Genomic DNA, 111568 nt, shown 5'->3' on the forward strand with positions numbered 1-111568 from the left:
GGATGTCACTGGATGTGTGCTCTGGATTTTGTTTGCTTGCTGTGGCTCTCACCCAGTCCCATAGGGACCCGCTGTCCCACCCCCAGCCTGACTTTACCCCGCAGATTTTAGGGCACGGAGGGGCACTTATAAATAACCTCCTAACGATGCTGAGCTGTTAATCCTGCCGTGGCACCGGGTGAGATGCACGCATGTGTGCGGGGCGTGCGCCAAAGCCCCAGGATTAGGGGCCATGGCCCCACGTGCACTGGGGCAGCGCTGAGCCCAGTGGTGTCCCCACTCGATGCCATCAGCTGTGTGGCACTGGTGGCACTGCTCCCCACCTGTATGAAGCTATTTGCCCCATAAAGTTGGCAGCTTCCCCCCCTGAGTGACAGGCAGGTTGCATATTAGGGTATGGGTACAAATGTTCTTCCCAAACCTACCAGAATGGGGATGGGGACAGGGATGGGCCACCGCTGCACCAGGCAGCTCCATCCAATTTGGTCGCGCTCTGCCATATGTATTTGTGGGGACAGCAAGCAGGCATAACAGCCAGTCAAGGCAACAAAGAGGAATTGGGACAAAAGGACAACCAAAGGGACAGCAGTGTCCCATGGGGACACCCAGCAGTGCCACAGCCTGGCCGTGTGCCGGATGGAGATGAGAGGGAGCGCTCTGAGCTGTGCCCCAGCACGTGGGGCAGTGCCACCTCCATGGCAGCACCGTCCCTGCCTGTGGAAGGGCAGCTTTTCTGCTCTGCAAATATCTTCCTATTAAAATAATCATCATAATTTTTGAGGCAGGCGCACGCCAGGCTGATATTAAACTTCGCAGCCGCCTTTGCTGGCTGAGAGCGAGGAGGAGAGACAGGCAATATAAATGGCACGGCTGCGAAAGGACTTAAAAAAACCCATCTCTCATTTTGATTGATATTAGCTTCACAAATTAAGCTTTAGATTTATCTAAAAATAAATTTGCTTCCTCGCTCCGCGTGCTGGATGACAAGTGCTTTTCTCTTCCCTTTGTTGGGTTTGTCATCGCCGGCACGGCAGCGTGGGAGGCGGGGGCTGCGCCCAGGGGGCTGCGGGGCACAGGGGGGTGGGCATGAGGCAAACACAACTGTATGGGAACTGCTGAGTCCTGGCCTGAAACGCTGATTGAGCAGCTGGGGAAAGGACCAGGTCAGCCCTGGGAGCGCAGGTGGAGGCAATTCATGTGTGTGACCAGAAGGGGTGGAGGCTGGCTGCACCTCTCAGACCTCATTTAAGGCCGACTGCCACTGGGGAAGGATCTCTTTCTGGAGATTCCCTTTTGGTGAAGCTTTTGTCTGTGAACCTGGAATCTTCTGATACAGGTGAGCAATCTTCTCTTCCTTTATGGTACCTTCCTATGGTGCTTCTGTCATCACACCTTCGTTGTAGCTCCTTTCCCATTGCATTGGTCTGTCCAATTGCTACTCAAGCCCTGAGTCACCATCCATGGAAGGAGCACAGGGATGATCCTATGATGCCACCATCATGGTCACAGTGTCCCTGTCACCAGCAGTATGGCTGTGGTGCCCACACTGACAGCACTGTAGCCACGGTGTCCCCATCACCATCATGGCCACGGTGTCCTGATTGCTACCAAGCCATCATGGAGTGCATCTCATAGGAGCCTAGGCCTGTTCCTCACACAGCCCCTAAAATCACACAGCCCTTATGTGCACATCTCTGCACCTATAGGACTTGAGAATTTGCACGGGGAGAGGGAAATTGGTTTAATTCCCATTGCACTGGGAAATCCCAGCCTTGCAGCCAGGACGGTGGTGAAGCTGGGGTTGTGCTGGGCAGCGTGCCTGCACGGCTGTGGGGATAGCAAAGTGCATCGTTCCCAAATACTGCCTGGCACGAAGGATGGAGCCTGCCTGCAGCTGCATCATCCCTGCAGCTCATCTTGTGATGCAGCCTGAGCCGAGAGCAGAACGCTCAGATCTTCCTAAGTAGTGATAATGAAACTTATTCATTCCCTCACCCTGGGGAAATACTTAAAGCGCGGTACGAGAGATATATGTAAATCACATTTAAGCGGAGGCGGCACGGTTAGAGCTGACGGCGAGCCATCGGGTTCGAAGATGGAGCGTCCCCTTTTCTGCTCCATCATCTGCTCAGCGAGCTGCGCTGCTGTGCCACCGTGTCATCAACCATCAGCGGCCGCCAAATCGGTGCTCCTGAGCCGTGCGCTCCTCCAACGCCGGCAGCGGCATTGCGCGGAGTGTGCTGCCCTCCGGTGGGAGCGGGGAGCTCTGCGAGAGGGGCTGCGCACTGCGGAGCGGCACGGCAGGCACTGCGCAGCTCCCCCGTCCCTCCCGCAGCGACATTCTCCCTGCTGAGCCCGCTCGACGACACGAGGCCGTGGTGGCTGCTCTTTATTACGAAATAAATAGTCGTATAAATCTTGTGCAAAACAAACAAAACGAAACAACCCAAAACCTTGAGGCAAAAGCCATTCGCCATGGTGGTTGGTGGCAGGGGAGCTCCCAGCACCCAGCTGCTGGCGCAATGGAGCCAATGGTGCAGGAAAGCAAAGCAGTGGCACCGGAGACGCCAGAATTGCCAGGACTGGGAGCCCAATGGGCTGGGCACTGCAGGGATATTGGCTGCACAAATCCCTGAGGAAGAGACACACGCTGGTGCTGTGGGGCCAGGCAGAGTCCATGCTAGAGCAGGGAGCTGGGGTTCTGCCCGTGCCGTCGCTCCCGTGCCTCTGCTGTGCCCATGGTCCCCAATGGCACAACCACATCCTCCACTGGGCAGCTCTTGTTGAGCTCCACCACACGTGGCACCACCGTTGACCATCGATCTGCGGAAATGGAACACTCAGAGCCCTCAGCTCCATACTCACCTGTGGGCCTGGGGCTGCCCCCACCCCGCTCACCTCTCCGCAGCCGCCCCACGGTGTGGGAGAAGCCGTAGTACTGGTATGTATCGCTCTTGCCCGGGTCCTCACTGATGATGCCCAGGTTCTGGTTCCAGTGGGACCAGTTCACCTCATCCACCCTGCGGAGAGGACAGAGCTCCATAACCTCTTGTCCTTGGGCCATCCCGATACTTGTGATGCGAACCATTTCACTCTAATTAGGCTTAGTAAGATCCCAACCTCACCACACCGTTCGGATCATGATACTGCAGATTCTACTGCAGATTCAGTACTGCAGATACTGCTCTTACCTGAAGCACCAGCGGCGGTCGGGGGTCCCATCAGTGCCCTTCCCCACGGTCACCATCTCCCCAGAGCGAAATGCTCTCCGCAGGAAGAGAGGGAAGGAGCGCTCGATGTCCAGGATGGTGGTGGCCCACTGCCAGGGACACCAGGGACCCTTCAGCCCCCTGGGGATGGAGGCATCAGGGTCCCTCGCCAAGGTGGTCATGCTCAGATGGAGGTTGGCATGGTGACCCCATGGCGTGGTGACTCTATGGCATGGTGACCCCATGGAGCTTGGCACTCCCAATGCCGTACCTGCAACTTCCAGATGTGTTTGCTCTCCTTGGACACCTGGCCCACAGTCTCACCCATGAGGGCGATAAGCATGTTGAGGAGCAGCACGAAGGTGAGGATGATGTAGGTGACAAGCAGGATGATGAAGACGCCTGGGTACTTGGCGCTCTCCAGCATCTCCAGATCACCCATGCCAATGGTGAGCTTGAAGAGGTCAAGCAGGAAGGTGCTGAAGGTCTGACTGTCCCGGCACGAGGGGTAGGTGGGCAGCGTGCAGTTAGAGTGCTCCTCACTGCAGGACTCGCTGCTGGGACACGGGTTCAGGAGGGAGACCAGTGCTGGGGAGGAGGGACAGAGACAGAGTCTGCAGGGGCAGCACGAGGATAGAACACCATGCTGCCAGGCCTTCTCCTTCTCCATTGCAGGAGGAGAGCCTCAGGAGCCCTACCTGAGGCATAGCCAATCATGAAGAGCAGATAGACGAGGAGGAAGCGGAACAGGTCTTTGAAGAGGATCTGCAAGTGACAGAGATGATGGCTTCGAGCCCCACGCTGAGGGCTGCAGCGGTCCCACAGGGAAAAGACCACTTGGGTAACCCAACCACCTTGGGGAAGACCAGAAGATCCCAACACTACTGCACCTTCTGGATCATGATGCTGTAGGTCCCCGTCAGCTTGAGCCCTCGCGTGAAGTAGAGTGCGTTCATCCAGCCCAGGACCAAAGCAAAGACCATGACAGCCAGGTAAGCTTCAACGCCGCCCAAGTACAGCCCTGCCGTGATGATCACCAGCACCGAGTAGATGAAGCTGCAGAAGGGCATAACTGCTGCCAATAACTGTCCCTTCAAGTGGAGGGTTGCTCCAACCCCAAGAGATTCCCCTGGACATCCCTGCTTACTAGAGCAGCTGGAATGAGCCATCGATGAAGAATGAGTTCACACCTGGGCACTTCTTCATGAAGAGATCTTTGATCTGGAGAGAGAGGAGAGGTTGAAGAGGGGCTGGGTTCCAGTGTCTGGAGGGCACTGCAGTGGGACCGGTGCCTGGGGACATGGGGATATCACCACCCGCTCCTCACGGCACTGACATTGGAGAAGAAGAAGAGGATGCCGGTGAGGAGGGTGATGATCTCCCCGGCCAGCCGCAGGTAGTCGATGGTCGTAGTGTAAGGGTATGGCGGCTGTGGGGAGAGCACACATCATCAGCACAACCCCAAGCCCACGCTCTGCCCTGTGTTCCCTGGCACTCACAGGGCCTTCCATGGGGCGGTAGTAGGCGATGAGAGTGAAGATGATCATGGCACAGAGGTAGGAGACCACGCTGATGTAGAAGGAGACGGCGCCGAACTTGCGCCACTTGTCGCGCAGCAGTTCGTTGATGGGCTCCACGGCCAACATCTCATGGCGGTTCTGTCGGGACGGGGGCAGCTCAGCGGGGAACCCAGCCCTGCGTCCCCATTCCCCGTTCCCCGCGCACCTCAATCTTGCTGTTGTAAACGAGGATCTCCAACACGGACACCTCCTCCCCACAGGTATCCAGTGAGGAGAGATCATAGAGTGAGGAGTAGACGGGGCCGTATGCCCAATCCTTGAACTTGCGTGAGAGGTGCCGGACGTCCTCATCTGCAATCTCCCGGCGGATGATGTGCTGGAAGATCTGATGGGGGGTCAGGGGGATGGATGGCCATGGGTTGTACCCATTTGTACCCGTGGCCACCCATCCTCGGGTGCTGGGATGCTGCAGCGATCCCCACATTGGTGTAGTTTGTGCATTTTTAACCAGCCCACATCGTGATGGCGAGCAATGGAAAAGGACAGGAGGTAGAGCCACCGTCCCTGGAGGTGTTCAAGAAAAAGTTAGATAGATGTGGCACTGAGTGACGTGATCTCAGTCACAGGCATGGCTTAATGGTTGGACTCAACGATCTTAGTGGTCTTTCCAACCTTAATGATTCTATGACAAGATGTGCCGAGGCCAGGGGTTAATTAGGGAAAGGATGGGATGCAGAGAGGGTTTAATTAGCCACGTTTCCCAGAATGCATCCACCAGCCCCGCCATTGCCATACCCCGATCTTGCCGGTCTTGGCAGCCATCATGAGTGGAGAGAGGCCATCGTTGTTGAGCAGGGCCTCAAGGTTGGTGTCGGGGAACAGTTTGGCGCACTTGATGAGGAGCAGGTCGTACATCTTGGTGACAAACTTGGTGTTCTCGCGGGTGTTGTCAGCGATGGCAACCAGAGCATGCAGCACGGTGTTGCCACGCGAGTCCTGGCGCCGCAGGTCTGCCTGCTTGTGCCCGTTCTCCGTCAGGTAGTGCACGATGTGGGGCTGGTTGGTGCAGGCAGCCAGTGAGAGGGGCAGCTCTCCTGCAGGGACAGCATACGATTGGGGACAGCCCTGGCGATGCGGCTGTGGGGCTGCCAGTCACCTCTGCTCACCAAAATAGAAGTAGCCGCCCTCATCCTTGGGCTGGAAGAAGCGACCACGGGCCTGGGCGTGCACATCAGCACCCTTCTCCACCAGCAGCTCCACGTAGTGCTTGCAGCGGCGCTCAATGGCGATGTGCAGCGCTGTCTGACCTGCATTGCATCCCTGTCACCGTGCTCCCCATCACACCCCAAGATGAAGACCCCTAGATTCCATGCTGCCCCCCGCTTTGGTTCCTGAGACTCTCAAAAGTTCTCCATCCCCGCACATTCCTAAGCTTTGCTGGGGTCCTCCATCTTCCCCAGATCCCTACTGCTTTGGTCCTTAAACCTCTCCATGATCCCCCCCATGGTCCCCACACATCCCCTACCTCGGTAGTAGACATCACGGAAGGGTGAGTTGATGAACTCCCGCATGTTTCCCGTCTTCTCGGCGATGTCCAGGAGGACGGGGATGGTGTCATTTTGGCCTGCACTCAGGTTGAGCAGCGCCTTGGGCAGGCACGTCTTCCCTGTTGAGGGCTCTGGGAATGGAAGGCGTTGAGACCCTAACCCACCAAACACCCAGTGCCTCCTAGGTGCTGCCACTGGAGCTGTACATCTCTGTCCCTATGGGGACATGGGGATTGCTGGTGGCTCTCCGTGGCCGTGGTACAGCAGGGTCATGGGGCAGCCCACCACAGGTGCTCACCTCGGAACTCCTCATCCGTCAGACGCTTCTTGTGGGTGAGCAGGAAGGAAAGGAGACCCTCCAGGCCATCTGGGGACCCCCGGGAGACAATGTCAAAGAGGATGGGTCTGTTGAACACCTTGAGGACAGGTGGTGGGTTGGGAGCCGGCCCCTTGGTGCCAGCCACCGGCTTCCTGCAACAGAACAGCACAGCTGCACGCTGGAGTCGATTCCTTCATCTGTGCCTTCGTTTCCCCTGCTGCACCCATCTAGGGTGCTCCTAGGGTCACCGCACAAAGCAGTCATGCAGCGATGATCCCAGCGGCACCCACGGGGCCAGGTGCTGCTGCGTTTTGCGGAGCACCAGGGATGGGATGCAGCCCACAGGCACGCAGTGCCAACGGGTCCCCCCCAGGTGTCGGGCACAGACCGGCATTGTGCGCCCGGCTGCGGGCGGCCGCCCCCCCCCCCCCGGCTCCGGTTTCCTGACGCAGCCCCAGGGCGGAGGCTCTCCTGAAAAGCCCTTTCATGCCAGGGCAGCCAGACGCCCGCACCGGAGGGAGCGGCCGCGGCACAGAGCCCTCTTTCACAGCATAGGGAAGGGAGGAGGCGGGGGGGGGACACACACACACAACCCAGCCCCGTGGCACCGAGGGGCCGCAGCCCCGCAGCATCGCAGCGTGTGTGTGGCACCCCGATTTCCATACCAACAGCACTGCTGAAACCACTCACAGAGCCCTGGGGGGCTGTCTCCATCCCACCCCTTACCCAAAGCACTGCACCCCATGGGCACCGGCGTCCCCACGTGCCCCCATACTCACTCCACAACTCTCCTGCGCCAGCGTTTGTTCTCGCTGGGGTGCTGCCTGTAGGTGCCGTAGTCGAAGAGGGAATCCATGGGGGCCTTCTTGGGTGCTGGGACCACCGACGACTCGTAGATGGTGGATTCCAGCAGCTCCATGGGTTTTGAGGGGCCTTTCCGGAATGCCCCGTGGAATTTCATCCGGAGGTTTTGCTTTCCATCCCCAGCACCGGGGGGCCCCCGGGATGGCTCAGCAGGGGATGGGGTGTCCTCCACCTCAAACAGGTTGGCCAGTGAGGAGAGCGGGAAGGAGTCATCCCCCAGCGCATCCCCGGCATCACGGGGGTCTTCGGGGTCCGCCATGCTCCCCTTTGAGAGCAGAGGGAATCTGGAGTCACTCCCCAACACCCTTCCCATCCTCCTCTATGAGCACCCTATGGCCATCCCCCACGGTGGGAGAAGGGTTACACCCTGACCCTGGCATCATTTGGTTTCCCCCAGCCCACTGACCCGGCACAGCACGAGGACACAGCCTGGCCAAGAGGCAAGTGGCACATGTAGTGCATTTCAACAAGGAATGATGAATTTCAATATGAAACCACGGAGGTTTTTGGTTTTTTTTTTTATAAGAAATGGATTTTGATAAGGAATTACGAATTTCGGTAGGAAATGATGGATTTTAATGAACACCCCTGGGCTCCCCCCAGCCCCACTCCCCACCAAAACGCACCGTGAGGTCCCAAAATGCTCAGCCCCAGCACTGCCTCTGCCTCCCAGCAGCACGCTCAGCCCTCGCCCTCAGCCCTATGGGGTTCAGAGACAGAAAAAGCACACGGGGAAACATATCATTTTCTGCAGTTCTGTATGACAAGCCACAACGGACCAGGGGCAATGGGGGTTTTGCAGCCCAAGGAGGTGCAGCATTTCCTTCTAGCTGCCTTTCCCGCACGAAATTCCACGAGCACCTGCCAAAAGTGACCCCCATATCTCACCCACCCGACCCCGGGCAAACACAGGCTCTCTGCATGTTCCCGGCAGCAGACAGGGAACGCACAGATCAGGGAGCACCCAGCGTCTCTCTGCTGTGCTGCAAATCCCAGCCCAAACCACAGCAAAGCACGGCTTTGGAGAACAGCATAGAGGGCACAGCCCAAATATAGCCCCGGCTGCCAAACCCAGGGGCCGCCAGCACTGCAGGGAGGGGAATGAACTCCAGTGTGGGTCTGCCTCCAGCGCCTTGCAATTTTGCAGCGGGTGGGTCTGGGCAGAGCAATGCATTGCAGCCCTACATCCTGCAGCCCCACATCCTGCAGCCTTCAGGTGGGGGATTCCCCGTTGGCAGCACCCATGGGGACATGGGAGCAGAGTCTGGTGTGTGTGACCCCAGCAGAGGGGACGTCACGCTGGGGGAACCACCTGGGCAGCACGCAAATGGAAATCAGGTTCCTGCCTCTTCCTGGAGGTCTGAACCGGTTTTTCATTGGACTTAACCCATAGCGGCACAAAGAGAGGTCATGCATCAATCCTGCGGCCATCAGCTGCAGCCCCACGCAGGAATGTGCCCATGGGGTCACCGGCAATGGGGCAGAGCAGGTGGGGGAGGAAGCGTTGGGAAATGTCGGGCTCTGAACGGGGGCACTCCCACAGCACGGCCGCTGCCAGGAAAGGTGTTGTCAATTGGGTTGACTTTGGCTCTTTCAGTTATTTGGGTTTTGTTGGTTTTCAGACTTCCTCACCCCACGGAGGGAATGAGTCAATGCCTGGCTCAGCACGGCACGGCCCCGCTGCGGCCCCACAGCCCTCCTGAGCCCAACGCAGCCCCGCGCCCACCCCGGGGCGATGGCAGTGGTGGCACTGGGACCTGCGGGTCACAGCGGGGCGGGAGGTGGCTTGCTGCCCCATTACCCGGCTGTGAAATCCGGCAGGAGGGAAGAGGGGAACACAGCGCCCACCCCAAGAGCGCGAGCGCCTTCCCAAAGCCAACAGCCCCCGTTAGGTCCACGCTCACCCTGGGGCCGGGGATACCATTTTCCGGCTGCCCTCTGCCTCCGGAACCCCCGCAGCTCACATCCCTGCCCGCTGCCCCCTCCCCACCCACCCTCATCCCCATCCCGGCCCCCTCCCGCCGCCCCCGGCCCCGTACCCGTCCCGCCGCCCGTCCCGCGCAGCTCCCGCCGCTCCGCCGCCGCCGCGGGGCCCATCCCTGTGCCCGTCCCGCCCCGCTCCCCGCCCCAGGGCGGCCCCCCGGCGCAGCCCCCGCCCCGGTCCCGCATTACGCTTCAGGTTAAGGTGAGATTTATTGAGTTCTGCTTCCCGCTGGTGAAAGGTCCTTAAGGCATCCGGCAAACAGCGCTCGGAACATCCCGGCACCGCTTCCATCCGAGGCGCTGAAAAAGGTTGGGGGCACCGGGAAGGTCATCGCTTGGGTTCCTCCGTTCCTCCGCTGCGGGGTCAGAGCGGCGCTGGGTGCCCAGAGCTGCACGGCCCAGCCAGGACTGGGGCAGCCCCAGAGCCCAGCAGCACCATCAGCCGCCCACCAAACGTCATTCCCTGCAACAGGTTCCCAGGAACAGCGGATTTTTTCCTCTGTGGTACAAAAGCTTGGGAAATCCCGAGGTGCCCCCGGGGTACAATTGGTTTATTGCTATATTCTCGATAGAAAATTAATGATTCTTTTTAGAAAACGGGCTATCGGCTGCAGATCCAGAGCAGAATGGGATTTGCGGAGCGGTGCGGCGCCGCTGCTGTGCTGACCCCATCAGGCTTTGTAGCTCAGCTCGGCGTTCATCCGGGTGTACATCTCATAGATGGCATCCAGGATGGGCGTCACTCTCGTGAGGAATTGGTGGATCTTCTCAATGCTCTCCTCCTCCTTCACCTCCTTGCCTTTCTCCAAAGCTTTGAGCAGGTCTGACTTGTAGGGCAGCGCGTAGACTGAGCCCTGTGGGATGAGGTGAGAGCAAAGCTGAGCCCTGGCTGCGGGGGGATGCCCAAAACCCAATGAGATCCCCAGGCCCACCCCACACCAGGATGACCCCATCAGCAGCAGTGTCCCCTGCAAATATCTCCTTAGAGACACAGGCAGGGTGGGGATGGGTCGGTGGTCCGACTTGGTGATCTTGGAGGTACTTCCCAACTTTAATGATTTCATGACCCCGTGAAAAACTCCACAAAACAAGTCACCCCCCGCTCTCACCATGAAAAGCTTCTGCAGCATCCAGCCGTGGTACTTCTTGAGGGCAATCTCATAGGCTTTCATGGCATTGACACGGATGAGGTTGGGGTGCTCATCATCCCGCTCGCCATCGGAGATGCTCTGCAGCAGCACCAGCATGAACTTCAGGCCCCTGTCAGGAGAGGGGGGCTGGTAGTGTGACCCTGAGCCCTGGAACCCCAAACCCCATGTGGGATGGCACTCTGAACCCAAGCCATACAAGACCCCCGACCCCACATCCCAGGCTGAACCCAGGGGTGATGCACAAACGTGTCACCTCTTCAGCCACATCAGCGCCAGCGTCGCGCCCGTCTTGGGCCAGGCAGCACCGTGCATCTCCTTCTCCACCTCCAGGATGTTCTGCAGCGTTTTGAACTTGGTGGGGTTGGAGTCGTAAACAGCCCGGATTTTCTGCAAGGGTGCAGAGGTGCGGGGTCAGGGTGGGCACCCACGGCCAAACCCCGGTCCCACAACAGCGTGCGTGGGGTGGTGACCCCCTCGTACCTTGATGTTCCCGGCCAGGTCGGCTTTGACGGGTGAGTACACGATGGGCGTCCCCAGGCAGTCTGCAGGGACACGGGGTTAGCGTGGGACCGCGCGGGGTTCGCCCCGTGCCCGGCTGTCCCCGTGCGGCGTACAATGCCGCATTGTGCAGCGCGGCGGCTCAGCCCCGTTCTGTCCCGTTCCATTCCGGGACACCGCCGGGGGGGGTCGGGCCGTTTCCCAACGCTGCTGCTCGGCGGGTCGGACGGGATGGGGCGCCACGCCCGGCCCTGACGCAACTCCGGTGCCGCCGGGCAGCGTCCCTCGGTGGGGCGGGGGAGTGGGGCGGGACCGGGGGCGGGATCGAGGGGTGCGGACCGGGACCGGGGGGATGGAACCCGGGGGGTGTGGGACCCAGGATGGGGTCCCGGCACCGGACAGGGCGGCCCGGTCCATGCGGGGGTTGGTAAGCGCTCCGTGGCAACATCCCGGTGCGGTCCGGTATCGGCTCCAGCAGGTGTCGCAGCCCCCTCGTCCCGCTCTTACCGAAAAAGGGCGGCAGGTGCGCCACGGCCTCCAGGAAAGGCAGCGTCTCGATCTGCTTGTCTGCCGGCAGCGGCCGGAACTCGTGCTCCAGCAGCAACGCCATGCCCGGCCCGGCCCGGCCCGCACCGACCCGGCACCGACCCGGCAGCGCGGCGCGCCGCGCCACGCCCCTCCTCGCGGCCGGCCAATGGCTGCGAACGACCCACCGACCTGGCCGCCAATCGGAACGAGAGGGCGGGACTTGTAGCAGTAAGTGGGCGGTGCTTAGCGGTGCAGTGGGCGTGGCTTATCGAGGTGAAGGGGCGGGGCTTGCAGTGCGCCGAGCCCCGGGAGCACGCGGTCCGCACCGGGACCCTCCGGGACCCCCGGGCCTCGCAGCTCGGGCCGAGGGAGCGGGCAGCTGGGCAGCCCTGTGCCCCTTGTGCACCCACTGTCCTGTACGCCCACACCCGTACAGCCGGGCCCCAAGCCAGGTGCTGTGATCGGGTGGCTCTGAATTATTTAGCAGAGGTGAAGGTTTCACGGTGGGCAGATGGCACGGAGCTCGGTGACCCGGGCAGCAGCCAGGACTGAGCCCAGTTTAACAGCTCAGGCTGCCCAAGACCCATCCATGGCCTCTGGCACTTCCAGGATGGGGCACCCACAGCTCTGAGCAGGGCCTCAGTGCCCTCTGAGCGAATAATTTCTTCCTGACATCCAACCTGTTTCTTTTCTTGTCGTTTAAAGCCGTTCTGCCCTGTCCTACCGTGATTAGGCTGCGTACAAAACCGCTCTCCTGTTTACAGCCACGGAGCTGCAGCCGGGACACGCCTGCCTCCAGCAGAGCCTCCAGCAGGGCAGTTCCCAAAACCCAGACACGTACTGGGCGCTCCGGATGCACCGTGCACAAGGAGGCACGGGGCAGCACCAGACCTCGTCCCCTCATAGTCAGCACCCAGAGGCCGTGCCCAGGGCGAGGCCGAGGAAACCCAAACCTTTCACCCGCCTGAAATATTCACAGTGCCATGAATACTTAAAGCCCGGGCTGTGCGACACGACGCGCGCTGACAGCATCTCGGGTGTTGCGGCCCTTCCCGTGCGGCCTCTCCGTTCCGCGAAGCGCCGCCCCGACGCTTTTTGTCCCTCGGCGGCTCCCGTACCCGTTGCCACGGGGACGCGCGGCGGCCGTCGCGGTCTATAAGGGCGGGCCATGGCGCTGTGGCGGGCGACGCGGGGCCGGGCTCTGGAGCGGCGGCGGGAGCAGGAGGCGCAGAGCCGGCTGTGCTGGGAGAGCTACAGCCGCTCGCTCGCCCGCGCCGCGATCTGCTGCTCCGCTCAGGCACGGTGGAGCGCGCCGCGGGGTGCGAGCGGCCCGAGCCCGGGGCGGCGGCAGGCGGCGGAGCGGCTGGAGCAGCGCAGGGAGCGGCTGCGGGAGCTGCTGAGCGACGAGCGGGACGCGCTGGAGGCGGAGCTGCGGGCGGGCGGCGGGACGGAGCCGGAAGGGGAACGGGAGCGCTGCGCGGAGCTGAGGGCCGCCCGCGAGGAGCGCAGGAGGCGGGTGAGCGCCGCGGGGGGCGGTGCCGAGCCGGGCGGTGCGCGGTCGGTGTCGGTCATCCGCCGACATCGCTGTCTGCGTTCAGGTCGCCGAGCGATTGCTGCACCAGCACTGGAAGCAGAACTGCGCTGAGCTCCGGGAGGTGCGCGTTCGGAGTGAGCGAGTCACAGAACTGAGTGGGAAGAGACCCGAACGGCATCGCGACCGCAGGGACACCCACGGCTCCATCAGCGCTCACAGCCCCGTCCCCTGAGCGTGGCTGTCTGCGGGGATGGGGCACCACCACCTCTCTGGGCACCCTGTGCAGTGCCTCACTGCCCCGGTGTAAACAACTTCCTTATGTCCAGTCTAAAACTCCTCGCTTTCAGTTTGAAACCATTTTTCTTCCAGCCCCTTGAGATGTTGAAGGGCCGCTCTCAGCTCTCTCCACAGCCCGTTCCTCTCCAGGCTGCACAGTCCCAGCTCTCCCTCCCTCCTCATAGGGAGCTGTTCTGTCTGTCATTGTCTTAGCCCTCCTCTGGACGTGCTCCAGCAGATCCGTATCTCTGCTGTACTGAGGACTCCACAGCAGTACTCCAAATTTAACTTGAGTGTCATCATATATCTGCTGTTGTAATTCACCCTGAGTCGCAGCAGTCGCTACACCAAGATCTGACAAGCAGAGGGCGAAGAAGTAAAAAGGCCCAACTGTAAGGGATCACCCCAAAGCAGATATTTCTCAGAGACTCAGAAATCTGATAGTGAAAGTAGATCTTCAGTGCCTGTGATGTAAAGATCGTTGGTATTAAACTGTTTCCCACTCTGCTGACATGCTGCTCCAGCAGCTGGTTTCAGTATCACCACAGTGTCCCTGAACTGGTGCGTGACATCAGCCTGAGCTTGTGACTTCTGGGCGTTGGGGACAGTGCAGAGAACAGGCTGTGGGGTTCCAGGCAGTCCTGGGTTCTGCTGGTGATAAGAAAGCCTCTGACAGCAGTGCTGCCTCTCTTTGCAGGTAGAGTCAGAGCTGCACAAGAAAAGCGTGGTGGAGTCCTGGGGTGAGCAGCTGAAGCAAAAGCAGCAGGTATGCTGGAGCTGCCTGAAACACGGGCTGCAAGAGGCTGGCCTTCCTGTGCTACCAGGGCTGGGGTGTGAGAGGAATGAGAGCTGGCTGTTTGTCATTCTCTTGTACCAAATAATGACTGAGTTTGCCTTGCTTGTTCTCACAGTGGTGGGAGGTTCTGGTGTCTGCAGAATAGCAGGGGTTGTTGATGGGAAGGATGTTTTCAGTTAAGAGTTATTGTTCATATCCAGCAAGTATCTTGTCTCTGTAGTTTTGTTTAGTGCTTGTTTTCTTCCCTAGAATATCTTATTCTGTATGCTATATGTGTCAGCTTCCAGGAATCCGATTTGAGCATTTACTGAACCGAACCACAGGCTGTTTCTTTGAGTTTAGCCTAACCTTAAATGCAATGCTTTGTTTTGGCTCTATAAGCAAGGAGCAACAGAACGAGAAGAGAGAAAACTTTGTGAAAATGAGTATGAAATTGCACGAAGGGAGGCTCTGGAAAGAATAAGACAAGAGGAAGAGAAACGTCGGCTGGAAAACAAGAAACAAGCAGAGATGTTGCTTCAACAGATAGAAGAACTGAAGTTACGGGAGGCAGAGGTAATTTTCAGCTTCTCCTCATGTAGGAAGGAAGTTCATTGCTTCACTTGGAAATGCAGCAACGTTGACCTGACCTCTTCCCTCCGGATTTCCCCTAGATTAAATTTGAAACACAGTCAGCTGTGACTTGCATTCTGTCAGTAATGTGGACCTCTCCATGAACGCAGGTGTGTGAGAGGTTCAGATGGAAGGCTTTTTCAGCTGAAGCTCCTCACCTTATCTCTTATGCTGTAAGCAAGAGATACACAAATGGTGTGGAGTATTTACCATAATTGTGAGTTTGACTGCTTGCACAGGAACAGTGTGGTACAAACTCTGGTACGAAGGCTCTCAGGGATGTCCTAGCTCCTTGAACTTTCTTGGTTATTGATTTTTCCCTTTTCAAAAACATTAGGCAACAAAGCTGAAGAAAGAACAAGAAAATTTATTAAAGCAGCAGTGGGAGCTGGAAAGCTTAGAAGAAGAGAGAAAACAAATGGAAGAGCACCGGAAGAAGACTGAGCTTGGGTATGGGATCAATGTGACTAAGCAGTGATGGATAGAATCTCTGCCTATGACCATGATAGTACCTGCAGCAGGAGGAGATGTTTTAGATAGCAGGGGTGGGCAGTAAATACTTGTTTTTTTGTTGGAAGTGCCCAGAACAGCTAATAAGCATGAATGCATTGGTGTCAATGGTGCTTTTTGTTCGTGTTCAAGGTAGCAGGTATTTCTGTTGCCTCTCTATATTTTATTGTCATAAATCTACTTTCTTGAATGCTGGTATATTATAAAACAGGGCTTTACAGAGAGTCTGAATTTGTTTTGCTTTTCTCCTTCAGTCGCTTTTTGAGGCATCAGTGTGATGCCCAGTTGAAGAGACGAGCCCAGCAGATACAGGAGGAGCTGGTAAGAGGAAAACATCTTATGATTTATACACCATAGATACTGCATGCTGAAGGAACTTGTTCTGTGTATGTGTGTGTGTGTGTCTGCCTCCAGTGCCTACAGGTAAGCAGTTAGGAAGCCTCTTCTGGCTTATGAACAGGGCTGGAGTGAAAAGATCACAGTGAAGCTGGCAGTCAGCGTCTTTCTGAGTACACACCCTACGTCACCAATGATTTGTACAGAGCACAGAAATATGTAGGCTGGAAGCCCCCTGGATGGTTGTTAATCTTCGGGTTTTTTTTCCCTCAAGGAAACAGACAGACAAATCTTATTAGCCCTCCTCGAGAAAGAAGAAGAGGATCAGCGCCGCCAGTCTGAAAGACGAGAGCGAGCTGTTGCAGATGCTGCCTGGATGAGACGTGTCATTGAGGAGCAGCTCCAGTTGGAAAAAGAGAGGGAGGCAGAGCTACAGATCATTTTTAGGTGTGTGTGCACCTCTGCTGTACATTGCCTAAAGAGAATGTGTGTGCTGAATATTCTTGCCTGTTTGGCAGAGCTCGTTGCTGTTTGTTAAATAGGTGGACGTTTAGAAGTGGACTTCAGAAAAAGGTGCCTGGTTGGCCTTGCTGTTGTAGAAATGTGCCTGTAGGTAAGGAGTAACATTAGAAAGGAACCTTTCTTTCACTTTTAGAGAAGAAGCTAGAAAAGTGTGGGAGAAGAGGGAAGAACAATGGGAAAGAGAGAAGATGGCCAGAGATCGCCTGATGAATGAGGTGATGACTCTTTCTAATGAGGTGTCTCCTGGTTTGACAGAGCTGTTGTTCCAGCTGTGACCTTCCGACCTGCAGAGGGTCACAGCCTTCTGTGCTCGAGTCTTTCTGTTGGTCTGATAAACTTTTCTGAGAACTGTTTCCAGGCTTGCTTCTAAATCTGGCCTCTTCCTTATCTACTGTCTTAATCCTCTCATTTCATACAGGTCCTTGCAGGCAGGCAGCGCCAGATCCAGGAGAAGATGGAGTTAAACAGACAGGCCCAAGAAGAGTCTATAAGGCACCGAGAGCAACTGATTAAAGAGCTTGAGGAGGCAAAAGAACTGACAAGGCGAGAGAAAGAGCAAGAGAAGGAACTGAAAACAGCTCGTAGACAGGAATTGGAAGCTCAGGTATAGCATGCTTTTCAGAGAGAAAGCAAAGTGTTGAAGATGCTGTTCAGAACACTGACACAGCTGTTCCTTCTGCAAAGTGCATGGCAACGTGCCGTTGCAGAGACTTACTTGGCTTCTGAGCCATCAGTCGGGGACATTCCTGGTCCCAAGTGCACCATCAGCCTTTCTGGCTGTTTCTGTTCAAGTGTCTGCACAGCCACTGGCTTTGTTGTGTCATCTGTTGGCTGAGCCAGCGCGCCTGTTCAGGCTGGTTGTGCTGGAAACCTTGCTGTGCTACTGCCTCCAACCACGTGTTTGTGTTCTGGCCTGCATCTCTGTGACCTGGCTGTAACAGCCCTCATCTTGTCTCTGCTCAGCTGACAGAACGGCGCTTACAAGAGCAAGAGGAGCAGGAACGCCAGAGGGAGGAGGAGGAGCAGGAGAGATCAAACAAGCAGCGCTGTGCGGAACTGGTGCAGCAGGAGGCCAGGAGCATGGCTGAGCAGGGCTACTGCAGCAGGTAGCAGTGCAGCAAGGAAGTCATCCTAAGGCTCAGGGGCATCAGGAAGGATGACAGCCTCAAATGTGAAACTAAACGTTAGCAGTTGTTAAAAGTTCTTGCAGCAGTGCGTCTGTGCTGTTCAATCTTTTCCTCTTCTGTTGTGCTAAAAATGAATCTGAGTTTGTGTTACTCTGCTTAACCACATACCCAGAAGACCATGTTTCTCATGCTAAACTAGGAACAGGCAACTTGCCTCTCTGTCATTTAATAGATAGTAGCTAGAAGAGCCAGAGAAAGGTGGAAGGGGGATGTTACTGCACCACAGCATCCACTGAAAGTGACTTATTTTTCATGATAATGGTCTGTATTTGCTACTGTGTGTTCTTTGCCTGCTGGGCAGCGTGTGTGCAAAATTAATGATAAAGCCCATAAAGTTGCCATTATGTTTTGTTTCACTGTTAGCTCTGTGGTCACCCAAAAGCAGCGTGCACCTGAATGTTATCGTGCTTTCTAACTGAGGAGAGAGCACAAAATGAAGCTGTGGGTGATGAGAACACTTTAAAGAATTGAGGAGCTCCTGAAATAATTATGGCTGTGGGTTGGCCTGCAGTGATGCCAGGACTCAACTCAGAAGTTGTGCTTCTGAAAATACCTGGTTGTGACACAACTGAACACCAGATCAATTTTCTACTGACGTTAATAGAGCTGGAGGTTTGAGCATGCTTGGAGGGCTGCACCCTGAACTGCTCTGCTTACTCCATGTTCAGGAGACACGATGCATTCTAGTAAGTGCTACACTGGGTTAAAACAGCAAAGAAGTCAAACTTCTGCTGTGGACCTGAAACGTGGAAGAACCTGTGCCTCCTGTGGAACAGGAACTGTGAGCCTCTAGCTGCTGCTTTCTATTTAAGCTTTAAAATCCTCATTCCCAACTCTGAAGGAGGACGTGCCTGGAAGCCCCTGCTGTCTTTTCAGGGTTGCTTCGTGACCCATCTCAGATCAGTAAGATTGGTAACTTGGCAGTAGTTGTTAACGTGCCCAGTTCCTCTCCAGGACATATTGAAAGCTTCCATAAACTTTGCTTTATTTTTTTTCCTCTCCCTTGTTTCACAATGAATAATTACAAGCTGAATGTTTGTTAGTTTCCTTTTAGTTTCAAATTGCTGCAGTGCAGAAGGTGAGAGGAGTTTCAGCTGATGATTACACTTGATTCTCAGCTACTGTCATAGGAAACTGCAACTGAAAACCAGGCCCAGCACTTCAGCTGGCTCGGTGCATTCAGATCCATCTTAGCTACAGGAACTCATTCAAGACTTTTTCTCTTAGAACAGTGATAAATAATCTCAAGTATTTCACACACTGGAAAGGTTTTAGCATTTTATAGTAATACAGTAAACAAAAGATTAAATCAGACAGCATGACACTGAAAAATACAAGTTTTGGAAAAGGCAAAAGAATTTTTACTTTCCTATGCAGCATATTGTAAAGAAAGAGCAAAGTTGTTTACAAGGGGGGAAAAAAGGGACATCTCCTTAGAAAACAACACAACAAAACCAACAGTTTTATGAATCTTCTGACCTGCAGTGCTGTAGGATTTGGGGGCTCAGCTACTGCTCCATAGTTCCACAGCTGTGCCACTCTGTGGAAAGATCTGACACAGCACATAAGCCTTTGCCCAGGCTGCCTCTGTTCTACTGATGGAATCTGAAATCTGCACATCCCACATCACGTGCGTTGTTCTGGAGCAGTGCTGTGGTATGGTGAGGACCAACCTAGAGTAAACATTTGTCCAGAGATGGTGGAAACTACCAGAAACACTGCTGACGTGCCAGAAGGCAAAATCAATCCATTACAGGTGGCTATGTTCTTATAGCCAGACCTTGCAGTGAGTCCTAGGAAAACCTGGAGCAAGGGCTGTCAGCTGCTGCAGTGTCCCTTTGTTTGGTACAGGTGTGAAGTGACACCTACAAGGAAACTCAGGGTCACCCAACTTTGGAAATCAGGTAAGGTGTGTGAAAGGGAAGCATGCAGCGCTGGCCTGAGAGATTTAAAAATGCTGTCTGCTACCTTTCAAGGATGCCAAGTTCAGAACAAGCTCCCAGCAGATTATCAGTGTATTTAAGTGCCAGCAGCGTAATTTGGAAGGTAGTTTTCAAAATGTCTTTTCTGGTTCTAATCCCAGCCTGTCTGCATTCCTGTGAGCTTAGAGACAGCTCCAGCATCACAGGCGTAGAAAGGGGGAATAAAAAGTCACCCTGCTGGAGATTGATTTACTGGATTGTCATCAACCCTCAGTTCCCAACTCGGGCTGCTTAAAAAAAGGAGCTAAGCACAACATCCAGGAACCCCACGGCGTCCAGGCGCTCAGTGTTTATACACCATACACACACGGCCTGACCTGAAAAGGAAGGCATGGCTGAAGTTTGTTTGCTAACCTCCACACGGCAGATTTTGCAGCAGGAAGCCTTGCTGGCAGGCTCTGTGCCCTGTTTGTCACACAGCAGACAGCCGGCCCTGGCTCAGATGCTTCTGTGAAAGCTGTCTGAATTCTCCTCAACTGCTGACACGTGACAGCTGCTGCAGCTCTGCAGCTTCTCTCCTGCATAAAATGAACTGGCTGCCAGCTGAACTGCTGCAGCAGGCTCCTCCAGCATCACAGCGTGCTTCCTAGGAGGATGCAAGGAGGCAGAAGTTAGCCCTTTTTTTCCATGCAGTTCAGACTTTTTTTGGTAATTATGGTCTTATGTGTTTTTTGTTTTTTTTTTTGAAGTTTCATGAACTGGAAAAAGCTGACATGCATGTGGATGTTTACCCCTATGTACCTCTCTGAAAGGCAGCCTAGCACGGGTTATCCAGCATACAGCCTGACAAACGCTGAATGCTTTGCACAAAACTTATGGGATATAAGAAATCTTTTCACATTTGGGTACAGTGAGGTACAGAGGTTAAATGCTATGGCAGACACAGCTTCTTTTAACTGGCACTGTAACTTCCTTTTTTTTCTTCCTTTTAAATCACAAATCTTCAGTGAAACTTCGTCAATGCTGATGCAACCATGGCGTTGCCTTGAAGACGACAGAGAAATTCCATAGGAAACTTAAAAATGAGTTACTGAGCCAGAAACAAAGGATAATATTTTAACCACTAATGCCCTAAAGTAACATCAAACATATATATTAACGGCATAGTGACAACTAAAAGAAATAACTATTCAAATTCCTTCCAAAACAGATAAAGTGACAAAGACCTTGTATAGTTACATGTAACAAGCTTGGATGCCCACAGCTACTCTTGTTTCAGCAGACTAAAAATGTACTATTATTGCACAACAGTTGATGGGAACAGGTCAAGTCTGGCTTGTACTCCATCACCAGGACTACAGGCATCCTGCTGCTGGTGAGCAGTTGTCCTGGAGCCTTCAGAGCCCACTTCACTGCAGGTTTCTCCATCAGCAGCAGCAGCACTGCACACGAGGCTCCAGGATGGACAGAGCAGGGTGAGATCCTGCCCTCTGATATGTGCAGTTGTCTTCGGTGGGGATTTGGCAAGCAATATCTGAAAGCAGCAAGTGGCCCCAAGGAAACATCTAGTAAGAGCTTGATACAATGCTGGTAGGTGATATTGGCTCAACAGCTATTTGCAACATGCTACTATCTGTAACTAAACTGGCAACACAGGCACAAAATAAGGCAGTGGGTTAAATTAATCATTAAAATTGTTAGAAAACATGCAAAAATAATACTGAGTTTAAAAAAAAAAAGAAAAAAAAAAAAGAGGTTTCTTGCCCCTTTAGTTTTTCCTCATAAAAATCCAAATAGTTCCACACCTATATTTGAAATCCAACCTCTAAAACAACAAAAAAAAAGCCGAGTGTGACTCAGTTGTTGTTCTCTTTGGTTGTGATGGTAACCAGCTGCTTGGCAGCCTTGGCGATGTCATAGGCGCACTGGATGACCTGCTGTGTGACCAGCTGGATGTCTGTCGTGGGACACGTCTCCACTGGAAGGGTTTTTTTGCACTCGGATTGGAGTCTGTAGGCACTAGATGTCAGCAGGCGCAAAGAAGTCCTTACCAGCTCAGATTTGGGTTTCTGGGAAAGCAGAAGTGGAACCAGACAGAAAAAACAGAAGCGTTTTAGGATGGCTTTTAACTACCCAGTCGTGCTCGACAAGTTGCTCTTTAAGGTGGGCCCTCTGCTGCTACAGCTCTGCTTCCTACAGCGCATGGAGCGTTCCCTCTGTTCTGTGATAGAAGCCATCGCTGCAGGCGTGGGGTAGGAGAGGATGAAACAAGTTCCCAGAATGTCACCTCTTTAATCTCAAGTGCAGGGACAGTGGATATGCAGGGAACAGTGATTCCTGCTCTCCATTGAGAAGTTACTCACAGAAATTTTCTAATGCCCGTTTCCTGGCTGATACCAGGGCAGAGCACATAGAAGATGGTCAGTTCAGAGTAAGCACAACAGCATGAGATTCTCCTGCCAGTTTTACTCAATAACTTCAGGATGGAGATTTGACTCCCTGAAATTTACTTTGAAGGTCTACACATATCTGCATTGGGAAATACATTCAAAAAGAAACCAGGGGGTCCAGCTAAGTTCCAGTAAAGCCCCATGACTCCTTAAGCAAAAGGCAAGTAGGTTTTCATGAACTGCATGCACTTTTTCAAGTTGGAAGTCCAAAGGTAAAATTAGAGGCCCGAATACGCAAATTAGCCTTACCTGATTAGCATGGGAATAAGTATACAGATGAAAGATTCAAACATCAACCCATTTACAGCAAGGAAATCCAACAAAGAATGAAGCCAAAAACACACTTACTTTTGGGAACAAGGCTGCCATTTCTGTCACTGCCACGTGTATTCTCTCAGAGCACGGTATATAGCTGCAAACAGATGCAATCTATTATTCATCATGTCTGCACTGCCTTTCCTCTTCAGTTTCACTGCTCAGGGGCTGTTATTCTAGAAACAACTGGGTAACAAAACCCCATACGTATTCCAAGGCTGTCTTTGAAGGCTGTGCTTTAGGCAACTGCAGCATATCTAGCACACAGCTGGGTGATTCCTAGTGCCTCCTTACCCAGCACTGCCAGCACACTGCAGCACAGGTCTGCATGCAACACCGTGGCTTCAGAGAAAACAAGAACTGAAATAACACAGAATCCTTTCTTCAGTTTTCATCATTCTTCGCTCACTGTTTGAGGGAACAGCTGTCCAGATCTATCATGCCAAGCACTGTCAGAAAAAGTCCCAATTTGCATTCAATTACAAAACACGTGTCTGTGAATATTAACTACACATTAAGTCATAACTTGCATTTCCTCCCTGCCCCTGAGCTTGCCTCTAAATTGGGCAGAAAGTCGCTCAGCTGGTTGTTTGGTGTATGTACAACAGACAGAGCTGCTATGCGTGGCAGAGTGTGCCCAAGCAAACCAATCCATGCAGTCAGACACGCAGTAAAGGCTCCACAACTTTGGCAGTATTTAAACAAAATCTGGTGTTGCTTTGGGGGGAAAAAAAATAACTGTTTTTGACTCAGTGCAGTGCTGACAACCAGAAGTGGATGCAAACACATTTCTCTGCATGTGGGATCTGAGAAAGGTGAACTCTGTGTTTTGAAAGAGCTCTATCTGCATAAACCAAGAGACTGGAAGGGCACACTGCTGCAAGAGAAGTAGTTAAACCATGAAGGATCCAGCTAAAAACATCCTGGGATCCTGGAGTTCTACGAAAACCAAAGTGCTTCAGTTGATTTCGTGTTTCATTTAAACACAGCAAACACCATTCACAGTTCTCATACTGCAGTTCACAGGCACATGCAGCTTTAACTACCAACTGCTCTCACAGCAGTTCAGTTTTAGGCTAAATACCCAGTAATTCTATTGAGTTAAGCAGCGATGGCTGACCAAATGAATGCAGACTCCATTAGTCCTCAGAGATTGCACTTCTGACTCGCACACCAATTAGTCTGCTCAAAACAAGGCAATAGTCTTCAAGGTTTTGATCCTTCAAAAACTCCGTTTCAGCATTAGTTAATTAAGATGGTTCAGTCTTATGCAAAAGAACCTCAGAATCACAGCAACAGCATTCAAGAAAAACATTCAGCAGTCGTAGGTTATGGCAGATCACTGCCCTTTCAAGCAACAGAACCAAACTGCAAACCCCACAGTTGTTATGCAGCCATCTTGCAACACCAAATGTGTAAAAATGGGTCAGCTGCAGATGCACTGAGAAGGAAGCAACAGAGTGGGGTCATTTTGGCAATGCAGGAAAACTGCTCGAAAAAATAAATTAAAAAAAAGTGTATTTCTGTATGTCTCAAATCACCCAAGTTCTTCCAAATAACCTAAAAGTGGAGGAAATCTTCCAAGTCCACTGTAATTCCATTCTGCAAGTGACTCAGAAATTAGTTAGCTCCCTGCAAGCCACACTGAACAGCACTTCACCTCATAAAAAAGCCAGTTTCGCTGATTAAACTCTCCACCAAGGCAGATAAAACCCTACAAGTACCCAAGTGAAGATTAACGATGCCTATTTCACAACACCTTCCCCAGGTTACTGTCAAGTTTATGGTATGTCTTGGAGGGAGGGCTTTACTGCTCACGGGAAGCTCGTGAAATAACCTGACGCACTGGATGTGTTCACACACATCCCAGGAAGACATCGGGGGGGTTTGTGGCAGCTCACAGAAGAGAATCCATCATCACCAGGAACTGGTGGCAAAACTCTTCCTCCGTTTCTGACACAATAACACCTGGGGTTAAAACTTGGGAAGTTATGTTTTAGAGAACATTTCACGTAAGTTTCCTTTTTATTTTAGGCATTAATGAAATACTTGGTCAGGTCAGAAGACTTTTAATTTTTTTTTTTTAATTGGTTCAAGACCAAATTATCTTCTTGTTCAACACGTCAGCTGTATCAACAGTTGAAGACCTAAAGCTGAAAAGTGGGAACGTTGCATGCAGGGAATCATGAAAATTCTGCACTTTTGCAACAGTGCAGAGAAGCAGCAAGCCTACATTGTGCTGTCAGTTATCATCATTCATCTCCTTGGACAACAGGCACAGCAGAGACAGAAGAACATCTTAGACTAGGACAGCTCAGTTCCAGTCTGCAATTCTGTTCTGCATTACATCAGTACCAGGAGCTTCAACTGAACCAGCTCGTAACTCCCTGCACTTGATACCTGAATTTTCCTTATCTTCCAAAGCATTTCATGCATAGCCTTAACGACCCCTGTGCACAGGGAGGAAGGCAGCAGAGAGAAAGAGAAAGGACACTGTGCCTGGGAGGCAGGGACAGAGGCCAGAGTACCAGGAGGCTGGAGCGGGCTGTGGGCTGCGCAGGGGCTGCAGGGGAGCTCTCTCAGCCCAGGGAACCAGGGTGCTGCAGCAGCCAAGGCTGTGTCTGAGCTTGAGGGTGCTCACACGCCTGAATGGTCTACGGGCCAGAGGAGCACAGGGAAAGGAATGGAAGGAAGTCAGGAAACAAAAAAGAAGGGAAGAAGGTGTATCATTAATAGATTGTTTTCTTGCATCATTTTATTACTGTCTGATCATCTATGCAGCATGCCATTCTTTTATCCACAGCACTGCCAGCAGGAATTTGGAAGCTGTTATATCCCCAGCTATCTCAGTTTATCAAAGAAGTGTTCCCCTGTTGCAGGGATGGAATGGAGGAACCACTCTCCTCCATCCTGAGCAATTCTCAACCCCTCAGACAAAGCCAGGGAACAGGAAAACAAAGAAAACAGCTTCACAGTTCAGTGAAGATTATACTCATGTAAGTAAGTACTGGCAAACACCACCATAGCCCAGGCATGGTACACAGAGCACAGAAAACAGCACAGGTTGTTTAAATATCTATTCAATATAACAGCTAAAAGCTGGGTACACTGCACTGTTTTTTCCAAGGAAAGCCTTGACATACGGAAAACCCAAACTCATTTAAAACTTCTCTTACTATTGCTCCTTATTATCTGTGAGAATCAAGTAACAAAGGGCTGCTGTGGAAAAGGTTATGGGCAGGGCAATGAGCTCAGCACTAACACATTAGAACTCGTCGTTCAGTGTGAGAAGGAGGAAAGGCAGTGCACTGTCCCTTCTAAAAATAGAAAAGAACCAGAAGGAAAAAACACAGAACAAGAGTGGCCCCATTGTTGTGCACTTCGCTCAGCAAGGCAGGAAGCGAGGGTTTAACAGAAATCATCTGATGGGCCGAGATGGGTGCAGAACGCAAGGCTGGAGGCAGGACACAGCTCACAGTGAGACCTGCCAGCTTTGGCTTATCTAGCGACCAACACCGCTCCACATCTAACACGTGTTTGTACTTGGAAGATCTAATTGTTATTTCCACTCCTCGTCCTCCAGAAGAGCTGTGCAGGAGCTCTACCTGATGAGCAGACTGTGACTATGGCTTTTACTTGCTCATGGTTATTCTGGAAATTAATTGCTCAAATGGACCAGAAGTTCCCCAAGGGAGCTGAAGCTGTGCTGACACACTGAAGCTGTCCATTACTTGACGTACACCAGGGAACAGACCTACACTCTCCATGTGTGTGAAATCCAGGGTGAACACAGGCAGTTAGCAGCTGTACTTCTGAGAACGCTTGCATTTTATTCATTTTCTCCTAACCTCCAGAGCTTTTCCAGCACACGTGCCTTACCTGTCGTGCTTGTTCTCCTGTGCTGCACGCAGCAGTTCCTGAATATTCTTAGTGATCTGCTCAGTCTTCCGAATCACATCTTCTGTACTGGGCAAACTGGAGCTGGGGGCTGTGTCGGTGTCCTCAGGGATGGACCCCTCTCCCTGCCAAACGACACTCCTCTGCCTTCCCTTCCTGCCCGACCTGCAAAGGAACAAAGCTGAGTTCGGCCCTGCAGTGCAGAGCTTCATCACAACTGACTTCCCTGTCCTCCAGCAGCATGATGCTACAGCATTAGCTCTACCTACCCCGTCTCCTCCAGCTCCAGAGGGGCAGTGGTGTTATCATAGTTGCTCTCAGGCACACTGCTCTGCTTTTCCAGCTTTGAGGCCTGCAACAAAGGCAGATTTGTTTCAGCACTGTGCAAGAAAGAGGAGCCCCAAGAGGAGTGCAAGCACTGCATCCCACCTGTGTGATTTGCCCTTTAGCAAGACAGCCCCTGTACCTGCTGCTACTGCAGAGCCCAGCGCACCTGGCTGTCCCAGAGCAAGGGGTAGGAGGCCAGACCAACCAGAGTTAAGGCCAACCACAGAACGAAAGCAGAAGGCTATTCACAGAGCCAAAGGCCCAATATGTTCCACCTCCTATTCTCATGCAGACCAGCTTTGCACCTCCCAGCAATGCACCCAGCCCATGTGGCAGGGACGATGCTGTTTTTAACCCTGAACTCCTGTTCAAATGTCTGGGTTTGTTTTTGTTCTTTTACCCTCCCCAACAGAGGGCTGCTAATACAAAAGACCATATGTGCACCACAGCAGTTCAAGAGCACCCACTCTCCCCACACAGGCTAACACAAAGCCCCTCTGTTAGGGAGAAACTGAAAGCAGACTTTGAAATACAAAGCTAGGCTTCCTTTTCTGAACAGGTTTAGCCTTCTAGACTAGTTTATTTCCTGGCATTACAAGCTCCTGGAACATCTACCATCAGGCCAATCTCTGCAGTTCACACAGACCTGCAATCTGAAGCCCTGTGAGGCACACTCCCATCTTCAGGCAGGCTCTGAGAGCACTACACATCTGCCTTTTCCAATCTTAAAAACTGCAACGCTCATCAGAAGTGCCTGCTACAGCTCACCCTCTTAGAACCAGACCCATGAGTGTCACTGTACACACAGCTCAGGCTCGGCATCAGCTCCCACCTCGTTCACAGGTACTGCTCACCCAAGAGGGCCCTCTGCCCTTCCTGCTGAAGAACCAAAGCTAAAGCTCCTCAGAAACTCTGAAGTTGAGATGAAGGGAATCTCTAGTGTTAGATTGTAAGCGATACCTTCAATCAGCATCCCAGATCCTTACAGTTAGGAAACAATGCTTTTGTCTTGAGGGTGGACCGAAAATGTGACAAGGAAAGATTTTTCACTGTTAAGAGCTATTCCATTTATTAAGCACTTACCTATTGCTAACACCACCAAATTCAAACACCCAAAGTCCAAGAGCTTTCCATTCACTTTACAGCTACTTTGCACAGAAGAAAAAAAAAAAACAAGGATTCTTTGAATGCTCACCTCTGAGGACAGCTACTAAAGGTAAACTCCACAAAGTGACAGGCATTTTTTGAGGATGAGGCCTTTACATGCAGTCTGTGGTTTTAATATCTAGCACTCCCTGTAAATGCGTTATTTTCCCAACTGATATGGAGTACATTAGAGCCAAAATAATAATAATAAAAAGGACAGAAGAATTTGGAAAGCAGGCTCTTCATCCTGGTGGAAAGAGGCCAGTCTGACCATCCAGCACCCAAAGCCCCAGACTGCTTTTAGAAACACTCTGTGTCATGTTGAATATTTGAGCAGAGACTGCAATGATTTTCCAAGGAACTGAAGGAGATGGTATGTTTTCATTGTATCAACAATGCAGAAAAAGTAGAATAATAAAAAAAAAGAGGGAGAACTTCCCCCCAAAGATCTTTTCAAAAATAGTTAAACCTTACAAGAAATACAAACACTTCCCTCTCAAGTTTGTTCTTGAGATGTTCAGAAATAAGCCAAGCTTAAACCCTGAACATATGACAAAATGGATATAAGCTACTTGCAAGTTTCTATGAAACGAGCCATAAGCATCTAAAAACACCCCGAAGGACCTGGCATTGCTTTGTCCTTCAAAGCTGAAGAGGTTTAATCTGCAAGATCTCAAAATGCAGTCAACTCGTTGTGATGACAGAGGCACCTCCTGCAAGCAGTGCGAGCTGGCAGCGCGGTGAAATGGCCACAGCCAAGCTGAAGGCTGCTCACCTGCAGCACTCACAAGTTTGTGACACATCAGCTGCTGGGGCCCCTGCACAGCCCAAAATGGACGTTCTCCTAGAGCTGCAAACAGAACTTGATTTTACAGTTGTTACAGGGCTCCCAAACTAAAAATAAAGCCCAAAGAACCTGGCGCTGACCAGGCTATCAAACCGTTAATTATGCTAATTGTGTCCTTGTGCAAACTGGCTTTTAGGGTTTCTTCTAGCAAATGAAGCTGAGCGAGACCAGGTTTAAATCTTCCACTACAAGAAAGAGAGAAATGATTTTAAAAGCTTAAGGAGCTGCCTGAGGCTTCTCAAAATAGGTAACAGTTGACACAAGAAGCTGCAGTAAAGGCAGCACCTTTGGAACAACAAGAGCTTGCAGAATGCGTTTCACATTGCTATTTTCTTCCCTGCTGTCAACTGTTTTTGTTCAATATGGCTTTGTAGAGCCTGATGGAATACCATGTAAGCTTCCTTTATACACACTCAGTGTCTTTCACCTTGACCTGAAAACAGTCTTGCTAACAGCAATTCCCACACCCATTCAGACTTCCATCTGCTAAGGTCAGCAGAAAGCAGGCTGGCCAACACTGAAAGAATGGTTGGGCACTGTGTTTGGATGCTGAAAGAACTCACTTCAAACAAAGCAATGAACACCTGTAAGATAAACAGTCAATGAGTATCGACGTGGATTGGTGCAGCCTGATAGCCCCCAAAGAAAGCAGGCTCAGAAGTTAGGACATGCACGTGCCTCATGCAGTGCATTTTAGTCAAGAGGAAGAGTTACATATTTGCTTATGAAATATCAATGAGTGCTTGCCAAATCCCTTTCCAAAGAGCAGCCAACTTGTCTTCTGGCTGTTTTCATTGTTATGCAGCTCAACAAGTGATTTGGAGTGACTGTGCACAGGGTTAAAGTGAAGATTTTAGCCATTGTGGAGTTAGAGAGGAAAGAATCCACAGCACGGTGCGAAGAAACGGAAAGTGATGAAACTGCTTCGTGCAAGCATGGAGGCCAGTGAGCATAAAAGGGCAGAGGACAGAGGCGTAAGCCTTCTTGGAGATTGCCACCTCCTCCAGGTAAAAGGCCAGTTGGGAAGGTACTTAACCCTTCGTGTGCTTTCATCCCTTGACCAGGAAAGCGTGGAGGGGAAGGAAGGTAGAGATGAAGAGGAGGTCACAAACGCGCTCCTCCCGATCTAAAAATGGGAAAGAGAAAAACACTCGGGCAAACCGACACCAAAAACAAATCACAAGTAATTCTTAACTGAAATAAAGGAGCATTCTTAAAAATATGGGAGAGGACATAAAGCAAGAATGATTTTGAGCACTTGGCTGAGCCTGAGCAGACAATTTATTCAATGTTCCATTGGCTTCGTGGTGATTCTAATCCTGATTTTTAGAGGCGCTGAATTTCACAGAGAATAAAATGCATTCACCATATACCAAATTAACCAGCCTCCACGTAGCAGTGCTTCAAAACCACTACTTCTACCCAAATTTCAAATTGCAGAAAGCAAAGGACCCAAACGCAGCACTATGATGTTTTGCACGCATAGGCACTGATGAAAGAATTCTGGTGTTTCTCTCTGTCAGAAATGCCTTATTAACATGCCAACATCATTTCAAATGCTACAGGCTTCATAGTTTTTAAGCTCTTTTTAACATAACTGCAGGGAGGGGTGAGGAGAGGGAATAGCATACAAACTTCTGTAGCGATTCCCTGGGGTGCACACTGTCCTCCTTGGAACACTAACAGAACGTCTGCCCTGCTCCCACATCAGTGCAGGATCCTTGTGGCTAAAACAGAGCTCTCTACCAATGCATCACATAGGAAAACACTAATCCAGAAGAATTTGTTCAACTAACAGAACTACACCGCCTGTAGCCTCCAGTTCCAAACTCAGGACAGGAAATTGGATGCTCAGTGAAAAAGTTGGCATCAGGTTGGTAAGGGAACTGTTGGCCTGAACCTCTGATTGACCACCTGAGGTGAGCACTGGGTCAGCCACAGGAGGTGAAGATGATTCAGCTGTGTGATTGGAAGGGGTGGAGCCTGGCTGCACCTCCCCTAGACCCCATTTAAGGGCTGAGTGCCACTGAGGAAGGGTCTCTTTCTGGAGATTGCTCCTCATGTTGTTCCTTGCAAGCCTACAACACTGGTGAGTACTTTCCATTTATCTTTGGTATCTCACTAAGCTCAACTTCTCTATATGCTTATTGATCATCTGATACTTTACAACATCTGTGGACTTATTGATCTTACAGGTTTGTTCTTATTCTTTTTAAATGTCACTCTAGGGTTCCACAGATGCTCATGCAAGATATAAATCTATGAGTTGCACCTACCTTCTTAGAATACTACTTAGAAACTACTTTCTACCTCCCTCCTGGTTTTCAAACAGCTGTATGTTGATATTTGGAAAATATATTGTGGTTAAAAGAAACAGCTGAGCAGAAGCCAAAAGCTTCAGCTTAAATGTTCTGGAGCTGTTACAGCCTTTACTTCTCAAAACATCAGGCTCCTGCAGACATGTTAATACAGCAAACAGTAACAACTCTCACAGTTCAAATTCCCTCCAAAGTGAACAGCTGAGCAGCTTTGGTAAGCGAGCACAGTTGGAAGAGACAGAAAAGCTGAACGAAAGGAGAAATGCAGAAGCGTTAGCAGTTTTACTTACGTGTGGAGGAAAAGGCTGCAGTCTTGTTATGCTTTCTTCTGGGTATGTGACCTCTCCCATGGGGAGGTAGGGTTTCTGACCCGATCCAGTCTCATACATGGACATGGGCCTGCTACCCCGTGCAGACGGCCGTCGCTTTAAGGAAGAACTGCTGCTGGGGTCTGTGTATTCAGAACCAGCTTGGACCTGATATATATTTGTTGTGGCCTGTCTTCTGAGGCTGGTATTTTCACTCTGTAGCGTTTGAAGCTGAAAGAAATGTTTAGCAGTGGGACTTTGTTTTTTCTAATAGCAAGTGTCAAAAGCAAACTGACCAGGCAATACGTGCTTGTCTGCTTTACTAGCAAATCCAGCTTCCAGGAGCTGGGGTTTGATTAATTCTTCAGAAATCTATTTGACTTGTTTAGTATAGGCACAGAAATGTCTATGCTGCAGATCTGGCAAATATTCGAGTTGATTTCCAGCACTTGCTTGCTGGGCTGCAAGTGAAACTGGATCTTAAAATTGGCTGTTGTAGTTAAAAAACAAAACACAAACACACACAGTCTGCTCCTTTCAGCCTGGCTGCAGTGGTGTGTGGATCACATACCACAATGAGGATGCATGGGGAAGGACTGCCAAAAGAGCAGTTCTTTCAAGCAAGGTGATCCATCTCAGCAGTCAAACAAGAACTTTGAAGAGAACTATAACACAAGGCCCACAAAATCTGAAAAGGCCCAAACTAAAGCACAGATATCAGAGGCAGTGCAAAGAAAACCAGAGCTTGCTCTGCAAAGCAAGAGGAGAGTTGAGCTTATGAAAATAAAGAATCAGCTACTGCTTTCTAAGAAGCCAACAAGAAATAATTTTAAAGCTTTTTTTATTACATGTATTTGATGGATAGTAAAACTGCAACAACCCTGAATTTTTATGGAGCTACTAAGAGTAAGTTTGCTATATTAACACATCATAAAGAAGAAAATGTAGAAAAAAACTATGCCTCAGCAATTTTCTAACAATATATCAAGTACTGCAAACAGATGATGGCCTTTTAAACATGAAATGGCTCATTTATTACTGGCACTTACTGTAATCACATGCAACCTCAAGAACAGCACCTATTTAAATATCTTTATTTTGATAGAGGTGAAATCTGTAGCTTCCCTTTTCCTAGCTTCTGCCACTCTTTATAACCAGCTTTAGGTGCAGTTTAATCCAGCAGCTAATGTAAATACACAGCAAGCTCTTAAGCACCTGTATGTTTTAAGAAAAGTCTGCAGGCATGAAAACTTTTCCCATTAGAATGCCCAATGAAAAAGAGAACTGTTTTCCTCTGAATTGAGAGATAATCTCCCCTAAAGGGGCACTCATCAGGTGCCTCCTCTTTAATTAGCATATTTGAGTAACAGTAATGCAGAAGATCAGGTGCTCTGTTAGCTAATAAGGTGACAGGTAAAGGACTTGGAAAACTTCTAACAGGTTTGTGGCCTTTTAAGCCCTCGATTAGCAAATGAAGGGATACTAAAAAAAGAAGAGAGCCTTTTGAATGACATCTCTTGCACTAGCACTGCTGAAGTAGTACAGATATATCAGTGCCTTGCCACAAATAACCCAGCAGAGAAGTCCCATACTGAACTGCAGCTTGCAGTAGCTCAGAGCTAATCCAGCTGTTGCTGCTTCTCCCTGTCCTGTGTCCCACAGAGGCACACTGCTGCTCTGCACAGCCACCAAGCACTGACTGGATCGAGTCCCACAGCTGTGCACATCACCAGGACATCAGTGCAGCACTCAGGATGAGTGAGCCCCAGCAGTGCTGCTTTTCAAGATGAGTTCTACTAGAGCAATGGTTTCTCTTTTGCCACATCATGTAAGCAAGCACTGAAGCATCATTAATTCATAGGCCCTCTTTTTCTTTTTTGCCCCCCACGCATGTAGGTTAAATCTGTTTCAAGAAACTCAATGTCAATGAAAAGTTAATTCAACAGATACAGAAAAATGCTCCATCAGGACAAGCTATTAGGGGCTGGGGAACAAAACAAGAAAACATTCTGAGATCTCTTTGGTTCCTCTCTGTATTCATTGTGCCAATAGATCTCAAAGGCTGAATACAACTGTAATAAAAAGTTGGCATCAAATAGCCAAGGATATTTGAATTTGCTGATATCTGGGCATCAGACTGTAGGTCAGTGGTGCCTCCCTGACCCAAAAGAACACAAGGGGGGAAAAAAATGTCATGAGCACAGGTTTCTCAGCAAGAGGATGGCTTGAACACTCTGAAGCCAACTTTTTCTTTAAGGAGAGCCTCCTGCAGGACATGCTATATATACTGCAGTATTGCAACTATCTGGAAAACAGGGCTTTTAACACTGGGTAGGGGAATCCATCTGAAGAAACACTCAGCCCTTTTAGACTAGGTGACAAACAGGACAGTCAGCTCGATACACGTGTAAGTTCTGCTACAGAAACATGTTCCTATCTCCTGCCTAACTCTAAAGCAGGTCCACTTCAAAGATTTTCTCACTAGTCTCATATTGGGTCATTCATTTCATCTTCAGTTCCAGCAGTTTTACTCTGGCAACTAAAACCACATAACTGGATGGGGTTACATTATTGTGCTTGTTACCTTTTTCTGCATGATCCTCAGCTCATCACTCAAGTTGATGTTCACTTTCATTAGCTGCTGAATCTTTACCTCAGAAGCCACCAGTGCATTTTTAACTTGCAGATACTCTTGGGCTGTCACTGGTCCATCTGACAAGTCTGAATCCAGGCTCTAGAAACAGAGAGAGAAAACTCTTGAGTCTGCTGAAAGAAAGCAGGACAAAGACTGCCCCCTTTTCACCATGCTGCATTACTTTCAGGAATGGCATAAAAATGTCAGTATTGACATGCTGTGAATATTTTTGAGTAGGAACAAGTAAATGTTTGTGAAATCCCATGTAACCATTGATTAGAGGCACTTCAGTAGATCCAATTTCATCTGTGCAGTCAGGTCTTGTCTTGTGACATGCACAAGGGCACTGTTTGTTTTTCTGAAGCAGCCTTTTAATTGCACTATAAATTCTATATAGCACAACATCTAATTCTGTAAGAAAGTATACATAGGCTGAGGGATAATTCTAAAGTGAAGTTGAAAAGCAATTATTCATTATCTGATTACTTATAGGTGTTAATTTCCCTTGACTTCAGACTACCTTTATGAATGACTTTACCAATACCTCAAACCTACCTTCTGCCTTGTTGATTTAGCTGCATTTGTTTCCAGATCAGTATCTTCATCTGAAGCAACACTGTCATAATCAGGCTGGTCATTATCCTGACTTTCACTGCTATGTTGATTGCTGATTGATTTGAGTATCAGTTCCACATTTTCTGTCAATCAAAATCCATTTTAAAATACACTAATAAGTTTGAAGGAGAAATGGAAGTGCATAAAAATGATTAATCAAATAAGCTCTTCAACCAGAGAGACAGGACAGGTTGCTACCCATGTGCTAGTTTAGTTCTTTTTATCATGTAAAAACATTCTGAGTTTCTTTCTTCATTGTACTTCTGAATGATGCTACCCTATCACATCAGTTAAATTACTGCAAGATTGATGTGATAGGATAAATGAAAGAGCTGCCAACCAACACTCACCTTTTGAACCAGAGAGAGGATTCCCCTGTTGTCTTCGTTTGGCATCACTTAAAATATCTATAACTAGCGTAGCAAACTCATGAGCATTAAACCGAGCCAATTTCTGCCTTCCCTAAGATAGAGAATAAATTAATAAGTGTCATATAGTAGATGAACAGCACAATTTCCAGGCAAAACAAAGAGTACAGTGAGCTGACTGTTCAGTTTAAGCATCTGCAGAACTCTAGGGAAGAGGTAACGCAAAACGTTTCTTATCCTCTTCGCAAGCAGTTGCAACTCTTCTACAATAATGAAGAACAGTAGAGCAATATTGCTTAGAATAACTGGCTTGTTGAACAAGAACAGATTTATAGTATTAGGAGGATCGTGTACCTGATTTCTGGTTGAGGAGTATTCAGGATTTACAGGAAGAAAAGGGACCACTGTGGTCTCTGTCACAAGAGTACTATGATTCTGAGTAGCAAGCCAAACTGCTCAAGGAAGGGAAAAAAAAAAGAATAAATAACAAAGGATTAAACTGCCTGTACTGTTTGGCAGTGCTTTCTGTCAAAGAAACAAAGACCACAATTTCAAGCACGAAAATCAATCAATTCAACCAAAGACTTTTTTTCCCCAGAGGTCTCTTTGAAAAAAACAAAACCAACCAAACAAGACTTAAATGAACAGGCACCTGAAGACAACACAATAAAAGAAACTACCATTATCAGTAACTTCTTAACACAAAAGTATTTTAAACAGAACACATGCTTGCAACTAGCATCATCTTTGTGATGTAACAATTCATGTTTTATCAGGTTCTGCTCACCTGCATCTGTTTCCCTCCTGTCAACTTCATCATACACATCCATGGCAAGTTCTTCAAATAAGTGGTTGCTTAGCTAGGGGTAGAAGAGAAAAATTACAGCTGAAAATCAAACTGAACCTATTAAGAACCTCTGTAACATTGAAAACAGAAGTGCACAACTTTGCTTTCCATTGCTGCTCTTCCACCCTGTGTAACTGTGCAGGCTGAGAAGCAAGCAGTTAAGTTATGCATTAAGCAGGTGTGAGTCGCAGAGCAGTCCTGCAGGCAGGGGATGTGTGTTGGTGCTGGGCTGCAGGCTGGGGTCAACCCACCCAGCCTGCAAAAATACAAAGCAGGAATCTATCTATGCATTTAAATTAACTGCTACCACCATGCTAAAATAGACACTGCTGAATAGAACAGTATCATCACAACTGTGCTTCCTCCTGACACAGTTCTCATCTTGGTTCAGTCTGCTTCAGCTAAAAGCTTTTTCCCTAAGCTGTGTAAGGATTTGGTCACAAACACCTCAGTAATGCTGTTTGTGTTAACAACAACTAACCAGCAGACAGCAACAATCTATTTTGGCTTCCCAGAAAGTTAGAAACAAATAATAGCATTTAACAAACTGTGACATTTATTTGTTTAGGAATTGATAGTAGCTTGAAACACCAGCTGAAGGATGAAGGGCAGCATTTGCCACATCACACTAACAGTGCTGCACAGCACACGTGGAAGTTCTACTTACAGACTGAAGCTTCTTCTTAGCTGCTTTTGCAAGTTCTGATAAATCCAGACTGCTATGAAAACAAAAAGTGATCATTACATCTACAGCATTAAGGGCTACTTTAAAGATAAATCCCACACATTTCAATGATTAAAATCTCTTTTATTTGATGCTGTTAGTATTTCATACAGTCCTTAGCGCAGCAACCTTTCCAATATTACCAATACACTAATTAGCATACTCTTATATTTTACTAAGTAAAACAAAACAGAATCCCAACAACCCTTCAGAATGGAAGTACATATCTGCATAGCTCAGGGGGTGATACAGCATTTTGTAAAGCAACAAAATGTTTTCTGTAGAGAACCTGAAAAACGTGCTAAACTGTGACCAAAACTGGAGGAAACAAACAGGCTTTATTCCACTGACTGTGCAGGAGGTATGTGACCATCAGGCTGCCAAAGGGCTGCAGCCCTGCTTTACGTTATTCTGAACCCGTTGGGAAATAAGCTGTTCTGCTAGCTCCCAGCCTTGAACATGAGGCACAAGATGAAAATTCTGCAGCTCAACTGAATTAATCATAAAAGACACAGATTAGGAAGCTGACACATTTTAAGCCCATGCTTCTATCACCCAAGGGATGACATCCCTGACCTACAAAGATGAAACGGCTCAAGTAAATCTCTGCATGATTGAACATCGCAGGGATTCATGTAGGCTGCTGCCTACGTAAGGAAAATAATGTAAAATAAAACTTAAAAGACCAGCAGAGGACATCAGGTGGAGGTGAGATTGTCAAGTTGCACTCCAGGCTCTGCAACCTAAATGCATCTCTGAATGAGTTGTTTTCCCCATGTCAGCTTCTTTCTTCATGCAATGTACAAACGATGCTTACCCTGCTCTGCAAAATGCTTTGCACTGTACTCAGCCTAACAGCTGACTACATGATATTAAAAAGTAACAGACCCTCTCAATAGGCTTTTTTTACCAACCATTCCATAGTAATTTTTATTTGTCTTACAGCTTTTCAGAGACAACAGCAATAAACTGAACAGCAGTTTACTTACAGCCGTCTTATTTCCAATGGCATGGCAATAAAAGAAAAATGTTTATGACTTATGATTAATACATGATATTTTTCATACAAAAAATGATTTAGTTGACTGCAATCAAAACTTAAGAGCACTCAGGTGACCAAAAGTACAAACACTGTCAGAAATCATGCTTTTCTGCAAGCATTCGTTTCAAAATGCAGTATCAGGAAATAATCAGATCCTTACATTATTTGAGAAAATCTGTTCCCCAGAAATATTCATATGTTTAATTTAATTATTCCATCTGCATTTCAACAAACAATAAGCTTCTATAATTCTCTGATGTTGTCTAAGAATGATGAAAGCATGTCATAAGTTAAAACGACAACAAGCTTAGAAGTGATTTCAAAGAGGAAAGTTTCCAGTCTAACTCCAAGGATTGTCTGTTTACACACAGCTTTCAGGCATGTCAAACTCACCTATCCGCCATCTGAGGTATAACAAAGTGCTGTCCATTTTTATGATCTAGAGTTGAAAACAAACTATACTTTAATAGGCTGTTAGTGGGAGATGCAGTGAGAAACCCAGGGATGTTTGCAAACCCAGAACAGACTATCTTGCAAGTCATCACTCAATTTCCAACTACAGGAAGCTAGCAAGTCTCCAAAGAAGGTTCCTACCATGATTTGCTCATGTTATAAAAGCTTCCAATTAATTCTTATCAACTGCATTATTATTTTTTTCTACATAAGCTTCAGTTCCAATGTAGGTGCCCTCATGGAACCTGATGGCTAAAAATTTCCACATGTGTGCCTTCAAAGAAGCACTCATTGAATTGGATGATACTCTGCTTTTGCATTTCAATTAGAATAAACTACTTAAGTTTTTTTAGTTCAGTGCTTCTGCAGTATGCCCTGCAGACTAATCAGCATTACAGAAATTGCATTTTCCCTGCAACTCAAGAGTACTCATCTGACCTTGCATGTAATAAGCCCTTAACTTACTAAGATATACAAGGGACAAGTGTAGTAATATGGGAACAATACATATCACAGATTGAACTGCCCAACAGTTAACTTATAAAGACCTAGGGGTGCAGGTTTTTCTACTCACCTGGTTTCCTGCCACAGAGATAGAAAGCTAACCTGTCAGTGAGCTCATACTGAATTTCTACCAGGCGCTCTGCCAGTTCATGGTGCCCACCTTGTCTGGTTCACACAAACATAGAAAGAAGAGTTCTGTTAGTCACTCCTGTGTAAGTTATACAAAGAGAAAAATCTAAACATAAACATTTAAAAGCATCACGTGTGTCAGAGCTTCTACCTTGCATAGTCAACTGGAGTTTTTCCATTGGAATCCTGTGTGCCAGGATCAGCACCGTACACTGCTAATAACTCTGCTTGTAAAGTCTGTCCTGCCTTAGCAGCAACGTGGAGCGGGGTGTTTCCTTTCTCCTACAGGTCAGCAAGGAAAAGCACATCACTATTTCATCAACAGCTTTCAATATACCATTGAAATATAACACATCTTCTGAAATCTGCATTGATACCACAAACACTAAAGATGGATCACGCATCAAAATAACGAAGAACAGGTTCATACAGGATGAAAGAAGTTGGCTTGGGCTCCCAAGGAGAGCAGTCGCAAACACGTCTCCAGGTTCCCCGTCCTCACGCTGGAATGGAGTTGCTGAAAAAGGAGGAGGATTCTATTCAACATAAAGGCAGAAACGGTGATTCAGCGATGCTTTTAGAAACACTTATACAAGAATTCTTGCTGCAGCTGTTTTATATAACGTTTTTTTTCTCCCAGTTAACCTAAATCATTGCCTCTGAACCATCCACCTCTCCAGAATCTCTGCATGTTCATATATTACATAAAAAGCTGCTTCAGGCTGAAGTCAAGCTGTGTTTGTTTACATAACAGTGCTGAACAGCAGCAACAGTTAAGTCAAAAGCAACTAAATTCAGTTAGATTTCAGTGTGCTGTTACACACAAGCTGGAGCTTCTGTATGCTGCCAGGATGAACAAAAAAAAAAGCCACCAGTAGACTCACCTTACTGAGATCTTTGGCAGTTACACTGTCATCCTCACGGCAGGGCAAGCGATGAACAAATGCTAACATTTGATATTTAGCTCTAATGAACTCAGCTTTATTGGGACTGCAGAGAAACCCCAAGCAACAAAATGGGAAGAAATGTTAGTGCTTTCGAAACAATAGACATCAGCTATAACTATTCCAAGCAAGACATCAGGAATCAATAGCTCATAGAACTGAAGCTGTATTTCCATCTTTGAAATAAATTGAACAGTAATCATTGAGAATGTTAAAAAAGAAAATCTGATGACATGGAATACCGATGAACAAAGAACTAGTTTACTTCTATCTTCAGAAACAAAACATACTTAGGTTCCCATGTACACCTTGCTGCCTACGTCACTGCTGAATAAATCACACCTCTACAAAGAAAAGATCTGTGACTTTCCACTTACTGCACTTTATCCTGAGGGTTAGCTTTGCGCCTTCCACTCATTACAGAAGCAGGGTCCAGCAGTGAATGTTCCCATATGGAGTTAGCACCATTATTATACAGCGTTTCAACCATCTGAAATCCAAAATGTATAGAGGCAGGAGTGAAGAATGTTTGCTGCTAGCTGCACAGCCAATTCAGCAGAAAGCTGCAAGTACTGTGAAGACCAGCAGCAGGATGGCACTGACTCAATATTCTGTGCACCAGTGCCTAAAACCTACTGGGGTATCAGAGCCCAGCTGATGTTCAGGAGGCTGTTGTGTGGAATGTAATACAAACCCCCTTCCAATTCTCTCCACAGCATCTCTATCAAAGAGAAGCATGCTATACACTGAAGATTTAGGTTGAATCAGATGCATTGCACAAGTCTGAAAGAAAAACTGAAGGTCCCTTCCCAAAACAAAGGTATCAAATAAAAAAGATGTTTTTTATTATATATATAAATTATTTTTAAACACGTATATAGAAACGCCACAAAGAAATTCTAGCTTTAATGAGGGAGGAGATGCCATTGCTCTTTACCTGCAGCAGTGTTGGAGGCCATGGTGTGTGCTTGAGATGTCTCACTTGAGAGATATGACGCCCCAAACTCCGGTGAACGCTGCAGCACTCGTCGCAAATCAGAATTCCCCTGTTTATGGATGCCCAGCAAGGATCTGAAAAAGAATACATTTATTACAACCACAGAAGGCAGCGTGACTTCTCATTTCAGAGTGTAAAATGACTTTGTGTTTTAGAACTCTGTATTTTAGCTTTAGCTTTACTGCTCTCAGAAGCAACTCCAGTTTCTGTCAGGGACAGAAGAGGCTCCATGGGCCAAGAACCCTGCGGGAAGAGAAAGTGAGCAGCAAGACAGATTGTCAGAGCTGGCACATTGCAGGAGGAAAAAGGAATTCAAGATCTCTTCTGTTTTGGAAAACTACATAGCTCCAAAGCCAGAGATGGCTTTGAGGCTGAATGAGTACAACACAGGCCTGTATCTGATGAGAGCTCTTCTGCATTGTGTCAGAATACATCTAAGCAATTGTGCATCACAGAAATCTCCTGCTGTGACCCGTGCAATAAATATACTGAATCCATGAAACGTGAGATCTGATCACTGATGTGGTTTCTGAGCAGAGCTGATGCTGTGTGCACTGAAGGCAATGCAGGCAAACCCGTTCAAGCCACAGCTCACAAGGGAAGGCGGCATCTACTGATAGATGATAACTATCACACAGCTCAGAGCCAAACTGAAGTGTATATTGTAGAAAAAAAAACCTAATCTAATTTAAAAAAACAAGGTAATAAGGAGCTTGCATCCTCATTGTTAAACATTCCATTATTTTAACAACTTTCACTTATAAGACAGAAAAACATAACAAAATGAGCTGTGTTAACCCCAGCCTAACAACCCAAGACTGGAGGCATCCTTCCAGACTAACAAACCTCGTCCCCTTTCATTACAAACAGCCTCATCATACACTCATTCACACATCAATGTGATCTGAAAGCCACTGTGCTCCTGGTTTCAGTCACTGGTCAGTGGTGTTCCCCAGTGCTGTTCCCCAGGGGGTCGGTGCTGGGGCCTGTCTTCTTCAGTGTCTTTATTGCTGACCTGGATGAGGGCACTGAGTGCACCCTCAGTAAGTTTGTGGATGACACCAAGTTGGCTGGAAGTGTGGATCTGCCTGGGGGAAGCGAGGCCCTACAGAAGGATCTGGACAGGCTGGATGGCTGGGCTGAAGCTTGTTGATGAGGTTCAACAAGGCCAAATGCCGGGTCCTGCACTTTGGCCACAACAACCCCAGGCAACACTGCAGACTTGGGGCAGAGTGGCTGGAAGACTGCATAGAGGAGATGGACCTGGGGGCACTGATTGATGCTCGGCTGAACATGAGCCAGCAGTGTGCACAGGTTGCCAAGAGGGCCAATGGCATCCTGGCTTGCATCAGGACGGTGTTGCCAGCAGGAGCAGGGCAGTGATTGTACCCCTGTACTCAGCTCTGGTGAGGCCGCACCTTGAGTACTGTGTCCAGTTTTGGGCCCCTCACTGCAAGAAAGACATTGAGACCCTGGAGCTGGTTCAAAGAATGGCAACAAAGCTGGTGAGGGATCTGGAGCACAGGCTTTATGAGGAGCGGCTGAAGGAGCTGGGAACGTTCAGCCTGGAGAAGAGGAGGCTCACAGGAGACCTCATTGCTCTCTATTCCTGGGGTAGGTTGTAGTGAGCTGAGGGTCGGCCTCTTCTCCTGTGTAACTGGTGACAGGACTAGAGGGAATGGCTTCAGCTGCACCAGGGGAGATTCAGGATGAACGTTAGGAAATACTGCTTTTCTGGAAGAGTGATCAAGCACTGGAATGGGCTGCACAAGGAGGTGGTGGAGTCACCGACCCTGGAGGTGTTCAAGGAACGTTTGGATTTTGTGTTGAGGGATATGGTTTACTGAGAACTGGTGATGGGTGGATGGCTGGACTGGATGATCTTGTAGGTCTTTTCCAACCCTGGTGATTCTGTGGTCATGATCTGCTCCTCAATATGCAACATAACCGGCTCCGTTCAGCTACAGCAAAGTGAGCTCCTGTTTATTTGGTCACTCCATAGCAGAAAGGAGGCTTCAGCACTCTCCTGAAGAGAAAAGCAGAAGCCTTGCTGGTAATCTGAGCTCCCACACACTGCATACGAGGCTAATTGAACAGCAGCAGGAGTTCAGCACTGCAACCTGCTCTCAAAGTCACACTTTAATTGCAAGTGGTGTTTTAATTGAACTACACTGAGATTTGTGGGCTTCCATTCAGTTCAGACATGTTGGTTATGACAGAGGGCAGGTCATAGGAGGACTGTTATTTCAGGATTAAATTAGATGTCTGTGTTGGAGTTTAGTCTGTTTTTAAAGGCGATGTGGATACAAAGGCGATACGACTCAAATACACTTACATCGGTGGCAGAACACAACAAAAGCTCAAAAGGTCTCTCAAGTTTGCTTTCAGGAACATGGCAGAGCGCTTCAAAACAGGAAGTGTGCAAGGACAGGCGTGCTCTGTGGGTACGAGAAGCGAGCTCCTGCCCCAGCATAGGAAACGCATCAGAAAAGAGCACGTAAACTCCTGCACAGCACAACCACTTGTGGTCCCAAAGAAGCAAAGAGAAGCTGGGGAAGCCAACGTGGATCAAACAGTGCAGATCGAACAGGCCGTGTGCAGGCTGCCCACAGCTCGGGCTGCCCAGCGCCCATCCACGGCCTCGGGCACCTCACGGACGTGGCACCACAGCTCCGGGCAGCGCCGCCAGGGTCCGACTGCCCTCGGAGCCCCCTCGGACCCGCCTTTCCTTTCCCCTCCTCGCACCGCCGTCCCCATCGGCTCACGCTGCAGCGCTTCAATTCATTTCACCGCCCCCATCAGCGATCAGATCCGCAGAACAGAAAAACACAAAACAGGCAAACACAACCCACAGAAAACGCACCGACCTGGCCGAGACGGACAACAAGCACACGCTATTATTCCAGAAAACAAAAACAAACCAGTTCTGAGCAGCAGCGCTACAGATGAGCAGCAGCGGGGACGAGGAGGAGTTTCAGAGCAGCGTTTTGTCACCGCAGCGCCGTCAGCGCGGCTCCCCCCCGCACGGCGCTGCCGCTCTTCGCCGCCCCGCCCGCCCGCGGCACCTGCCCGCGCCTCCCCGGGGGAGGGGGTGGGGATGGGCCCGGCTGCCCCCTCCTCCTCCTCCTCCTCCTCCTCCTTCTCTCCTCCTTCTCCTTTTTCTCCTCCTCGCCCCTGCGCCGCAGCCGGCCTTACCCTGCGCGCTGCAGTCCGCGCACACCTCGCTGCTCCTCAGGCGCTTCGACATCGCGGCACGGAGCGGGGCGGCCGCTTCCTGCCGCGCGCTCACGGGGCCGCCGCAGCCCCGCCGGGCGGCCGAGCCGAGCCCGCAACGCGCAGGCGCGCGGCAGCTCCGCCCGCTACGCCGCCAGCGCTATTCGCGAAACCGCTTGCGCTCGGCGGAGCCGCGGCGCCGTAGCCGTCGCGTTGCCCCGACTCAAGATGGCGGCCGGAGGCGCTGCCCTCACCCGCGATGGCCGCGCGCTTTTCCTACTTCCGCGGCAGAGCGGGCGGGCGAAACCAACGCTGCCCGGAGGCGGGGGGGCGCGGTGCGCACCGGGCGCCTCGTCCCGTATTACGCCGCAGCGGCGCCCCCCCCAGAGCGGAGAGTGATGGCGGAGCCGGCGGGCGGGACGCCCCGTATGTAAGTGGGGGGGGAGAGCGGGGAACGGCGACTTCCGCTTGCCCGGGGCCCGCCGGTGGCAGTAGGGTGAGGGCAGAGCCGGCGCCCTTTGCTCCGCACCTGCCGTGCTGTGGGTCGTCCTTACCGCTGCCCTGGAGGGAAAGGAAGGGGCGAAGGGACGGGGGTGAGGAGACGGCCTGGGCGGGAGCTGGGGTTTGAGGTGGGGCCTTGGGATACAGGGGGAAGGAGCAGGGCTCTGGGGGAAGGGGTGGGAAGAAGGAGTGAGGGGCTGAGGAGGGGCCCCGGGAATGGGATCAGAGGGGGGTGGGCAGGAGCAGAGCCTCGGGGCTGAGGGTCTGGGAGGGGGGGGGGGGAAGGGAAAAGAAAGGGGGAGGAGAAGGCAGAATCTGAGGTGTAAGAGGGACCCCAAGGATAGGGGTCTGAGGGGGACTCCAGGAGCAAGGGCCTGAGGGAAAGGGGTAGGAGTGAGGGGCTCAAGGGGAGGCACAGGAGTGGGGGTCTGGGAGAGGGAATGGACGAGGCCACAGGGATGAGGGCTGGGGGGCAGAAACTGGAGCCTAAAGGGGACTCCAGGAGCAGGGACTTGAGGGAGGCCCTAGGGATGGTGGTTCGGGGAAGGGTCCTGAGGGGGAGGCCCTGGGACGAAGGCCTGAGGGGAGCAGTTGGAGCAGCCCTCCAGGGTGTGGGATTTTGCATGGGGCACCACTAAACAAAGCGGGGGGGCGGTGAGGGCAGGCTGCCCGCTTCCCCCGCTCCTGCAGGTGTGTGGCATGATGAGTTCCCCCGGCAGGGCCAGCAGTGCGTTCCCCCTGCACCTCCTGGTGTGGAACAATGAGTATCGGAGGCTGGATGAAGAGCTGCAAGAACAGGTAACTGCTACCCTCCTGGGCAGAGAGAGCCTCGGCTGCGCCCTGGGTCCGTGCCAGGCTGGTGGGACTGTTCTCCTTCTGCATCTATTTGTGGGTTTGGGAGTGAGGTAAGGTTATAGGGATGTGATGGACTTCCATTGTTTTTCTGTGTAAATAAGCAGCAAGCACAGCTTAGCTTAATGGAAAATCAGAGTGCAGCAGAGCTGTTGCTGCTGGAGATGAGGGCAGGCTGTGGCTTGCTGAGGACCAGCAGTGCTTAGAGGCAGCGGTTTTATACTGGCTGGAGTGTTCTCAGCATCTCAGTTTAAAAAAAAAAATAGACTCATTGTTTCATGCTATAGAGTAGAGAAATACAAAGCTGTTCCCTCTTTGGGATGGCTGAGGGAGAAATAGTAATGACGTAAGGGAATAACAGTCTGAAATGCTGCAGCAGAGCTCAGGCTGAAGTATCCTTTGTGCTGAGGCGCTGTGCAAAGGCTCAGGTGCACACTGGGGTGGGGGGGGCAATCATCTGGGAGCAGAACACACTCATTGCATTCTGCCTGGCACCACAAGGACATGATCCCAAGTTGGGCTTTGCCACTCCTGACTGGTGATTGCCACCTGCAGTTCTAACAGTGCTCCACGACTTACTAATGCTTGCTGAGAGCATGCACCTCTCCTGATTTTGAAGGAGAATCTTTGGAATGCAGTTAGCTTTCATCTAATTCACTTAACCTTAATCCTTAACGTCTTTAACCTTGCTGGCACACTGCTTCAGTTTATTTCTATTGCAGTCACATTTTGATGTGTGGACGTTTGTAATCAGATAAGGATCCTCGTGCTGCTTGTCTTTGTGAGACTGGGGCTAAGTGAGCATCCACACCTGTGGGTGCTCCTCATTGTGAGGCAACGAGCAGCCTTTTGAGATGGGACATGTCCATCTCTTACTTTATCTGCTTTTAAATATTATTTTTTTTCCCTTCTAAAGTATTCCAAAGATCTATTTCCTCCTGCTTCCTTGGGATAAGCTTCTTGCTGGCATAGAGGCACGGGAAGGAATCAAAAGGCACTTTGCCAGCTGCACTGGGTATGGCAAGGAGGGGTGGAACCCCTAACTAGTGGCTTACTGGTTAGCAGAGGTCCTTCCCACACTGGAGCAATTAGCATTGGAGTGGTAGGGAGTGGAGAAGCAGATGCATTGGTATTCCAGAACAGAACTGAGAAAAGAATGCTTTAAAATGAAGCTTCCCCCATTGTGTGTGATCTTTCAAACTTGATGCTGTCAGATAACCGCGTTAACTTGCATAATAACTTTCCTGTTCTGCTATTGACTTTCCCCTTTTCCTTTAGTTATAGATGCTCTTCTGTTTCAAATCTCTAAGCTAATAGTGAAAGATATGTAAGGTATGAGTATGTTGTGCTTGCATGTTTTGGATATTTTTGCTTGTGTAGTTTTTTTATTTTTAGTATCTTGTACGAGATGCATTCGCTCTTCATTGTGCTGTGTGTGTCAGTAAAATGGATGCCTTGTAACTTACCATTTGCTTCTGTGCTCTCAAAAAGTGCTACACAAGATTGGTGTTGAATCGCCTGTTGAGTTGTTTTTGTTTCTTTTCCCCCTCTTTTCCCCTTCCTGTTACGCTGTGCGTTGAGTCCTCCAGTGATCTCTCTTGAGCTGTTAACTGTGTGTGTTTCAGTGAACACAGAACTGTTTTGTCCTAGAAGGGACTGCTTCAGAGGGGGAGATATCACAGGAAGAGAAATGAGAAGCATCACTGGGAGCTCAGCTGTGTTTTACAGTGACACCAGTTTGTAGGCCCCGTCCTGCTTCTCATTTCGTTGGGAAGTGAGATTGCAGTGTACTGAGGGCAGAAGGGCAGCGCAGCAGTGTTTGCAAACAGAGTGACTACGTAGCATGAGCTGTGTGGGCATATGTAGGGAACGTTAGCTCCTAGGTTATTCCCAACAAGCTTTATGTGAACTCTTCTCAGTGCATTGTGGTTAACTGCATTTGCTAGAGCAACGTCAGCATTACTTATCTCTTGGATACTCAACAGGATGTTGATCAACGCGATCCCCGGGGCCGCACCTTGCTGCATCTTGCTGTTTCCTTGGGTTACATAGAATCTGCCAAAGTCCTCCTTCAGCACAAGGCAGATGTAACTAAAGAGAACGCACAGGGATGGACAGGTAAAGACTGCTTTAAAAACAGGAGTGGTGTCTTAGTGCTTCTCAGTTGCAGGTGCTGCACTTTGATTCTGCACTGTGCGTTTTGCTCAGAAAGCAAACCAAAACCATCTTGTGCTTGGATTTCTTTCAGTTTTACATGAGGCCATCAGCACAGGAGATCCAGAGATGGTCCATATGATTCTGCAGCACAGAGATTATCAGCAGACCTCCAGGACGCTTGGAGGAGTCCCTGAATTACTCCAGAAGATTAATGAGGTGCTTATTTAGTTGACTCCAGACTGTAAGTCTGATTGCAGTTGTTTGGTTGAATAAACTGAAATGAGACAGACGAGAGTTCAGTTAATTTGAATTTGGGCAACTGAATTCTTTCCCTTCAATTCACATATTGCATAGGCCTGTGGGAGGTGGAGAATTTTTCCCTGACCTTTTGAAATCTGTAGTCGTGTTCAAAGGTGGCTGTTAAGGTGTTGCTGCTTCTGCAATAACATAAAGAAGAATAGCTCATTATAAAGTAACAGCAGACTGAAGTGTTATATGCTTGTTAGACTGAGGCTGTTTGTTTTTGAGTTTTCCTTTATCTAAAACATTCATGGGAAATGCTGTGCTGAATGTTAAATGAATTCTGTTTTGTGAAGTATTCATGGGGTCTTTTTCTTTCCCAGACTCCTGATTTTTATGTGGAAATGAAATGGGAATTCACTAGCTGGGGTAAGAATCCTGATTGTTGGTGCTTCTAAGCAGTAGGCAGAAGGACTCACTCCCACCAATGTCACAAAAGCTCTGCAAAGGGAGAGACTTACTGGCATTGTTGTTCCCTGCTCCTCAGAATACTCACCATCACCTCTCAGAATAACCCTTTGTATTTCTGTATCATAATTGTTCTTTGTTTCCATTCTGTTTGTGGGGTGGTTTTTTTTTTTTTTTTTTTTTTTTTTTACTGAGACTTTAACCACTGTCAGTCACTGAAGGCTTTTCCCAGAGTCTTGCCTGCCTATCTGGCTGTTGGTGACTGCACAGACTTCTTGGAGGTATCTCCTTTGCTTCTGCTAGACTTCTGGCTGACTTCATTTTCCAAGCAGCTATCTATCAGACTGAGATTGGTTTTAGCCCGTTTCACATCTTAGTCTGAATTAATGTCTCATTCCTTTTCACATTAATCTTTAAATTTAAATAATGTTTTTTGTCCCTTAGCTGATCGCTCTGAAAGCTAAAGAGGGCTGTTGTCTTGTTTCCTGTGGGATAATGATCTCAGTACTGAGTAATTCAAGTAGAAGTGCTATTTGTAATGCATGAATTCAGTTTTCCCACCTGCTTAGTTTCTTGAATATTTTCTATTTCTGTGTTGCTTTTGTAGTTCCACTGGTTTCTCGCGTTTGTCCAAGTGATGTCTGTCGCATCTGGAAAAGTGGTGCCAAACTGAGAGTTGATATCACACTGCTGGGGTTTGAAAACATGAGCTGGGAGAGGGGAAGGCGCAGCCTGATCTTCAAGGGAGAAGGTATGCATTGTCTTACCGTGGCTGCAGTGCTGATTGCCAAATGCTGGATAAACCACGATGAGAAGAAACCCTATTTTTGCTCAGAAGATCTGTTGAGGCCGAGTACTGAATTTTAAGCAAGTTTTGTGCACGTTTCCATGAACGCCTTGAAGGTGGGGTTTCATATTTTTAACACAGCGGCTTCACTTCTTTGTTTGGTGTTAATCTGAGATCAGCATTTATCAGAGGGCAAAAATTCTAGGTCAAATTCTTACATGCTTTCCCCCTTTGATTCTCTTGCCTCCAAATAAAATGCAGTTTTAAATGTAGTTGCAACTCTGAGTGCAAAATACAACAAACTGGCTTCCACCCCGATTTGATAGCAGCGTGTGTTGGGTTTTACACTGTGGAGCACTGCTGGTATGTTGTTTGCCTTTTAAAGTGAGGCCCTGTTCCAACAGATGCTGAAGGTTGGGCAGAACTAATTGAGATTAACCACGATGATAAGTTTGTTACCACGGAACGTTTTGAGATTTCCCAACACATGGAACGTTTGACACTGGGATCCATGACACCAAAAAGAAGAGAAGTGGAAAGGCGCCTTACATCTCCGATTATCAACACGTGCCTTGATACAAAAAATATTGCTTTTGAAAGGTAAGGTACGAAATTTCTCTTATAAATCAACTCTGCAAGTGTCCTGATGGTCGTACCTTCCATGTCTGCATGCAGTTTCTTTATCCTGTATCCCCAGTGTTTGCTCAGAGCTTCCCAGGATTAGTCCATGTGTGTTCAGTGAGCCACATTTACTACAGCATCTACACATCCAGAGACAAAGGCTTCCTAGACAGAAATACTAGCACTGGTTCCCAAACTGCTGTGTGGGATTACTTTTGAAATCAAACTCAGCGTTGGGAGCTGGATGCTAGACTAAATAGCTTATTGTAGATTGCCTTCCTCCTCTGTGGCTCAAGTGTCCACATCCGAATCTAAAATTGTGGCTGAGCATGGACTTCTTCCATGAGCTGAAGAATGGGAGCAGCATGACTTTCTTAGCACTGTCATGGTGTGTGTGCATGAGGACACACTGACCTGTGCTTTTGTCTGAGGTCAATAAACAAATAACTTATCAAATATCATTTGTTCAAAGTGTTTTGGGGAAGAAATGGACCATGTGTTGTGTAGGAATGCAACAGTTTAGATACTTGTGTTCACTTTTTGGCAGAACCACATCTGGATTCTGGGTATGGAGGACTGAAAAAGCAGAAGGTGTGAATGGTTATGAAGCAAAGGTAAAGCCATTCTGTACAGCTAAGGGGTCTCACAGCTAACTGGAATGTTGTTGTGTTTTGCCTTTATTTCTTGAATATTTTAGGTTCTAAGTTAGCTGTCGAGGGCTTTATTGTGTTACAGAACAGGGTAGTAGTGAGGATCTTCAAGGGTGCTGAACTGATGTGAGGAGCAGGTGGTGCCTGTGGCACATCCCCAGGAGCTGTGGGGGAGGAGGAGGATCAAAGCATTTCAAGAGAAGAAGGGAAAAAGATTGAGTGTAATTGTTAGAACTGCCTTCCAAAGAACAGAACTGAATTCATTCTTGTTGTAATTCCTGCACTGTTGAAAGAGGAGGAACCATGGGCACTCTCTAGTAACAGTACTGCAAGGAGAGACAACTGATGGCAGCAAGAAACTGGTAGCAGAAATTCAAGCTCCACCTTGGTTGGTTTGTGGTGTTTCTATTCTATCTGCTTGCCCAGCAGGTGGCTGTACAGCTTCAGCCTTTAGCAGGGAGCTGTCAGGAAAATGGTACGTGGGGTTTTCATTATACCAAAGGGAATAGAAAATCCAAGTGCAGCATTTCCAGGTGATTGCTGATATGTTAAGGGTTAAGATCTTCGTCAGTGAAAAGCAGATCCATGTTGCTTTATTCTATCTTAGGCTCATTTTTCTGGCTCTTCTAGAGGCAGTGTTAGTTTGGTAACCTGTGGTGATTCTTGTCCTTCTGCTCTTCTAAAGGTGTACATGGCAAACAATGTAAATATAGTCACAAAAATCAGAACGGAACACTTAACAGAAGAGGAAAAGAAAAGATATAAAGGTAGCTTTCCTATGGAATTGCTGAAATTAAATACAACCTTTGGCTCTCTACTGCCTTCTTTTTAATGCATTCGTGCCTTTACTTTGTTTTGGCCAGTTCTAAAGGCTCATCTGGACTTTGTTTTCTTAGGCTTTCTGTTCATTTCTGGTCCCACGAGCCTTTCAATGATTGAACTGGAGTAAAAGATGGGTTGCTGGTGGCCTCATATGATACCTTGCCTTGCTCTGGGGTCACCAGGGGAGGCACTGTGAATAATAGTGATCTGATGATAGAGACCTGGAAATCCTTGCCTCTATTCTGGATCTTGTATCCATCTTACTCTGTCACCTTTCGGTGCTGGGTTTGCCTGTTGAAGCTTACAGGGAACATGGGCTTCCTCTTCACTGTGACTGGCTTACTGTACTCTGAGTCAGAAGCCTTGCTTGTTAGCTTGCTGCGTACAAGATTTTGCTGCTGAGTTGTTTTTCATGTTGTCTGAAGCTGACAGGAGCCCCTTGGAATCGTTTCTGGGTACAGTGGAGCATGAGTACGGTGCTCAGGTGAGTGTCTGACCCCACAGCAGGACCCTGTGGCACAGAGGTCTGTATTGATAGCTGTATGCACGCAGAATCTCTTCCTATTTCCTTAGCAACTCAGATAATGAGGTTTGAATTTTCCCTGGGGAGATCTTTATTTGTTCTAAACCCTCAAATGTTCCTGCATTAGTACTATGTGCTTCCTGTTTGAATGCTCCCATGAAGATGATGTAGAATCCTATAGCAAAACGAGCTGGGATGTGAGCAGCAATGGTAAACCAGAGCAAGGTGTTCTGAGTAGCCTATGGATGATCTGGGAGCTGTGCTCACAGACCAGCAGGACCCTCAGGTGGGAGATGATGCTGGTGTGGTATCAGAAACACGTAGCAACTCTGTATCAACACTGTGTCCTGTGGGCTTGTTTTTTCTTCTGAAATGGGTTGTTAGTGGCCCCCTATGGCTTTAGAAACCACCTTCAATCTGGACACATTTAAACACAGCAGATACAGATTTTCTAGCTGCTAGGAGAGATAATGAGCTCCTTCATAAGGGGTATGTACTGCTTGTTTTGTACTTCTGTGGTCTTTTTCTTTCTTGCTATGTAGAGTGCAGTGAAGACAACAGAGTATGCCACAAGTAACAACCCTACTGCTATTACTCCAGAGGAATACTTCGATCCAGAGTTTGATTTGAAGGGCAGGGATATAGGAAGACCCAAAGAAGTCACCATTCGAACGCAGAAGTGAGAAATAAAACTTGTGACTATTTCCAGTTTGCCTCTTGTCTGTCCTCTAACCTCTGCAAACTGTATTTTACAAGCATCCAGTACAGTTTCACTCTCCTTGCAATGTTAATTAAAAGAGGCATCTTGAAGTAATCAGCTGTGGACTAATTCTTAGTTCTAGTGCTGTAACTTCTCAAATACCTGACCCTTCCCTATTGCAAGGTGTCAGGAAACTCCTATGGTTTGTCTCTAGCCTGACCAAGAGTGTGCTTTGGTTTCTCAAAGCTATTGCTCTTGGTGTGAAGCAGGTGGAAGCGTTATGTATTTTGCTTTTTCACTTTCCAGAATTGTATACTCAGGATGCTTTTACACAACTTATCCTTTCAGATTTAAAGCGACCTTGTGGATGAGTGAAGAGTTTCCCTTGTCCCTTGTGGAGCAAGTAACTCCAATCATTGATCTGATGGCCAGAACTAGCGCTCATTTTGCCAGACTAAGGGATTTCATCACTCTGGAATTTCCACCAGGGTTTCCTGTCAAAATTGGTAATGTTTCACAATCTCTATTCTAGCGTCTTCATTCCATTCTTTGTATTCTTTTTTTTGCATTCTTTGTAATTTTTTTGCAACATATACTTACAAAAACCATTTCAGTTCTACCAGTCATCTTGCCACACGAGAACCAAGTTGTGTCTGCAAACATGGGATCCAAATTCTCAGTATAAAAGCATGATTTTAAAGATGGTGTAAGTTAATAAGAATTAGCTGTTTCTAGCCCTTTCCTTGTGGTTTAAATGTGTTTGGTTTGGCAGTTTTTTTTTAATAACCTCATGGGATGTAGAGGCAAAGTGACAAAGACCAAGGGCAAGGTCTTGGCAATCTGAGCTGCAGATCACTTAGTTGTTGTGGCATGCTGCTTATGGATTATATGAGATAATATGTGGCTGCAGGTGTGAAAATGAATGACAGACTTCTTTCTGATACAGATTTTGTTGTGTTTTTTAATAGAAATTCCCTTATTTCATGTGTTGAACGCTCGAATTACATTTGAAAATGTCAACAGCTGCAGGACAGCTGAGAGAACATCATCACCAACGGGTGGAGGTGTACAGGGGGATGCAGGTGAGGGGTGAAGAAAGCAGTGATGGCATCTCTGTGTGTTTCTGTTTGTGGAGTGAGTAGAAGAGCTTTCACATCCATTGCAAATAACCCCAGAGAAGTCAGAGCTACTGGACTGTTTCTCTCTTCCATCCTTTTTTCTTCCACTGATTTTTGGCATGGTTAAGCTACCTCACCTAAGCCTGTACTGCATTTTACTGCCACGCTTGTTTGCCAGAGCCTCTGGCTACATGCAGGCAGGTGGCTTATCTGCATTTTTGGAGTTAATCATGTACGAACATCCATTGGATTTCTTTCTATTAACGACTTGCACAAATATACTATGCCATGTTTTCAACTATATTTTCCTTCCATAGGTGCTAATTTTGAGGTTGACCAGTCAGTGTTTGAGATCCCCAAATCTTACCATGTCCAAGATGATGGTAGGAACATACATGTGCACGATGAAGATAACGAGATTATGCAGTTTGCTATTCAGCAGAGCCTGTTGGAATCCAGTGGAAATAAAGTAAGTGTGCTGTAATCTGTTCAGTGCAGATCTGTCAGCTTTGACAAGAAATGTGCAGCAATAGCTGTATCTGTAAATTAAGCCATTGTGTACAAAGTGCCACGTCGGATGGATTTTCCAAGAACCTCAGAGGAGAAAAACAGAGTAATTTATTTTGAAGAAGAAATAAGAGTGAGGAGCACTGCCAATCTATGACATGTTCTTCCATTTCTAGGAAGTGGGGGCGCATTCCAATGGAGCAGTTGCATATTCACAGGACTTCAATATACAGTATCAGAGGTAACTAATTAATTTTCTGTCAAGTCACGCACAATAGACCAAAGAATGTCCAACAGTAGCATCAAGCTTTTTTTTTTTTCTGAAGACAGGTGGCAGATGCACAGAATTCAAGGTCTGTCTTGCTGTGCTGCTTCAGTCTTTCCTCTTTTTTATTTAACAAGCCAGAGCTCCAGGCTGGGCCTCACTAATCTGTATAGTCTGTGCCTTCAGCTCAGCTCCAGAACTGACCTGCATACGTCAGGCTTTTCTCCTGATTTTTTTTCTCCTATTACACACAGCCTTTCTGTTCTGCCATTAAAGCTAGGAGCTTGGCCCCTCGGGGTTGGTGTATTCCTGAGGAGCCCTAGAACAAGTTTTACATATGCCTGTTAGTGCTGCTGTCTTACACTGAGAGCTGCTTTCTGCCCTGTAAGGTTGTGATCCAGGTTTGCAGACTGAACACAAGTTGCTAGGTTGGATCCTTGCAGGAAACATGAAATAAGCTCCATCTCTTCTCCTTCTCAACGTTCTGTCTTTCTGCTTTCTCCAGGGCACTGCAGGAGAGCTATCTAACGAGCACAGGTAACTCACAGAGCAGCAGCCCTAGCGAGCCTTCTAGCTTTGAGAAGGACTTGCAGCTTGCCATGGAGCTGTCTGTCCGGGAGCAGGAGGAGCGCGAGAGGCAGCGCCGTGAGGAGGAAGATGCAGAGCTGCAGCAAGTTCTACAGCTTTCTCTTGTGGAAAAATAACTCTTGATAATAAGGGTGACCAAATCTGTGCGAAGCTGGAGGCTTTCAGAGCTCTCAGGCCGGAGATAGCTCCTGGATTGCTGAAGTAAACATTTCACCTGCCTTCTTCATCATCACTGTAATATCAGCTACAACAGCTGATGGTTTTTAAATTGTCTTTTATTATTTGAGGGAGATTCAGTGACTGGGCATTCTGTGTTTAGCTGCCCAGCTGTGCAGCCTAAGCTGTGACATTCTTTTACCTGAACACGTTTATTGAAGAGCAGGTGGAAGGCTTGCTTGGCACCAGGCCTGAGGGTTGCGTTGAACTGTAAAAAAACCTGATTTATGAGGAGTTCAGAAGGGAAACTTCATTACTTACCAAAGAAATGCTCATCTGCGTAGTCACTTGGGAATAATTCAAAGCCATTGTCTCTGTTCCTTCCAGTTCTTACGTGGAAGGTATCTCTATGCATTCACATACGTACAGTAGTTTCCATGCTGACAGATGCTCTGTTAGTGTTGTTTATACATGATTATTTCTTCTCCAGTCACTGAGACTTTTATCATATGCTCCTGCTTACAAGGGATAATTTTATACTTGAACAGCTAATCCAAGCATGAGATTAAACTAGCGCTTTCTGAGATCAGACAAACCAAGCAGCCAGTACAATTCTAGCTCCTCAAGTGGGACCATCCTCCTAAAGTAGCACTTTCTGCAGTGATTCAACACCAGCTCGTTCCCATAGTCAGAGGGCAGCAAGGACGTAAGCGATAGATACAGGTGCTTGAGATGGCTGTGCGTGTGCATGCGTGTGGGTGCTGCTGAATTCAAACAGGAGAAAAGTCAGTTGAGATTTGAATGTGTACTTATTGCAAGATGAGTTTTAATTCTGTCACCCGAAAGGGAAAATGCCTGTTGCTTTTTAAAATTCAAACGCTTATCCTTCATGTGAATACATACTTTTTTATCTGAATCTTTTTATTGACTTTTAAACCAAGCCGAGATGACTGCCCTCCCTAAAATGCTATCGTTACAATTCACAAACAGGTTTTAACAGCTTTCCTCAGGTCTTTCCTCCTACAGTAGGGTTGTAGCTGTTCTACTTGCACTCCTGTCAGTGTTTACAGTACTCGCCCTGTGACTCTCAAGTGCACTCCACACGTACACAACAATGTACGCCCACAGGGAGGCCTTACAGCAGTTGAACATCAGCAGTATTGCTCTGTCCCAGCTCACAGTGCTGTGAGAACCTATGGTACGTATGCTGTCATCTTGCTGCCTGACCCTGCACTTCTCCTCGGGCAAACCAGGGCAGCTCTGTGCAACCAAATGTTAACTTTAAAGTCATTATGACACGACCAGAGAGATGGGTGGTAGCTTAGACCTTCATTTTTAAACCAATAATCCATATTTCTTTAGGCAATTAAAATTCAGTGTCTATTGTATCATGCTTAACCTTGCAGCTTGTAACCCTCCATAGCTTCCTGGTGGCTGCAGGAATGGGGAATGCAACTCTTTGCATGGGGGCAGAGGGGCTGTGTTGGAACTGCATCTTTCTTTGAAAAGAGGATTACTGTGACTTTCTGGGTTGCAGAAAAGGGAATAAGCCTTGCATTCAACTCTTGATGACATTATGGGTTAAAAGATAAAGTTGTGTTGGTTTTGTTTGTTGTTTTATTTTTCCTCTAGCGGAAATAAAGAGTGCTGTTACCTTTGTAAGACTGCTCTGTGACTTTGCTTTTTGCTAGTGAGCATCTCCAAGGTGAGAAGGAAAAAATAAAACGGGGATCAGTGAACTGTCCTCAGCAAATTAAAGGCAGGCTGGTGTTGAGGCTTCAGTGCTCTTGGTCAGTTCTGTATGCACCTTCTTGTGAGTAACAGATGGAAGAGAGCAGCAGTGAGTTGCACTGCTATGTTCATATTAACACTGCTGTCTGAAAATTAAGCCTGTCAATTTTGGTTCCCTGAACAGCCTTTGAGGTTATGTGGGAAAGCAGAACCTCGGTCACAAAGAGCTGCATCTGTGTTCTGAACCTATGAGTAACCTCTGCAGAGCGGCACCTAAAGGTCTGTAAGCTGTGGCTCCATTTCTGTGCTGTGTGGCAATGAGACAAAGCAGGGGCTGTTGGGCTGTTGTTCTGGGGTTGGGTTATGTTCCATGGTAACTCACAATGCGCTTCATTTGGAAATCCTTGTGCTCGTTCTCCTCCCTTGTCCTGCAAGCAGTAAGCTCGCAGCTGGGCTGTGGGACTGCTACAGCTGAACGTCCATGAATAAATAAAGGAGTCCTGCAGTGTTTACTTCTCTTTTATTCGTACAGAGAGACAGAGCAGGGGGCGAAGAATGAATGCAAACAATGCTGCTGCAGGGAGCTCAGCTCAGAGCTGCACCCACAAACAAGCACACAGCTATGGGCACAGTGTTACATGGAACAAAGGATGCAAAAAGCAGCGAGTCAGAGCTCCGCAACTACGGAGAAGATCAGAAAGAAACATCCTGCCGTTAGCTTGCTCCCTCACGTGTGCTTCGTTGAGATTAGAAACGAGGTCTGTTCCAGGCCAGGCTCATTTACTGATGCACAGAGCAGCAGCAAAGGGAACCCCCAGCTCCAGGAGTTCTCCCTGCCCCTAACAGAGCAGGACCAGCTGGCTGCAGTGCTTGCAGAGCTGACCACCACCTTTACTCTGGAGGTACACTTTTAAAAATCTAAAATAAATTACTACCCCTGACCCCTATGTTAAATACCAAAGTAATATTTATAAGCGAAAATCCAGTTACTACTCCCGGCAGTGCAAAACAACAACAACAAAAAAAATAGCAGCATCCGTACGCACGTGTGACTTCAGTGTAAACCCTTGAATTTGTTACCAAAAGCTGCACGACGTGGATCCGGCTGTAGCTCCAACGCAGAGCTCCCAGAGGTGCTGGGGCTGGGACGCGGTCCTCGTCCACGGCTGCTCCCCGTGGCTCCGGTGCTCAGCGCTGGGGCTGGGACCGCCATCACTGCAAAGCGGATGCGGTGATGCCGAGCGGAACCCACGCGGGGCGGCTCCGGGTGTCCGTGCGGGTCCGTGCGGGTGACGGCGATGTCCTCGAGCCGCGGGACGCGGCCACTACCGCCGACGGACGGGTTTGTAGACGCAGACGGCCACGAGGACGATGGTGAGCAGCAGGGCGCTGAGGATGCTGCCCAGCAGCACTGCGAGGGAGGAGGCCGACAGATCAAGTCCCCGCCGCACGGCACAAAGCGAAGCCGTCCCCTCCCGCCCCCCCGCTCCTTACCCAGGTTCTGTTTCTGCAGCACGGCGTAGGACCGGCTGCGCTCCGCCGGGGTCAGTGCCGCCAGCACGGCCAGCGCCCAGCCCCGCAGCGACATCTCGGCTCGGCTCGGCTCGGCTCGGCTCGGCTCGGCTCGGCTCGGCTCGGCTCGGCTCGGCTCGGCTCGGCTCGGCTCGGCTCGGCTCGGCTCTTCAGCACGGCGAAGAGCGGCGCTTCCTCTTCCTGCCGCCCGCCCCGCCCCGCCATCGTCAGCGCCGCTCCCCATGGCTGTGCGCCGCCCGACCCCGCGTTTCCCCCGCCTCAAATTCTGCCCGTCCGTGCGTTCCTCGAGTTCTCCCCCATCTCCGTGTCGCACACGTCCCCGTGTTCTCTCCGTTCCCTTGTTCTTCCCACTTCCGCGTGTCTCATAGAGTCATAGAATGGTTTCAAAGCCCCCCCAGCCCTGCCGTGTGCTGGCTGCCCCCAGCTCAGGCTGCCCATCCATGGCCTCGGGCGCCTCCAGGGATGGGGCACCACAGCTCTGGGCAGCACTGCCAGGACCTCACTGCCCTCTGAGTGAGGAATTGCTTCCTCACATCCAACCTCAATCTCCCGTCTTTTAGTTTTATAGCTGTTCCCCCTTGTCCTATCACTATCAGATATCACTATCTCCTATCCCTATATGTCCCCCATCCCTGTGTCACCCCCAAACTCATGTTCTCCCCACCCGGCTGTTGTCCCCATCTCTATGTGCTTCCTATCCCTGTGTTCTTCCAGCCCTCCGTGTGCCCCCAGCCCTGGGTCCCCTCCATCGCTGTTTGCCCCCAGCTCTTGGCTGCACCCTCCAGTTCTGTTCTGCTCTGTGTCAGCTGCTGTGGGGACAGGAGGGCTGACAGCAGTTGATGAGGGCACATGGAGCCAGCGGCATGGTGACACCACAGGCATCCCTCAGCCAGACAAGGTGACAGCGACCATGGGGACATTGCTATATGTTGGGGTTCTGCTTTCACCCCAATGGGGAGCATGGGGGAAATGAACCTCATAAAGCCAAAAAACACACAGCCTGCTCACAGCCGGGGCTTCGTTTTCTCTTTGAAAGGGGACCAACACATGGAGCAGCGATGCAGCGCCCGCACACTGCACTGCAGGAGGCACCGTGGTCACTGCACGCTTGCAATGCCTGCAGCTGTGGGGCCAGTCAGCAGAGAGGATGGTGGAAGTGACAGCCTTCTGCCTGCCTGATGGTGTTACGTGGGAACAGGGAGCAGCCTCTGCATCCCCTCATCGTGCTACATGACCGGCTCCATGCCCACCACCTCTGCCTGGGGGTCTCGCACTGTTTTCTCCGGCCGAATGCAGACAGCGAGGCGCTGAAGCAGGAAGAGAAAAGCAATGGGTTCCATTCCTGCAGTGGGACCTCGAGCTCTGCTAGCGGGAGCTGCTGCTCTTCCATTGGGCTGCAATGGCCCCGAGCTCAGAGATGTCCCAAAAACTGGTGAAAAGGAGGGGTGACAGCTGAGGACAGCATTGTGCTGACGTAGCTCTGACCTGCTTGAGGGACCCCGGTGTCCAGACCAACTTGTACACCATGTAGACAGGGATGCAGATGAAGGAAGATGCTCCTATGAGGTGTCCCAGTGAGGTGCTCCATGCTGGGTACTGGTAGCCAAAAAGGGCCAGGGGTGGCTGCTCCAGAAGCGAGCTGGCCACAATGAACTGCAGAACCCACAGAGGGCAATCAGGAAGCAGCTCATGGATGTGCTCCAGCACTGAGCAGCCCTGCTGGCTCTCTGCAGCTGTGGGTCAGCTGCAACACAAGGCTCAGAGCTGCACTCAGCAATCCTGCCTGGTTGTCAGCTCCAAGCTTTGCCCTGGAGCACAGCAGCAGGAGGGGCTGCGAAATGCACTACTCACTGCCAGCAGGGCAGGGCTGATGGCCACCCAGCACACCTTCCAGAACAGCCCTGGGGTGAAGCCCAGCATGGCTTTCACGTCATGGGAGAACCGCTGGATCCCTGCGGAGCACAGAGCCGTCATGGGGCAAGGCAGCTGCAGCCCGTGGGCTCAGGCCTCATCTGGTTGCCAGGTCCCATCCCGTTGCTAGATCCCATCCTGGTGCCCCTCTTACCATAGAACCAGGACACAGCTATGGTTTCCAGCAGCACCACGGCCAGGATAGAGCAGCCAGCACCAAACTCCTCCAGCAGCTTCACCACGTAGGCACCGCCCTGGAGCGAGATGGGTTGGTGGGATGGCACTGTGCTCACTGATGGGGCACAGCGCAGACCAGCATCTTCCCCAGGCTGTACTCACGTAGGTGAGGGTGCTCAGCGAGCCCAGGAAGCAGACTGTGATGAGGCCGAGGACGAAGAGCTCCCTGCGCTGGGCCAGGACCTGGGGGTATTCATCCATCACGGCGGTGATCACGGCCTCCAGGCCCCCAAACTGCAAACGGAGCACAGGAATGAGACGGAATCTTCCCCCTGTTGCTGTGTCAGTGCTGCTGCAGAGGTTCCTACCGTGCTGTCCAGCCCCAGCGTTATCATCATCAGGAAGAAGATGATGGCGAAGAAGGTGGATCCCACCATGTTGGCGATGGCTTCGGGGTAGGTGATAAAAAGCAGGCTGGGACCTAGGAAGGGGTGCAGGTTGGTTTTGCCTTTCTTCTGGGTGCTGGCGAGCAGTGGGATTTAATAAAGTGTAGCAGTCCTGGCCTCACTGCCATCCATGCACCCCTGGGTGCACAGGGACATCCCAGCTCCAGCAGGGGCACCATGAGGCCAGACAAGATGGGGTTCTGAAGCAGTGGGGGGCAAACCTTTGTCTCTGGCTACATCCTCCACCTCCACATCCCGCATCTCAGCCATGTAGCCCAGCACAGTGAAGATGACAAAACCTGAGAGGAAGCTGGTGAGGCAGTTCACTGCACTGGTGATGAGTGCATCCCTGGAAGACAGAAGGCAGGGAGACGTGGCAAACGGCTGAGCCCTCCCTGCATGCCCACACCATCAGGGAAATGGGCAGCAGTGCTCGGCCCATGGCTGTGGTGCTCTGCTGCAGCTGCTCTGGCACAGCCCCATGCCTGCACCGCATCTTGCAGCAGGTGCTCACCGGTAGCAGTTGTTGTGGAAGTGGTTGTAACTGGCCAGAGCGAGAAGAACACCAAATCCAGGACCCAGGGAGAAGAAAATCTGTGCAGCAGCATCAACCCAGACCTGGCAGAAGCAACAGGAAGCTGGAGGCTGGGTGGGTGCTCTGCGGTTTGCCCACCCCACAGCAGGCCCCCCTTGGCACAGGGATGCGCTAACCCTAACCCTGAATGCTGTGCCCAGGGGGATAGGAAGCCAAAGGGAGCCTCTAGCCTCTGTGCTAGGTCCAGGCAGCAGCGTGGCCCTGGTTATCTTCAATGAGAATTTTCAAGTGTTGCCTGGTAATTACCCACAGGAAGCCTATTGTCAAGCCAGGGCGAGAACACGGCTCGAACAAACCGTGGCAGCAATGAGATGGGTGATTCAATTATAGATTTACATTTCCAAGAGCCCATCCAGGGCATTTCATCTCTACAGAAGCAGCACACAGGGGTGGGTGCACGCTGTGGGAGGGTCTGTGTGCTGCTGGCCTCGGAGAGGGGAGCAGGGGAGGCAGAGACGGGGCACCTGCACTCACCGCTGTGCTCAGCAGCTTGCCCCAGTCTGGGCGCAAGTAGAAGAGGACCCCCCTCCAGGCTCCAGGCAGGGTGGCCCCACGGACCAGCAGGATGAGCAGGACGAGGTAAGGCAGCGTGGCCGTCACCCACACCACCTACAGCAGGGGCAGCCATCAGCCATGGCACCGAGCACCCAACAACCTGGCTGCAGGGATGGGGAGGAGGCGATGCCCCAAGTTTAGCCAAGCAGGAGCTCAGGGTTGCAGCAGCATTGGCACGGGTTCCTCTTACCTTCCCAGAGGTTTTCACCCCTTTCCACAGGCTGAAGTAAACGATGGTGAAGATAAGGAAAAGGCAGAGGAGCAGCTGCCAGCGGATCCCCCCCACGTTGTACAGACCTCCGGACTTCTGAAGCTCCAGGACCTTCCTCCTACGGCCAGACAGAGTCTCAGGGTCTCATGATGCCCATGTGCAGTGGTACGTCTGCTGCCAGGCCCCCTATCCTGCTCTCTGCACTGCGAGACATACCCCAACTCCAGCTCACTGCCCACATGTGGACACTTACGTATAAAACTCCTCAGCTGGGGACCTGGAGAAGTTGGTCCAGGTCACGTTGTTCCTCCCAAAGTAGTTGGTGCAGTTGGGTGTGTTCCAGGGGTTGTCACAGCTCGCCCAGGGCAGGGTGCCCGAGAAGGATGAGTAGAAGTAATAGAGTGCCCAAGCGATGATGGTGTTGTAGTAGAAGGAGACGTAGAGGCCAATGATGCAGATGGCAAAACCGATGCCTGTGGAGAGAGAGGGACAGGTGGGAAAGCTGAGCCTGTGCCCTGCGTGGGGCTGGTGGTGTTTCATAGGGCTGCTGGTCCTGTGTGGGGCTGGTGGTGGTTCTGCATGAAGCGGGGCTGGGTCTCACTCACCTTTGAAGATGGGGCAGATGTGCTTCCAGATGGGAATGGCGCCCGTCCTGTGGAACTGCCCCAGGGCCAGCTCCATGTAGAAGAGGGGCACCCCTCCAAAAACAGCCATCAGCGTGTATGGGATGAGAAAGGCTCCTGTGGGGTAAGGAGCAGAGTGGGGTGACTGCTGCAACCCTGTACCAGGCGGTGAGCGTGCACAGGGATGTGTCATGAAGCATGGATGAGCATTTGGATGCACGCAGGCTTTGGGATGCCCTGCAGCAAGCAGCTCACAGGTGGGTGCGTTGCTGGGAACACTCGGGCGGGCTGATGCAATGAGCAGAACAAGGCAGACACAGGGGATGAGGCACTGTGCACCTCTTAGGTCTCCGATTTTAGGGGAAATCTCACTGATTGTCACCCCGAGATACAAGTAATTAACGCTGTCATCTACATTATTCATGCTCGCAGTGCTTTTAGCAGAGCTGTGCTGCACCCAGCGGACTTTTTAGAAGTGGAGCTGCTCTCTGTGCTGTCGGGATAGCTCAGCTGGGGGCAGTTAATTGAACCCCCACAACTTCTTTCTGTGAGAGCCTCCACGCACCGGCGGCATCACATCCCTGCTGCCCTGCCCTCATGGCACGGTGCTGCCAGCCCTGCAGGCTCATCCTGGCTGGGAGTCCATCCCTCCCTCTATGGAGCTGCTGCCCGAGCCCAGCTCCCCACCCAGAGCCCACAGCTCCCTCTGCACTGATGGAGAGCAGCTCCAGCAGAAGTTCACTGGCCGTCCCACAGGATTAAGGCACAAATAACTGCTTCCGTGGGGGCACCTGGGATCCACGCTGTAGCCTTGAGTGTGGTACTAATTATCTCCTGCTAATTTCCCCAAGCTTGAGAAGATGTTACCCGAATGCCGACTTTGGCAATTAAATCCACTGTGCTGTTGCAAACGGCACAGAATTCTCATTCCTCATTTATAATTTCTATGCAAGAGTTGTTTATTGTTATTATTATTATTATTATTCGGCTCTATTTAAAGCAACTTATTTAGCCATCATTTACTGAAGACGTTTCCTTCATGGACCTTTTCTATCTTCTGCTAGCTCCATGGGAGGGAGCACCCATGTTGCACAGGGCTGTGCTCACGGATCAGGGCTCACACTGCATCCAGCACCACGGCTGCATGGAGCTGAGACCGAAGGTGTCTGCAGGGTTATTTAAGGCACTGCCTGCCAGAGGTTTGCTTGCACCCAGGGATAAGACCAGCGAGAGCCTCCCACCCCAAACATGCAGCTCCATCACTGCGGACCGGCGCAGGGTACGGAGAGAAGAGAGGTGAGGAAAAGTGGGGAGAAGTGGAGCTGCCCTCTGCCAAGAGGAGCAGCTAGAGACAAACAGAGAAAAGCAACAGCGAGTTCTCAGCATCCCAAAGCCCACAAACAGCTTTTTGCTCCCCCAGTGCAGCAACCCCAGCGCTGTCCTTACCCCCTCCGTTCTGGTAGCAGATGTAAGGGAAGCGCCACACGTTGCCCAGATCGACGGCAAACCCGACGACTGAGAGGAGGAAATCCATTTTCTTGCTCCACTTGTCCCGGGGGTGGGCTGGGGGCACAGGGATGGCTCCGGGACCCCCATCGTGTTGAGGGGGGCCAGCAGGCACCGGGCAGCGCTCCCCCATTCTGTGCCCCTGCGAGTTCTGCAGGGTTGGGTGAGCAACTTGGGGAGGGAAGGATGGATTTTTCTCCGTCTGATGACAGATCTGAGGAGGGGAGGGTCCGGCTGCCTACGTGTCCCCACCTCCAGCTGGGAACCCATGGCTCCAATGGGGAGAGCCGTGCTTTGATCAGTGCAGAAGGAGTGGGGAGGCTCACAGCTCCATCCCCTGCTCCTTGCATCCAGGGGACGTTTTGCTGTCGGGGTGGGTTTTTTTTTTTTGCACAGATGTGGGGTTAAGGCAGAGGTGGTGGTTTGGTTCTGCACCCTTTTAGTGCAACATTATTTTTTTGTCTTTGGTGCAATTTGCAGGCCGGAGGCACCTCCACCTGCTGCCACAGTCAGCGATGCTTTGAGATCTGGGGGTGCAAGTGGTTGTACCACTGGAAAGTGGAATAACTTCTGCAGCCCATAAGCTATCGGGAGGGAATGGTGTGGTGTGAGAGCCATCGCTCTCTTCCATTTGGCAGTTCAACAGCAAACTTCACTGCAAACAAAACAGGCAGCTCCCTGCATTGCACCCTGCACAGCTAAGCCCTGCAGGAAGCCGTGGGCACTCCAGGCCGTGCGTGCTCCAGGCACCCCTCATCTGTAATTAAAAGAAACTACAAACGAGATCAAAATGGGACACGGACGGCAGGTTGCTGTGACGACGTGACGCCAGCTGGAGTCCTCTGGACATGAATGGTGCTGCAGCATGTGCATGGGGACCTGCTGGAGATGCCCCGTTAAAGTACCACGTTTGCTGTTGCTGCACAGGGCTGAATGCCTCCCAGGCAGCAAGGTTCCCCAGCTGGGGCTCGGCATGTAGGTGAGAGCCAATTAATCCCCCCATGGGTTTATAGGAGATCCGTGTCACTCAAAGCTGTGAATTCCAGCAGCACCTCCTATAACGTGGGTGTGGGTATTGAACCCATCAGCGACCAAAGCCAAGCGGTGCTCGGCTGCTGGGTGCTCTGTATCTCCCTAGGGATGGCTGTGTCTGAGCAGAGTGCCGGGGCTTCATCCCACAGGCAGTCCTCCCTGTGAGTGACAGCAGTGACAGCATTGGTGTCATAGCAACCAAACCAGCGGCTCTTTTTCTGCAGCTGACCCTTATTTTCTCCAGGGGGTCTCGTTGCCACAGATCCTGCTGGTGATGCCAACGCTCTGCTCCTGAGCTGCAATTGCAGGGCCCTGCTGCCGGCCCCACCTGCCCCCAGGCACCTGCTGTCAATTCCATGCAGAGCAGGCTCTGAGATCCCCATTGCTTTGAGAAACTTCCCCAGAGCTCTCCTTATTCTGGTCCCAGTTCTCTGCTCCTGCTGTCCATGTCTGCGTGTGCTACCCTGCGCCATAGGATCACAGCTGGCGTTGGAAGGGACCCTCAAAGACCAGCTGGTCCTTTCTCATGCAGCAAACAGGGACACCCCCAGCTCCATCATGAAGGTCCATGGGCATCCTGATCTGATGGATGGCCACCAGCCCTCAGCAGCAGGTTGGGATCGCTCAGAATTTAAAGTCCCCTCCATCCCAAACCATTCTCTGATTCCACAGCAGTTGAGGGGGCAGCTGCATCCAAATCACTTTAGATTCAGAACGCACTGTTGAAATGTAGCTGAAATCAGATTTAAATCTGAATTTCCACCGAGTTAGATGAGTTTCTGAAGAGCGCACTGATCTGATTATCCAACCTGCTTCCCCATGCCATGAAATGCAGAGAGGTGAATTGTGGTCTTAAAACCACCATTCTGTTTAAGCCGCAGAGGCAGCAGTGGGAAGTTTAATTTAATTAGCATGATACGCAGAGATGTAACTTAATCGCATTAAGGGTAGCTCGACGTGCTCCTGCTCCAGCTCTCCAGACTCCAGAAACCTGGGGCCAACCCCATTCTACCCACGCTTTATGAGGTGCTGCTTTATAAGGCTGTGATGCCTTCATTGTGAGTGTTTATTAGCCTGCCTTAATTGCCTGTTCAGCACCGTAGGACATAAATAAAAGACGGGCAGAGCAGCACAGCTGTGTGCCACCTGCATGGGTAAGGCTGGGGTCCCTGGCCCCCCTGGTGCCATCTGCCTTTGTTAGGGCATTTAGCAACAGAATTAATGGCAAAAAACAAACACTGCAGGAGGAAATAGCGTTCCTCTACGACCCGCTACGGCACAGAGATTCTCCCTGTGCAAAAGGCAAATTGCAGGGATGAGTTCTGCATTGCTCTCAGCCTGCAGCTCGCTCGTTCTGCCCCGTGCTAATGTGGTTTGTGGTTAGTGGAAACCGGACTGCTGAGGAGCCAGGATGCTGTTTCTATGGAAATGTCCTGGAACATCAAACGAGGGAGCAGAAAAACAGAAAATATGTTAATAAGAACTGCGAGCCAGGGCTTGCGCTGAACTGTTTGCAATCTTGATTCCAGGCATCTCCGGGTCTCCCGCGAATAGGGCTTTGCTGCTCGTTATCTCCTTCTCGGTGCAGAATGCCAACGGGAGCGCGGTGGGCGGGCACGGCTGTGCGGGGCTGCGTGGGGCTGTGCGGGGAGAGGGCTTTGCCACATGGCCCAGAACACGAGGCACGGCCCCGTCTCCGTGTCACCCAGCCCCGTGGGTCGCTGCCCTGGCGCACACCGGGCCTGGGGCTGCTTGGTGGGAGGATTCCCCAAATGCGGGAGATGATGTGGATGGTGGTGATGGTGATCCTCGGGGAGCCGCGGGAACGGGGCCACGCTGCTCAGGGGACAAACAGCACCGCCGTCCCCACGGAAGGGATGAGCCCTGCGGAGGGCACGGCTCTGCCGGCCGTCATCGCACCGCACCGCACGGCCGGGCCGGGCTCGCACGGGGCCCCGCTCCACCGACGGCCGTCCCCGGGCGGTGCGCTCGGATTGGCGGCGCTCCCGGCCTCGGCTCCACCCCGGCGGGCGCGGTGGGCGGTGCGGACCCGATCGGCCCGGCCCGGCCCTTCGCCACTCTGCGGGCGCTGCGGAGCGCGGCTATGGCGGCGGCCCCGGCGGGTAGGGCAGGGCTGGGATGGGATTGGGGGCGGCGGCGGCGGTGGGTCGGGGGGCTGCGGGGCCGGGCCGCGCTAACGGGGCTCTCCCCTTCTCCCCACAGAAGCGGAGACCCGGCAGCGGTTGCTGCGCACCGTCAAGAAGGAGGTGGGTGCGGGGATGCCGTCCCGCTGCCGTGCCCCGGCCGGTCGTTCCGCTCGTGGGTGCGGGCGCAGCGCCGGGCGGTGCCGCCCTCGGGCAACGGGAACTCGGCGGTCCGGCCGTGCGCCGCGCCGGGCGGTGGGGTTGGGGGGCGGCCGTTCCCCGCGTGGGACACGTTGCGGAGACCCGGTGTGCCACGGAGAACCGAGAGCATCCCTGGCCGCGGGCTGAGCCTGCAGTCCGGCTGTGCCGGGCGCTGGGTGCGTGCGGTGTTCTGTTCGTGAGCATCTGCGTGTATCCACGGTGGGTTCGGGGAAGCGGTGCTTCTCCTGGGAGCGAGCGGGGATGCTGACAGCGCTGCGTTTGTTCATCCAGACCCCTTCCCCACCTTTAATCCCGCGCCGGGCGTGGTGGCGAGCAATGCTACTCGTTGCCTTGACGACAGATATTAAACCAGCGAAAGGCTGTGACATTTCTTTAGCATCGTGGATGAAGCCGACATCTCGTTATTGCCGTCTGCCTGCGGCTCCTCCCGAGGCTGCAGGTGGGGATGGGGCTGCTGGGTGTACGGTTGGAGGAGGAGGACGGAGCTTCTTCTGCAGCCTGCTGGGCCTCAGTGGGCACTACTGATCTCCAGGAGCATCTTCCATGCTGGCAGCCGGTGCTGGGCTTCTCTCTGTGCACACGCTCTCTCTGTCTCTCCAGGGTCCCAATGTTTGAGGAAAGTGCCTAAAGGAGGAGTGCTGAGGGCTGTAATGTGCCCTTCTGGTAGCACAGGAGAGCTGTCTGCTGGCTCTTCATGGATCAGCTGTGCTGCACGGGCGGTTGGTGGATTCAGGTGGAGGTGAAGGAGTGAGGTAGGGCATGGGAAGAGCCTTTCTGTCCTGCTGAAATGCCACCAGCCCATGTGTCACTGTGTGACAACTACATCAGCAGGTGCCTCATAGCTGCCCTATAGGGAGGGCAGTGCTGATGCAGAACAGTTTTCATAAAATCATAGAATGCCTTAAGTTGGAGGGGACCTTAAAGGTCAAGCAGTTCCCATTGCTATGGGCTGGGTGCTCCTCACCAAAACTCAGGCTGCCTTTAATACTCCAGGGATGGAGTGCCCACAGCCTCTCCCCCTGGGCAGTCTCACTGCTCTGGGCTCAGCTGCTGCTTTGCCACGCAGCTGTGCTTGCCCCAGATTTTCTCCCAGCACTGTGCTGCTGCCCTTGGCCCTGCAGGCAGGGCTGTTTGCATGCAGGCACACAGGTGCAGGGGTTCCATGTCAGACCCGTGCTCTGCATTCTTCGCTCTGTTAGGATTTAAAGAAAAAAAAAAAACAACAACCCCAAAACAGGAAATGTGGTTCTGTAGGTTATGTATGGAACTGCAGCTTGGGGTGGTGGGGCGTTCTGTTGCCCATTCTGTGCTTGTTAAGCCCATTTTACACACACTTTTGCTGTTTTATTTTCGTTTTCTTGCCCTTTTTTAGACTGACTTCAGGCTGAGTTGGGAGCCTGTGCAGCCTTTGGAGCAGTGCTAGGAAGTGCCAACTGCAGAAACCCTCCTTTTCTTTTCCCACCCCTTGCATTCTCACCCTTCACACAACTCCATATTCCCATCCCATCACACCAAGCCTGCTTTGCTTGCCCTCAGCTGTGGCGTTTTGGAATCTGATGGTGTTCCCATGTGTCAGTGAGCTCCACTGGGACTGGGAACAGCCACAGAGCACACTGGGGAAGCCACGCCACATCTGTAGCCCTGGGGCAACAGCAGAAGGAACAACAACATCGTGCAGTCAATGCCTGATGAGAGGAGATAGGTAAACAATAGATGGAATTGCCCATAGCATTACAGTGAGCAAATGGACTCCAGCATTTGGTTGTTGCCATGGTTAATGCATTTTTATTTTGAAGAAGTCCTGCTCTGCAGTAGGTTTGTGGATTGCAATGAGTTGGGCTGTCACTATCAGTTTTGTGTGTGTGTGTGCCCATATGGTTATAATAAATCAAACTGATCTTGAAAGCTGCAAAATTGACTGTCTGTCAGCAGGCTGTAGGGGAGAAGTGGCAGGACGGTTTTCAGAGGAATTCTGTTTACTGTTATGCAGGAAAAGTAACATAAATCTTCTCTGGTTTTCTCTTAGAACCTTTATCAGATGGATTCCAACCCCCAAATATCCCAGAATTAATTTTTGACTGAAAATGTGCTTATTGCAACTGAGCTGGAAGGGATGCGTGTGGTCATTGAGACCAGCTCCAGTTGTCAATTGACTTTCAGCCTGCTTGCCAGCTCTTGTCCCATAGCCTTCCACCCATATGGGATGTACTGGTATGTGGCTGGGGTGGGTGCTGCTGTAGCTGCTCTCTGGTTCTGCTGCAGACATAACTACATCAGGCAGTGCCTCCTTCCACCCTCAGGTCAGCTCCTGCTGTGCAGCAGTGCTGTCTGCTTTGTGGCCAAGCACAGCAGCCCCTGAGAGCGGTGCTCCTGCAGGGTGGGTTCCTCCTTTGAGATGTGCACGCATGGCTGTGCTCCCAAATGGCCACGGGGTCCGTGCCAGCTCCTTCATTCAGGTGCACAACAGAAAGTTGTGAATTAATTCCAGGTTATTAAGATTTGAAGAATGGATGGCAGTCGCTGCCAGTGTCCTCGAGGCCAAATTGAAGAAGCGAGGCTTTGTGTGGCTTAGGCAGAAGGAAGATGCAGATGATAAGCTGTGGGTTTGTAATAAAAGAGGGGCTCTCCAGCAGCACGGTCAGCCTGTTTGAAACATCCCTGTGTCAGAAGTAAACAGGAGGCTTTAATGCCTCATTTCTCAATTGCCTGCATTGATCTCTTCTGAAAAGAGTATTACTGACTGCTGGGGGCCATTTTCTCTCCTTTTGAAGATAAAGGCACTGGTGTCTCATCCTCCAGCTGCTCCGGTTGGATTTCCTGCCCGGCACAAGGCAGCTCTGCTCCTCGATTCCTTGTCTGCTCCAGTGCTCAGGGAGATGAGGTCGGTGCTCCTTCCTCTTCCAGCTGCCAGATCTCCATTCTCATGCCACCATACGCCTTGAGCACGTGGCCGTGTCCCATAGCAGCTCAGGGCATGCATGCTTTGTGCAGAGCTGGGCACCAGGGCAAACCTTCAGGATCAGGCACTGAGAACAGAGACACAGCTGAAGTTCCTCCCAAAGCGTTGCGGTGTTGGCTGAGCGCGTGACAGCAGTGCCAACAGATGGCATGGAGGTTTGCATTTGACAAACACCACAGGAATAGCTCCAGCTATAGCGTGAGCTTCTGAGATCTTAAATTAGCGTGGCATGTATGGATTTGTGACTTCAACTTGATGAAGAAAGTCTGCTGCAAAACGCTGCCTGCAAATACAAACTGCTGGGAACGCTCCCCTGTTTTAATACTGTGTCTGTTTCAGTAAGTGATCCCTTAGCACTGTGTAATACCTGAGAAGAGGCTGTGCTGCAGGGACCAACCCTGCATGAGGTATGGGGAACTGCTGCAGAGCTTGAGCAGAGCTTATTCTTGGAATGGGACCTTGATTGAGTGAAGCAGTTAAAGGAATGGTGAGGTCACACCGAGGTCCCCCACTGGATGTGCTGCACCAAGGCTGATGGGGAGATGGGCTTTTTCAGTGCTAGAATTAACTTCCAAGCACGTCATCAGAGCAGCAATGAGAATGAGAAGGTGGCAGCTCGTGAGAGTTTGGCAAAGCAAACATGCAGAAAGCAAACGGAGTTTAGATTGGTGGAGCACTGCCTGCCCTGTGCTCACAGCTGGGAGCAGCATTCTGCTCCCGTGGAGCATCCACAGCGTTCTGGGCTTTACCCACAGCTGCCCCACACATCCCTATGTGGGCAGAGGGGATTGTTTTGTTTGAACGCTCTGTGCTCTGAGGCTCTCGCTCCCAGGGTTTATTCCTCATGCAGCCGCTCACACGTAGCCCTTTGCGTTGGCCAAGTGTCCTTGTTGCAGTGCCCTTCCCACTTCTCTTCCTTTAAATACCTCTGATTTATGTGGCTCAGTGCAGTAACCTCAGTCAATACAGCGTTGTGGGTTCTTCGTCTTTTTTTTTCCCTGCAGTGGGTAATTTTCCACTGTGCTGCATCTCCTGGAAGGGCTTGTTTGTGGGTTGCTGCACTGAGCTGGGTGCCCATCCAGGCTGAGGACCCCTTGTGCCACACAGCAGTGCTGAGCTGATGGCCCCTGCCCTGCAAGCACTGATGGCTGAGCGGTGCAGCCCAGCGGTGGGATGGCAGCTGCCAAATACTTGGATATGCAGCTTCAACCTGAACCTGGCGGCTTGTTTGAAGTTTGGGATTTGGTTATGTACTGTGTGCATTGATTCCCAAGTGTTTCTCCCAGGTTGTGCTTTTCTGGGGTTTAAAATACGGATCCTTCGTTTATGCTTTTGGATGATTCACTCACAGACGGTTCCCCTGATAGTTCCCCATTACAATACTGCAGAAGAAATTTCAGACCTAGAGCATTTCCCTGCTCTATTTGGGGGCTTTGGGGTGTCTCTGGCCTGCCCGTGCCCCCAGCAGGTGGTGACCAAGAGGGTCAGTTGCAGCTTTTGGTCACAGTGAGACTTTTTTCTTAAGCCATTTTCATAAAAGAGCTTACTTTATTGGCCTGCCAGCCGTGCATAACTCGCCTTGATTTTATCCTCCTAAGGAGCTTTAATTCCCCCAACGAGGCCATTAGAAGCTTTTCAGCTGCAAGGTTTGCTTGGCCAGCTCTTGACCTGCCCTTTTTCCTCTTTCTTTTGCCTTTAGAGAGAACATCTCAGTACTCCGAGCTGCTCACACTCCCACCTCTGCCCTGTGAGCCCTTTACCCTACATTTACCCTACGTTTTCTGAAACCAAGGAGTGCAAAGCAGAGTGCTTGGGAGTAGACCTTCAAGATGACCCAGTTCCAAGCCCCTGCCATGGGCTGGGTGCCCCCCACCAGAGCAGGGCTCCATCCATGGCTTTGGGCACCTCTAAGGATGGGGCACCCCCATGGGTTACAATTTATTTTTCTTTCCCTAATTGTGTTCCTGATGTACGACATACGTGACAGCTTCCTTCTGATTAAGTCAGCTGAAATGAGTGCCTGGGATGTGTCGTGAGCAACGCCTGGAAGGCAGCGTGATTGCATTGCCATGCAGAGGAGTTCCTGGTCACAGCTGGTGCTGGCTGATAGCCGACCCTGGCACTGCTGGGGTCCCTGTGTCCCACACAGGCCATCTTGTGCCCACTCCACCCCAGGTCCTGCTCTGATCTGGGGGTGAAGCTCCACAACCCCTCTAAATGTCTGTTTGCTCAACAGGTGAAGCAGATCATGGAGGAGGCGGTGACGAGGAAGTTTGTGCACGAGGATAGCAGCCACATCATCTCCTTCTGTGGTGAGTGCCTGGGGGAGGCATTGCAGTCAAAATGAGGTTGTTCCTGCTGTTCTGAGCCTTCTGTGCAGCTCTGGTTACCATGCACGCTGTACGCCCATCTGCCCCTTGGAGGCGGTCAGTGCTGGATGGGGTGGGTGAATGTCAGAGCTGTGCAGAACCCAATTAGTGTCAGCCTTGATAACAAGGGAGTGCTGCATGCTGTCAGATGGGTGAGTCTGTTGGTGTGTGGGGAGTCCTGGGTCTGGAGCTGGCTCCTCGGTGCTGCTTGGGTGAGGACATTGCTCAGCTTTGTGGTGCGGGTGGGATGCAGCCAGGTGAGGAGCTGTGTGCAGACAGACAGCATTCGTCAGACATGTGCTGTGTGTGTGCCCAGCCGTGTCCTTGTCAAGTGTTTACCCACTCACCCAGAGCTTGAGTGTGCTTTGGCAAGGTGCCTGGTGCCTCCACCTGCCTCTGCCTGCTGCCAGCGGCTGCTGCTTTGGGGAAAAAGCAGTGACCTCTATGGAAGAAGAGCAAGACCCCTGCTGCCTTCCCACCTGGCAGTTGGCTTGCACGACAGCTTTTATAGAATCAGGACCGCTTGAGTTGGAAGGTATCTTTAGAGGCCATCTGCTCCCACTGCCTGCAGTGCACAGGGACACCCATCCATCAGTGCTCATCGCCCTGTCCCCTCACCGTGGCTGTGTGCAGGGATGGGGCACCACCAGCTCTCTGGGCACCCTGTGCAGTGCCTCACCGCCCATACTGTAAACAATTTTGTTTCTTATATTCCTTCTAAATCTCCCCAGGTGTTTTCTAGATGCTTTTTAATCTCTTTATAGTCCCTTCTCTCAGCAGCCTTAGGTGTAATGCAGCAGCAGTTGGCGTTACAATGGATGGTTTGTCAGAGCTGCTGCCCTGCTTGAAGGGAGCTTACAAGCTCCTGCTCCCTTCTAGGAGACCAACTTTTTACAGGGTCTGATGTTGCCAGGACAAGGGGGATAGTGTGAAACTAAAAGGGAGGAGACGTAGGTTTGGCATTATGATGACATTCTTTACTCAGAGGGCAGTGAGGCTCTGGCACAGGCTGCACAAAGTGCTGTGGTGCCCATCCCTGAAGATGCCCTAGGCCATGCATGGGCTCTGGGCAGCCAGCATACAACAGGGGTTGTAGCTGGGGAGGCTTTAAGGTCCTTTCCAACCCAAGTGCTTCTATGGGAGAGCTGCTGCCAAGAGTTGGTGCAGAACCCAGCAGTGTCCTCAGCCTTGCAACGTTCTTTAAAGCAAAAAGTGTGAAGCCCAGGCTTCCCAAAGAGCAAGTAACTCCTCTTAGCTGCATCTCAGCCTTGGGGCTTTCCCACATACGGGGCCATCCTGTGCCCACTGGGTGTGCTGTGACTGTCACTGCTCTGCAGGGCACTCACTGAGCCACGCTCAGCTGTGCTTTGGCACAGCCCACAGCTGGGGCCGCGTGGCTGCTGCTGAGCAAAACGCTGCCGGCAGGGTGCAGAGGGGAAGCAGCCTTCCTCCATGCACAAACTGCTGAAGGGCAGCTTGCTAATTTGGAGCCCGGGAAATAAATGACAGAAGTGATGACGGCTCTGGAAGGAGTTGCTCCGGTAACTCGTTTAGCACCGTTGCCACTGAGTGAGACCAGAGCATCTGTGTGCACACGCACAAAGCAGAAAGAGGAGCGGGCCAGGAGGTCTCCTTTTCTGTTTTGGAGAGCAGAGGCTGCCTTCTTCCTTTTGTCCCAGGCCCTCGGATGGCATACGGCAGGTGATAGGTGGTGGGTCTGTGTGCCTTTGTGTTCTGTCGACTGAAAGGCATCGAAAGAGCAGAGCAGGCTTCAAGGTGTGACTCATTCTCTGTTCTGTGCAGCACGAGGCTCCGCAGCCTGCAATTATTTATAGCCGCCTGCGGCACGGAGCTGAGGCACCCAGGCACCAGGACTTGTTGGTTCCTTCTGGTTCTTATTGATGCCACTGTGCTGCCACTGGGTGGTGGAAGGACCAGGAGCCAGGCTGTGCTGCTCTCTAAATTGGATGCTTTGCTGCAGCTCTCGGTGAGCCGAGGGAGCTTATAAATAACCTCCTCTGCTGACAAGCAGAGCGTGCTCGAGCCTGGCTCTGGCTGAGCAGAGCTGCCCTTTCCTCTGCGGAGAGCTGCCTTCCTCGCAGGGCCCTCCTCATCCTCCCAGCCTTCTGCAGAGCCAACGTACCGCGAAGCCCTTGTGATGAGAGCAGTGGGCAGGCAGCAAAGGGCAGCTGCCCTCACTGGAAGCAGACAAACGCGAGCTGGCACCTGTCATGTTCACGCTGCCCTGGGAGCTGATGGGGGCCGGCGGCAGGGCTGGGGGCTGCCCGTGCCATGGGGCGCATTGTGTGCATCAGTGCTGAGCTCACCTCTGTGCTCAGCCACCGAGCGGGTTGGAAGTGTGCTCAGGAGCTCTGACAGCTCTGCAGTCTTTGGGCGCAGCCAGAGCACCCGTGCCATTCTCTGTGGTAGGTCATGCCCTTGGGGGTGGGCAGAGCGAATGTTAGCAGTGGGGGCAGAAGGAAATAATGAACCGGGCTCCAAGAATGACGAGGTTAGAAAAGAAAACGCTGTTACTCTTCTGTTTAATGTGGGCAAGTTGCACTTAGTTTGTGTGCTCGAGCTTCTGAGCCCTGGGGAGAGCACAGGGAGAGTTTCCCCTGCATAGTCTGCGCTCTCTCAGCAGGAGCAGTGTTTGCAGAGGTTCTGGGTATGGCACTGAGGATGGATGCTGGGTGCTCTGTGCCGCTGTAGTACTTCAGGTGCTCTGTGTGCTGCTCCCTAGCTGGCAGCAGCGCGTGCTGCACTGGCTATGATATGAGCAAGGCAATCTGCTGGCTTTCCTGTGCAAGCACAATTGCTCTGACTTGCTTGCTGGAAACTCAGAGCAGAACTGACTGTGCCAAGCAGGGGCAGCCCAGAGGTTAGGCTCAACGTTCACAGGGCTTTTCTGCTTGTGATTCTGCTTCCAGCTGGCTCCCAACCTACTTGGCAGAGCTGGGTGCCCACTGCTCCACCCTGCACAAGGCTGGGACCTACCTGAACTTCGGGGAGATGCCCCCTGGGCACTGCACAGTGCCTGGGTGTGGGCTCAGGCAGGGAGGGCTGTTTGTATCTGCCACTTATGTTTCAGCCACGTAGTGCAGAATAAATGATGGATGTGGGATGGAATGATTTGGGTGCTTGTCAGGAGGGAGGAGTTGCCTTGCCATTGGCGGTTGGCTCTGCAAACAGTGCTCTGGGACAGGTGGGAAGATCTATGCATGCTGTTTGCGGTGTGTCTGGGCTTCAAGGAAGGTCTGTGCAGGGCTTTATTTAAACACAGGGCACCCATGCAACTGCTCCCAGAGGCTGCTTTGGGTGAGCAGGGCTTGGCTTTCCAAGCGAGAGGTGCATCAGCTGCGGGGAGGCTAGGCATGTTGGCTGTGCAGCATGAAGCAGGGTGCTGACATGTCAGGGAGCTGCTTGGCACAGCCACATCCATCACCCGTGGGGCCAAGAGATTTCTGCAGTGCTTTGATCTGATAGAATAAGTCTGTGTCTGACTCCAGACATCGATCCTGAGCCCTCCCAGGGGGCTCCGGCAGGCACACTGCCAGTGCTGTTGTGTCCATATGCATCCTTCTGTGCAGCTGCTGCCTGAGCAGCAGAGCTGGGTGCCTCAATCCCACTGCTTACAAGGGAGAGCTGAGCTGCCTTCAGCAGAGCCCTTCAAAGTGCCCGGGAGGTGATGCACAGGGGCTTACAGTGACCCTGGATCCACTGCAGCAGGCACTTGCATCTTGGCATACCTGCAGTTCGTGTTTTCTTGAGTCAAACTGCTCCTTTTGCCCAAATTAGCTGAACCAACCTCTTTTTTTTTTTTTTTTTTTTTCAAAACTAAAATAATCTCTCTATACAGTCAGCAGAACTGATAGGCAGAAAGATAGACCATATGAACTGCATGCTGTTTTGGGTAAATAACATCTGGGTACCTTAATCTTCCTTCTGCTGAGACAGGAACAGAATACGACATTGGTTTCCTCTTGGGAAATGTCTCTGCTGTGCAGTGAGGTTATGGATGCAGCAGGGGACAGGCAGTGGTGATGTGGGAGCTCTGCTGCTTCACTAATGAGTTTGCTCTGTTGCAGCTGCTGTGGAAGCGTGTGTCCTGTATGGGCTGAAGCGCAGGGCGGCAGGATTCCTGCGCAGCAACAAAATAGCAGCTCTGTTCATGAAGGTGGGCAAGAGCTTTCCTCCTGCAGAGGAGCTTTGCAAGAAGGTGCAAGACCTGGAGCAGCTCATTGAGAACGCGTAAGGCAACAGCGTGGCTGCTGTCCCACAGGCTGCCTGCATGTTGGCATGAGGGTGCTTAGTTTGAGCGCAGCTGATGATTGCAGTGTCCACCTTGAGTCTCCATAGGACAACTTGCTCTTGCGGTGGAGCAGAGTCCTTCCCTGGGCTTTTAATATCTTGAGTGAACTGCTTGGTTCTCTGGGAGGTGGTGAGTTGTGGTTCTTCCTTTCTCTGCCCTTTGTCTTATGCTGTAGGGGTGGTTACACACTTCAGCTCCTGAGCTGTCAGGGTTTATGGACCAGTGCGTTAAGCCAACTGGAACCCAATCTGGTTTGCTTTACTGTACAGGGCCATAACCTGCAGTAATTCAACCTCTGTTTAAGTGTGGCTTACTCATCCTTGGACAGGACCCAGGGAGATGGATGGAGCAGCCACCTGGGGGCAGGAATCTTTCAGCTGTGCTGAAATCAGCTGCTTTGCTTATGAACTGCTGTACTTGGGCACCAGTGGGAAGCAGTGGGACTCTGCTGGGGCAGAGACTTGTTCTAGGGCGCCTTTAGAGCTGGAAACAGATTTAGGGAGGGCAGTTTTCAGATACAGCTGTGGGCCTTCTGGGATAGGGGATGGCACAGATGAAAGGAGCTGTCTCTGATGTTGTTGCCTTCTGCCTCCACAGACGAAATCAAGTCCAGAGCATCCCAGAGAATGTGCGCAAGATGCCAAAGCTGCCCAACCTGTCTCCTCAGGCCATCAAGCACCTCTGGATCCGCACAGCCCTTTTTGACAAGGTCTTGGATAAAATCGTGCATTACTTAGTGGAGAACAGCAGGTGAGTGCTGGCATCAGCCAATGTTTTAGCCTTGCAGCTTGTTCCAGTCTTGCTGGAGGTGCTGCTGGTTGAGATGCATCCAGGTGGGCTGGAGAAGTCACTCTGTGCCAGTTGTGTCACTTTGTTCCCAGCACAGGGATTCCAGCTGCTGCTGGCCAGCCGTCTGTGCTCCCTAAAAAGGACAGGACATGCTTGCTCTGCTGGTGTTGTGGAGCACGTTGTCCTTGTCTTCTGGGAGCTGTGTGCTGAGGTGTCCTGTGCTGGTAAAGTGGACAGTCCCAGGAAGGTTTTGTTAGTGCACAGTGATGCTCGCATAGTGATGCTTGCATTGTGCTGCAGGAGGGCATCCCCCAGGAATTTCTTAGCTAGTAGGAACAGCCTCTAATAGGCTCCTTACCCTCTCACCATCAGGGAGGGAGACAGACAGAGGAGGGCATTACAGTGCTTTCGAATCTCAGTCTCTGTCATTCAGCTCTTCCAGGGGGCTGAAATGCTACAGCATGCCGCTCTTTTTCATTTCTTCTAGTAAATACTATGAGAAAGAAGCTCTCCTGATGGATCCTGTGGATGGACCGATTCTTGCATCTTTGTTGGGTAACACTTCCCTCTTACCCTGTTCAGTAGCTTACTTCCCAAACCTGAGATGTTGGTTCTGTGATCCCCATTCAGTGAACTTTTTTGTAAGAACCTCAAAAAACTGATCAGCTCTGGATGGGCAGAACCACTTCTGAGTTCTTTGCTGCTCTCACGTGGTGCAGCAATGTGTGCTGAGCCCTGTGCTTACGCTGCTCGGGGATGCTGGGCTTCGGTGACCTGAGCAGTGGAATAACACTGATGACTTCCTCGTGTCTGTGTTTTTCTTTGTGCAGTGGGGCCCTGCGCTCTGGAGTACACCAAGATGAAGACAGCTGACCACTTCTGGACAGACCCTTCTGCTGATGAGTTGGTGCAGCGGCACCGCATCCACAGCTCACACTGCCGCCAGGACTCGCCCACCAAGCGCCCGGCACTCTGTGTGAGTGGATGTGGGGCAGCCCCACAGCTCCCTCTCTGATGATACAGGGTGGAAACGTGAAGATAATTCACATCATCAAGCCAGGAGTTCTGTCAATGTGGGCTGTGGAGATTGTGGGCGTGCTGGACCAATGTGGCATTGCATCGTTGGGTCTCTTTGGGAGCAGCGTGGATGAGCTGTAAGAGAAGGCAGCTGTAGTCTAGTTTACTGCATACAGAGCACACTGCTGGGGCTTCTGTGAGTTGAGTCGAGCTTGGCCAGAGCCAGGAATCCTCTTGGAGGATGCGCAGGGAGGGAGATCTATCAGGGAGTTTCACGAGTGAGGAGGGAATGAGCTTTCAAGAAAAGCTGTTAGAAACGAGGAGGTGTCCACGCTCAGCTCCCCTCTGTTGGTGGATCTCTTCCAGATTCAGAAGAGGCATTCGAGTGGCAGCATGGATGACCGGCCGTCGCTGTCTGCCAGGGACTACGTGGAGTCCCTGCACCAGAACTCCCGAGCCACGCTCCTCTACGGCAAAAACAACGTCCTGGTGCAGCCAGTGAGTACTGAGTGGGGCGAACGCTGCCCTCCTGCCCCACCACATGGCTCTGCCCCATGTTGCTCTGTGATGGGAAGGGGGACAGACTCATTTCTTGTCTGGGAAGACGGTGATTGAACTGTCTTTGTGATACAAATCCTTCCAACCAAATGGAAGAGTTTTGGCTAGAAGCAGGCTTCTTTCCCTGCCCTCTATTAATGGGAGGCTGCAAAAAACCCTCTTCCTGTCTCTTTTTGCTTACTATATTCTAAGAAATGAAGTTAAAACTGCTTAGGCAAGGCCGTCAGGCTTGTCCCATCTGGGTTCTCAGCGCTTTTCCAAGCCTAAGGTGTCCTGCTGTCTGCTGGGCTTTTTGTAGGCCCACTGTAGCTCCTTGCTCTTGGTGGGCAGACTGTGCTCCAGGTGTGGGTCAGCCCTGGAAGGCACGAGGTGGTGGTTCTTGCTTCTGGTGCCATCCAGGCTGCTCTCAACTCTCTCTCTCTCTGCATTTCCCTTCTCAAGAGAGATGATATGGAGGCCATCCCAGGCTATTTGTCCCTTCACCAAACTGCTGACATCATGGCACTGAAGTGGACCCCCAACCAGCTGATGAATGGCTCCGTGGGGGATCTGGACTACGAGAAGAGGTGACTCGACTTCTCAGTGTGCTCAAACGGGGCAGAAGGGCCAAAGGTTCCCATGGGTTTTGTGGTGGTGGGGGATGCTGTGGATGCAGCCCATCTCTGCTGGGAATGTTCAGCAAGGTAACTGGAGAAGGTTCTAAAAGATGCCCAGCGGTGTGATTTGTCATTCTCCTCTGTTGCTGGTTAAACTGGGAAAGTGAGAAGCTCCTAAATAAGGAGGGGTATCTGCAGACATGATCAGTTCCTGGATAATAATGGAAAGGGTAACAGAGTGGGTTCCATTTTGTAGTGCTGTCTCAGCTGATCCTCGGTGCAGGTGTTCCAAATCCCTCCGATTTAACAGAGCCCTTGGGGTTCATTCCTCCAGCTGAGGACTGCTCAGGAGACAAACACATGAGCTGAGCAGCACATTACCATGCCCTTTGCCTGAGGTTGCATTATGGGCTGCTGGCATTTCTCCTGATAGCTGCATTCTTTTAACTTAACTGCTGAGTCATGGCAGGTCCCAGTTTGCCTCTAAGGAAAAGAAAAAAACAGACAACAAAAACAAAACAAAGCAAATCCTCCAGGAAAGCTGCAGCATTTAGAACATCCTTCCTTTGTCCTGGGGTAAAGATCTTCAACAAAACTTGCTGACAGTTTTGTTTATTCTCAATTCTAGCATTCTGGGTTTTGTTTACCTCTGTTCTTTTCATCTCCTCTTTCTTCTTGGCACCTGGGCCATTCCCTTATACCTGGTACCTTCCCCCTAAAATGCTGTTTCCATCTCAACACTACTTTTCTGGGTTTTTGACTCGGGCATCAGCCTAAGCTCTGATACTTCCCAGTGTCCAGATGTGGCCACGGAGGAGAGGAGTCAGATGGCAAAGCATGAACCTACAAGAAGTGACTTCTTACCTTCCATGTGTTTTATGAGCCGTACTTTAACACCTTCATTTGAAGCACTATGTTGGTAAAGTGACAGATGAACCAAATCCATTTTCAGCTTTGAAACAGCACAGGTTGCTGGGGTTTATTTCCATTCCCTTGGGTACAGGGGCTGGGCAGAACTGTGGCCCAGGCTTGAGCTGCACTGTTCTGGGCTGGATTTGCCCTCACTGAGCAGCAGGGGCAGTAATTGGTTCTGGAAGGAAGCTGCCTCTTCCTCTGTGGCCTGGTGGCACTCACACTGCTGCTGGGACTCGTCTTTTCTGTAGCTTCCCCCAGTGTCAGGATAGCTGGAGGCAGGATTTGGAGCTGCAGTGAAGAGAAGCAGAGCCTGATGCATGCCTGAACTAAAGCTTGCTCTCTTTCTCTGTTCCAGTGTGTACTGGGACTATGCCATGACTATTCGCCTGGAGGAGATCGTCTATTTGCACTGCCACCAGCAAGGTAAGGCCAGAGCAGGGGCTGCTGGGGCTGCTATCACCTTGGCATTGGCACACTGAGATGTGCCTGTGTGGGGATGGAATGTTTCCATTCAGCTCCAGGGCAGACGTCAGGAGCTCTGGGTGGTCGCTGCTCTGTAAATGCTTCTAGGAAATCCTTTAAATCAGGTCCTGGCTGTGGTGCTTGGCTGGAGAGGACTCCCTCTAGAGCAGTGCTCTGTGGTTTCGAGGGTTTGATCTCCCAGGCAGCGTTTCTCCAGGGCTTGCAATGGACCTAGGAAAGAATCCAAGCGAGGATTGAAAAATCTTTGTTTTGCATGCCAGAAAGACAATTCCCTGAGCTTTCTTGCCTGCCTTCTGCATTTTTGGCTGGTCATGTTTCCCTCATTCATGTGCGTCTTCTCTCTGCTGTCCCTGTTGCTAATAGTAGACAGCGGTGGAACGGTTGTCTTGGTGAGCCAGGATGGGATCCAGAGGCCTCCGCTGCGTTTCCCCAGAGGAGGGCACTTGCTGCAGTTCCTGTCCTGCCTGGAGAACGGCCTCCTGCCCCACGGGCAGCTGGACCCACCGCTCTGGTCCCAGCGGGGAAAGGTAGGCGCACAGAGCTGGGCTTCTTCCCTGAACCCGTGCTTGGGGGGGTTTCCTGCTGGCCGGCCCCTTGGGATGTGTCTCAGAGCAGCTCTGCTGCCCGGTGTGACTGAAGGCTGCATTTCAAACAGCACCCCATGCACCCTCCTCAGTCAAACCAGTAAAAGCGGGATGTGTTGGTCTGGTTCTCGTGGACCTTGCCAATGCAGTGCTGTGTGCGTAGAAGGGATGCGTAGATATGTGTTCTCTGCGTAATCCAAAGCTTGATCCAAAGACTGCTCCAGCACAGAGAACATGCAGGCATCCCCCAGGCTAACAGAGTGCTCTGGCTGGGCAGCAGGTCGGCAGCGAGGCAGCATCGCACTGCCCTGCACGGTGGGGCTTTGTGAAGAGCAGGTTTTGTTCTGTAGGGGAAGGTGTTTCCCAGGCTGAGGAAACGAAGTCCCCAGGGCTCCTCCGAGTCTGCGTCTGACAAGGAAGATGACGAAGCCACAGATTATGTTTTCAGAATAATCTACCCGGGGACACAGTCTGAATTTGGTGAGTGCGTTGGCAGGGAGCGTTTTGGGTGGGTTATACCTGGTGTATGAGCGAGTGCTGGTGGGCACACAGTGCAAATCACACCAGGGAGGAGTTCCAGAGGAACAGGCTTTGCTTGTAGCGTTTAATTAATTGTCATGTGTTTTTATACCTTCCACTCGCCATGGAAAGCTTAGTTTCTGCAGTCCTGCATGTTATTTCAGCAGCAGGCTTCCCTTTGGTCGTGTTTTCTTCCTCCTTCCAGGAAATGGGTGTCTGAATGGGGTCATTTTTCATCATGACACGACCACAGGGCCGATTCTCCTCTTGCTCCCACCAGGCCAAGTGCTGGTGCTGTGTTGCATCCAGCCGTTTTCCTTCCAGCACACAGGGCAGAGGCAGCAGATCTCTGTGTGCTGCCAGGCTTGGCCCACCTGCCTTCACCTCCACACACCCCCAGCAGGGAGGGGAATGCTGCTGGAGTCACCAGACCAGAAACCTCTCTCTTGATGTCCAGCTGTGAAGGATCAGAACAGTGTGCTTGGCTGCAGTGCTGTGCATTTGTCTTCACTGTTCTGTAGCAGAACACCTTCATGGGTCTCTGGAAGCATCATAGATGGCTTTGTGAAGGGGAGAAACAAAAATGTAACAGAAAGCTATGAAATTTGATCAAAATCTCGTTCCATACTTTTGAGGCTAGCAGGGGGCAGTCGTATCTCCTGCCTCATCCCTGCAGATGATGAGCTTTTTCTGCCTTTGGCTGACTAACACAACCCAGTGAGTCAGATAAAAATCAAATTGAGGTTAAAATAGCTGATAGCTGGAGCTTCCTTTTGATCTACCCCTTAAAATTCTATGCTGGGGGCCAAATTTTCTGTTAAATGAGTTGTTGCTATCACCTCAGATGGCGTCATCAGTCTGTGCACTTCCTACAGATTTTCCCAGAGGGAAGTGGAACTGCATCAGTTCTTTCTCCTCTGCAAATTCTTTCCTGCTTTCATTTGTGCCCCTGTCCTGTCTCTGTGTCTCTAGTTACCATTAATGGTCATTTCCATCCATTCCTTGCGTCTGTGATCTCCATCACTGCTGGGAGAGGGAAGGTGGTGAGGACTCCAGCTGCAAGCAAGGCGGTGGTGATCCACAAATGGTCTCCAGTTCTCTCCACTGTGCCCCAGCCCCCCCTGGCAGCTCGGGGAGCAGCTCAGCATCAGTGTAATGCAGCTGTCGTCATGTCTGTGCGATGCTCGCTGTGTTGTCACTTGGCAATTCCTGCAGAAGTGTTCTGTGTCACTGACCCATCAGCTCCTGCTCAGTGTGATGGAAAGGGAGAAGGCTTTAACTGGAGTATTTCAGTTTCTTACCCATACTGAAGGGCAGGGGCTGCTCAAGCTCCCAGCTTGCAGAATTGAGGCCATTGCCGTAGCAGTTCTGAGTTTAAGCAGGAATTTAACAAATGACAACAAGAGCTGCTGAGCGCTCCTGCTGTTTCCCTCATCAAGATGTTCATCTCCTGCCTTGTGATTTGGATGTTCCTGTCTTTCCCTGGAGTCTGGATGGGGTTCTGGTGTTGTAGAGATGAAGGCTTTTCCCTTCCAGTGATCCACTCCTCCTGGGGCAATGGTAGTTTTCAATCATGTTTTTTCTCATCTTTGTGACAGCCTGTTGTCCCTGGTCTCCCTGTGATGAGGTTTGCTTTCTGCCTCAGTCAGCACTGGGTTTAAGATGAGCTTGCTGAAGGCACTGCGTTAATTAGCAGATGGTTCTATTGCTCTCTCTCATCAGTGCTCTTTGTTTCCTTCCCTTTCTCCTGAGCTCACCACTGCTGTGATCACCTGCTGCAGGCCTTGCCTGCCTGCTGGAGTCTCCTTGGGATGCAAATTGGGTGCTGCAGCTGCTGATCCTCTGTCAGCCCGACCTCAGGGCAGTGCCTGTGTCTGACTCCTCTCTCTGCCTTCACAGTGCCCCAGGACCTGATGGATACCCAGGGCCCTGGCCTCCCTCCCATATGGCAGCCCAGCACCCGCAAGTCCTCCTGCTCCTCCTGCTCACAGAGCGGCTCCTCTGACAGTGCGCCGGCCAACGGCTGCAGCCATGAGAGGTAGGAGGGCTGTGCTGCTCACTTGGGGAAATAGGAGGAAGTTTTTCACTCAGAGGGTGGTGAGGCACTGGCACAGGTTGCCCAAGGAGGCTGTGGATGCCCCATCCCTGCAGGCATTCGAGGCCAGGCTGGATGTGGCTCTGGGCAGCCTGGTCTGCTGGTTGGCGACCTGCACACAGCAGGGGGTTGGAACTGGATGAGCATTGTGGATCTTTTCAACTCAGGCCATTCTATGATTCTATCAAATAAGGTTGGATACAGTAGGGCTTGTAGCTCAGATTCAGTGGATAGCCAAACAAGAGCAGCTGTGCTGTAGGGGCTCTTCCAGCTGCTCTATGGCTGTGCCCTGGGTGCAAGAATGCTGCTCCCACGCTGAGCAGAGCTCCCGAGGTGCATCAGTGAAGGCAAAGCTGGAACAGTCAGATCCAAGCAGGAGGGTGAGGGCATGGGAACATTTCCTCCCCTCGCATCTGGTTTGTTTTTGTTGGCAGAGCTCCTCTGAAGCTCCTGTGTGACAATATGAAGTACCAGATCCTCTCCCGAGCTTTCTATGGCTGTGAGTACTTGCTGCATCTGTGGTGCCTTAGGACATATGCTGGGCAAGGGACAAGGTTCTGGGCTCAGGGCAGAGTGGTGCTGAGGCAGCAGGATGGTGGAGACCAGGATCAGCCTGTTGCATGTATGGCTCCATGTTCACGTGCTCAGGATTGGGAGCAGACAGCTGAATTCTGGTCTGAAGGTCAGCCTGCATCCCAGCGAGCATCAGGGCTGGTGGGAAAAGACAACGATATGCCAGCTTGTCCCAGCAGGCTTGAGAAGATCTCCAAGGACTGATCAGGGCTGTCCCCAGCCCTTCATCCTTAGTTCCCCAGGGTGAGTTTTTGCTTCTGCCTGTTGCAGGGCTGGCCTACTGCAGACACCTCTCCACGGTGCGAACCCATCTCTCTGCACTGGTTAACCACAGCATCGTGTCTCCCGACGTGCCCTGCAGTGCTAGCTCAGGACTGACTGTGGACATATGGCAGAAATACCTGGAGGACAGCACGGTAGGGCCAGTGCTGCCAAGACACTCTCCTGAGACACAGTGGCACGCTGGTACCCTCGGGTAGCTTTGGTGGGCTACTTGTGGTGAGCCAGTAGTTCCCAAAATACCCATCTGCAGGGGCTTCTGGATGTGCTTAAGCCCAAGTGGGGATCTGAGAGGGCTCTTGCAGTGGGTGAGCATGTGGTGGTCAGCATCTTGGCACTGCTCTGGGTGCTGGAGGTGGCCAGGTTGGGGTGGTGCTTGCATCCACAGTCCTGCCTGTGTCTGTGCTGACGTGGGGCTCTTCACACAGAGTTATGAGGACCAGGAGCTGCTGCGGCTGATCTACTACGGTGGGATCCAGCACGAGATCAGGAAGGCTGTCTGGCCCTTCCTTTTGGGCCATTATCAGTTTGGGATGACAGAAGCGGAAAGGAAGGAGGTTGGTATGAGCGTGCTGCCAGCTCTGCAGCCTGGTGCACTGCATTGGTGTGCCTGCGGTGATTCCCAGCTCCAAGCATCCACGTGCCTGCCAGAGCCCACGCCATTCAGAGACCCTTTGTCCCACTGCTGCAGGCTGATGACCAGATCCGCACCTGCTACGAGCACACCATGGCAGAGTGGCTGGGCTGTGAGGCCATCGTCCGGCAGAGGGAGAAGGAGTCTCACGCAGCAGCTCTGGCCAAGTGCTCCTCTGGGGCCAGCTTGGATTCCCACATCCAGAGGATGATGCACAGGGACTCAACGATCAGCAACGAGGTGAGAGTGCGGAGGCTCAAGAAGGCTGTCAGCATGCTGCAGGGCAATGGGAGCTTGCAGCCAGTGGGTCCCGGCAGAGGGCAGCAGCCCCAGTCCTGTGGAGCATCCCTTGGTGTTCCTGGGGTCTGTGTGATGCAGGAGAAGGGCAGGGAGGGCTCTGTGCCAGGGGTGACACGGAGGAGGAGTGGGCTGTGGGTTGGCACTGCCGCGGCTCTGCGAATCGTTCCCATCCTTGTAGCATCTCCGCTGTGGTTCTGGCTTTGTGCTCACTGCCTGTATGGGGAACGTGTGCTGGGAGGGGAGCTGGCTGTTAATACATGCCAAAATTCACCCTTTTCCCCTCTTAACGTGAAATTTCCTGCTGTAAAACGTTCCCATGGTAATGGAGGAAAGCTGTCGCCCTTCCTCTCTCTGCCGGAGTCCCACAATGTTAGGGTGGGTACAGCTTCTGCTGCTGCTCTGAAAGCAGTGTGCTTTCTTAAAACCCCCATTGTTTCGGTGTGATGTCATTGCCATGCTCTGTACACCCAGATCTGCGTGCAGCAGCTGAGGGCTCCAGAGGAGGCTCAGGGGGAACCTGTGGGGCAAAGCCCTGAGCTGCTCGATGCAGAGCCCAGCGTGTCCTTCTGTGCTTCAGCTGGGAGGCAGAGAATGGTGCCGTTGGCTTCTGGAGGTGCTGCCTGGATGGAATCTGGCTTAAGACATCAATACTTGTCCTTTTCTTAAAGGAAAACAAGCATTAATATGCTTCGAGGGATTGTTTTATAGCCCGTGACTTCATCGTTTATGTAAACTGAGACGCTTTGCTGCCAAATTAGGACAGAGATTAGTAGAAATCTGCACTCTGAGGAGACAGCATGACCTCTGTGAAGGCCCGAAGAGAGCAGTTCAATTCAGACCCAAACACACAGCCCTTGAACCGCTGTGTTGGCTCGGTTGTTGGCTTGTGAAAGGCTGAGGCCAGGTGGGACAGATCAGCAGAGCTGATCTGACATAGTTCAAAGAGGAGAATTTATTGCGTGCATTTTTACCTCCCTCTTTACATGCAGAAGTGCCCACCTCTGGCAGCGTGGTGCAAATGTGTCCCCTCCTCCCAGACCCAGTGCCCTTTGCTATTTCAGTGCTTTCTCTCCCCCTTGCAGTCCTCGCAGAGCTGCAGCTCCGGCCGACAGAATCACGTCCGGCTGCAAAGCGACTCCAGCTCCAGCACGCAGGTGAGCAGCAGACCTCACACAGGAGGGCGTTTGGCTGCTCCATGTGTTAGTAACGTGTTGAATCAGTGGGTTTAAATGACATTCTGCCCCATAGATTGCACTGAGTAAAGTGTAGTTCTTGGGAGTTGGGGGACTGGGTTATGCAAAGGCAAGCACTGATCTGCCAAGGGCAAACAGGGAGCCTGAGGGTGAGGACATCTCCGGGGGGGTTGTCCCATCCCTATGCCCAGGAATTCCCTCATGCAGGTGTTTGAGTCAGTTGATGAGGTGGAGCAGACGGAAGCAGACACTCAGCTTGAAGATGGCAAACAAAGCAAGATCCCCAATGGGACCGTCCCCAACGGCACGTGTTCCCCTGATTCGGGTCACCCCTCTTCCCAGAACTTCTCCATCACTTCGGGCTTCTCGGAGCGCAGCTTCAGCAATGAGGACAGCGCTCTGGAGACCACCAAGTCCTCAGCCAGCTCACAGGGGAGGGCAGGCGGCTCAGAGCCGGCTCCGCAGGACCTGGATGGAGCCCTGCAGGAGGAAAAGCTGCAGGGCCAGGACAGCCTGGAAGGCGAATTTCCCGCTGGTGGAGGCATGGACTTCATTTCTGTGGCTGAGAGCTCGGCGGCGGTCCTGCGTGCTTGTGATGCTGTGGCACTGACAGTGGTGGAGAGCTGGGCAGACAGCGAAGCTGAAAAGCAAAGCTTGGTGGAGAGTGAGGATAACCTCTCTGAGGAACCAGAGATGGAGAGCTTGTACCCGCAGCTGGACTCGCTGGCTGTGGCTGATCTGGCCAACAGCGAAGCATCTCCCGTCTCCTCAACAGGTGTCACCTACTCTGTAAGTATTGGTCACTGCTGGCTTTCCTTGTGAGCCTCACACCATTTACCTGCAGTCGCCCCGTGCTGATCCAGCAGCTGTGTGCACAGGGGCTGTCCAGCTTCTGCCCCAAACTGCCACGTTGCTCCTTTGCATTTACACCTTCTGTTGTTTCTTCTTTGCAAACAAATCAATTTGGGCACTGTTTTGGCAGCCGGAGCTGCTGGACATGTACACGGTGAACCTGCATCGCATCGAGAAGGACGTGCAGCGGTGCGACCGCAACTACTGGTACTTCACCCCCACCAACCTGGAGAAGCTCCGCAACATCATGTGCAGGTGGGAGCTGGGTTGGGGGGTGGCCAGGCTGTGTGGGGTGCTGGGCAGGCTGTGAGCGCAGCCTGGGCCAAACTGAGGGCTCCCTGGGGCTGCCCGTGTGTGTGAATGCAGCCCAGCCCACCTGCTCTGGGGAATGAACCAGGAAAATTAAGCGTGAGGATCAGCCCACAAAACTCTGGTGCTAATGAGGAGTACCTGAAACAACGCAGTGGTTCGTGCCCACGCAAGGAGGCAGGAGTACCTGGGTGTGTTTCTGATTCTCTTTGCTTATCCCTGTGACTAAGAGGTTGCTGTGTGACATTCACCGACTCAGAGCAGCTCCAGCTCAGCTGCTGTGGCTGCTGCAGGGGCAGTGGAGGCTAAAACATTGTTAGTCATATTGCAAATATGAGGAGAAGCTGCTGTTTCATTGGAGCTGTCGCTTTATCTGGCAGCCAGAGCTGGAGATCTGTGCTGAGATGAGACTTGCGATGCAGCAGGATTTGGAAGACTAGGGGGCAGGGTGGAAAGGATTGTTTCTCTGTGCCAGCAGTGGATCGGAATCCTTTCTGAACACATTTTGTCTTGCTACCAAATATGGGAAGATATCTCTGCAGGGCTGATTGCTTCCTGGGATGCTCGGCCCAGGGAAGCAGAGCAGGCTGTGTCCCCTTGGCGTTCCCCCAGCCAAGGGGATGAATCAAGGGGCAGGGTGAGAATGGGAGATAAGTGCACGAACTCTGCCCTTTGCCCAGGCACTGCATCTTGCTGTGCTTTCTGCTTTCACTTTTCCCTGCACCTGTTCCCCATGCAGCAATCTTTGCACGGTGTTGATCTAGTGCTGTACCATGCATGACTTCCCTGAAAGTCTCTACGGGAACTTAATCATTTACAGGCCAGCTGCAAGGGAGCAGAGCATGGGTGTAATGGAACAAACATGTCTGATATGCCCCAACTGCCCGCGCCCATGGGCTGGTGGCAGCTTGCAGAGCATGCCAGCATGTGAAGAATGAAGGCAGGGCACACGCCAGCAGGCAGTGGCACTGGTGTATGGGGTAGGGGCTGATGCTGCCTTTCCTTCTCCCTCCCAGCTACATCTGGCAGCACATTGAGGTTGGCTACGTGCAGGGGATGTGCGACCTGCTGGCTCCTCTCCTGGTCATCCTGGATGACGGTGAGTGGTGGGCTCTGCCCCCTCCCCAGCACTGGTGGGGGTGTGAGAGGGTCTGCCTAACAGAGGGTTACCCCTGCTGTGCCTCCCTGGCTCTGTGTGTGTGGCGTGGAAGCAATGCTCCTTTCCCTGCATGGGGCAGCTGTGGTGACATGCATGGCAACAGTGACCATCTCTCCTCCCTGTGCAGAGGCCCTGGCTTTCAGCTGTTTCACTGAGCTCATGAAAAGGATGAATCAGAATTTCCCCCACGGCGGAGCCATGGACACTCACTTTGCCAACATGAGATCTCTGATCCAGGTAGGGTGGTCCTGGCTTGGGTTCGACAGCCTCTTCTGTTCTGGGGATGGGGACTGAGAAGGGGCTGCTGTGGGGGGCAGGAGAGGAGCAGGGGGTGCTGTAAGGAGAGCCTGGGAATAACCTGTGTCAGGGCTGCAAAGGAGGGTGAAGGTGTGAAACAGAGATATGGGAGGAGAGCGATGGGAGCAGGGAGAGCATCGCTGGTGTCTCTGGTGTGCACTGATGGATTTCCTTTGGCTTTTCTTGGCAGATTTTGGACTCTGAGCTCTTTGAGCTGATGCACCAGAATGGTGATTACACCCATTTCTACTTCTGCTACCGATGGTTTCTCCTGGACTTCAAGAGAGGTGTGTGCAGGGAGAGGGACAGCTGAGACCAGTGAAGGGAGGTTGAAAGCAGGGTTTGCCGTGTGTTCCTGTTTTGCTTCTCCCTGCTGGGATTGTGGCTGATTTTTCTGTCTAGATCAGAACCTGTTGCTCCAGAGTTGCTGGTGAGCCTCCAGCAGGTTTATGTCCTGCAGTCTGTCCCACCTGCTGCAGGCCAGAATGTTTGTCTCTGCGATGACTGACTTGTTCTTTGGAACAGGTTGTTGTGGCAAGAAGCCACCAGCACATCTTCTGCAGTGAATGCTGCTGTGAGTCAGGCTGATGGAAGCCTGTGGCTGATGTGTGACAGTTGGGCTTTTCCTCTCCTAACAGAGCTGGTGTATGACGATGTGTTCGCCGTCTGGGAGACCATCTGGGCAGCTGCACACGTTTCCTCTGCACACTATGTGCTCTTCATAGCTCTGGCTTTGGTGGAAATGTACCGGGACATCATCTTGGAGAACAACATGGATTTTACAGACATCATCAAGTTTTTCAATGGTATGGTTTGTATTCTGTTAGGATGAATTTGTGGGAGCTGCTCAGAGGTAGGCAACACGTCTGGCTGACTGTAGACAGTCATGTCCTGACTGCACTGGTAAATGTTGAAAAAGAACAGTGTATGTTGTGTGAGGCTGATATTTGGAACGTGGTGGTAAAGGGATCACTTGCTTCTGAGGAGTTCAGACAGTGCCTGGGGAGCCATCCTTGGCCACAGCCTGCATTACCTGTGCTTGAAGGCAGCTGTGAGCATAGGTTGTGCTTCCTGCAGGCTCACAGTGAGGTGAGCTCTTTAATAATGGCCCTTCAGAGTCAGGAGTCCACAAGAGCTGGTGCCTGGGAACTTGGCTGTGAATTTACAGCTGCCGCCTGGAGCTTGGCTGTGGGGCAGAAGAGGACCTGGGGGTCCTCAAATTGCTGGGCACTTGGGTGTAGCCTCTGTGTGGGTTCCTTCTGTCTGTGTTCCAGAAATGGCCGAGCGGCACAACACCAAGCAGATCTTGAAGCTGGCTCGAGACCTTGTGTACAAAGTGCAGACTCTGATCGAGAACAAGTGAAGGACCTGGGGAAGACGAGGCATCCAGACAGAGAGCTGGGACTCCCCTCCAATGCTTCCTCTCCCTTTTTCTTGACGTGCCACACCAGTGGAAGTGAGGTAGTTGGCCACACGCTGCTGTCTGAACTGGCAGTACCCATCGCTCTGCAAGTGCTGTGCTCAGTGTTAGGGCCGGGGGCTCCGGTTCAGATCTGCACAGCGTTCTCCAATGACTTAACCAAAGATCTGTACAATTGTGTTGCATTGCTAGGGACTTGTTTTGGAGGTAGGGCCCGGCAGCCGCTTCCTGGCCCTGCTGCAGTGAAGGTGCAGCACTTGGTTACCACCCCAACTGCAGAAGCAGTTGCCAGCATCCCAGGTCAGCGCTGGGGATCTGGGAGAGCAGGGCTGCCAGACCCAGGCTCTGCAGCCTTTGTTTTGAGGAAATAAAGCTGCTTCCTTCCATGGCCATTACCCATGGTGTGGAGAATGCAGCCAGCCCTGCGAGCCCAGGCAAGACAGGGATGCTGCCAGCACTCAGTTTCTTACTAACATCTGAGGTTCTGCCAGTAGCAGAGAGGGACTTCGATCACAGAAATTCCTCTTCTTTTGATCTCGTCCCTTGATGCATAGCATCCCCTTTAGTATTTTTAGGGCTCTGCTCTCCCTTGGATTTTTACATTGTTTGTTACTATGGTATCTGAGCACACAAGAGTTTTGTCTGCAGATGGATTTTTGGAAGAGCTCCAAATTCAGCATTGGGTTTCTCTTTCAAAATTCAGCCTCTGTAATGCCTCTGAACACCGAGATCTGCTCCTGGCCTTGTCTGGGATCTCCAGACACCAGGTTTTTGTACCTGCCTTATTCTAGCTGCTTGTGTTAGGGGTCTGCTCTCCTGCCCGTCCTTCTGCAACCCACATTAGGGGAGAGCTCCTTGAAAGGCAAGTGGGAGCTCCTGACCTAGTGGCTGTCCTGACTCCCCTCTGAAGGTGCCTGTCTCTTCCTCTGTTAGCTGGAAGAGTGGCTGCTTACAGCTGAACGGTGCAAATGGTCCCTCTGGTGCCTGCAGGTTTCTGTGTGCTTATGGGGCTGCTCGGAAAGCACCCTGAGCCCATTGAAGGTCTCCAGTTAGGTCGTGGTGGGCTGCTTTTACCCAACGTCTCTGAGTGGTCTTTGCTTTTGGAAGATGCATTGCAGCCACCTTTCCTGCAGTGGCTCTCCAGCATCGCAGCCCTGGAGCACGCTGCATGAAGTGCCTCTGTAGCACTGCCAGCACGGGGCTGAGCATCTGTGTCGTGCAATGTCTGTGGTGTGGATTTGGATTTGGATTCATTTCTCAACTCAGGTTAAAAAAAAAAAAAAAAAAAAAAAAAAAAAAATGGGGAGGAAAAAAAAAAAAAGAAGAGGTGTTGGTGATGGGAAGGTCTGTCTCAGCCAGAGAAGGCTTTGCCATGGCCACAGAGAGCTGTCTGGAATGCAGGGGAGATGCTGGGCTGGAGCTCTCTGTAAGGGAGTTTCTCTCAAGTCTGGCTGCAGAAATATGTGTTCCCCTCCCTGTGATGTGTGCGCTCTGCCCTCCGCCCCTCTGGGCAATAGGGCCCTGCTCTTCTGCTGGAGAGCTGCTCGCCAGAAGGGAAAAAGGGCCCTTCCCTTCTTCTGTGGAACGTCTGTCTGTGCCGACTGTGCTCCGTAATGACTTACGGCATGTGTTAGATGTTGCTTGCAGAAGAAGGACAGGCAGACAGCTGCAGAGAGAAAGCTTCAGGAAAGTTCTGCAGTGAAGGAGTTTGCAGTGTGAGCAAATCAGCCACAGCCATCCTGCGGTGCCGGGATGCAGAGGTTGCAGGGAGCGGCGGTGTGCACCGAAATCTGCAGGAGGAGGAGAGCAGCTGCAGGTTTCCATGCCAATCTCTTGCCTTTGCATAGAGCAGAGCTGGATGCTTGTGCCCCTCCCAGATTGTTCCTCTTCTCTCTGGGTCTTGGGGTAGATGAGCGTCCGCCTGCGTGGCCACTTCCAAAGGGGAAGGGGAGTGCTCTGCCCCATCCCCTCCAAAGGACAGGAGCCACTATGTAACTTAACATGATCCTGACAAGCAGCATCGCTGACACTTTATCCTTCATGCTTCTGGTTTTTCTTTTCTTGGTTTTCAGACAAAAACAGCCAAGAAATTCTGCACAATATTTGCTGTCCGTGTGAACAGAGTGTCTTTGGGCCACTCGATAGCAATGTTTGTTTTGTTTTTTTGAATAACTTTTGGGGAGGAAAAGTATTTATTGATTGTACATTCCTGTGTGTCTGTGTGCACTGAAGTGTGTGAGCGTGCGTTGTGATGCAAATGGAGATGTATCTTTTCAATGTTGCCAACATATCTTGTAAATGTTTACCAGAGAATAGTGTCTATATATTATATATATATATATATATGGTATAGAGAGAAAATATATGAATTAAGTGGGTTATTTTTTGAGAAGGGAGAAGAAATGTGTTGCTTCAAAGAACTGTGTGGTGTCCTTGCAGCTGTCCCGTGCTACACCCCCATCCCTGTGCTGGTGTGTGCAGAGGCACTGCTGTCCCCAAACCTTGGCTTGAGTTTAGCTCTGATTTTCCAACTGTGGATAAGAAGGAAAAACGGAGCGTGGGGGGGAAGCTCTGTTTCAACTCACGTGGGCAGAGCTGTGCAGGGCTGTGTCTGCCCTGGGTTGACATGAGTGCACAACGCAGAGCTGGGCTCTGCTGTGACTTGCAGAGCAGCTGGATAGTCCAAAGAATACAGCCAGCCAGGTTCTGTGTCAATGGCTACTAAAGTCACTCTCCTTTGCAGCTGAGCGAGGAGCAGCCTGCTGCAGGGCTGCCTGCCCTTATACAGCCATCCTGTCTGGCTCCTCAGATGAGGAATTCTCCATCTCAGCAGCACCCTGAGCTGTGATTCACCCCATGTGATGGCTGCAAAGCTGAGGGCTGGCATTGTGCTCCCCAGCTCTGAGCAGCTGCAGTGCTGCAGGTTGCATTGCCTGCTGCTGGAGCTCAGCTCCCAGCTGATCCCGGTGCATTTAAGTGCAATGTTTGGATCCTGGCCTGCTTTCCTGCACTGAGTGTTTCCGCTGCTAAATAACTCTTGGTACCCATCTCTTTCAGTGTTGCTGATGTGAATGCTATGTGAGTTGTCTTTGTTCCTAAGTGAGTGATTTTTTAGAGGAGTTTTGCTGCGTTGGGTGTCTGAATAGCTTTGCTTCTGACATTTTTCATGAGGATTGAGAGAGATTTTTGCCTGGGAGCATCCTGCTGCTTCCCTGTTCTGCTCCCATGCAGAATGTCCCTGAACTCCCACCCACAGCCCTCACTGTACCCGCAGTGTGAGGATCAGCAGTGCTTTCCCCATCCCTATAAATCCCACACAGGTGACCAGGAGCAAGGTCACAGAATGAGACTCTACTTTCTTCCTTCTTCCTTTACTCACGGTTAAGCAGCTGGATGGCCAGTTTTCCTTTCTTCCCCAATTTCTCTGCAGTGGGAGCAACAGTCCCGGGCTCAGTGCTGCAGACCCTGCTGTTCTGCCTATGGCAGAGCCCTCTGCTCCATGTGCCCACGGCGGTTTCCTCATAACACTTGGCCTATGTCTTTGTTTGGGAATTTTCGCTGGTCCCAAGCAGTTCTGAGCACATTATTTTTTGGCATTCTAATGTTGCATGAGCACCAATTGGTGGTGGAAGAGCACAATCTGCAGATGGAGCGACAATTTCTGGCAAGGTGGACGTCGTGTAAGTCCCACCAGAACCTGATTTCAGAGCTCTGTTGTAAAGATGTTCAGATATTCTCAAGCTGATGAAATGCCACTTGGTGCCATGTGCTGTTTTGGGCACTCAGGTATCCTTGCTCAAGGTCACTGTCCTTGCTGTTTGCACACACTGCTGATGGGGACACCTGACGTCCCCGTGGTCCACCATTTCACTCACCAGGTTTATGTTTATGGCACTGTGGGCCAAAGCTGAAATTGCTTGGGAGCTGCAGCTTCCCACAGCCCGGGGTGCTTGGGTTTGTTGTAAGCTGTGGCTGACCCTTGAACTTCCTGGAGAATGCACCCTGTTGGAATAGCTGTCTTGTTCTTTCAGTGTGCTCTAATTTTAGATGAACGATAAGCATGTTTCACCTTAAAGTCCAGTTCAGCCCTTTAATAACTTCCTTTTAGAAACTGATTTTGCACATGGGGACCGAGCAGGGACAGGCAGAGCTGTGCCTGTGGGTCTGAGAGAGCCTGGGGGCACAGAGCCCCTGCATGGGGACGGTATGTTGTGTAGGAATGGGAGAATGCTGAACGGGGGAACTCCCAGGAAGGGGAAAACCCACCTGGGTGACACCTTAGGCCCACAGTTGTCACCTCCCTCGTGCTGGGACCCCTGGGGTGTGAATGTCTGAATGGAAGTGGTGTGCCAGTGTCAGACTTCGTGTTGCCCTGCACTGATTGCTGCTTTTCCATGTTGGATGCCATTTTGGTCTCTGGGAGTTGCTCTATCTGAGGTTAACGAGCACTCTAGCTTTTAATATATTTGTAGAAGTGCTGCTAATGTTCTTAGATGATTTAAACTCCACACTGTGGTGTAATATCTGTTTTATATTATTTTATTCATGCTTTTTTTTTTTTTTTTTTTTTTTTTGGTACTGTAAACTGTTCCTTATTGTTGTTCAGAAAGAAAAATTAAAGCTCTATTCTCTATGGTTGATGTATTTTCCAATTGCTGAGCCCGGGCTGTCCTTTGTGCTCGTGAGCCCATCCCCAATCCCCATCTGAAGGTGGGGAGGGGGCAGTTGGGTGGGCAGCACAGCAGTCGTGGTGCCTTCCTGCTGCAGGTAAGGGGGTACTGCAGGCATTCAGTGCCCCCCAAGGCATTGTGCTCGGGCACAGAATGGCAAAATAGGTTTGTATCAGCTTGCATTTGAGTGTCTCAAGCAGAGCCAACCGAGTCTGCAACACGCTCCTAAAAATGGGATAGAGGAGAAGGCAAGATCAGGTGCTCGCTCCAGATTCCTGCTTTTACGTACTTATGAGAAGAGGCTTAATTAAATAAAACCTGGTATTTAATTAATCCTTAATATGTTTGCTTCTTGGGGCATGTTTGCTCTAATGGCACAGCACCAGTTTTCAGTGCAGGCTTAATTGATTGCAGAACTCACAGCGAAGAACTTCAAAGGCTGACGAAGACGCTCCCCAGACAGACACAGTTTGGAAACCGTCAGGGTGAGATTCCACCAGTCCTTGTGAACGTGTTAATTACCTGATATTAATTAGCAATCTAATCACCAGAGACCAGGTCCTCAGCGTGCAAACATGCTCTGCATGCATCGAGAGGAAGGAGAGGTAAACCCCACACTGCTCAGATGGAGGGGAGTAAGTGATCCTGTAAGTGAATGCCTTTAGTTTTTAATTTTGGATGCTTCCTCCCAAAAGCTGCAGGGGAGCAGCAGCCTGGGAGCAGCATTTCGGGCTGCAGGGGCAGGAGCAAAAGGGGATGAGGCTCAGAGCTGCTTTTGGAGCTGCTGCCTGGGTCGGCCCTGGGGTAGAGAGGTTTATTTGAGCCTTTATTTGTTGAGCAAATGGCACCGAGATACTCGCCTTTATCACTTTGATGAGCAGTGTGCTGTTGTTGGCTGCTGTACAGCAGCTCGGGCTGAGCTCTGAGTCACTCTCCTGCCTGGGAAAACAAAGGCCAACTCCCAGGAATTCTGCTTCCCGTCCTTCCAGCACAGACCCCATTCTGTGTGCTGACAGTGGGCTGGGGCTGCTCAGCCTTCCCAGGCCTTGCAGTGCTGAAGGCTTGTACCACTGCAAAATCTGCACCTGCTCTGATGCAATAAAACCTCAGTGATGGTGTGACCTCCAACAACCCTTCCTAACTAGAAGAGCATTGTGCACACAAATTAAATGCTTCATTATCCTTGTTTTTCTGTCAAGGATTTCTGGCTGTGGCTGCTTACAACTGTAGGATCAGGCAGGCCTGGCAGCCTCTGCCTTGCCTATATTCTGTTTTCCTGGAGACATTTGGGTGCTGAGGGCAGTGACTGCATGGGTCTACAGGGCTGATCTCTGAAGTGCTGTGGGCATCCTGTAGTGCTTGTCCCCAGACCCAGCAGAAGTGTTCTCCATGCCTGCAGAACAGGACAGGTAACTGGGGCAGGGAGGGATGGTGCCCTTGCACCTTGCAGCCACATCAGTGAGACTGGCGAGGACCTGCAGCACGCGGAGGTGACAGGAGCAGGCTGCTGTCATGCAGTGTCACCTCGAGCTACTGCTGTTGCCTGACCCCTGCGTGCAGGAGCGGAGTGGTCTGGCATTCAGTGCACACGGCATGTGCACTTAACTCATTTCTCCACTGCAGGGCTCTGACAGACTGTGTGAGAGGATGCAAAGTGCTGGAGCAGCCCTGCTGCTGCATGTCTGCCGTTTGCTGTTCCATGCAGCTCCTCGTACCCTGAGAGGTAACTGTGCTGTAGAGAGGAGCAGCAGAGGCATTGCCCACCTGGGAACGAGCCGAGCTACTGTGAGCCAGCAAATCTGCCTGGCAGAGCCTTCTGTTAGTGCTGTGGCAGAGAGTGTTAGTGTTATAGAGATGACAGCTTCTCCAGGTCTGTCATTTCTCTCAAGTATGAGCACTCCTTCACTGTACGCTGCTTGCTTATCATTGCACTGACAGTATTGGTGAAAACATAAACCAAAGGTCCAAAGCTCAAACATCTGTGTGCATTGGGTCCGGCAGTGTCTGCTATCGCCATCCACACCACAGTGTGGAATTACAGCTCTAATTTATGTACATGGGGTGACAGAGCAGGGCCCTGCGTTTAACTCTGCCCCTAGATTGCGGTTAACTCCAAATTCTGCTGGTAAATGCATAGAGAGAAGAGCTGGGAGAGGCTGGAGGTGGGGAGGGAGCATCAGCTCATAGAATGGCTTAGGTTGGAGGAGACCTTAAAGATCAGCTGGGTGCACGGCACAGCAGTGCCGGGGAACACAGCTTTCTGCAACAGCCCTGCAGGTCTCATGGGCTCCTCTCCGTGCCAGACCCACACTGCTCCCATAGGGCAGTTCCCCAGGCTGTCTGAGGGTTGGACACGGCCCCTCCAGCCACGCACAGAGGCTGCTGGGGAGAGCTGTGTGCTCCCACTGCAACTCTGCATCCCGTGGGTGCAGCCCGGCCTGCTGGGACACGAAGCGTGGGGAGTGCTGTGGCTGCTTTGTAGTTCAGCTCCCAGCTCCCTGGGCGTGCTGAGGTTCCTCCTCATGGTGGGAAAGGAGGCAGCAGCTCCATGGGAAGGTGTCTGCTCCCCTTGAAGTCGCCCATTTCTATGCAGCCCCAGGGCCTGGCGTGGCCAGCTCGTCTCCAGCAGCACCGTGGTGTGCGGGTGTTTGTGGAAGGCGATGCCATCCAGGTGGCTCCTGAATAACCCATCCGGATATCTTGGTGTTTCACATTGCTTTCTGCAGCCCCCTATGCTGGAGCAGAGGTTCCTAAAAGACCTCGAAGAGATGAGGAGCAGAACGCCCTCTGTGAGCACTTCCATGGGGAGGGGATGGGGTGCAGAGCTCTGCATTCACGCAGCTCTTGCAGGGCCAGAGCTTTGGCTGCTGGGACCTCGCCTGGCCCATCCCTGCAGCACAGGCAGGGCAGCTGAGGTGGCCCAAGGAAGTCACTGCCCTCAGACAGCTCGGGAGGGGTCACGGAGGGATGAAGCAGCCTCGGGGCTGTGCGGTGCAGCTTCGCACTCGTGTGTCCCGCGGAATCTGCAACTCCTGGCACCAGGGAAAGCAGCACGGCCGTGGGGGGCACGCCGGCATCAGCGGCTCTGCGGGAGAAAGCTCTTCAGTGGAGGAGAGCTGCGCCTCAGTGCGAGGGGGAACGCCGCTTAGTGTGAGGGACACAGCCCTTCCTCAAGCGGAGGGGGAATAAGGAGATCCCCCCCCGAGTCTGAGCGCAGCCCTTCTCGGGGCGGGGCCGGGACTCGAACCCGCGCGCTCCCCACCCACGGCCGGCGCCGCGCCCGGACCACCGGGTGCAGGTGGAATGGGGGCGGGGCATCCCGCGAGCAATCGCCCAATGAGGAGGGAGAAGCGAAGCCCCGCCCATCCCGGCGGCTCCGCGCGGTCGCCGTAGCAACAGCGGCGCTTCCCGCGGGGCCGGGTCGGGCTGCGCGCGCCGCGGTACTGACGCCGGGCGGGGGAACGGGACGAGACGGGACGAGACGGGACGCGACGGGGCCGGACGGGCGCGGCCCTCCCCCGCCTCCCGCCCCGCCCCGCCGGGCACTCCCGCCGCTCCGAGCAGCCCCCTCGGGCAGAGCGGCGCGGGGGGCGGCTCCGCCCCGCTCCGCCCCGTCCCCGCCCCCGGCTGGGTGGGGGTGTCCGGCCGTGCCCGGGTGTCCGCCGGGCGGGCCGTGCGTGGGCCGAGCCTCGTTCAGATTCGGTTGGCAACTTTCCCGCGGCGGGACCGGAGCCGGGTGAGTGCGGGCCGGGGGTTACGGGCGGCGGGGGAGGGGGCGGCTCGGGGCTTTGCTCTGCCCGCGGGGTCGCACGGCGCAATGCTGCTTTATCCCATTATATGGCAAATGGTGGGCGATTCTCCTGGCGGGCGGAAGAGGTAAAGTGTGTTTCCAGGGTAACCGTGGGGTTGTTCGGCTGTTCGGCCTTAGGGAGTGCCGGCGGTGTTTCCTCCTCGTTGGAAGGCGTTGCGGCTCTCGGTTGTAGCAGCGGCACAAAATTTTGTTGTGGTTTGGTGACATTGTAGGGCGTGGTAGGGAAACGGGCAGCGTGCGGCGGCAATGCTGATGGAGTTGGCAGGCGGCTTCAGCCGGGGATCCAAAAAAGCTTTCAAGAATGTCTAAACTTTTTTTCCTCGCCATCTTCTGTAGGATTTTCCTCACTGCGTCTGGTGGTTTTTCGTGTAAAAATAGCCAAGAGGATGCATTTGCAAGCAGATCTACTGAGCCTTTCTGCTTCAGAGCCATTAAGGAGACCGGCAGCTGCTTAAATTGATGCAGCCCACGGTTCACCTGTGATGGTTGCGTGGTTTGTTGGGGATTCACCTGTCAGCCTCAGTATTTTCGCTTTCAGACCGTTCTCTGTGCTGGTTCCCAGTGTGAGGTTGGAATTCCTGTGTGGCCAAAGCACTCGGATGGTTCCTACCCGGTATCAGTGTGCTGGGGGAGCTCTGAGGTCTGATAATTAAGCACTCGGTTCCCTCTGTCCGTTGCTGTATTGCAAGCTGTGGGGAGCAACACCATTCCCTTTCCTTTCTTCTTTTCCATGCCGTTTCCAGCCATGTACAACATTGTGCCTCTGGATGTGACCCTGCTGTGTCTGAAGGCTGCCAGCAGCAAGGAGCACGGTGTTCCTGAGCAGTCCCAAAGGGTGCAGCAGCTGTGTGCCATGGGTTCTGGGTGCAGGGATGTTGGCACACACGCAGTTGTGCCAGGCTCTGCTCAGTCGCTGCTTGTGTCCCTGGCTGTCTTTGCAGCTGACCTTGGCACCTCCCTTCCTTTTCAAACGCGGTTGGTGACTGCAGAGTAAAAAATGAGCTTTCTCCATGGTGAGAATGCGTTGCTGTGCGCTGCCTCGTCCTCTCCTCGGGATCGGTCTGTGCTGGAGCTGTGCTCACAGGGCTCTCTCTCCTGGCAGCTTTTCCCATTGCCATCAGAATGAAGCTGGTGCAGCTCCGTGTTGTTTCCCTGCTGCCCATGAGTTCTCTGGAGCAGTAAGGGAGCGTCCCATCAGTGCTCTGAACCTGGTAGCTGCCTTACTTGCTGGCCTGGGGATGTGTCCTTTGGCAATGGCTTTGTCACGCTGTGTGGATTTATACAGCCCTGCCTAGCAGAAGAGGTGCATGTGCACATGAATGACTAAACGCAGGATTTAAGTGTTCGACTTCCATGCAGTGCTGCTGTCCTTTCCGTGTTTCCAAGCTATTGCTTTCTATGGGACGTTTTCCTGCAGGAGGATGTGAATAACACTGGTTGGAAGTCTCTTTCACTTTTGTAGCTTGGTGCACTTCCGAGATGCTGTTGGTAGGGAAATACTCAGAGTCTTCCCACAGTATTTCTTAACACAGGTGCTGTGTTCTGAGGCTTTTTGATTCCTAGCAGCAAGCAGCTTTTGGGAGGAAAACTCTGTGTCTATTCGGTGCTTGGAGGCGACGTTCCAGAGCAGCTCGCCTTGTGTGCTGTGGGCTGTTTGCAGAAGCTGGGCTGCAGTGAGCTGCTGTGTCCTGCAAGCCTGGGCATGAGGCTTGCAGCGATGCTATGAGCACAGCCCGTATCACTTCTCCACTTGATGCACAAGGGGTGACGAGAACTTAGGGGTGTTGCAATCTTTTAGTTGTGTTTCTTGTTGTTTTTTTTTTTTGGTTTGTTTTTTACATAGGAACCATCCAAAGACATCCTATAGGAAAAGCCACGATCTGCTTGCTTTTGTATCAGCGTCTCTCGAAGCGAGGGCTCCCTGTGCTGGAGGAGCACATGGGGGCAGTGCGGGTGTTCCCGCAGGAGCAAACTTCAGCCTTTGAAACGCACTTGGGTTTAATGGCTCTGACAGCATCGCTGGGAGCAGCCCTTGCTGAACCCTGGGTGCACCTGTGCCCTGTGCAGCGCCGTGCGTGGGCTCGCTGTGCTTCCTGCTGCTCTGCTCGGGGCTGAGGGATGCTGTAAATAGCAGCTGAATTCCTTTTTATGTTCTTCATCCCCGTGCTAGGTGTGTGCGCATTGGCGTCTGGGGGAAATCTGGGCTCCTGAAAGCCAATTACAGAGCTGCTCATTAGAACCTCTTATCAGCATTAACTGCCCCAACTTTCCATTCTGAGCTAGCATAAAGCTGTGGCGTGCCTGGAAGGAGATAAATGTTGGACTTGCAACAGTGTGAGCACTGAAAGCTTCTTGCTCTTGTAATGATTATGAGTCAGGATGATCGTTAGCTTGCTGCAACAAGTAGAAAAGATAACCAAACCTGCAGCAATTGGATTATCTGCCTGGTTTTCACTGAGAAGGGGAAAAAAAAAAATGACATGGGTGCGCTCCAGAAGTTTCCCTAAGCAGGGAGGGTACAGAGCATGCTTTCCTTAAGCAGGTCGTGCAGCGGGCGGGCAGCTCCAGCTTTGTGCGGCTCCTAATTGTCTGGGTGCAGAGAATTAGTGTAAGGCTCAGCGTGGGGCGGTGGGAGATGAGTGCGTTCCCAGGCAGAGCAGCCCTGGGCTCGGGGCAGCGCCGCAGCTCTGACCCACTTAGCAGCGCTCCTCAAAGCGGCCACGCGCTGCTGCAGGCAGCTCGGGTGCAGCAAAAGGGGAGGAAAAGAAAGCAGCTCTGTTGGGTTCAGGCTCAAATGCTTTGGTTCGGTGTGTTGTTGACTTGTGTGAAAGCATAGAGTGCGTGCATGTGCTTTGCTGATGCAAACCGAGATGTTGCTGTAGACATCAGCCCCGTGTTTATGTTTTCATAGCGGCTGTTTTCTGCTCCCGGTACGAAGCACACGCGCTTTGCTTTTCCTCCTGCTGTAGGAATAGGGAGGTCTTTCTGTGACGCCGATTAGAATTTGAAAGAGGCACACAGGGATTGAGGTCTGTCCGTCTTCCTCTCTTCCAGCGAGCTCAGGCTGCAGCTTGGATTCACGCCTGGCTGCCGTGCAGGCAGGGTTCACGCAGTCCCTCTCGGTAGGAGCGAGCTGTGCCAGCACCCAAGAGGGTGTTTGTGTGCTGCTCAGCCATACAAGGCTTTCGATGGACAGAGCTGCCTCATCCGGAACGAAAGCATTTCAGCCCAGTAAAGCCACGATACATTTGAAACAGAGTTGGAATTTTTGGCCGCAGTAATCGCGTTTGATTTTCAGGAGAACAGTCGGAGCTCTTCTCTGAGCAGAACGAGCACAGATGCCTTTCTGAGACGGGCATTCCTCTGAAGTTGTGCAGTTCAGCTGGTTTCTTCCTTTATTTGGCGGCCTGGCAAGCAATGTTGTTTTTGTTGTTTGTTGTCAGGCAGTGCTCTGACTGTAACAGCGCTTGTAAATGTGGGCTATTAGTGTGATTTGCACTCAGAATATTTAAAGCAGTCTAATGGTTACCTATGTATCACCCTGTTCTCACAGTACATGTACACAAATCACAGAATCACAAAGGCTGAAAAGGACTCTAAGGTCACCCAGTCTGACCATCAGTGTTGCCTGCTAGTCGTGTCCCAAAGTCCTACAGCCACCCTTGCCTTCAACACCCCCAGGGACGGTGACCCCACCACCCGATGGGCACAGAGATTTCCTTTTTCCATGTCCTGTTCCGTCCTGCAATCACAGCAGCATTTAAGAAAATAGATGCCTTGGCTTAAGCAATGAATCCAAAGCGTTTCTAAAACATGTTTGAGCGGATCTATCCTGTAATTCCTACTAGGCAACTTGCAGTTTACATTCCCCACAAAAGGCAGTTTTTTTGTTGTAAGAGATGACTTCTCACTCAACTGGACGGGCTGATGGATGTTTTCTTGTCTTCACCCGTAGCTGTGCTTGACTCACCCATTGGAAAGACTCGTCCGTAGCTACAGGTCAGCATTTAGCGAAGGTCAGGGAGGCCAGTTTCTGCATGGTGAGCATTATGCTAATTCGGCTGTTAAACATATTGGAATTGTGCTTCCTTTTGCTTCTGCAGTGCTTGCAGATTCCATCAGAGCCTCTGCTCGGCGCTTGGAGTGCTGAGGGTTGGTCTGGGCTGCGAGAAGCGTCCTTGTAACCACGCAGCTGCCAGTCTTGGTTCATCCCCATCTAGTCTGGTATTGGTGTCGTGCTTACGTGTGAAGAGGAGCTGAGGGAGGCTGAAGCCCAGCATAACATGGAATAGGCATTTTTTCTTCCTGGAAGATGCTTTTAATTGAGGTAAAAGGCTGGGATAGCTGTAATGATTCAATTCACTGAGCGAGACATGCGGGGATGTGGTAGCAGATGTGTAACTCAGGTCCAGCTGCTGACCATCTCTTACAAACAGTATGGAGCCTTTTCTCTTTTATTTAGTCTTCAGTCGTAGGGAGGGGGATGGATGTTGTTTCCTAACCAACGTGTTTACTGCCTTTTAGAGATTATTTGTGGTGTGTTAAAACCTACGCAGCACGTCTCTAATGTGGTGAATGTGGGTAATGTTGAATTTGTTGGTACTGGACTGTTGCACATGAGGTGAAACACAGTTGATTTTGACTCCTTTTTTTTGTATGGTAGATACATGGTTGATGGGGATGATTTGTGTACAAGCCTGGCTCCGTAAGGAGCAAGTTGCTATGTTTTCAACTTCTCTCCAAAGTTTTCTGCTCAGCTCCACTCTTCGTGTTGGAGATGTAACAGCTTTAATTCCAGGCTGATGGACATTCAGAATGTTGCCTTTATTGATGCTGAAAATGGTTACTCTAAGGTTAAAAAAAAAAAAAAAAAAAAAAGCCATTTCTTCTGTTCAGCTTGGCTCTAGAAATGGTTGCACTTTTATCTGTGTTACGTCCCTCCTAATAACAAATTGCTCCTGCTTAGAGCCCCTTCGTTCTGGATTTTGCTTGCTGCTGTAAGACCTTTATAAAGCTCGACCATCACCTGCTGCTGGTGTTGGCTCCTTGAAGTGCTGAGATAACTCCCACGTGGAACCTCACGTCTCAGCATCCTGATAATTGCACTGGTTCCACCAGGTCTCAGTGCTGATAGAGCATGGAACAGTCTGTGAGTGTGGCAGGGGCACCAGCAGTCAGTGTTCTGAGAACATCTTCACCACTGCAGACTAAGTTGGACACTGGGCAGTTTTGGGCAGGTAGGCCAGGTCCTCCCATCCTGTCTAACTGCTTTCTGTTGGCTCTGGTTGTCTGTAGGTTTGGCTGGGAAGTCCCTGGCGTTTTCTCCCTCTCCATCACCTCCATGTTCTCAGTGCTGCCACGTCAGCGTAGTGTTGTTGGCTCTGCTGCTCTTTTTTTCTCCCTCTCCACTCCAAATTGTTAAGAGTTTATGTGTCTGAGCTGTTGACTTTCAGTTCGTGGGTTATTTTTCTCTCTGTGTTTTCTTGAGCATATAAGGAGATGGAGGGATTGCTGTAGTCATAGAGCTTCTAGATAGCATGTTGGCTGGTAATTCATTGCAGGCCTCAATTTTCCATGTAATGTCATGTTTCTGAGGAACAATGCTCTCTAATGATGAGGTATTGTTATTGCTCACTTAGAACGGGTACAGCTGTGTTACAGTTTTGTTATCTTTAAGACAGGAATTCCTACTATGGTCAGAAAGAAAGCTGGAAGCCATTCCTTAGTTATGGGTGCCCCATCCCTGGAGGTGCCCGAGGCCATGGGTGGGCCCTGGGCAGCCAGAGCTGGGGGGCAGCCAGCCCATGGCAGGGCTTGGAGCTGGGGGATCTTCATGGACCCTTCCAACCAAAGCTCTATAATTGGTGTTAGAGGAGGACAGCCCAATAGTGAGGCCCGTGCTGGTGTGGTGCAGCTCCTCCTGCAGTGATGCTTGGGATGAGTATTTGGGGTTGAATACGGAGCCCTGTTGACCAGGCTTGGTGACGTGCTCATGTCATGAGTAACAAAAATATCCAAAGGGTGGCATGGTGGACTGAATGGAGAAATTGCTACTGGGCAACTGAAGGAGGATGCGTTGTTAGAAGCAAAATGTGGAGCTGCTGAGCACAGCGTGTGGTTGCAGGAAAACAAATGGGGAATCAGCGAGTGAAGACGTGGGGTGGTTGAGCTGTAAGAGCTGAAGCAGGCCATAATGTTCCAAACAAAAACATGTAACGACAAACGGCTCTTGTTAGATGGAAGCTGGGAAGCAGCATGACCTGTTACAGCGCCTCGGTGTGTTCCATGCAGGAGTCTTTCTGCTGGTGGTGGCTCAGCTTCAGAGCTCATCCTTGCAGACAGGGGCAGGTGTAAAACTGCGTGTAGGTCTGTTGACAGAAGCAATCTGGCAGCTCAGACCTCAAATGCAGATGTCAGTCGCCCACTTTTTCCCTTCGTCCTCTGTTTTTATGGCTTAGGTTTTCTTCAGATGGTTAAAAATGACCTCTGAGGTGGCACAAGACCACTAGCTTTGGGTTTTCTTAACGTTAAACGCTGGATGAAACGACTTTGTGCTTTCTCCCTATGTTAATACCTTAATCTCTTTCTCAGCCATCAGATGAACGTACAAAAACGGGCAGCATTTATAAATGAGTGCCAGGAGCTCCAACTTGGTCGTCCTTTCTGAAGGTGGTTTGCAGGGCAGGGTCACAAATGCATTTTCCAGCGCTGGCAATCCTGTTACAATTTGAAGAGGAAGATCAGAGGATTACGGGCTTTGCCCTCCCCTGCAGTCTCTGACACAAAAGCACCTGCCCTGCGGAGGCCAGCAGGAAATGGCTCTTTGCGCCGCGCTATTTCTGTGGGATGGTGACCTTTGGAGGCTCTGTCTATGAAACGATCCCTTCCTTCTGCTTCCTCCCTGGGCACAGTGTGGTTCTTCCCAGTGGGGGTGGTCTCCGAGCTCCTGTTACTGTCCGAACTCAGCCTTGAGGGTGGCATCCTGTGCTGGGGCAGGATGAGAACCGGCCCTCGTTCGGTCCAGGGGATGTACATCAATTAGCCTGGGGTTAATTTCATTGCGATTCAGAGCGTGGTATGAGAACAAAAGAGAGATGTATCCGGGGGATTAACCTCCTTCCATTCGAGTCTGTGCAACATTTATTTTAAACGTGACAAAGTGTGAAGTTAAGCTTCATGCACAAAGAGATTGTTGTTCCTGCAAATTAATATATAACTTCCTCCTGAATAATAATGATTCCAAACAGGTTGGAGGAGAAGTGCCAGCTCGCCGAGTTAACTCTTCATGCTCTGTGTGCCAGGGGTGTAACCTCTTCTGCATTTGGGAGCTGTGGGTAGAATGGTGCTTGACCCGAACCAACCAACTGTGCTCCTGTAAGTGCTTTGCTTTGTCTTTTTTTTTTTCTTTTTCCTTGAGTTCCACAGACAAACTTTCTTGCTTGTAGCAAGACCCGATCATTAGTATTTCATCTGGTATGCAGCACAAGTGCTTCTGGAACGTCTGGACTGCATATTGTGCTGGGGAAGTCATTTGCAGGCGTTGGTTGTGGGCAAAATGCATTTCCGAGGATGAAGCCTACAGGAACATTAGCAGGAGTTGAAGCTGACCGCAAAAACAAATGTTTGATGACACGAGCAAACAGAGCAGAGCTTTCTGAGACCTGCTGGGAGCGCCGACCTTCTGCATGAGCACGCTTGTAGCCTGACTTCAGCCATACTAGTAATTCACGTTGTTCCTGCTGGATGTCATCCAGCGTTGGCAGAAATCGAGGTTCTGTTTTTGTTCTCTATTTCAACTGCTGAAAGAATTGAGGTTTCTGAAAATACCCACCCACTAACAAGGCAGGTGGAGTCTCTCCCGCGGCGCGCTCGCTGGGAATGGGGATGACTCACTCGGAAGGGTATCAAAAACTCCTGATTCACTGCAATTTCAGAGCGTTTCTCCTTTGGGTAAGGTTCGTTCTGGCTGGCTCTGGTGAGACTCATCGCAAGTGAGGACCTCTGTGAAGCTCAGGAGCGAAGAGTTTGCGATGAGATGGGTGAGGAGGATGAAATGAGGGAAGGATGGGGCGGAGAGGTGGTGGTGTGGGTCAGAGGAATTGCTGAGCGTGCTCCCGGTGGGGCTGCCATAGGGAGAGCCAGCTGGCAAGGGTGCAGCGAGTGGGAGGGACCTGGTCAGGACCCTGCTTTGCACAGAGTTGATCTTAACAGTGGAGTTGTTGTTAAACCACGCTGGAGTGGGGTGCCAGGAACATCGCTGCTCGCTGCCGGCGGTGCTGCTTGTTGTGGATAGATCCTGTCTGGTCACTTTTTAGATGTGACACAAACAACATTACAGAAATCACGTAGGACTGACAGCCGTGGAAGAATTTGAATTAATTTGAATTAATTTTTTTTACGCAGGTTATCCCCTCATCACGTACAGGGGCATTTTCCTATTGAATCCTACTGTAAAGTTGTGTTTTCGTGACAGTCCCACCAACTGATCGTCCTGCTACGTCAAGGAAGTCCTCTCGGATTAATATTGCCCATTACACAGACATGCCATTGTATTTAGCAGCAAATTTATGATTTGATTAGACGTGTAATTACGGAAGTTATGAGCTTGTAGCACTGGGTGACTCGTACCTGTTTAACTACCTTGCCTAACACGGGTTAGGGCATTAAATTATTGACATGATATATACTAAAATACCAGGTGTTGGGTTGCCCCTCCAGCACTGGGATGCCAGCACATAATCAAAAAGATGGAAAATATTTCTGTTCTTTAGTGCATGTCTGGATCTCAGTGGAGCTTTAACTGATGATAGTTATGCAATTGCACTGGCAATAGCAATTAGAGATTTACAAGTGCTTGTAAATGCTGCTATTTATAGGCTGACTCTTTGTTGAACAGAACACTAACCTTTCCCTGCAACGGGAGAAAATGTCAGGGCTGAGCAGTTCACCCTTGGGATAGGGCTGGACTTCGATTTCCCAAAGAACAGTACTTTGACCTTTGATGAACTCAAAGCTTCAACCATGTTTGCACACGAGGAATGGGGATCTTGCAGTCCTTGGAAGGGTTCGCATTAAAGATGTATGGGACTTTGCAGGTCGTATCTGTCTGGTGAGATGTGGAGCACTTATTTTTAGATTTCTACCAGGAAACTTTCATTACTGGCAGCAGAGCAAGCACTGTGTTCTCTGAAGCTCTTGCCATGCCTTGTATTTCCTGACTGTGCTGCAGACAGCCTCATGCTCTTGGTGGGACACACGCATGCTGTTAAGCCAATCTTTGTTCATACGTGCATGATAAGTGATGGGATTAAATAATTAGCAGGGCAGATCCTATCAGCGGCTCTGAGCGTTGCAGGAGGCAGCAGAGTGCTTAAGAAGGGTTGCCGTAGGCTTTGATTCCAATGCATAGCTGGTAGGCGGGGGGAAGAAAAAGTAACTTTTTTAAGACCAGGGCACTTGGTTAATGGGAAAACTTGTCATAGAAGCAGGGAAATAAATCCAGCACTGCTCTGTGTCTCTGCAGTGGATGGAGATGGTTGTTGGTAGCTGCTGTGCTTTGCTATACCAACACAGAGCTGCCCAATGGATGAACACACCGATGGCATTGCAGGGTGCTCGGGAGCTGCTGCCTCTCCGCTGTACAAATCTCTGTACCATTTAAAGCATGCTTGTCTGCGAGCAAGGAAGTTGGCTATAATCACGTGATTCATGGTGGAAAAATTATCTGCAGGCTGCTGCTCCTGTTGTCCTAATAGGCTTATGGGACTTAGCGCTGATGTAAGTAAGAGCGGTGCGCTGGTGGGCACGGCGGGGCAGGCAGCTGCGTGGAGCCCTTCCCTCCCCAACATGGCCAAAATGACGCCCTGCAGTGAGTAATCCGCTTTGGTTTCTGCTGTGCAACATCAGCGTGCTTTGGGAGGATAGATCGCTTAATTGAAACAAAATGAAATGAAGGCAGCGCCTCGGGATGGGGAGGATTGAAGGCGGTTCGAGCGTAGACAGGGCTCCGATGTTGGCAGCGTCCCATAGTGGGTCGGCAGGGCAGGAAGGTCCTGTGTACCCACAGGTGGGCTGAAGCTGAGGAAGGGGAGAGAGGGAAGAGGCTGCTGCTGGGTGCTGAAGGCAGGAGGAGCATTGCAGGACACCAGCACCATCGGTACGTGTGGGCACACGGTGGCACTGGGGCACAGGTTGTGCAGGATGTGGTGCCAGTGGGCTGAGGTGCTTCTTTCCCCCATGTATCCATGCACCGGGTGAGCTTTAAGAGTCCCTTCTGACTCAGTTCTGTGATTCTAATATTTTGCTCTTCTTTTCATTTTGGGGGTCATGTTTCTCTTGTAAGGATAGCTGAGTTATCCGAATTTAAAACCTGGAAATGGACTTCATGAGATCATGTAGGAAAAATGAGTTTTCAGCTCGGAAGCTGAGTGCAGCGCAGTGAAACAAAGCAGTGAGCGTAAGGAGAATGGGTAAATGGTGCTTTAGGAATGTTGGCTGGGGAAAGCGAGCTGAGTGCTGCGAGCAAGGATTATGTCCTGCATTATATACCACCGCCTTGCGTTCCACTGCGGATCAACTGTGATTCCGTTTAAGAAGCTCTGTGCTCCTTGCTTCTTTTCTGGAGAGAAAGAGCTCTGATGCTTGAGTACTGGAAGGCATCAGTGGATGCCCCATCCCTGCATGCAGCCACGGTCAGGGAGGGGGCTGTGAGCGCTGCTGGAGCTGTGGGTGTCCCTGTGCACTGCGGGCAGTGGGAGCAGACGGGCTGTGGAGCTCCCTTCTGACTCCCGTGGTTCTATGAATCTTGATGTCTCGCTACTGCTAGCATTGCCCTTGCTTCAGCAGTGTTCCTCTTCTGCTTTTAGGGCATAGCTGCTCTTCACAAAGCCTTTCATCCTAGGAATGTGAGAGCATTTTAATCGGATTTTGATGGCGTTTCTTAGAATAACGAGAGGGAGAGGAAGGAAGATTTCATGAGGATCTGTGAGATCGTGGAAGGAACAGATTGATGCCGATAAGCTGATTGGGTCCGGGACTATTTTGGAAAGAAGTGACCACAGACTGGAGGGGTTTGGGGTGAGCAGCTGGGGCAGAAGTTTGAGTGCATTGGGGAAGGGGCCTGGCAAAAGGTGAGCCTGAGGGGGGGCGGCTGCTGCTGGTTTTCCCTCATCTCTGCAGCAAGAATGTGATTAAAGGCAGAGCTAATCTGCCTTTATGGGGAGATGTTGGAAAAACTGCTTTGTCACGGTAGAAGCCGTGTTTAGGTGGAAAATGGGCCATTTGAAGGTCAGCCTGCAGGTAGGCCTTCCCACAAGGTTGTCGCAGAAAGGAGATTTACAATAGAAAGTAAATTACAGTAATTGAGATTACAGTAACACAGAGCTCAGTGTTTAACCAGTGATGGACAACACTTGAATTTGCAGACAGCACTCATTGAAATGTGGATTTAACTGTGTTTGCATTTAATAGCTGTTGTGCTGACCGAGTTATTTACCCTTCACAGTTGCAGGTGGTTCAGGTGGTAATTTTTTGTTGATTTTACAGTAACTGATAAGTACACATTCTCTTATTCCACAGTTAGATCCGGTGCCTTTGTTTCAGAGCAGGTGCCAGCATTTTGCCTTGAAATACTCAGGATTTTTGTCTCCAGTGGTATTACCCATGTAGATCTGATTGTGTGCCAGGCCAGACTCTGAACGTTCTCTGATTTGCAGGAGAGGTCCGATCCGTGCTGCTGAAGTGATCCCTTCCTCTGGTTCTTAGTGTGATCTTGGCAAACTCCACTCTTCACTATGAGAAGTGAGTGGGCTCGGATCCATCAGCTGCAGCAGAACATGCACG

General features: G+C 51.1%; 7 protein-coding genes across 11 annotated transcripts; 3 read left to right on the forward strand and 4 right to left on the reverse strand.

The window, feature by feature from the left end:
* Positions 1–2680: 2680 nt before the first annotated feature.
* On the reverse strand, positions 2681–7718 carry TRPV4 (transient receptor potential cation channel subfamily V member 4; the record flags this gene model as incomplete). The annotated part of the gene is made up of 15 exons (XM_079543861.1): positions 2681–2823; positions 2899–3020; positions 3192–3319; positions 3481–3797; positions 3908–3974; positions 4100–4265; positions 4357–4430; positions 4546–4638; positions 4709–4867; positions 4935–5114; positions 5525–5823; positions 5896–6036; positions 6255–6407; positions 6575–6747; positions 7375–7718. The coding sequence occupies 15 exons, from the start codon at positions 7716–7718 to the stop codon at positions 2681–2683; spliced, it is 2559 nt and encodes an 852-aa protein (XP_079399987.1).
* Positions 7719–10113: 2395 nt separating this feature from the next.
* On the reverse strand, positions 10114–11701 carry GLTP (glycolipid transfer protein; the record flags this gene model as incomplete). The annotated part of the gene is made up of 5 exons (XM_079543786.1): positions 10114–10296; positions 10552–10702; positions 10847–10980; positions 11074–11135; positions 11599–11701. 5 exons carry the CDS (start codon positions 11699–11701, stop codon positions 10114–10116), a joined length of 633 nt encoding a protein of 210 aa, XP_079399912.1.
* A 1086-nt stretch (positions 11702–12787) lies between these two features.
* Positions 12788–17315, forward strand: TCHP (trichoplein keratin filament binding; the record flags this gene model as incomplete). The annotated part of the gene is made up of 10 exons (XM_079543767.1): positions 12788–13135; positions 13218–13295; positions 14127–14195; positions 14607–14780; positions 15175–15287; positions 15602–15668; positions 15958–16130; positions 16339–16420; positions 16624–16809; positions 17169–17315. 10 exons carry the CDS (start codon positions 12788–12790, stop codon positions 17313–17315), a joined length of 1437 nt encoding a protein of 478 aa, XP_079399893.1.
* A 3855-nt stretch (positions 17316–21170) lies between these two features.
* On the reverse strand, positions 21171–43427 carry GIT2 (GIT ArfGAP 2; the record flags this gene model as incomplete). Of its 5 annotated transcripts, XM_079543979.1 has the most annotated exons (20): positions 21171–21383; positions 22113–22176; positions 25959–26141; positions 26246–26328; positions 29333–29422; positions 30905–31153; positions 33507–33656; positions 34113–34255; positions 34523–34634; positions 34895–34992; positions 35328–35400; positions 36055–36106; positions 37547–37592; positions 38181–38275; positions 38391–38521; positions 38670–38756; positions 39124–39229; positions 39561–39673; positions 40121–40254; positions 43376–43427. In XM_079543979.1, 20 exons carry the CDS (start codon positions 43425–43427, stop codon positions 21171–21173), a joined length of 2274 nt encoding a protein of 757 aa, XP_079400105.1. The 5 variants fall into 5 exon arrangements, with proteins under 5 accessions (XP_079400105.1, XP_079400107.1, XP_079400106.1 ...); XM_079543981.1 differs by lacking the exon at positions 33507–33656 and having other exon boundaries at positions 36055–36103; XM_079543980.1 differs by lacking the exon at positions 29333–29422.
* Positions 43428–44596: 1169 nt separating this feature from the next.
* ANKRD13A (ankyrin repeat domain 13A) lies at positions 44597–54308 on the forward strand (the record flags this gene model as incomplete). Its single annotated transcript, XM_079544095.1, has 15 exons — positions 44597–44692; positions 46732–46864; positions 46995–47119; positions 47527–47572; positions 48219–48362; positions 48803–48998; positions 49567–49633; positions 50355–50436; positions 50917–50979; positions 51564–51693; positions 52063–52220; positions 52683–52796; positions 53150–53301; positions 53516–53580; positions 54110–54308. 15 exons carry the CDS (start codon positions 44597–44599, stop codon positions 54306–54308), a joined length of 1770 nt encoding a protein of 589 aa, XP_079400221.1.
* Positions 54309–58838: 4530 nt separating this feature from the next.
* LOC306952894 (sodium-dependent serotonin transporter-like) lies at positions 58839–63769 on the reverse strand (the record flags this gene model as incomplete). The annotated part of the gene is made up of 13 exons (XM_079543671.1): positions 58839–58919; positions 59098–59265; positions 59464–59564; positions 59678–59777; positions 59863–59994; positions 60069–60181; positions 60368–60495; positions 60661–60764; positions 61216–61350; positions 61487–61625; positions 61761–61980; positions 62113–62247; positions 63577–63769. The coding sequence occupies 13 exons, from the start codon at positions 63767–63769 to the stop codon at positions 58839–58841; spliced, it is 1749 nt and encodes a 582-aa protein (XP_079399797.1).
* A 3096-nt stretch (positions 63770–66865) lies between these two features.
* On the forward strand, positions 66866–91189 carry SGSM1 (small G protein signaling modulator 1; the record flags this gene model as incomplete). The annotated part of the gene is made up of 24 exons (XM_079543947.1): positions 66866–66935; positions 72230–72305; positions 76451–76613; positions 77272–77424; positions 77951–78018; positions 78294–78439; positions 78847–78978; positions 79480–79604; positions 80905–80972; positions 81396–81559; positions 81967–82096; positions 84035–84173; positions 84665–84729; positions 85074–85219; positions 85511–85639; positions 85774–85956; positions 87099–87170; positions 87417–87998; positions 88192–88316; positions 89387–89469; positions 89657–89766; positions 90017–90113; positions 90465–90632; positions 91101–91189. Exons 2-24 carry the CDS (start codon positions 72242–72244, stop codon positions 91187–91189), a joined length of 3201 nt encoding a protein of 1066 aa, XP_079400073.1. The 5' UTR covers positions 66866–66935; positions 72230–72241.
* Positions 91190–111568: the final 20379 nt, after the last annotated feature.

This window comes from Tetrao urogallus (genome assembly GCF_951394365.1).
Source record: "Tetrao urogallus genome assembly, chromosome: 17".
In the NCBI taxonomy this organism is placed as follows: domain Eukaryota; kingdom Metazoa; phylum Chordata; class Aves; order Galliformes; family Phasianidae; genus Tetrao; species Tetrao urogallus.